The sequence below is a fragment of the Hibiscus syriacus genome, unplaced genomic scaffold (genome assembly GCF_006381635.1).
Source record: "Hibiscus syriacus cultivar Baekdansim isolate YM2019G1 unplaced genomic scaffold, ASM638163v2 tig00111338_pilon, whole genome shotgun sequence".
Classification (NCBI taxonomy): domain Eukaryota; kingdom Viridiplantae; phylum Streptophyta; class Magnoliopsida; order Malvales; family Malvaceae; genus Hibiscus; species Hibiscus syriacus.
This window is the reverse complement of record NW_024063064.1, coordinates 4319886-4464064: the sequence shown is the minus strand read 5'-3', so window position 1 is coordinate 4464064 and position 144179 is coordinate 4319886. Positions and strand designations below refer to the sequence as shown.

At 35.1% G+C, this 144179-nt stretch overlaps 1 protein-coding gene and 3 pseudogenes across 2 annotated transcripts; 3 read left to right on the top strand and 1 right to left on the bottom strand.

Moving 5' to 3' along the window:
* The first annotated feature begins 46975 nt into the window (after positions 1–46975).
* On the top strand, positions 46976–85744 carry LOC120159018 (annotated as a pseudogene).
* Positions 85745–86495: 751 nt separating this feature from the next.
* LOC120159017 lies at positions 86496–89733 on the top strand (annotated as a pseudogene).
* Positions 89734–95227: 5494 nt separating this feature from the next.
* LOC120159016 lies at positions 95228–102768 on the bottom strand (annotated as a pseudogene).
* A 667-nt stretch (positions 102769–103435) lies between these two features.
* Positions 103436–104853, top strand: LOC120158965. 2 transcript variants are annotated; one of them, XM_039169679.1, is made up of 5 exons: positions 103437–103572; positions 103673–103894; positions 104004–104035; positions 104159–104344; positions 104778–104853. In XM_039169679.1, exons 2-4 carry the CDS (start codon positions 103713–103715, stop codon positions 104335–104337), a joined length of 393 nt encoding a protein of 130 aa, XP_039025610.1. In that variant the 5' UTR covers positions 103437–103572; positions 103673–103712; the 3' UTR covers positions 104338–104344; positions 104778–104853. The 2 variants fall into 2 exon arrangements, with proteins under 2 accessions (XP_039025611.1, XP_039025610.1); XM_039169680.1 differs by lacking the exon at positions 104778–104853 and having other exon boundaries at positions 103436–103572; positions 104159–104687.
* The last annotated feature ends 39326 nt before the right edge of the window (positions 104854–144179 follow it).

Genomic DNA, 144179 nt, shown 5'->3' with positions numbered 1-144179 from the left:
CAATCCACTCCCCAGATTATACGAACACCAACACAACCAAACATGTATAGGGAAATATAATGAAATGGATAGCAATTCCAATGTTTCGCAAAAACACAGCACCACATGTAAACATCAGTTCAGCAAACAAAAACCATAATCATCGAACTTAAACAATCTCAACACAGTGGTAAAAACGAAGACCAGCAGTAGCATTTCGCACCCAACCTGGAAACAGCACGACTGCAACACTGCACAGCACCCTTAAATTCCTATCTTCACGAATAAGCCTCAGTAGAGAAAAAGCAGATGACAAAGAAAGCAAGACCCTTTTCGAAAGGTATACAACAGACCTCAACCATAAACAAGTACCTTGCAATTATAAAGGATCTAAAAACATGGAAATAAAGCTAGAACTACATTCTGCCTTAGTTACGATTCAAAGATGACCTGAATAATGCACGCAACCCATCTAGATTGATAAAACATGAATTTACTCACACCCCACGGCAAGAATGATGGACTGAGGGCTACGCAGAAAATCTTGGACTATCGGAATCAACGTTTGCCACAAGGTGTTCGCCCAAACCCCAATCTGAGTTAAACCTATATTAAAAATTTGATCAACAGAAAAAGCAATACCCTTAAACCTAACTTTGTTTCTGCACAACCAAATATTCCAGATCAGGCCAAAAAAACCAAATCCCATAACCCGAACTTTCCGTCTGATTTTCTGTTGGGTCCAAACCTCAAGCAACCCTTTTACCTTCATGGGGAAAACTAATTGAACTTTCCATAAACTACACCAGCGTTGCCAGACTTTCCACACCACATCGCAATGACACAAAACGTGATCAACTGTTTCCTGCTCATGATTGCAAAAAGCACAAAGAGATTGAGCATTGCAATGAATTCCTCTCTTTTCCAGCTCTATGAGTACAGACAGTCTTTGTTGAACCGCTCTCCAAACAAACGCTAAAATTTTTGGAGGAGCGAATTTGTTCCACACAAAATTCCAAATGGGGTCTTCCACCTTGCCTACACAAGCTAACTTATTGCAAAAGGATTTAGCATTATAAGAGCCATCAACAGAGCCTATCCATTTTATTTTATCATCACCAGGAGCTAAACTGACAGCTCTGTTTAAAACTTGCAGGAATCCACTCCACAAGACCCTTTCCCACTCAAAGAGATGTCTTCTTAATTCTATCTCCCATTCCCACACTCCATTAACCCAGTGGCCAAACTCACAAATCTTTCTAGCTTTCTTTATCGCAATCCGGAATAGTCTAGGAAAAGACGCTTTTAAAGAAACCATTTATGTCCAATGATCTGACAATAATTCAATTTTAGAACCATTTCCCATTACACATCTTAATTCAAACAACAAAGCAGTCCCACAAGACTCTGCAGGATTTATAATATTATGCCAAACCCATGAAGTTTTCCTAACGTTAACAACTTTTGGAATAATAGAATCCTGATCATAATTATATTTTGCTGCCACTATTTTTTTCCATAAAATATCCCCTTCCTCACTAACGCGCCAAATCCATTTGTTTAGCAATGCACGATTACTCAAATTAACGTCAAATAAACCTAGACCGTTATGGGATTTAGGGCACACATATTTTCCCATTTAATCCAGTGTATTTCTCTCTCATTTTTACCATTCCACACAAAATTCGCAATACATTTGTTAATCCTAGCAGCTATAAGCTTAGGAATAGGGAATAAAGACATGAAGTACACAGGAAGATTAACTAGCACTGATTAACCAAAGTTAGCCTACCCCCAAAAGAGAGAAGCTTACCTTTCTAGCTATCCAATCGAGCACTAACTTTATCCAGAATCGGCTACCACAAAGACTTAGAATTTTTTTATGCCCAAGTGGGAGACCGAGGTAAGAAGTAGGAAGGACCATTGTACCGCATGAAATCAAATCTGCTCATCTTTTCACTCTTTTTTAGTCACGTTAATACCAAATAAATTTGTCTTTTTTAAGTTTAATTTCAGACCTGCAGCTACCTCAAATATTTTTAGAACCCGCTTGACATTCTTAATCATTATGCCATTTGCTTCGGAAAATATTAGAAGATCGTCTGCAAATTGAATATGTGACAAAACAGCTCATCCATCCCCTATGCTAATTCCACCACAAAGACCGAAATCAACTGCTCTCTTTAGTAACCCACTCAGAGCTTCTCCCACAACATTAAAAAGAAAAGGCGACAATGGACATCCCTGTCTTAAACCCCTTTTAATTGAAAATAAGGAGAAGGACAACCATTAACTAACACAACGATCAAAGGGGTCGAAATGCACAGATTAATCCATTTCCTCCATCTCTTGTCGAATACCATCTTCTTGAGAATAAAATTCAAAAACTTCCAATCAACAGTATCGTACGCTTTGCTAAAATCAGCCTTGAATAACACTGCTTCTTTCTTGGTTTTGACCAAATCGTCAATAACTTCATTCGCAATTAGCGTGCAATCTGAAATCTGCTTACCCGCCATAAATGCAAACTGATTTTCAACGATTACTTCATTAATGCAATTTTCCATCCTCTTCGCCAACACACGAGCCACTATCTTGTACATACAACCCACCAATGAAACAGGTCGGAAATCCTCCGGGATAGAAGCTTTGACTTTTTTCAGAATGAGAGCTATGAATGAGTTGTTGAATGAAAAGTCTACAATTTTGCCCCCGTAGAAATCAGCCATGAAATTCATAACATTAGTTTTAATAAACTTCCAGAACTTCTTTAAAAAATCCAGATTGAAACCGTCCGGCCCTGGAGCTCTTCATCCATCTGACGATTTAATAATAGACCAAACCTCCTCTTCCGAAAAAAGATTTTCAATGCTCCTTCTAGTCACTACGCTTAGCCTCTTTAAAGGTATATCAAATCTCTTCACTGGCACTATCTTGACATCATTGAAACCCGCACGGAAGTAATTGACAAATGCTTGTTGAATACCTTTCTGATGCTTGATAACCGACTCTTGTACCTTTAATTTTACTATCTGATTTGATCTGCCACTTGCTGCAGCTGTAAGTTGAAAAAAATTTGTGTTCTTATCTCCTTCTTTAAACCACTTCAATCTTGATTTTTGAAGCAATTCTCGTTCTTGCTTTCAAAATTCTGCCCATAGCCTTGCCTTCAACGACACCAACTCTGTATGAGCTACACAATTACTAGGATTAGTTAAGCACATGTTCTCAAGGCTATCAATCTTTCGACTCATCTCTTCAACACAATCTGTATTAGTTTATCTGACTGCCGACACCCATGCCTTCGTTTCTTCTTTCGACTTCCTCAAAATTTCTTGCAAACCTTTACCTTTATTCTCCTCACACACACCCTTAATTTTTTGAAAGAAAGTTGGATCATCCGCCCAATGATTAAACCACTTAAATGGTCGAGCAAACTTTTTAAAGCTTCTTTCTTTAAGAAAAACTGGTTTATGATCTGATAGACTAGTAGAAAGAGTAATTTGCAATAGCCGTGGAAACGCACACGCTATTTCCGTTGAGACCAAAAACCTATCAAGCCTGCTCGCTGACACATTCACTCCTCCCCTATACCAAGTAAACAAGCTTCCCAAGACTGGAACATCGACCAGATTCCAAAAAGAGATGAATTCATCAAAGTTTCTCATAGCTGCCGAAAACTCTTGAACCCATTTTCTTTCTGAAGCCACCCTAACTGTGTTGAAATCACCCCCCACAATAACAGGAGCGCCCAAATTTGCTATAACTTTGCTAAGCAATTCAAAAAATTCAATTCTTTCTCCTTGAGCGTTCGGACCATAAACGTTAATAATGTCAATCTCTAGATCATTCAACAATAGTTTACCCTTTAAAGCAATAATTCTCTGTGAACAATTTTCATACTCACATTAAACACTTTAGGATCCCATAAAGAGATTAACCCTCCTGAAGCACCCTCTGAAGCAAATACCAACTCCCTTCCTTGCGGACCTTTTAACCTCCTACCTACCGAAACAGAAATTTCGGACAATTTTGACTCCTGACAATAAAGCCTCAATTTTAGGACTAGTTTTATTAAGTCCTTTAAAATCCATAATTTGACATTTTAGTTAGTTGAAGTCATAATTAACCCATTAGCAAAATTAGGTTTAAAATTGAATGTTTTATTGCATATTTCGTTTTCAAAAAAATAAAGACAATGCTCATTTATTATGGTTTTAATAGTGTATCATCCGCTTGTGCTCGGAGGTGATCATTATTATCTATCAGAATAACTCGACATCATTCTCAAATTCTTACATCATGATTTCAAAATTAAGGAAATGTTTATGTAATGGGACTAATGGTAAACCTTCACTCGTGCCCGGATAATCATTATTAATTCCTAATTACATAAATACCCTTTTAGATCAGCATACATAACGGGTCAAAAATTAAATAAGATATCGAACTCGTAATTTTTAATTTTAGAACCACATGTAATCAACTAGATATCAATTTTGTGGGTTGTGGGTGTGTTAGTCATTCCCCACACGAAATTGGCTACCGAATCTATTTTCTGATTTTACAGACAAAAACTTGATATTTTTTATTAAAATATAATATTTTATTTAAATTGTCTGATTTTATGTGGCTCAATCCCACTTTAAAAATGATCGGTGGCGACTCATGTTTTTTAAAAACTTTTTGATAATTTTTTTTGTTTAATTTCTTTTGTGTAAACTGACTTAAACCATTTTCAAACTATAATTCTCGCGTGCCTCGTTTTCTTTACGATCCTTGTCTCGGTTGGAAACCACCCTTCTCGGGTCGCCCTTAGATACTATTGTACCAACATTCCTGACCGTGCACCTATTTGTTGCCTTAATCACCACTGGTGCGTTTCGCTAAGTGACAGAGCACTTGAATCATGTTTATAATAATGGGCACGTTTTGTATTTGTTTTATTTTATATTAAATGATGGTAACGAGGATACTGTAATTCATACAATCTAGATATTATTTCACTATTGATTTTAGTTGGATAAATTCATTCCTGATATATATTCATGAGCCCAAATTTTAAGATTTCAGTAAAGCATATTTGCTTTCTTGTCAAACTAGTATTGTATGTAAGGTCATCCAATGAACCGTTTTTATATTACATACCTTGATATGAATCGGTCGAATCAATTGAGTAGAATCAGGTGAGTTGATCGCTTGAATCGACTGAGATGAATCAGATGAATTGATCGAATCTAAATAAGATTAAGCTAAGTCATTGACCTTTAACTCAACTTGACATGCTGACTGTTAATTATTATTGATTGTTGATGTTATTTAGACTTTGATCATTTGACTATGTTGGAAAAATAGACCGCTGCAGAACGTGGCGTTAGTACTGACTGAAAAATATTATATAAAATATTTTAAATAAAGAACCAATTAATCGTGTCATGATATTAACCGCTGCCTCCCCCCAATATGTGTAACACTAAAATGGACAAATGACGCCCCGAGGTTAGCACGACTCTCCAAATTTCGTACATCCAAAAGATGGAGTGGACTTGGTGGTATTGCTCTTCTCACAACTCAAACAACAATTAAAAGAGAAGATCATGTCAAACCAAACAATTGCTTAGGGATATATCAAAACATTAAAATTGCCCACTGTTTATAAGCTAAATAGTGAGGGCAAAAACATTGTTTCAAACACAAAATTTAATTCTATTAAAAATAGAATTAAATACCATTCTGAAATGGTTACATTTTGAGCATTAACCAACAATCCCCCACTAATGATAAATAATTCTTTAGTAAAAATGACAACATTGAAGTTAAAACACGAGAAGAGCAATAGCGAGATTAATATCTTAAGGGCTACTGAACGTATCTTGAACTAGTACATAGTGATGATGAGTAATTCTTCTATTAGATAAATGAAGAAATCTTGAACTTTCTAAGATTATGGTGAACTCATAACACACAACAAACCCCTTCACACATCGAGGTCCTCGATGTGTCTACAAAGAGTATATACAAGAGTGTATATATGTTTATCCCTTTTTCCTCAAGATTCTAATAAGTGTACTAGAAAAATGGACCAACGTTTTTCATAGAAAGTGGCTAATTCTTCTCACTTACGTAGGTTATTTCATCAAGTTTATCTCAGCATAAACCACCCAAACTGGGCTATGAAATAATTAGGAGCTTTTTCAATAGCTCATCCTCACAATATGTGTGGTGAATGTCTTCAAGTTCATTTTTAAATGAACCACCCAAACTATGGGATAAAAAATCATTAAGAATAAATATTCAACCTCATTAGTCGGTGAATTCAATATGTCATTCTCTATAGGAACTCCTAAACTTTTGGGTTTGAATTAATTAAGAGTGTTAAGAAACTCATCCTCTCTAGTGGCAAGTTCACTTAATCATTCTCTATTATGACTACCCACTCAACATTGTGTTACGAACTTATTAAGAATATATATTCAACCAAAAAATTGGTAAATTTATCAACTCTTTCTCACTAATACCACCCAAAGTCTAGGCCATGAATTTATTAAGAACATTTAAGCTCATCATGTGCATGTACATTATTCGTCATAGGGATAGGTTGTAGAAATGTACACTATGAGTCTTTCCACAGCTTCGTTTGACCACATTGAACTCAGATAACTAAGTTGTGTATTTTCCCTGAATTCCTCAACCAATGGGCCTTACACCCACCCCTTGATGAATTAAGAACTAGTTTCTGACTTTATCTTTTAATAAAAGGATCAACTAGGTTCGTCTCTAATTTTAATCATCATTTTAAGACACCACCACATTTCTAACATTTTAAGATAGAAATATACCCATAAGTGTCTTGGATAAAGTGTAAACAAATTCTCTTACACATTTACTCATTCATACTTGAGTAAAATTTGTTATTAGTTTTAACCATAAAATTATATTTTAACAAAATCAAATATTATTTACAGATGATTATATTCTCAAAATTTTTGAGAAGTTAGTAATCATTAAGATTAGTATTCATAATCTCAAACAAGTATGAAATTTCTTATATCTTATTTTAGTCCTCCATGACTTTGCTCATTCGAAACGAATTTCAATTTTTCCTAGTTCTTCGTAAGAAGTGTTTAGGAAGTTATGAATATTATGAGGAGTTTTCAACTTTCCCTAACAACAAAAAAAATTATCTCAAGTTTACTATGAGATTTAACAACTCCTTAGGATAGACAACTTTTATTTTTTATATTTAAGAGTATACTGAATTGCTAAAAATCATCATTTTGGTAGCACTAATGTCTTTCTTAACACGTCATAGTGTTCTATAAATTGAAATAGTAAGCATAGTAATGAACAATGCACAAGGTAGGTTTTTATTAAAGAGAGATGGTGCAATAGGCACACTTAAGTACCAGGTCTTCATAGAACCAATCCTAGACAAGCACCTTTATACTTATCACACTACTTTCCAATAAATCATTTATATATTTTCTCTTTCTTAAGGCTTCTTAAAGAATTATGTTTCCTCTTAGTCACAGTAGTATCTTATTAAGCATATATATTTTGGGCTCATTGTTACCTTAACCTTAGTAGTTTTTCACTTCCTTAGTCTTAACTAGTGGTTTACATTTCCACTAAGTTGTAAAGACTAACATAAAAGCTCATACAATCTAATTCATGTATCAATAAAGCATGAATTAACAAGCAACCAATCTAATAGTCTGACCTCGTAGGTAGAATCTTAATTCTTATATAGACTTGCTCATTCTCACCATGCATGTAACTTCGACCTTTCCATCTATTGAACCAAAATGACCCCAAAATCTATCATGACAATCACTTCATCTGAACCATCTCTTTCAATTCTACTAAAGTCAAATAAATATTATACATGGTTAGTCACAAAATTAATTTACTATCAAAAATTTAAATAATATATTGATAGTGATAGAATCCTTATCTTTAGGATTTTGGTTCCTTATCTTCAGAAGATTGTGAAAATCAAACCCAAATTTAATAGTTATTCGGTTTGAAGAATCTTCTTGTTCAACATCATCATCTTCATGATTCTACAAAATTGCAACTGTCCTGTTGTATTTATAAATTTCTCAACAACAAAAAATATTAGTATGATAAAAGAATTGATATTTATTTTCTACTTATTATTAAGGAAACTGAATAGTCTTACCCCACAAGAAAATAAATAATTACTCATCTCCACATATTATGTAACACCTCGAATTCCAGGTTAGTAGTTCGGGTTAACCCGATACCCAAAGTTTGAGCCCAAAAGACCTTATATAATTGTTGGACCAAGTTTAATGTTAGTTGACTTGGGTTGGGCCTAATAGTTTTAATGTTTGGTAATGAGAAATTTATGAAATATAAAGTGAAGGGACTAAAAGTGTAGTTTACCCATAGTTAAAATAGAAAGCTGAAAACCCCTTCATTTTATATGATTTACGTGAACCACCTTCCTCATTTTCTCACCAAACACTCATCCTCTTCTTCTTCATCATTTCTCTTTTCTTCTTCCTCTCATAAAAGAAATTTTAAGGATTCAAGCTAGTTTACTTTAAGCCAAGGTAAGAATATTTCTCCCCAATCCTTCAAGCTTCAAATAAAGCTCCACATTGCAAGTTTTATAATTAGTTTTTAAAAATCAATATTGAGAAGTTTATGAGAATCTATAGTTTTTAGCTCATTTTTTGTTGATTTGAGTTTTGGGGAGTTTATTTAGATTGTATCCAACTCCTAAATGGTCCCTTTGGTCTCTTTTGTTTGGATGAGTTGGGAGAGTTTTGGCCATCTAAGAAGCAAGGTAACACACATTTACAACTCCCTCATACCATTTGTGGGTCACTAGAAAATGCATTTGTGAGTTGAGATTGAAGCATGTATGATTATCCATGGTAGATTCTAACTTATGGTGTTATTTAACTTGTTTAAAGCCCCTTTATGATTTATTTTTATCATGCATAAACTTATGTTGGTCAATTGGAAATGTTGGAATGGTTTTGTGAATGTTTGGAAGTGTTTTGAAAACCCCCTATGGGGATGATTTCAAAACCTTTTGTCCAAAATGTAATTTCAAGCAACGGTTTCAAAACCTCTATATTAGGTTTGAAAAACCTTGCCCAGACCCCTACAGTAGGTTTCAAAACCTCTGCCTATTTTGGCCAAATAAGGCTAGAAAGGTACAGAGATGGCTGTGGACATATAGTAAGCTTTTAATTGGCATAATTTATAATAAAATGATAAATGAGAATGAAATAATGCTAATTAAAAATACACACGAGATAAATTAGGGCGACATAAAACTAGTCTTGATTGATGCTCGGGAAACGATTCGGGCACTCGAGTTCCTTTAGAAAAGCTAGCGAAGTCAAAACTATAGATTCAGTCTGAATATCCTTAGAGAGTATGAAATCACTTTAAGATGACTAACTAAGGTCAAGGCTTGACACTTGCAAGGGGTGGGTTAGTCAAGGGTGTGGTGTCCGATATAGAGATTTTGTTTGCCCTATCCTTGAGAGACTAGAGTGTTGTGTGAGCCCTGAGATGTAGAACCCTCAACTGCACCATGATGTCTACCATATAATAGACAATGAGTATACAAGTATACTTACTAAAGAAAAATAGTAAATTTGATAGTTTGAGCCTTTCCATGATATACAATTAGTATGAGTTAGTTGTTAGTGTGGAATTGAGCTAGTTAGCTCAGCGTTTGGAATCTTTTTCTTACGTAGATTAGGTGGAGCATTCAAGGAGCATTCTTAGAGTGACTGAGGTCTAGAACAGAGCAAATCAAAGTATGTCTCAGTGTTTTAAAGGGCTATATATTTATAAACCTTCATCTAAAGTTGAGTTATAGATTCAATGAAGAGTTGGTCCGTAATTATATTTGTATGTAAATATTTTATTTTATTTTCGATCTTGATAACTCTATAAAAGACTGTGTTATGGGTCTTTTTACATAGGTTATTATTTTCCTAAAATCCATTTGTCATAGCATTTTAATTGCATATAGTTGCATGTAGTATACATTTGCATGTGGTGGTTAAGTTTTGCCGAGGCAAACTTTATTTGGTTCAACTGATGCTACTTTAGAGGAAGGTTGTTAGCCGGTTGTATTGATGTAAGGAATGACGAATGAGGAATTTATTTGCCAAGACGTAGCAATTCTTCAGGACCAGAGGAACACAAGAAGGTGACAGTGAGGAACAAATTTTCTTGCCAATTCAAGATTTATCTTGTAAGTATGACGTGGCTTGATAAAACTACTAACATCACGTGCCTAGCTTCATCCGCACGTGTAATCATGCCCTTATAAAGGATATTGACACTATCAGTTGCTATCTCATTTATAAATTGGTATGTTAATGAGGGTATTTAGGGAATTTCTGAGGGCACTAAACCCTAGAAATATCTATTATAAAAACCCCATCATAACTTTTTGAAAGATGGAGAAATCAAGGAGAAAATATACCCTAGGCTTGGAGTATGCAGTTGCAGCACCCTACTTTCCACTATTCCCACTCGACCATCCTTGGTGCCCTCTATAGTCAGGCTTCATCGGAGCAGCGGCCAGGCCTCGAGAGAGGCTGGCCATTAGAACAAGCATGGTAGTGGTCAGAATTTCATGGCAAAACTCTTATTTTGGGAGTGTTTCTTCTTCTTTTTTTCTTTATCTTCATATCCTGTTAAGGGTTGTAATTAAAAGAATTATTTATGGTTGATATTCACCGCACCATGAACTATTTTCCTTGGTGTTGGTTATTGTTTTGTTGAACGTTATTTACTTGTTAATGATGAATCAGTTTTTTTTATAATAAGTGTTCTTTTTTCTATTTAAATATTTTTTCTTGATAATGTAAGAGCTTTTGAGAGATTATCTGGTGCCTTCTCAAAATATTCCTAGACTTTGTAAGAACTTTCGAGAGATTGTCATTTTTCTAGGAATAAATTCCTAATATCGAGAGAGTTAGGGTAGATCTACGTGAACAACAAAACTAATCCGGGATGGTGAGATTCTAATATGCCTTAGAGATAAGGAAAGGGTTCCATTCGACTAAAAAGGGTAAATACTTGAGAAATATAGGTAAAGATTACAATTTACGCTGAGGGGTATTGTTGATAACTCCGTAAAAAGACTTAAATTATAGTCTTTTCACTTAAGTTATTGCTCGTCTAAACAAAGTATGCACTGCATTTTTAGTTGCATTTAGTTACATATAGGTTGTGGTGGATAACTTTTGCCTAGGCAAGATTTATTTGGCTTAATTGATGCTACTGAGGAGAAGGGGTTGTTTGAGTTGTGTTTGTGCAGGAATTCTAGAGAGAAAGAACATTTCAGTCGTGACAATGAAACATTGCAAAGGCCAATGGAGCAGATGAGAACGTGAGGAGCAGATTTATCGCACTGAGGCAAGATTTATCTGAAGAAGTCTGAAGCAAATGTGGCGAAACCGCCTATGTCATATGCCAGCTGGATGACCTGTTTCACGTGCAAGCAAGCCTTGAATATCCTGACAACCGCCAACCGCTTTTCCTTTTTAAGTTTGGGAAATTAATAATGGACAATTAAGAAAACTCCAAAAAGCATGCAAAGCCCTAGGAGATTCTTCTTATAATTACCAGCCGTAACCGCAAAAAGAAAAGGGAAAGGAAGAAGAAATAAGAGCTTTACCTTAGGCGTGAGCAAGCAACTGCAGTGCTTTCCCTCCGTCTACCCCCAGCCTTCCTTGGTGCCCTCCAAAGCCAGACGATAACAGAGCGGGGATCAGGCCTCAAGAGAGGGTGATTACCAAGAAAGGTATGGTGCTGATTTGGATTGTCGCGACAGAGCCTCCGGTTTTGGGAGTCATTCTTCCTTTGTTCTTAAACTCTTATTTTATTTGGGGTTGTATTAAACGGTTTAATCTTGGATGATCTTTGATAACACCATGAATGCTTTACTTGGTGTTAAAGTTTGTTTTGTCTGAACAATATTTTATGTTTGTGAATGATGAATTATGTTTGCTTATGACTGTTTTGCTCATAGTTTAAATATTTTGCCTTAACACTGTAAGAGCATCGAGAGATTGCCTGGGGTTTTGGTAAAACATGTTTGGGCATTGTAAGAGCATCGAGAGATAACCTTTTGTCTAGAAAGTGATTCTTGAATTCGAGAGAATTAAGAGAGATCAACGTGAGCAAAGGAATGAATCTGGGATGGTGAAGTTCTAACTTGTCTACCTTAGAGATAAGGAGGAGTTTCAAACGACTAAAAGGGATAAAGGCTAGAGTAGGTTAAGACAACGTCTATAGTTAACGCTGAGAGGTATTTCCATAGCAACCATCTAAGAATACCTAGTAATCCTATCGGGCAGTTTAGTGAGTCATAATAATTCATTTTGGGCTTAAAATAATTGTTGACGAGACAATGGTTTAGCATCAGTGCTCTGTGACACGTCTGAATATGTGAGGTTGTTTGCATTATATTTAATCCAATACTTGTTTTGTTTTATATGTCAGCATATTTTCTTTGTCTCGACCACACTTGTCTGAAATTATTGAATCATTATTCTTAGCTCCTTAATATTAGTTCTTAGCTTTAATACTTAGTAGGATTAATTTGTGGCATTAGTTCTAGTTGTGGTGAAAAGATATTTTTAATTCAATCCCCGTGGAGACGATACTCACTCACTACTATATTACTTGCATCAATTGTGTAACTTGCACAGATTAGCTTGCCTTAGCATATACATTCATAAGCGATCAAGTTTTTGGCGCCATTGTCGGGGATTGGCAACTGACGAAATTTCCAGCCATAACAAGTTCTTTGTGTCACTTTATAATTATTTAGTCTAACATAGTTTATTATTTTCTTTTATAGGTTTTTATTATTGCATGACCTTGAGATCTTCTGGTAAGCCTTTGGAACCATTCGACCTCGAAGTTGAGCAATCGTTCAAAAAAATGTTGCGTGCCCAAAGAACCAGAGAACAATTGAATCAAATGCAAAATGATATGGGAGATTTAGGAGATCAAGTTGCAAGACCAAGAGCGATACGAGATCATTTGAACCCAATTCTCGATGACCTCAATTCTGGCATAGTGGCACCAGAGATACAAGCCACTAATTTTGAACTCAAACCGATGATGTTTAATATGCTAAACTCTATCAGCCAATTTGGTGGTACACCCAATGAAAATGCTAGACAATATGTGTATGCTTTCCTTGAAGTATGCGATTCATTTAGACAACAAGGAGTACATGAATATGTGCTCAAACGGAAGCTTTTTCCTTACTCCTTACGTGATAGAGTAAGAGCTTAGCTCAGCGGAGTTCCTTCCAGATCAATGGAGTCATGGGCAGATTTATACAAGAGTTTCCTACTACGATATAATCCGCCCAATATGAATACACAGCTTCGGAATAACATTACGAGTTTTTTCCAAGGCGATGATGAATCAATGTACGAATGTTGGGATAGGTATAAAAGTTTACTTCGCAAATGTGTTAATCATGGATTTCATGATTGGAAGTACGTGGTGATGTTTTACAAGGGAGTCAACGCACCAACTCGAATGATGTTAGATGCCTCAGCAAATGGTACCCTACTAGACAAATCACCATAGGAAGCTTTTGACATCCTCACAGGTAGCAAATAACGACTATCAATTTCCAAGTGCTAGATTGGGAACCGGCAGAAAACCTCTGGAGCATATGAATTAGAAAGCAAAGATTCGGTAGCATCCCAACTTTCTACCATAACCAATATGTTGAAAAATTTGCAACGTCCTAATGAGGTAAGAGAAGTCAAGGCGACCAATAATGTGTGCCTATTCTGTCAAGGAAGCCATCATGAGAGTGAATGTCTTGAAAACCATGAGTCAATTAATTTTGTGGGCAACTACAATCGGAACAACAATAATCCATATTCGAACACATACAACCCTGGTTAGAGATAACACCCAAATTTTTCGTGGAATAATCAAGGGAACAACAATAATCAAGCCACAAATTACAAGCCACAGCAAAATAATTCTGACCATCAGCATATTCAAAATCAGCATCAGCAGCCCTGGCATAACAACAAAGGTATAGCTTCTTCCTCTAACACTCATTCCAATACTAACTCCTTGGAATTATCCTTGCAGGAATTCATGGCCTCGACAAAAGATTTCATGCGTCTACAAAAACCTTGATGCATGAACATTCTGTAACAATAAAAAATCAAGGTAATTTGTTACAAAGCTAGGCAACACTTTTGCAAAGCCATAGTTCATCTCTCAGAGCATTGGAGAATCAAGTGGGACAGATTGCCACGGCATTACATTCTCACCCACATGAAAATCTCCCTAGTGATATTGAAGTCACTAAGCATCATGGGAAGGAGCAATGCAATGTACTTACACTAAGGAGTGGAAAACAAGTTGATCAAGATGACAAGTTTGGGGGAGAACAATTGAACAATTCTCTCCAAGGCGTAACACAACCAGATGAGGAATCAGAGAATGCTGAACAAAGAAAGCGCATGAAGAGAAGAAAAGAAGTGAAGGCTCAGAAAAGCATCAACTGGATAATAAGAAATTCATGGTCAAGGCCAGCGATTTCCCTGCACCATCAGTAGTCGATGTGAGACCTCCACCATAGTTCCCTCAACGGTTGAAGAAACATGATGATGACATCCAGTTCAAAAATTCGTTGATGTTATGGACTAGTTGTGTATCAATGTTCCCCTACTAGAAGCCATAGAGCAAATGCCTTCCTATGCCAAGTATCTGAAGGAAATTGTTACAAAGAAAATGAAGGACCCTGGCAGTGAGCAAACTCGACAGTGAGCAAACTCCCACTAAAGCAAAAGGACCCTGGCAGTTTTGTAATACCGAGTTCCATTGGTAATGATTTCATCGGAAGAGCTCTCATTGACTTGGGATCAAGTGTAAACTTGATACCAAAATTGATATTCATGAAACTAGATGGGTATCACGCCCATCCCACCTCGGTCATTCTATAGTTGGCTGATCGGACTTATGTGCGACCCAGGGGAAGAATTGAAGACATCATAGTAAAGGTAGATAAATTCATATTTCTAGTGGATTTTCTCATTCTAGATTACGAAGCTGATGAAAACGCACCAATCATTCTGGGACGCCCATTCTTAGCCACAGGAAGAATCCTAATAGACTGTAAAAAGGGAGAATTCACTAAGAGAGTTGACAAGCAAAGTGTCATGATCAATGTATTCAACTCTATGAAATATGCAGACGATCCAGATGAATGCCAATGCATTAATAAGATTGAAGAGAAGGCAATCCTAGGACGAGGTGAATCCCTAAGGCTCGATGAGTAAAACAATTTGTACCATGAACCTACAACCGAAATACATGAAGCAGAAAACTTTGGCCCTGAAAAATATTTTCAGAAGACGGTTCTAAAAATCATGGCCACGACAACGAAAATCTGCACACTGAACACCCTGAAAGCGATACCAAGGCAAGATACGAAGGAAAGACAAATGACAATTGATATTTCTTAATAGGTCAGGTATGAAATTCGAACCTTTGATTATGATGAAGTTATATCTCAAGAGTCATCTTCACAACATGCATCGAAATTGGAGCTTAAGACTTTACCATCACATTTGAAATATGTTTATCTAGCAGTTGATGAAACTTTACCAGTGATAATCTCTACCAACCTAACCTCCGAACAGGAGAAGAGTTTGTTAAATATTTTATCACAGCACAGAAAAGCTATAGGATAAATGATGGCATACTTGAAAAGAATCAGTCCAACCATATACATGCACAAAATCAATCTTGAAGATAGCCACAACACCTCGGTAGAACCCCAAAGATGGCTCAACCCGATCATGAAGAAGATAGTCATGAAGGAAATAATAAAATGGCTGGATGTGGGAGTGATTTATCCTATATCCGATAGTTCATGGGTTAGCCCAGTTCAATGCATGCCAAAGAAAGGTGGTGTAACCGTGGTTAAAAGCGACCATGATGAGTTACTTACCACGAGAACAGTCACGGGCTAGCGCATATACATAGATTATAGGAAGCTCAACAAAGCCACAAAGAAGGATCATTTTCCCTTCCTTTCATCGATCAAATGTTGGATAGATTAGCGGGAAAGGCATTTTATTGCTTCCTTAATGGATACTCGGGGTATAACCAAATTGCCATAGCACCCGAAGACCAAGAGAAAACAACGTTCACATGCCCGTATGGTACCTATGCATTTAGGCGAATGCCGTTTGGACTGTGTAACACTCCAGCTACATTCCAACGATGCATGATGGCAATCTTTTCAGATATGGTAGAAGAGTGCATGGAAATATTTATGGACGACTTCTCTCTTTTGGGTGATGACTTTGACCGATGCCTCGGTAATTTATCCAAGGTGTTGAAATGTTGTGAAGAAGCCAACCTAGTACTAAATTGGGAAAAATGCCATTTTATGGTAACTGAAGGAATAGTGTTAGGACACAAAATTTCATGCCATGGCATCGAAGTCAACAAATCCAAGGTGGATGCAATTGCAAATCTTCCCCCACCTACTAATGTGCGAGGTGTACGCAGTTTCCTTGGACATACTGGATTCTATAGGCGGTTCATAAAAGACTTTTCTCAAATCTCTAAACCCTTATGTCTTTTTTTTCAACAAAATCATCCATTTGAGTTTACTAATGATTGTTTGAATGCCTTCACAGATTTGAAGAAAAAGCTTTCAGCAGCGCCAATAGTTATCCCACCAGACTGGAACGAACACTTAATGATGCTCAAGTGAACTATACCACCACTGAAAAGGAACTCTTAGCAGTAGTATTTGCATTTGATAAGTTTAGGCCATATCTAATAGGCACTAAGGTAATTATGCACACAGATCCCTCAGCTATTAAATATATGATTAATAAAAATGATGCAAAACCTAGTCTAATTCGGTGGATATTTATTACTGTAAGAATTTGATTTAGAGATCAAGGATAGAAAAGGTATAGAAAATCAAGTGGCAGACCATTTGTCTAGGATAGATAACAAACCTGATTGTCCTGACATCATAGATATTAAAGAGGATTTCCCTGATGAGAAAATATTATTTGTCACGGCTGCACCGTGGTATGCTGACATCGTTAATTTTCTTGTTAGTCGTATTGTCCTCTTGATTTATCTAGCTAGGGCAAACGAAAATTTTGACATGATGTGCGACATTACTACTGGGACAAACCATTTCTATTCAAGCAGTGCGGAGACCAAATAATCCGAAGGTGCATTCAAGAAGAAGAGCAACAAGATATCTTACTCCAATGCCACTCGTCACCATATGGAGGGCATTTTGGTAGGATGAGAACAACAGCAAAAGTGCTTCAGTCGGGATTTATTGGCCTACCCTGTTCAAAGACGCGCATGAATTCTACAAGTCATGTGATAGATGTCAACGTACAGGAAACATCTCGAAACAACATGATGCCATGGAAAAACATTCTGGAGATCGAACTTTTCGATGTATGGGGTATAGATTTCATGGGACCTTTTCCAACATCATTCGGAGATATGTACATTCTCTTGGCAGTGGATTACGTATCAAAATGGGTTGAAGCCATTGCAACACCTAAGAATGATTCCAAGACAGTGTTGAAGTTTTTGTACAAAAATATATTCACCCACTTTGGAACACCATGAGCTCTCATTAGCGATGAAGGGACACATTTTGATAATAAATTGATTGTCAAGGCACTGAAAAGATATGGAGTGCGACATAGAATTACTATGGCGTATCACCCTCAGTCGAATGTACAAGCCTAAGTATTTAACCAAGAAATCAAGAAGATCCTTGAAAAAGTGGTCAACCCAAGTCAAAAGATTGGTCGCCGAAGCTAGATGAAGCAATATGGGCTTACCGCACAGCATTCAAGACACCGCTGGGAATGTCCCCGTTCAAGCTAGTCTATAGAAAGGAATGTCATCTACCGATTGAACTCGAACACAAAGCTTATTGGGCCATCAAAAAGATAAACATGGATGCTCAGCATGCTGGAGAAAGAAGACTATTGGAACTGAACGAGATGGATGAATTTAGAGCACATGCATTAGAAAATTCCCTTCCTTTACAAGGAGAAAACAGAATGATGACATGACAGAAAAATATTTCCGAGGCAATTTTATTCTGGACAATAAGTACTTCTCTACAATTCATGCCTTAAGTTATTCCCAGGCAAACTAAAATCATGATGGTCAGGACCATTCATCGTACACCAAGTCCATGACAATGGAGCAATAGAAATTCAGAACCAAAATGATGGTTCCATATTCAAAGTGAAGGGGCAGAGACTCAAGGAGTATAAAGGAGCCCCAGTCATGCGAAAAAATGACATCGTTGGCATATGATTCCCAAGAGTTTTCTTTTCTTAATTGAGCAAATATTAGTTGCCTAGGCAACGAAAATCTGAATTCTGTACATAAATAAGTTCGTTATTTTATGCTTTAATCCATTTTATTTTATTATTTTCTTCTTTTATATTGTAGACGAGCAAGGAACACGTGGCAGTATGGGGAGTTGAAGCATGTATGAAGAAAAAAAAGAAGCCCTAGGGTACGTGATTTGGCGATAGAATAAAGAGGGAAATAAATCCTTTATTCCCCTTTATGTCTTATCAAATATTTCTCATTTAATGAGAAATCTTTTCCCCACCGTGTAAAGACCAAAATGCCTCGAAACCACCCATCACTTTCCAAGAAAAACTATTCACTCTTCTTCTTCTTTATCGTTTTTCCTTCTTTCTTTACAAACTAGAAAATTTCTTTTCTTTCTCTCAAAATACCTCCCCATCGCCACCACTAAAATCAGCCAATAAAAATGGTGAGATTGAGACCGACCCTAGCCCCCAGATAGAGTTTTGAATGTTTCTAAACAGTCAAAGCAGAGGCATGCTTCAAAACCATTAAACAACGCCAAGTCTATTTGGAAGATTGATTCGTTTTTCCACCCGAGAGAGAAGAGTAGTTTGGCCCTATGGTGATGGATGTCATAAAGAAGCATAACTGGGAGAAGTTTACTCGTAATCCTAACACCGTAGCACCAGCAATAGTGAGGGAGTTCTATACCCACCTCGCGGACAGCTCCAACCACATGATATATGCTCGATGAAAACTCATTTGCTTTTCCCCTTCTACACTTAACAAATACTTTAAGTTGGAGAAAGTGGATGACCAGCACAAGAGATTTGTGGCTGAGGCAGATAAAGAAACGTACAGTGGAGTTCTACATGATTTATGTTTTGGGTGGGCCAAGTTCGAAGGGAATGCCCCCACAAGAAAGCGAGTAGATCACCGAGCCCTCAAACCACACGTGAAACTATGGAACCATTTCCTTAAAGGTAAGTTGATGCCAACGTCCCACAACACCACTATCCTCGTCAACCGGCTGATGCTGTTACACTCGATATACGGTAGGATGATCGATGTAGGTGAAATCATCTTTGAGCAGATCCATGATAGTGCCAAGAAGAACCGTGGTAACCTACTATTCCCAAACCTTATAACCGCGTTGTGCAGAATAAAAAGGTTCCTGAGGAACCATTCGAAGACTTCATCAAACCCAAAGAGGGTATTACAAAGAAAAAGGTCCCTGAGTTGATGAGTTTTAATGATGACGACCCAAAATAGGGTTTGGAACGAGGAGCAAAATCGGTTGCAACGGCTAGAATGGTCGTTGTGGTCACGTACACGCGTGAGACGCGTGAAAAGATCGGGCGCCTGGAGGACCACATGAAAATTTACTTTGAATATGCCAAGGCAAGGGACATGCAATTTAACGCCTTCATCAAGGAGTTGCTCCCAACCACACTGATCAGACTGCCAACCTTCCCCAGTGTCATCCTCAACTACAATGCGGGCGGCAGTACATTCCATGCCTCGACATCTTATGTCCCTCCAGACGTTCCACCAGAGGTGCCCACCGATGTGCCACCATTGGCAACCCATGTCCCACCCGTACTAGAAGAAAGCCACGATGACACCGAGGAGTTCCTCAGTTCCTCATTCTTCTCCATTACCGAAAGTAGCAGTGATACTCCACCCCACTTCTTCACTGATGAATATTTCATGCCAGCACCGAAGCAGCCTGAGCAGGATCATATTCCATCCCCATTTCGATCAACACCAACAGCCCCAACAGAAGCTCCTAGTCCACTACCAGTTCCAGCACAACTGTCTCCCGTGACCGAACAGTCCACTCCATCCCGAGCTTCGACTAGTAAGAAGCGATACAAGAGAACGGCAGGGCGTATACTTCAACCGTCTCCTTCTCAGCCAGAAGCTATAGACTCAGGATCCGAGAGCCCTTCCCCTCCCAAACGACCCCGCACGAGGGCATCCAATCAAGCCACACCACCACAGTAAGTTTTTGTAGTTTTCATTTTTTTTCACATTTGCATATAACAACATTTAGCGTAGTTTTCACGCATTGAGGATAATGTATCCCTAAAGTTTGGGGGAGGTGTTGTCCATTTTTTCATATTTGTTAAATAGTAATTGATGTTAATTGGTTGAAAATTTTGGTTGTCAAGATATAAGCAGGTTAGGATTATTGTTAGGAATGAATAAGGGATGCCCAATGATGAATGCAAAATTTTATTGCTTAGGCCAGAATTATTGTAAAGACTGTCTGAAGAAGAGAACCAACCCTAGGCTTGATCCTTTGAAACTTATAAACACGATTGTAGGCTATCTTTGCTCTAGGTAATCTTTAAATTTTTTAGGAAAGAACTTTCTAATTGTCGAGACTTCAAAAATATTCTAAGGGTAAGGTAAAAACTCTCTAGTGTTTAAAAACTTGAAAACTCAAAAACTACAAAGGGACACTCCTCTGTGCAAAGGCATGAATAATAAAAACTCCAAAAGAAATTAAGAGTAGCCAAGGCATATGAGTGAATAAAAGTAGTCACAGTATGACTCTGCCCGACTAGCTTGGGATGGAAGGTATGCTCCCTTTCACCTAGAGTGTGGAACGGTAGTTGTGATGAGCTGACTCCCCTATATATAAAAAAAGTGTGAATAAAGAGAATAAAAGTTGATAAATAACTAGGAGTATAAACCAAGCCTGATGAATAATTTGTTGCCTTGACAACCTAGAAGTGCTTACTTTAAGTTTTCTAATTACCTCTACGCATAGACTGGTTACAATCATGCACACACAATAGCAAAGGATCCTGACTAGGGAAGGGACTTGACTAATATGACTGTCGAACATGTTGAGGCCACATATTCTTGTTGAGGGCTGAAATCTCAAACCTGCTGATGTTCTTGATATTGCTTTGCCATGATAATTTTGATTTTCTTCTAGCTATTATTTATTGCTTGAGGATAAGCAATAGCTTAAGTTTGGGGTTGTGATAACTCCGTAAAAAGACTTAAATTCTAGTCTTTTCACTTAAGTTATTGCTCGTCTAAACAAAGTATGCACTGTATTTTTAGTTGCATTTAGTTACATATAGATTGTGGTGGATAAGTTCTGCCTAGGCAAGATTTATTTGGCTTAACTGATGCTGCTGAGGAGAAGGGGATGTTTGAGTTATGTTTGTGTAGGAATTCTAGAGAGGAAGAACATTTCAGTCGTCACAATGAAAAGTTGTAAAGGCCAATGGAGCAGATGAGAACGTGAGGAGCAGATTTATCTCACCGAGGAAAGATTTATCTGAAGAAGTCTGAAGCAAATGTGGCGAAACCGCCTATGTCATATGCCAGCTGGATGACCTGTTTCACGTGCAAGCAAGCCTTGAATATCCTGAAAACCACCAACCGCTTTTCCTTTTTAAGTTTGGGAAATTAATAATGGACAATTAAGGAAACTCCAAAAAGCATGCAAAGCCCTAGGAGATTCTTCTTATAATTACCAGCTGTAACCACAAAAAGAAAAGGGAAATGAAGAAGAAATAAGAGCTTTACCTTAGGCGTGAGCAAGCAACTGCAGTGCTTTCCCTCCGTCTACCCCCAACCTTCCTTGGTGTCCTCCAAAGCCAGACGATAACAGAGCGGGGATCAGGCCTCAAGAGAGTGTGATTACCAAGACAGCGTGGTGCTGATCAGGATTGTCGCGACAGAGCCTCCGGTTTTGGGAGTCGTTCTTCCTTTGTTTTAAACTCTTATTTTATTTGGGGTTGTATTAAACGGTTTAATCTTGGATGATCTTTGATAACACCATGAATGCTTTACTTGGTGTTAAACTTTGTTTTGTCTGAATAATATTTTATGTTTATGAATGATGAATTATGTTTGCTTATGATTGGTTTGCTCATAGTTTAAATATTTTGCTTTAACACTATAAGAACATCAAGAGATCGCCTGGGGTTTTGGTAAAACATGTATGGGCATTGTAAGAACATCGAGAGATAGTATTTTTTCTAGAAAGTGATTCTTGAATTCAAGAGAATTAAGAGGGATCAACGTGAGCAAAGGAATGAATCCGGGATGGTGAAGTTCTAACTTGGCTACCTTAGAGATAAGGAGTGAGTTTCAAACAACTAAAAGGGATAAAGGCTAGAGTAGGTTAAGACAACGTCTATAGTTAACGTCGAGAGGTATTGCCATACCAACCGTCTAAGAATACCTAGTAATCCTGTCGGGCAATTTAGTGAGTCATAATAATTCATTCTGGGCTTAAAATAATTGTTGCTGAGACAATGGTTTAACATCAGTGCTCTGTGATACGTCTGAATATGTGAGGTTGTTTGCATTATATTTAATCCAATACTTGTTTTGTTTTGTTTTATCTGTCTGCATATTTTCTTTGTCTCGACCACACTTGTCTGAAATCATTGAATCATTATTCTTAGCTCTATAATATTAGTTCTTAGCTTTAATACTTAGTAGGATTAATTTGTGGCATTAGTTCTTGTTGTGGTGAAAAGATATTTCTAATCTAATCCCTGTGGAGACGATACTCACTTACTACTATATTACTTGCATCGATTGTGTATACTTGCACATATTAGCTTGCCTTAGCATATACATTCACAAGTGATCAATTGTCATAACAACAGTTTGAGAAACCAAGGGTTGTAGCTCACACATAATAGTATTGCCATATCAACCGTCCTAGCAAACTATAGTAATCATGTCCGGCAGCCTAAACATAGCGCACTAAATCATTCTTAGCGTGAAATAACTTTTTACCATAGTAAAACCAACCTATGTGCTCTGTAAGAAGTCTGATTGTGTGAGATTTTTCTGAATATATTGATCTCAACATTTTCATTTGCTTTGAAAACTTTTATTTGTTTACTTTTGCATAATTTTCTTGTCTCGAGCAAACTTTTCTTCCCACCATACTTTACAATATTTATTGCCTCAACAATACTTTTCCATCTGTTTATACCATTTTTTCCCGTTTTCTTTTCTCTTTGAAAAGAACTGTAGGACTACGTTTGGACACCTAGTTTTAGCTATAGAAAAATATCAAAAATTCCACCAATCCATGTGGAGACGATACCCAACTTACTACTCTATTACTTGCATTGAATGTGTACACTTGCACATATTTTCTTGCCTTATCATATACATTTACAAGTGATCAAAGCTCCCTAGTGTAATGTTTTAAAACATATTTTAGTGATGTGTTTATGAAGAAAATGGCCGTTTCAAGATAAGAAAAAGAATAAATAAGTTGGTCAGCCACTCTGATGGTTCCGTGTAACATCCTAATCGGTCGACTGTGTGTCGTACTAGTTTAGGGTGTTAGATTTAGTTGGTCAACCATGAATGCTCCATAACTTAACTTTAGGCTATAATGCATCTCTAATGACTCACAAGAGATATGAAGAAGTTCTAAATGTATTACTTGGATTCTTGGTTGCTAAAAATGCCCTCAAATCACTAAAGAGGTAACTTTCTCTTTTTTTCCTTAGTCTTGACCTTTCTCACACTTCTTGCACTAATCAAATGTAAGAAAGGTGTTACTGACTCAACTAAGTGGTTGGATTAATTCTAAAAACATTTTCTTATAACTTAAATTCACTAGAAGAAGCCAAAACCATTTATTCTTTTGAACTTCTCACAAACCCATTTTTGGAAACTAACTGAAAACTTAAGAAATGGCATTGAATTAAAGCTTGAAGAGTGGATATTAATAATCTTACCTTGGTTAACCAAACTTACACTTGAACCTCCTTAAATCTCAACTTTTGCAAGGAATAAGAAGATAGAAAATAAGTAATAAGAAGAGTGTTTAGTGAAGGATGAGGAGAGTGGTTCATGTAAAATGATAAAATAGAGGAGAGGTTTTCAATTTCAATTGAAACTATGGGAAATTCACACTTTTAGTCCTTCTGCTATTAATTCCAACTTAAATCACCACTAGACCTTGGCTAAACTCAAGCCATTAACCTTAAACTTATTTATACTAATAATATTAGGTCGTTTGGCTCCAATTATAGGTCTCGGGTTTACCCAAACTACTGACCCGAGATTTGGGTCGTTACAACTCTCCTACTCAAAAGGGTTATCTTTTGTTCAATTTAACCAGAAAATTCCTTTTTGTTAATAGGAATGTTAAATTTCATGAGTTCATATTTCCTTTTAATTATTATGTTTCTTATTCTTCAAAAATTTCCCCTCCTTAGTTGATTATTCTAGATTCATATTTTTTACTTTTAAATTCTGCTTCTCATACTATGGTAGATTTACTTTCTTTTTCTATGTATAGTCCAGATTTGTCTATTTCAACATAAACCCCTATTTCCTCTTAGGTTATTCCATATAATGTTATTCAGCCAAAAGAGTGTCTTAGAAAATCTTCTCAGGTTCATAAGTTTCCTACTTGGTTGCATGATTTTGTTTGTTCTTGCCAATATACCTTTTCAAATCATTATCTTATTTCCTCATTTATTTCTTATTCGCATTTACCTAACAATACTTAGGCCTTTATTTATAATACCTCTCACTTTATTAAACTTTTTACTTTTATGCCATTCAAAATTTGTTATTGTCCTTTTGCCTTCAAGAAATTCACCCATTGGTTGGAAACTGGTTAATAAAATAAAGTACAAGGAATCTGGTGATGTTGAGCATTTTAAGGCTAGATTGGTTGCTAAAGGCTACATTCAAGGAGAATGAGTGGATTTTGTTGATACTTTTTCTCCGGTCACCAAGCTTATCACAATATGTATTGTTATTTCTATTGTTTCTATGAAGGATTGACCTCTTTATCAAATGGATGTTTATAATTTCATTCTTCAAGTTGATTTGTATTAAGATGTTTATATGACTCTACTCGAGGGTTTTTACAGCCAAATCCATAAATGGCTTAAAAAAAACTTCTATGCTATGGAATATGAAGCTGGAAAGGGCTTCGATATATATAGGTTATATTCAACTTAGATATGACTATTCTTTGTTTACAAAGAAGTAGAGAAAAAATCATGGTCATGCTTATCTATGTGGATGATTTGTTAATGAAAGAGAATAATTTTCCATGATTAAGGAGTTGTAAAGCATATTAAATAATAAATTAAGAATCAAGGATCTAAGGGAATTGAAGTTTTTTTTCTTCTTGGATTTGAGGTTATAAGATATTTTATAATATTATAACGATTATTGGAAAAAAATTAAATATGATAAAAAACTAAGAACTCCAAGATTTATGTGGAAACCCCAAAAGGAAAAAACCATGAAAAAGGAGAAGAATTTCACTAATAAGAAGGAAGGAAAAAATAAAAGAGGATTTTGGAGAAAGAGAAATTTGATATCTAACCCTTTACCCTTAGTATTTATTTATAATGATAGATACTTAATTACAAAAGAAAACTAAATGAAGTAGAAATCTACTTTAATAAACTTCTCTAATTTTAATCAAACTAGGATTCTTACTTTCCTAAATTTAAATATTAATTAATTAGTGTCACTTTTAATATGAGTCAAACTCTAACAAATCTCCAACTTGACACAAATTCTGAAAGTACGAAGATTTTGAGACAAAACACCCAAATCGACGAGGCATCCAGACTCAACAAAAAATAGTTCTCCACTTCAACGAACAAGTTCTCCACCTCTTCCAAAACACCCCTCGAAGAGGTAATTTATTGAATGTTAACTGAGTCCAAGCTTTTTCTAAGCTTGGGCTTTGTCTTCACATCGACAGGGTTATCATAAGTGCCAACTTTGCTCAAATGTATCACCACAAGCAATATCATACACAACATGATCATGATCATCAATGATAAATCTATCTTTAAATTTGTTATGCCATGAAATTGAACTCTTTTCTGCTTCACATAATCATTTTGCCCACAATTATAATACCCTAAATTTCGGCTACCAATTTTAGGTTTACCTGAGAGGTAAATAGAACTCATGAAATTTATAAGCAGATCTGTTGGGCATAATTGGCTTTGAACTTGGGCCCAACTATCCATAAAAGAGAATTTTTGAATAGTGGAAAGATAGGAGGGAACAAAACACGTAATTTTCCTATTTATAAAGATATGGGTTTTATATCTCATTTCTATTTTTTTTCTCTTCATTTCTTCTTCTTCTTTCTCCATCAATTCTTCTCCATTATTCCTTCTAAGCACCATAGCTCAAAGGTAAGTTTTTGGGCATGTTTCCTACTTCAATTTATTTCCTAATCGATCTAGTAACATCATTTTTTATGATGCAAAGCTTTGGATTCTTTGGTTGATAGAAACATAGGGGTTTTATCATACAAGGCTAGAGGGAAGTGTTTGGTGTTTAAATGAGCTTTATTTCAGGATTACAACATCAAGTTAGTGTATTTATAATCTTTTGGAGTATTAGACTTTCATAAATTTACAAGAAATTGCTAAGATTTTTATAGTTTAGCAATTTAGGGTTTTATATTTAATTCATGTCATAAATCACTAATTTATTGTAAAGTATATGTTTTATGACATCTTTAGACCCTAAATAACTACCCACAACATTAGTAAATGATTTAGAATCAAACCATGGCCTTTAGGATGAGTTTTGAGTGTTTTATAAGCCTAAAATAACCGATTAAGGATAAAAGTATCGATACTAGGATAAATCATATTGATATTGGATGAATTAGGGTAAAGATTAGGGAATTAGGCTAGGAGTATCGATAATACCATGGATATTATCGATATTGGCCCTACAGTATCGATACTCTTGGTGAAAGTATCGATACTAAGCCCCATTTCAGTAATAAAATGCATTTTTGGTACCGATACTCATAGGAGTATGGATACTTGACCTTAGGGTATCGACACTACATACTTGGGGTTGTTAGATTTGACCCATTTAAGGTCAGTAAGGGTTAAGAATGATATGTAATAGTAAGAAATAGTCTGTGAGTGATGTCAATGGCTAAAGGGGCCGAACGATTCTTATAGAAGTGTGTTATATTCAGAGTAATCGTAGCTGACGTAATGCGTCCAAGTATCTTTAGTTGAGCTCGTAACTGGTATCTACGGATGAAAGACTATCACGTAGGGTGTACCGCTAAGCAGTATAACCAAACAAACATATTATGAATCAATAGAGTCACTTATCGTAAGAATAACTAAGAGTGTTGGACATTCAATTATCCTTTTAATTCTGGAGTTAATTGAGGAAAAGTGTGGTAATACCAAATAAAGTATCGTTACTCAATAATGAACCCGAGTGAGATATCAGGATAGCCAATATCACATTCAGTAAACATCAAACCTAGAAATCATCAGCGAATCACAAAACACATAGAGATCACTCTTGAGTCAAAGTGACAAAAACGTCATTCCGTAACGAACGACCATAAAAGGTACCTTAATAAATAATAGTAGTAATATATTAATAAGTCTTTACATAACATTCTAGATGAGAGAACGAGCGAGGTAACAAGAGGATGCCAAGTTACCTTAGTTGCCCTAATGGGCCATTGTCAGTACGTGAGGCATTTAAGGAGCTAACTAGGGCACGAGGCCTGAACACTCACAAGGAGTGGGGTAGTGATGTTAGTGTTGTATGGCCTTGGGCCTTAAACATGTATGTATAGTTGCGTTATTCTGATATGTCGCATATGGTAAAGCTTTACCTGAAGGCTATGTGAGATCGATCTAATACTTCAGTAGAGCGACAATGTACCGATGTTATGTGACACCAGGTTCCTCCTCCATGATCTACCTGATGGCTCTGTGAGGACCATGAGATCATTTTGTATGTTTGTGGAAATTTCATCGATACTATATGACACCAGGTTCCCTCAGTTAACTAGTTTAATGGCTATGTACCAAATACTAGTTAGGGTATATTCAAATAATGCACATTATGGTCAGGTTGGCCTTTAGATAATGAATAAGAGTATTAGTGTTGCATTTAGATAATGTATAACAGTTACAATTATTAGGGTTAAAGTGGTGTAGTCATGGCGAGGCCATTAATAAAGGATTAAGGAAAGTGTGAGACCGTACTTTAGTGATATAACAGTAAAAGCCTTAAGTATGTAGCCCTCGATCTAGATCATACATGCAACAACTTCTTAGTACCATGTCTTTAACATGCTTGTGTTTATGAAATTCTTATGCTGCTCTAGACAAGATACTATTGGGTTTTGTAAGCTCAGCATTTAGATGTTTTCCATTAGCAGGTCAATAGCTTGGGCAGTTCGTGGATCACGTCACAACATGACTTCCAACACCTCTGATAGAGTATGTATTGTAGTTATAGTGGGCATATGTATTCATAGGACATTACCCATGTATTATGTTTATTAAACTTAGAGTATGTATTATTTTGGTTTTAAATTATGTGTCATATAGTTTTGGTTTGTAAAATGTTTTATATTAGCTATTCATGTTTTATTTATGATACCATTTAGTGTATTTTAAAGGAAAATGACCAGGTTTTGAAAATCAGGGGTTGCCTTGGTGACCGAGTGTGGAACTTTAGGCCCAATCGGGTTTATGGTGTTACAACTATAATGTTGTTCAACAGAAAATATTATTTTTCTTAATTTAGTCAAGATGTTCTTACCAATAACAACATTATTTGACACGAGGAGGAAACATCATCTACATCATCTAAAAATGTTAAATATTGTAAAACATGAAACTTAATACTCTTTCTTTACACTTAATTCACAATAAGAGAGCCCTTAAAAATTTTCATTACTCCACATTCACTGAAGAATTTGTACCCTTCTGAATCTAGGGTCCCTAAATAAATTAGATTTCAACTCAAACCTAGAACATGTCTTACATTACAAAGTGTTCGAACAGTCACATCGAATATCTTAATCTTGATTGTGCTAATATATGCGACTTTACAAGGGACATTATTTCCCCAAAATATATCACATATTGATATAACTTTATACGTCACAAACAAGTCATGATTAAGACTTATATGTAAATTGCTACCAAATTCAAATATATACTCGTTATTTGTTATAGTGTTGTCATCAGTCATAACTAGGAGTTCTCCATCATTGCGCTCCTCTACTATCTGACTCACTAGATTTTTTAGAGTCATGCTCTTCAGCTACTCTTTTGATTTTATTATGTAACTTTTGATACTCTGATTTAACATGACCTTTCCTTTTATAAAAGAGACGTGTATTACCTCGATTGGATGTTTTTGATATGCTAATTCCTTTACTACTAAAAGAACGTTTGTCTTTTATTTCATGGTTTGAGCAAGTCGATCCATGCAACAATAGACCCTCTACCTATGGCTTGAAAGTAGATACAAGGTTCTTCAACTTATCGAAGGAGGGCAAACATTGTACACTTCTTCAAGAGTGAGTGTTTCACAAATGTCAAGATTGTGTCTCTAAAAGATGAGTAGAAAGAAGGCAACGAACATAGAAAGATCAAATTTTAAATCTACTTGGTCATACTTAACTTCTAAAGTCTCTGGATCAGAGATAGTTTCCTTGAATGTGGTCAGGTTCTCCTCAAGAGGCGTATCTTCCGCTCACTTAAGCGAATAAAGACTTGTTTTACGTGCAACTTGCTTGTAAACAATTTTTGCATACACAATTGCTCTAATTTCACACACAAAGAAGCAATTGTTTTTTTCTTTCAACATATCCTTCAAAATTTGATTTGATAAGTGTAAATGAATATGAGAAATGGCTTTACAATCTTACCTTATTAATCCATTGTGTTACAGGCTTCTCATTAAATCCTTCTATTTCATCATCTAGATATAAATGTGCAAGAATATCTTGAACCTTTATCATCCACAGAAAGAACCTAGTCTTTCGATCCAATTGTAAAATATCATACTTCATTGTTTCCATAACCTTAAACTCAAAGCTCTTAAACCAATTTGTTATAATATCGAAATTATTATCAGTAAAAAACAAAATATGATAAAAAAACAAATAACATGAAGATTTACGTAGAAAACCCATGTAACACCCTAAATTCTAAGGTATTAGTTTTGGGTTTACCCCATAAATATTTGAACCTTGTGGAGTTCGTAATTAAAGTTATTGGGCCAAGTCTAGGTTTAATTGGATTGGAATTTAGCCAAATTTGTTTAAAAAAATGTATTTTTGGTTCAGAATAAAAGCATGAGGGCCTAAAAGTGTAATAGTGTCGTTAAAGAAAAACAAGGTTGATTTTAGGGATTCTCTTATGTTTTGGGGTGGGGGTTTTATGGCGAAAAATATTCATTATTTTTCTTCTTCATTTCACTTATTCTTTCATTTCTTAAGCCTCTGGTAAGAGCATCTCTTCATACTCTATTTGGCTTTAATTTATCTCAAACACTTCTTGCAATCTTTTTTATATGTTAAGAGATCCTTGAATCTTCTTTGGCTAGAGAAATAAAATGGAGAAACAACCAAGTCTTAGACAAGTGTAGTAGCTAGTTAAATGAGCTTCATTTTAGGATCTTAATATGAAGGTAGTGTTTTTGTAATCCTTTGTGGTGTTATGACTTTCATAAGCATAATGATTTCTTAAGATTTGAGTATTTGAGCATTTTACGGTTTATGCTTAATTTCATTATTAAATAAAGTTTTTAGTGTAAAACATATGTTTTATGCTAATTTACGACCCCAAGTAACTTTCTAAAGCTTTAACACATGATTGGGAACCAAAATAACACATTTACAGTGATTTTTGATTGTTTCCCTAGCTTAAATAAGATATTTCTAGGTTTTATTATCGTTACTCGATGAACAGTAACGATACTTGATGAAATGGGATGAATTGTGGGCAAATTTAGCTAGGACTATCGATACTGCTATGGAGAGTATCAATAATACCCCTATAATATCTATATTGGTATTGATACTGGGTCAATTTTTAGCAAAAAAAAAGCCATTTTTAGTATCAATACTCATGGGGTATAAATAATTGACATTAGGGTATCGATAAGGAAAGTAAAGTATCGATACTACCCACTTTGGATGGTTAGATTTGAGCTTGTTAAGCCTGAAAGAGTTAAGGATTATCCATAATGGTGGAACTTATTTCGTAAAAACATAATTGACCAAGGCAACCTAAAAGCACTCAGAAGAGTGGGTTACAAATGAAGTAACCATACTAAGCATAATACAACAAAATATCATCATTAGAGCACATATCAATTCATTAAGAACAAGGATCATTCCAGAGAATATACTGGCAAATTTATGATAAGTTAGTCAAATTACGTAATAGAGAAATCGTGTACTTCAAGAATGTCATTAAACTATAAGTCACCCTCCTATTCAAATATTGTTTTAAAGAGAAGAACGATTAAAGCAGCTAGAGTATCGATACTCAGTAATGAATCTAAGGTAGGCATTGGGCTAGCTAGTATTACAACCAGTAAAAAATAAACATAATAATCGTCGTAAAATCATAAAACACATAGAGGCCTATTTAAAGAATGAAATGACTAAAATACCCTTTAGTAGTTAATGACCATGATAGAGTAGCTTAATAAATATTTAGAAATAATAGATCAATAAACTTTCGCATAATGTTCGAGATAAGATAACGAGCGAGATAATAGCTAGTGAATGGTTGACCTCACTTTAGTAAGTCTAGATACACTAGTGTGTAGTTAGGCTACATCAGTTGTCCCAATGGGGTGTTGTCGGTGTTGAGTAGCCTTCGCACCCTCAGATATACATGACTAGTTGCATCAATCCAGTACATCAGATATCCTTTAAGTTTGGATTGATGGCTTTGTGAGACTAAGCTAACGCTTCCATTGAGGAGGAATTATACCAATGCTATGTGACACCAAGTTCCCTTTCCATGATCTACCTGATGGCTATTTGATACATGGAGATCATTTACATATTAGTATGAATTTTACCGATGTTATGTGATACCATGTTCCCTCAATTAAGTAGAGCATGATGGCTATATGAGACCAGATATTAGCAATGTTCCATTCTGATAATGCACAATAGAGTTAGTGTTGCATTTACATAATGCATAACAGAGTCAGTGTTGTATTCAGATAATGTATTGCAGAGTCAGTGTTGCATTCAGATAATGCAGAACAGTGTTAGTATTGCATTTAAATAATGTAAAACATTTACAGTTAGTGTGGGTAGAGACGAAAAGGAGGTGTACTCATTACGAGGCCCTTTGCAGAGAATTAAGGGAAGAATGAGACTCTTACTTCAGTAATATATAATAGTAAAACCTTAAGTATGTAGCACTTTGTTAAGATGATGCATGTACCAACTGCTTAGTGCCATGTCTTTAACATGTTTATGTTTATGGGACTCATAATGCTGATGTAGATTATTGATTCTACTGCAAGGCTTTGTAAGCTCTGCGTTAAGATATTTTTTGTTTGTAGGTTATTAGCATGAATAGCTTCAGTAGCATCGTCGTAGTATGACTTCTAACATCTTCCTTAGAGAACTATATTGTTTCTTTAGTGGGTATATGTATTCATATAACCTTACTAATGTATTTAATTTATCGAATTCTAAGTTTGATTATTCTTTACTTTAAACAATGTCATAGAGCTCTGGTTTATAAAATCTTTTTATAATTGTCATGTAAGTTTATTTTGATACCATGTAGTATGTTTTGAAATGAAAATAAACTTTTTTGAAATCAAGGATTGTCTTGGTAGCCCATTGTGGCACTTTAGGCCCAATATGATTTATGGTATTATATTTAAGTTGTATTAGAGTGTCAGGTTGAGTCGATTCTAGGACCCAGTGATCGATTATACTAAGGCGTCAATGAATATGTGCCCCTAGGTTCTGAAAGTACTTTTATAAATCTGGAATCATGATGAGTCCCCCTTTCTTAACTTATGTTTTATATTTTTGTGATGATCGATAGTTTCGAGTGTAGCCTTGAATTTATGATAGAGAGTCACGCCTCTTATCGCGATATGTTAGCGGTGAGTTCCTGACTATGGTAGAGGATCTTGGGGTCCCGTTAGGCGTGGGAGTCACAGAGGTGACCTTCTTCAGATATTTTACTTCCACTTTCAGGGAAATAGTGGATGTTATTCCTAGAACACAAATTGTTTAGCCAGCTGCTTAGAGTTCTTTAAAGTCAATAGAGTTCCTTATAGGGAGATTGAGGGTATTATAAGAAAATCGACTTCTTCTATTCAATTGATGATGATCTGATTTTGGTATATCACTGGTTGAAATAGATCATGAGGACTTTGAGACAACTTCACCTTACCCTAGAGGGTAAGTTGAAGTACGTCACTGTTTTTCTCAACGATAATGTTATCGAATGGTGGGAGATTCTAGGGATGGCTATACAACTAGATGTTCCTACGTGGGATTAGTTCCTGAATGGATTTAATTGTAATTATATCAGTGAGGCATATAAGGATGGAATGAGAATGAAGTTCTCTAAGTTAGCTTAGGGAGATCGCTCAGTGCACAAGTACATGAGATATTTTCTTCGGTTGAGTCATTAAGCTCTAGAATTAGTTGTGACTGAGTCATTGAGGTGTAAGAGGTTCCTTGAAAGACTTCATATTGATATCCATGTGCAGTTGGTGGTAGGCCTGCCTAAGGTATTTTCAGAGTTGTTATGGAAGACTAAGGCCGGAGAGGGGGTGCAAAGTATGAGGAAGAGTTTGGTGGGTAAGTTAGGTACCCCAAGTATGAGGACTTATATACCAATAGATCGATCACATTTGATGATAGAGAGGGTTAGGGGGCCGTGGGAGTAGAGGAAAGTGATGCTAGCTTTGTCATTCCAGTCGGAAAAGAGGTCAAATACAAGGTCTCAAAGTAGACCGTCAGCTGCACCACATGTGGCAAGCTCTTGAGGATTTGATAGAGTATTGAGGCATCAAGAGTATGATTATTGTTACCAAAATCACTGAGGGAAGTGCTTTAAACTCTCTAGAAAGTGCTATAAATGTTTCAGCTCGATCTAATAGGTAATCCTAGTATCTCAACATGGCGTGGAGTCTACCTATAGAAGTGTTAGTTTCAGGATCGAGAAAAAGAGTAGAAGAGTGGATCGACATGTTCTTGATTCGACTGTGCATGATCTCATTTGTTAGATCACATTGAGGATGTAGATGAGATGTCAGGTATGTTTTCAGCTATCTCAGATTTTCATGTTGCTCTAGTAGGCATAAGTTAATGCATTCTTTATTAGAGTCAAGTGAACTAGGTAAAAAATATTTGTGTAGAGGATCCAGGAATGAGTCTCCAAGTGCCTAGTTGGTGGGTCTTAGTGGAATAGACAAGGTCACCTTAGACATTCTTTGAGGGCTTGGGTCAAACTCGGTAGTTAACCTAAGGGAAGTTGTTAGCATAAGGGATGATTTGACCTCAGGATTGTGGGTTCGTATATATGAGAATAAGAGTGTAACGACCCAAATCCTTAAGAGCTCAGGCTAACCCGAGAGTGCCTTAGATAAACCCTAGGGATTATAGGTAGCCTTAACATAAGTTTGAGTGGAATTAGGATTAGATTAAGCCCAATTTTTTATAAAAATGGTAATTCTTAGAGTTAACCAAAACTGGAAGAATCAATGAAGTAATTTACACATTGTTTGTAACAGAAGATGAATTCTTTTAATTGTGCTTATGTCACCCGTTGAAACCTCTTTTCCCCATCTTTTGTTATTTTCTTCACCCAAAGACTCCATATTTTCTTTTTATTGTCTTCCTCAAGCAAAAAATATAATATGTGGAAACTTTAGACTCTTCTAGGTGCAACAAAGGAATATTAAGGTATGAATCACATAACCCTCATTCCAAGCTTCCACTCAAACTCACTTTTGCAAGTTCTGGCCATAGTGGCCGTGTACAAGAGTTTAGTGGTGCTTTTAGAAACCCATAGCAAACCATCTCATTTATGAAAGATATACTCCTTAAGAAATATCTAAACTTTTTCTTAAGCTTCACAACAACGTTAGTAATTTGCATGCTTGATTTTTGTCTAGTGAGAGAAGTTGAAGAAAGCTCCAAGACAAAGGGAAAGGAGAAGCTAAAACTTGGTTGAGTATTTGAGAGTTCTCATTAGCTTAGCACTCTAGGTAACACACTTATAACTCAAATCTACCACATGTAGATTACTAGATGAGTTTTGGTAGGTTGCATAATTTGTGAAGCATGTCCATGGTAAATTGCATCTTTTGATTTTGTTAACATGATAATTGACCTATTATGACCCCTTTTAATATTCATAAGACTTTAGTAAATTTTGGGAACCTTAGTAGGACATTTGGGTGAGTTAGGATACCATTTTTATGCCCAAATAGGGCATTTATGGGCACGATTATCAGTATTAGAAGAACAATATTAATACTATTCATTAGATGGTTCAAAATAAAAGGAGTTTAAGAAAGAAGTATTGATACTGTGATTTGGGTATCGATACTCTCAGTAGGAGAATTTATATCAAGTATACTTAGCAAATTTCAGTAGCCAATTTTGGTATTGGTACTCATGGGAGTATCGATACTGAGGATAGAGTATTTATACTCTCAGAAGGGGTATCGATACTGAGGCATTTTTTAAAACATCAAAGTAGATTTTGGTTCTGATACTAAAGATAATATCGATACTCAATTCAAGAGTATCAATTCTACCCTCTCTCATCAGTTTGTAGCAGGGGTTAGTACCGGCATTGAAGGGTTGAGTATCAGTACCAACGAATTTGGGATAAATGATCCAAAGGTTAAGGGTTAGACATAAGGGGCCCAACAACTCTATAATACCACGTAATAAAACTTCAAGTGAGAACAGTAATAAATATAGTACAATTAGAAACAATAGTAGCTAGGATGACATAAAGAAAGTCTTGTTTAATACATAACAACCAAGGCACCTGAGTTTTTTTAACAATATATGAACATTTCAATTGTATATGGAAGTTAGTATGAAGGCTCTTTAGTTGTCGACTATGCACAAATGCCCCAAGACTTGATGAAGTAATTTGGACGAGTGTACATTTCTAATGTAGTTTTGAATCTCATCCCAAATACTCGATAGTATTTTTAGGAAGGATAGAGGGGTATATGCTCTGAGATACAGAACCCTCAACCACACCATGATGCCTACTTCAACAATTCATGACATTATTTGCTCATGTTTTCATACATATGCCATTAGCATGCTCATTTAGTGAGTACATATAGTACAACACAATTACTAATATGGCACTGAGCTCGTAAGTTTAGCATTCAGAATGTGTTTTCGTGCATATGTTCATAGGAGATGAGTCGAGGAGCATTATTGTTGCAGTAGTTCCATATCATTCTAAGCAATTGTGTACATCTTAAGTTATTCTTAGAGGGCACACACTATATATAGACCTTTTTGTATTAAGTTGTAACTCTATTTTGTTAAACTCACTGTTTTTGTTATTTTGGATATTTTGGGACCGTATTTATAGACTTGATTATTATATTTTTTTATTTGTATCTTTATGGATGGTTTTAAAATGATACTCTATTGTTGTTTAAAGAGAAATTTTTTGGGTTAGCAATTCCGGTGGTCCTATATGATGCTTTAATCCATCCATATTTGGCTCGAACTGGATTAGGAAGTTACATTTAAAGGTATCATAGCGTCAAGTTTAGATATTCCTAGGACCCACAAGTTAGATTTAGTTAGCGTCTATGTATGTACATGCCTCTAGAGAGTCTAGAGTACATTAATGATTAGAATAGTGATAATAACCTTTGTTTCTTTCTCAATTTCAAAAACAAAACTCATTATAGACGACCTATCATATAGTCAGGACGGTAGAGATGAGAGTCATGCCTCACTAGTGATGAGTTTGTGTAAGATGTGGGTCATCACGAGATACATATTGGTGCTGGGGTTGAGGAGGTGACCTTCTTTAGGGACTTAACCATAGCACTTAGACATATTGTCAAGGCCATACCCAATACCCCAGTTGTACCACCTACCCTACCTCCTCAGCTGGTCGTAGTAGTTTAGTAGTCCCCAATAGAGAGGCTGCATAGATAAAAGACCACCAACATCTATAGATTAGGGGATGATAATCCTATCGCAGCAGACACTTGGATTTGAGAGACTCTTCGAACACTCTGATAGCTATCCCTTGCCCTGATGGTAAACTCGACTGTGTCACCGTCTAATCAAGGGTGATGCCATAGATTACTAAGAGACTATTAGAGTTCTGATATAAATACATTGTAGAGGCCTACTCGAACGATTTGAGAGTTCTCAGGATAAGTAGGTATGCTTCAAAGCTGGTATATACTTAGGACCATGCTTTCAAGATTCAAAGAGGGCTTAAACCTCAATATTCTATCACATATCGTAGCTAACCCTCATAGGGTCTTTGTCAAATTGTCTTACTAGGAAAAGACGGTTAAGAGAATCTTCAATCGAAGGGCTATCCAAACCAGTGAGATCGTGGGGTAGTTAGGAGAGCCAATGAGCCAATGAGATTCACTCAAACTTTATTGAAGAGAGCTAGGAATAATTAGGGTTGGTGGAGACCTCAACGGTGCAATCAAGGTGATATAGTCATAGTTTGGATATTGGAGGTAGGTTTAAGTATCATAGAAGACTCCTAATATTAGCCTATGGGGAAAGTGTTAACCATTCAGCCAAAGACTTCATTTACCCAGTCTGTACTCAGTGTGAGAGTAAGCACCCATGGTCGCCCCAGTAGGGATCGAGGGTAAATCATTAGATTACTTCATCAGAGACTACCGAGGGACTCAGGGGTACAGCTCCAACATCGACTCATAGGTTGAAACTATCTGTGTGGAGAGGTCAGAGACCTGTGAGATGATACATTGTTGCCTTTGGGTAGTATAGTAGGGGACAACCAGATCAGTGACTGATGCATAGCCGAGGGTAGCCTCTAGACAGTATTAGTGAGAGTTCGAGAGGTGTACGACGCAGTCGATATAATATCAGTTATCTTCATAGTATTTTCCATTCCAATTACTGCATTTATAGATCCCAGTTCCACCATTTCCTACATATTCTCTGACATATCTCAAGAAATAAAAATCTCAATAGAATATTTAGAGATTGGTGTTTGAGGCCTTGATGTCCTAGTGGACAAGATCCACCAATAATGCTCAATAGAAATCTAAGAGCATATATTCCTAGCAGATTTAATGGAGTCCCCCTTATGAGAGTTTGATTTAATCTTAGGTATGGATTTGTTATCCAAGCACAAAGTTATCTTGATATGAAAATCCATATAACTTAAACTCAGGGTGGACGATAATACCAAACTAGTGATGACTAGTGAGAAGTCAGGCCAATCAAAGATCCTTTCAACTATAAAAGGCCAGTGTATAATCGACCAGGGATATGAGATTTTTTACACTCAGTGATGGCTAGTGAGAAGTCTACCTACTTGGCTCATATGGTCAATACCCAAATCTCATTTTCGATATTCGTAAACATTTGGACGGTATGAGATTTCCTTGATGTGTTTCCAGATCGAGAGTTGGAGTTCGACATTGAGGTAATGTTTGGTTCAGCCCAACTTTCCATTGCTCCTTATCGCATGGTACCAAAAGAATTAAAGGATTTAAAAGCTCAGATTGAGGAGTTTCTAAAGAATGGGTTCATTCGACCTAGCATATCTACATGGGGAGCGCTGGCCTTGTTTGTTAAGAAGAATGATATGTCGAGGAGGATGTGAATTGATTATATGCAATTGAACAAGCCAACCATCAAGAACAATTATCCCCTCCTCAGGATCGATGATCTCTTTGACCAGTTAAGGGGAATATGTGTGATCCCTAAAATCAACTTACGATTATGATACTATTAGTTGAAGGAAAAGGAAGTTGATATAGCAAAGGCAATTTTTTGGACAAGATATTGTTATTAGAGTTCTTAATAATGTTATTTGGACTTATTAACGCCCCAATGCAGTTCATAGACTTGATGAACTAAGTCTTACACCTATACATAGACCAGTTTATGGTGTTGTTCATGGACGATTTGGATAATTCTACAATAGAATTATATTTTAAATCCTTTTCACTTAGGTTAAGTTTGCACTATATCATTTTTAGGATCATATTTAGGTTTATTTTAGCATATTTTTCATCATTTGCATATAGAAAGTGAATTATTGGTACTTGGGGCTAATTTTGATGTTTTTGTTGCAAATTGATATATTGATGTTGTGGCATTGTTAATTTGTAGCCGTTGTTGTATGCTGATGATGGATTGGATTGCGGTGATTCTATTGCATTGTTTGATTCGCAAGGTAGTTAGAGAAATATCAGGAAATGATAAAGTTGCAGGATCTAAGGTTGGAGTTTGAATATAAAAAGGAATTAGCATTAAAATAATGAATTTTTTATTGGTTGATGGTTTGATTTTGATTGGGTATAAATACAATATATTTTACACACTTTTCCCAATCTTGCAAAAACCCTACCCGCCTCATATTTTCTCTCCTACCATGGTCACCTAAACAAATCATCGGTAAATGCAACAGCAGCCGAGGAGCACTACCGTGTAGCAGAAGCGATCAAGTGAAGTTATACTTTATTTTCTTTAATGAGATAAGGAAGTGAGGATTATTTAGTTGAATAGTTTTGTTATTTTGGATGTATTTGGTTTTTTAACATAAGGAGTTTAATTAAATGTCTCTTTTTATGTTTAAACTTTGTTATTATCTGTAAACGTGCTTATAGGGAGATTTTAGAAATTAACTTATCTATGTGTATGTGATTTCTATAGTTTTTAAAAATAAAAGTTATGGATTTTTTCATACTACCATTCTGCAACGTTGGTGTTTGTGAAAAGCAAAGTTATTATATAGAAATATATGATGCCAACTATCCAACTTTGTTAACTATTTGATTAAATTGAATTAATAAAGGTTGATTCTTGTTAATTGAATGGTGTTAATCATTGTTAGAAACATGAATCCACTGTTTTAAGCATATCCATAGTAGGAACGATCAAATAACACCCGCATCCATTTAATATTTGATTTGTTGCTCACTCAAATGTTATAGCAATGTCCGACATTTACCATCCTAATTTCTATAATTTGATGTTTATTTCTTATTCCATCATTCTACCATACATCCCTTAAAATCTTTTTCACAACTTTATTATAATATGTTTTGCTCTATGTGGGTTCGACATCCGATGCTTTTAGGTGGAAGCTTTATTGTTATACAAAGCTAGTCTGGATTTGTGAAGGTACAAAATTAATCTCCTCCCTTAGAGATTCAATTATAGCCTAAAATCTTGAAGTTTGGTCATAGTGACTAAAATGGGGGTTTTAGAGAGGTTTTGTTTTTAGGATATAGAATTGTCTCTAAGTTGTTTATAAGTGTGTAGAAACATGTTTCTACTCATCTAGAGTTTTAAAATGAGATTATGACTACCTTGTTTGCATATGGTGAGCGAAAAGAGTTGGGACAGAGCTCAAAGACAAAAACAAAAGTTGGTTCTTGGGTGATCTTTAGAGCCTTTTTCGTCAGTTGGTGTTAAGGTAACTCATAACTAACTCCCCTCTTTCACATGTAGGTCATTGAATTATGTTTGCTTACTTGTTTGTTCATGGGTGCAAAATGGTTATTTGTGGGTTTTGTTGAAAACATGTATTTTGATGTTTTTATTGTGTTAATATGACCATAATGATGCTAATACCTCCCATAAAACTTAACAAATATTTGGTAGCCTTAGAGAGGCTTCTGAGTGGTTTTTTGAAAATCACTTTTGTGCCTAAACTGGGCAATTCGTAGCAAATGAATGTATGTAGTATAGTGGAGTCATTTATATGACACTGAGCTTGTAGCTCAGCGTTCAAATTTTTTCATTCATAGATTAGTAAGTACCGGATTCGGGAGCTTATCGTCAAACAGTTAAAGTCTAGATATCAGTAGTTGTAGAGTATGTCTTGATTTTTCTTAGTGGGCATGTACCTTATAGACACTTGTGTAATTGAATCATAACTCCTGATGTTTTAATTGTATTAGTATATTATTTTGGGAGCACCCTGGTTTTGTAAACTTAACTACCTTTATTTTTTTTATCTTATGGGATGATTTATATTATGGAAAATGATATGTTTTAAAGAAACTTTTTGGGTTAGCCACTCGGTGGTCCCATCTAATATCCAAACCCATTGGGCTTCAGTCTGATCGGATTTAGGTGTTACAATAAGGCTACAAACTAATTCAACAATTAAATCCCTTAAAAACAAGCTAGGATTCTATAGTTTCCTAAACCCCAATAAAAACCCCCACTTATGGCTTCCACAACCAAACTTTATTATTTTAGGCTTGGATGAAAGCTAATGGTAAAGAGTAGAGATAGCAATGGATCTTGGATCCGACCTGAATTCGTATATCCAGATCCGTTTTATGGAGCCTGGATCCCGACGAATCCGGAGTAGATTTAGATCATCTTATTAAAGTACGGATCTAGATATGGATCTGACACTAAAATATCTAGTCTGAACCCGTTACCCGTTTATAGAAAAGTCCACCTTTTATTTTAAAATATATAAATTACATAATAGATTTTAAAATATATATATATAAATAAATATTTTATAGAATTAGATGCCCGAGTTCTTATAAGGTTAATTTTTATACCCACATTCTTTCTGAACTACAATTACTTTGAGAGATTGTTATATACCCATCCAATAGTCGTAATTGTGTAATTGCGTTATAGTTTTTTTAGACCTTAGTTTATCATTTTTTATACTATTACTAGTTTTATTGAAATTAATCTTTCCTCCATTGAAGATTGAATGTGAAATTAGTCAATGACAATTTGATTACGTTAAAAAATAGGTTGAATGGTTTTATTTTAACAAACCCATTTTGGTCCCAGATCTATGAGATTCGTTAGATCTGGATCTAGGTCCCAATTTTCTAGACTAGCGAATTCGGGTTGGGTCTGGGTCTAGGATGTCAAAATTGGTATGTTTATGGGTCTAGTGAGGAGATTGTTACCCTTACCTTGGGAAATTCAGAGGATGCTTGCAAGTCTCAAAGTTTCAACCTTTGCAAGGTTCTTGTGGGAATGAAGAATATGAAGGTGGGAGTGAAAGAGACAAATTGTTGGACAAAAAAAAGGTGTTTTCAGACATGATATCATCCCAATTAATGGGATTTCAGTCTTTCAAAATAAAATTGGTATAATTTTTCCCTTGGCCACTCAAATTTCAAGCTCAAACTAAAGTCACCCCTTCCTAGATCCATATGGGCACTAACCAAGCCCAAATCCATCCAAACTTGGACTAAGGCTTCTTACGGGCTAATTAATTTCACCAAGGTCCTCTAGGGTTATTTCGAAACTCCTAACCCAATAATTGAAATGTTACAATAATGGTGTTGCTTCATGAATAATATCATGTTGTGCACAATGGTTTATCATATTCACCACCACTATCACTTATTACCATCTTAATCTATTTAATAAGTTGGTTTTGAACTTCATGTTTATAGAAAATAAATTTCTCTATAACTTCGTTTTTTCTCTTTTAGCAAATACACATAGCAATACTTTTTCTATCATCAATAAAGGTAAGAAAATATTTATTCTCATTCTTCTATGTTCTTATTACAAATTTTAAGAACTTGACCACTTAAATTTTCTTAGTGTTAGCATAATTCTTTTATTCATCTTATGGACACTATACACTTTATATTGTGTATCTGACAATCCATTTAGAATGTAGTTCCAACATAGGAAGTCAGAACGTTCCCAAACTTTAACAATAGTAAATGCGGTAATAATGTTTACCTCATCCTCTTTAATAATAGGAGGATCATCTGATATTTGATCAAATTCAACATGATCAAATAAAATATCTTACGTTGTCACATCTTTAAATTCTATCCACAAAATTTCTCAAGTTTATTGTTGTGTCTCATGGCCATTAACACCGTTTAATTTAATTCAAAGCATTAGTAGAACTAATACTCCACGTTGTGAGTTTGGTGAACTGATGGGATAACCCATTTTCATTTAGAATTAACAATAATTCCAAAAAAACCTAGAAATAAATTTCGGTTTACTCTACCAACAAAATTTAGTTAGAAACTAAAATTTTGAAACAAATCAGTAACATAATTGTTACTTTCAAACTATTTTTTATTATAGATAGTAAATGGCTGTCCCTTTTTTCCCATATGTATGGGGTAAGGGGGAGGTAAGATAGTAGGCTGCCCCCAACACCAGGTTGAGAGCAGCTTCCGTAGGAGACCTCCAAAACACCAGGTTGAGAGCAGCTTCCGTAGGAGACCTCCAAATTATGAAATGCCCTCCGTGGGACTTGATCCCACGACCTCAAGGTTTAGAACCTTGTGCTCTACCAACTGAGCTGGATGGTCATTTCATTTTTATTATAGATAGTAATTGAATAAATTCAATGAAAACCCCGATTAATTTTAAACATATAACTAGAAATTTCACAAAACAGAAAAATTAATTTTCATTTATTTTTTATTTTGTTATAGGACAAAATCAAAATTATGAAATAAAATCAGTAATCAATGGTACTTTTATGACATTTTCTATTAAACATATTTGTCCACTTTGAGATTTGAGAATACTCATTAAAACAGTAAGATAAATCCCAAAACAAATTTACTCGGTATCTCATTTTTACTAAAATATCTAAACCATTTCAGATTAAAGAAGAGTGGAAGACAGAGTTTCAAATCATATTGGATTAAAGAGAAATATTAAAATTTCACCCACCTGATTGTCCTCATCGTTAACCAAAACTTAAACCATCAAAATTCAATGTGTACTATCGACTTTGATCTACCAGTTTTTGGAACACACAAAAAGTTCCTCATAAACTTGCAAAAGATTTTGAAATCCAATTATTTGAATTCTTGCAAATAAATTAGTTGAGCCATGTCCCACATTAAAAATAAATTTCAAAATCATTTCATAAAGAATTTTGGAATTCAAAATCCAGAATTGATAAGAAACTTATCATTGGCTTTCCTCCTTATTATCACCGAGGATTTGTCTGTTGAATTTTTGGTGCTTCACTTGTACACAACAAAGATTAAATTCAAAAGAATCCATATCATCTAATAAAATAAGAATAAATTAGTCTTAAAGTTATTAGACAAAGGTCAGGTAAGTACTCTTTAATTCAGATTAGATCCGTACACTTTGTTCTATGTTTGATAGACAAAGGTGACAAGTGACGACGAAGTTGAAAAGCAAGAAGTCTGACTGTGCGGTGCAAGTGGGGAATAACATATTAAAAATGAGTAAATGAAAAATTTGTCCCTAAAATATTTTGAATTTACTAAAATAAAATTATAATTAATATTTTATCTAAAGTTAAAGAGTTAAATTAAAAATTAAACCCTTTTATTAACTGACATGTCATCAAACAAACAACATTCAACATTCACCGAACGATAACGTAAATATTTAAATATTGATGAGTAAATGCGTACAAAAGTGAAAGGCAAGTGATCATTCTTTTAAATATACCTTTAGGGGGTGTTTGGTTCAAGGATTGTGGGATTCCCATGGGATGGGAATCCAACATTCCCATGTTTGGTTGGACGGGAATCTCATTCCCGGTAATGTTTTATTACCAATAGTAGATTTTTTGGGATATATTACCGGGAATGTCATTACCTCCCTTCCCTTATGTATTGTAACATTACCGGCGTTTTGGATTAAAATGGTTTTAAATTTTTATTTTTTTTCAAAAATATTCTTCTTCTGTCATTGAATAATAAAAATTCTACGAAGGTTAAATTACAAATTTATCCTTAAATTATTTTAGATTTACAAAAAAAAATATAATTAAATTTTATATGAAGTTCAGTAGTTAAAAAAAATTACCCTTTCATTAAACCTTTTTTATATTTTTTATTTTGTAAAACAAATTATATAAATATTATGAATTTAATTTTTTAAAGAAAATATATAAATATTTTACAATTTGTATTATTATACAAATATATATAAGGATAATTTGGTCAAATATACATTCCAATAATTTTTAATTTCTTTAACCAAACACGGTAATCTTACATTCCTGCTAAACCAACCAAACACAAAATACAATATCCAGTAATCATATTCCCTGTTAATCTTTTATTCCCACTGATAATCTTACATTCCGTAAACCAAACGCACTCTTAAGACATAGTTGTGCACTAAAAAACCCGCTTTTAGATACTCAAACGATGTCGGTGAGGAAGGATATAAGGGCTCTGCTAAAATGAACAGATGCAATATCCATACCGTGTGTTAATATTCTTCGGGGGGAAAATATATAAAAAAATAAAGAAGAATTTTATTCACACACTCTCTAAATTTCCAGATTCCAGTCAAATAAAAAGTCAGGTCTATCTTTTATTTTTGGATAAACGATTTAAATTACCACTTAATTATAAAATTAATATTGATATAATTAGTTATATATTTAATTTTGATAATATAATCATATAATTATTTAAATGATTTTAATGTAACTAATTTTTTCCCAATGAAAGGTATGATTTCATTAACAAGGAAACTATACAAGAAAAAATATTAACACATGCCTCATTAAAAGTTTTCCTAACCTATATGGAATAAAATAGTACGTGTTAATCTACAAACGTCAACTGAGAACCAATCTACAAGAATAAACCGATAACCAGAAATTGACCAATAACAGAATTAGTTACCATCATATCTTCTTACAAGAGTCTAGCGATCGAGGTCAACGGGGGAGCAATAAAAATAGGATCCAAGTTATCGAACGAAACACTTTTTGCCAAGGCATCAACAACTTTGTTACCGTTACAAAGAGCATGTTGAATTTGAACGCATCAATTACGTTCCACAACTCATTAAGATGCCATCGCAACGAGTGTGCTCCATTGTAATCCGATTTAAGAATGTTTAAAGCTTTCATACTATCAAACTCAAGAATAATATGACGAAATCCCGTATCCAAGCAAAATTAAGCCCAATATAGGCACCCACAACTGGGCATCAATCATCGAGAAAGCTCCAATAAACTTGGAAAACCTGAATAACCAAGTGCAAAAATTATCTCTAGCAATTCCGCCACACCGAGCCAACTTCTCTCTAAGTAGCATCAGTATTGAGTTTAATCCACTGATTCAGAGGCAATATTCAGGTAGAGAGACAACGGTGAATAACAACCGGTTTAGTCAATGTAACCATTTATTGTTAAAAACAAGCAATGTGATTGATGTAGTTATTATTAATTAACGTCGAAGCAAATGTTTATGTAAAATACACTGTTTATTTTAATGATATATGGTTATAATAAACTCATCTAGTGTTTGAATATGGGTCTCAAATAATGATAATTGTTCTTTTATCATCGAGGTCAATTTAATTCATAAAAACAATTCAAATATCGGTAAAAATTAGAAGTATGACTTTGTGTAACATTTAATTAGCCTTCATCCAGCTGTTGCTTTTGTCCGTCTGTTGATACTCAAATAAAACAAATCGGCATTGACTCCTTGTCTTTCCCAATAAATTAATAAAAAAACTAGGGTTTCAGCTACTGCAATTCGTTATTTCTTTTTCTGGGTGATCTACTTCTCTTTCGTTGCATGCTTTTGTTTTTGCGGCCTTCTAACCGACTAACTCATCACAATGGCCGCCACTTCCCACCCTGGACCCCTTCAGGTGATTTTTCTTTTTCATCTTTTTGTTTTTCTATGTATGTTTTTTTTTATTAATCAGAGTTTATGTTGTTTTATAATTTCAGGTTGGTTCATACTTCGTTGGACAGTACTATCAGTTAATTCAACAGCAACCTGATCTAGTTCACCAGTTTTAATCAAATGAGAGCACCGTCGTTCGGGTTGATGGAGATTCCGACGAATCTGCTTCTTCCATGCTGGTAACTTTTGTTTTCTTCTTAATTTACTGTCTAGTAAATTTGCCTTAGCATCACCATTATGGTCTTGTTCTTAATTATATCCATTTTATTTCAAATGTTTTTATTTGTATGCGTTTTCAAGGAAATGTCCTTGTAACTGTTACAACATATTTTTAGCCCATATCTTTTAAAGAACACAGATATATTTGATTTGGCCTAACATGAGCCAAGTTTGGGAGAGATGGATTGAAATTTTGTTCCTTTGATTCTTGCATACTCTTTTTTATTTGCCACTTCTATTTGTAAGAAAAATTGATTCTCTCGACCATTTGGATGTTACAGTCCAAACTTTATTGTTAATTGGTTGTTGCAAATTTCTTTTGGCAATTTGAGTTTATGAATATTGGTCTCTACAATAATTGTCAAAGATTTCTCAACCTTACTTTATCAGGAATAAACTTCCTTATATAATACATCATAATGGGTTATTTTGTAATTTTCTTTTCTCTTTCATTTTTCTACGCAGGAAATTCACTCCTTGGTCATATCACTAACTTTTACTGCAATCAAGATCAAGACAATTAATTCTCTTGATTCTTGGAATGGAGGTGTTCTAGTGATGGTTTCCGGTTCTGTTAAAATCAATGATTTTAGTGGTAGAAGGAAATTTGTGCAAACTTTCTTCCTCGCCCCGCAAGAGAAGGGTTACTTTGTTCTCAATGATATCTTACAGTTTATTGATGATGAAATGACTTCACAACTTCCAGCTTCCACATTATAACAAAACAAACTAGATGCTCAACTAAATCTGTCAAGCACTGTTGCAGAGCCACCATGTACTGTGTGCAAGCTTTTCTCTCATTTTAATCCAAAATTATATTTCTAGCTATAGTATGTTTTGGACTTGATATCTACATGCAAAACTGTGGATGAATGTGTTCTAACTAGCTTGATATTTCTAATATTGATGGTAGAATCAATTAAATATCTTTGTATTAAATGACAATATCTGTATCTTTTATGAAGATTGAAGGGTGACTAGATCTTCGTTTCTTCTTATGACCTTAAAGTTAAGTTGCCAGCTTATAGTCTTACTACCTGAGGCATTGAAGCCAAAACCTTATTGTAGGTTCTCTTTTCTGGTTAGTAAATTTCCACATTTAAGTCTGTACTTAAAAATAACAAGTTAATCTTTGCTAAATAATTCTTCTTTCCGCGTGTCCTTGTTATGTACTATTCTGATGGTAGAATTTTTTTTTTTTTTATTTGGCCTAACATGTTGGATTCAACAGTTTCTGACTACGATTTGGAGGAAGAGGCTAGGGAGTATGTCAACTCTGTTCATATGGATGTGCCGATACTTGTTTTCTCCCGGAAATCTTATTATTATTATTATTATTATTTTATTTACATGCCAGAATACAACCCAATTGGGCTCAGAATTACACCCGAAGCCCAACAACAAATCAGGTCCAAATTACAAATCAACAAGCCCAACCCAATGGTCCAATTGCAACAAACCCTAGCCCCGCCATAGTAGTAGCCTTGCTGCACCAGTCCCCTGCCACCACCATTTCCACCAACCACAGTAGCCCTGCCGCACCAGTTCCTTGCCACGGTCATCTCCACCATCATCAACTCTCTGCCAAACTTCTCCAAAGATGCAAAGATGAAGGATTTAATGTGCAAAAGATCTAAGGAAAAAAGGAGAGACCGATTAGATGAAAAAAAACCATATCTGAAGAAGGGAGGCTTCGGGTTTTCGACAAAATAGAGAAAAAGAAAAAAAAAAGAGGGGAGACCAGAAACAATTGTAACAAGGAGGGGGAGAACAAATCGAAAAAAGTTTGTAAAGGTCTCTCGACCACCATTTTCGAAGCAATAAAAGAAATCTCTTTTTAGATCCACTCTTCCATTCAAAATAAAATACCAATCATTCACAAAGGAAAGCATTCAAAAAGAGAAACAAGGAAAGAAAGTAAAAGATACATATGGTTTTACCTTAGTTGGTTGGGTTTTTGTCGTCGTAGTCGAACAGTGAGGGTTTATCGGGCGTTTAGAGGGTTGTGGCTTTTGGGTCTTCTTTTCTAGGGGTTTAAGTAAAAAAGGTGTCAGCTTTAGGGATTCTTACCTTATTTGGTGATTGAAAAAGGGGAGCTGGTGCGGTATACGACGGTTTTAGAGCGATGTCTGGCATGCATGTGGGTTTTAAGGCTTGTAGAGGCATCGCTCTAAAGTTGATTTAGGGTAGAGGAGGAACCGAGTAGCTTCAGTTCGCTCAGGGTAAGCCTAGGCTTCTCTCGTTCGTCGAGAGTAGGAAGGTCGAAGCTTTAGAGTTTAGGGGTCGTTTGGCCTTCTTAATCTAGTTTAGGGTTAATCGGAGTAAAAAAGAGGTTGATTTACATACATAGGCGGCGACGGCCATGGGGCCCTTTGGGGCTCTCGGCCGTGAGAAAAGGACAAGAGAGAGTTGAGAGAACTCTCTCATTCTCGGTAGCCATTTTTGCTAAAAGTGATTAGGCTTAGTTTAGGGTTTTTTATTAGGCTTTTATATAAATCATTTTGGGTTAATTACTTTTAAAGTCATCTGGGCTTAAGGTAGAATCACGCTCCAATCCTTCCATTTTAAGCGTGTTTTTACAAAGTGGTCATTTGTAGGGATCGTTTTTTAATTTAGCATTTTTTATTTGTCACATTATTATTATTTTCTAACTTTGTACCTCAGTTATATGTTTGGGTTATTCATGTTTAAGTCCCTTATATTTGCACGCGTTTTTTCATTTTAATCCCTGCCTTAATTCTTGATGCGCATGTCTAATTTTTGCTTTGTTTTAATTTAGTCCTTTTATTATTATTTTATTTATTTTTAATTATTTATTACCTTTATGTTTTTATGCATTTTGGTTTTTTATTTGAGGTTTCAATTTTAGATTCCTTTTAATTTCATTTTAGAGCCATTAGTATAAATTGAACTATTAGGTTTAGATTACTTTTGACTTAGTATTGATTTAGTGTTTTACCCTTTTTTTTTATGCATGCTACATTTTTTTGGATATTTGTTGCTTATTCCCCCTTATTTAGGCGTGCTTTTACATTTTGGTCATGTGTAGTGATGATTTAATTTTATTTTAAATATTTCTGGATTGATTTAGTAATTTACAAATTTTTCTTTAAAAGCATGTTTTAGGCTTGTAAAAAAGGTATAATTATGAAACAATCCTTGTAGTTTCAACATGTTTGTTTTTTGGTTTTCAATCTATTTTTTATTATTTAATTTAACCATGCAATTTTATTTTATTTTAATTTGGTCCCCATGTCTTATATATTTTTATTCATTACAATTTTAGCACTTAATATTAAAAATGTTCATTTTAGTCACTTTTGCACTTTATTTTATTTTAATTTTTGACATGATGATTTATTCGTTTACATTTTAGCCCTATTTACATTTTGTTTTATTTTAATTTTTGCATGTTGCTTTTATTTTTATTTTAGACATTATTTAGTTTCGTTCTCTATTAATTTGCATGATAACCTCATAAGCATTTCTTGACTCTAATCAAAATAATTTGACTAAGGGTAATATTCGTTCATTTTAAGATCGTCATAAAGTGACTGTCTTAACGTATAAGAAAGTTATTTTCGATTTTTTTTTAAATGAAAGTCTATCTCATTAAGTGACATGAATTAAATTGAATTCATTTTAAAATTTGGGGATTGAGAAAAGATCATGTTATTCTAATTAAGTTCACCGAGGAAAGACTGTTAGATCGAATCTAAGGTCTTGTATCGGTGTATTTAAATAATTTAACATCCTTATTCTCATTGAATGTTGGTAAAATAAATAATTAATGGTCTTGCTTGATGTATGCTTTTAATTTGTTTTATGTTTGCATGTATTGTTCAATGGGATTTCAAAATAGTAACACTCGAATTTATGTTGAATTCTAGGATGAGATTATAATATATTTTCATTCTAGTTGGAGTAATAAATGACTGCTTTAAGGCATGAAATGTCATTTATTCTCGATTGGAAATAATTAGATATTATCGTTTTCTCTCGAATCAATATTGATTTTTAAGAAGAAATAGTGATATCTCTTCATTTCAATTGGAGTAATAAATGATTGCTTTAAGGCATAAGAGGTCGTTTATTCTCGATTGGAAATAATCAGATAATATCGTTTTCTCTCGAATCAATATTGAATTTTAAGACGAAATAGTGATATCTCTTCATTTCGAATGAAGTAATAAATGAATGTTTTAAGGTATGAGAGGTCATTTATTTTCGATTGAAAATAATTACATATTATCGTTTTCTCTCTTAAGATCCAAAGAATATATTTTTTAAAACAAAGAGAATGTCTTGGAGCTATTTTGTTTTTATTGTGTTGAATTAATAATGAACTTTAGGATGTAATTATAAAATTTTCTTTTTTCGATTGGAGTAAGAATCGAGTGTTTTAAGGTATGAGAGGTTGATTCTTCTTGATAGTAAATAATTAAATTTTATTGTGTTTCATCTTAAAATTTAATGAATATTATTTGTATGAGATCTTAAATTAAATTAAACTAGAATTCATAAATTTCAATGCAAAGACAACTAATTAATCTACTAGGTACCGATCTAGGGCGTTGTGGGGGTGTTAATCCTTCTCCACGCGTAACTGACTCCCGAACTCAACTTTTTAGTAACACATACCACAAATATGTTGTTTAATAAAATTAATATTTTTATGAAAATGACAAATACTTTACGGGTGCCCAATCACACCCTAATCTAAGGTTGGTGACAACTCCTCGAATCATGTTTTATTATTAATTGGTCATTAAATTATTCGAGACGAGATCTTTTAAAAAACCAGATTTTAAAAATCAAATTTGTTATTTTTTTAGAGGAAAAAATTGTTTCGATAGCTTGGTGACTCCGTTGGGGACTTATTTCAGAGAGTCATGCCATTAGTCGATTAATTAATTGTCTTTGCAATGAGATTTCTGAATTTGTTTTAATTCAACTTTTGATCCCTTGTTCGGTTTAAATAAAATTTATGTTTATAATTTGAGCAACTACTAAATAGTTATACTGATTTGTTTGTTGGTGTTTTCAGAGTAAATACATGTTCAATATATTGAGACTTCTATTTTGTGTTGTTTGTTTTATTTTCGTATTTCCTCACACACTGCATAGTTGTATTTGTATAACATGAGCTTAAACCCCGCTCCATCCTATTTTAGTAGGAGTGAGAAACTACTCCCTCGTGTGGTTTTCACCTCTGTACGAGATAGTGAACCGTTCTTGGGGCTCACACCTTATGGTCTTCGTGTAGGTTTTCACCTCCATATGGACATAATAAGGTGTGTCCCCTCGAGTTGAACTCAGTCTGAAAGCATGTGATGGGCTAGGATTAAGGGTCTAAAAGCCCGAGGGGGCATCGACAAGGGAAATTCAAATACCTCTTACCCTAGATACAAACTCGACATATAATGAGCCTAGGACTATAGAGCTTGACCTACCCAAACTTTAAGAATCTCGAGAGAAGAGTACACAAGGAAAAACTCTTTCGAGTCTTTTAATTTTTATAGTTTAATTTTGTTTTTTTGGGTAAATGTATGAGAACTAGAGATCATGAGGTTAGGTTTATTTTTTTTCAAACAAGCATGTGAACTAGATAGCATGAGGTTAGGGTTTATATGTTGAACAAAACATAGGGGTAGAAAACATGTCTGGGTAGAACTGTTATAAAAGCATGTCAGGGTAGATACCATGTTTGGTAGGATCTTTTCTTTACATAAATATTTTTATGTTTTTTATTAAGTGGTACTAACAATTTCTTTTGTTTTATCTTATTTTTATCTGTCTTTTGTTTGCATTTTCATTTTCACATCATAACCAAACAAGGTGTTAATTCGTAAGTGATTGACTAAATTAGAAGGTTTTCATATCGACATAAGAGTTCCATAACTCGATAGTCAAATCAAAAGGGCGACAAATTAGAAACAACGTTGATCGACGAGAGAAGAGATCAAAGTTGATCGAAGATTCCTATTAAACTATATAAAATCGAGATGGTACTAAATAGTCAGAAGCTAGTTGAGTCAAGAGTGAGAAGATCCTTCACGAGATATCAAGGTCATTTTCCTCTTGGAGAATCTCACGGAAATGGAGGTCTAGAGATCCAACAATCACAATAGGTGAATTAAAATGAAGAAAGGTGGATCAACACTTTGAGAAGTCCAATAATGACTATAAAAACAACATAAAATCATGAGAAATTCAAAGATCAAGTAAATGAAGAAAATAAAGCTCGTCCGTCTAGTGTAAAGAGGATTTATGGTCTGATGAAGGTTGTTCTATGGTGGTCGCTTTTGGAATTAACACCTTGTGCATTTGTATTTGCATTCTTGTTTTGCATTACCTTATTAATTTATTTACTATGCTAATATTATAATAATTCTTGTCATTTTGTTATCTTATTTGTACTAACTTATGTTTATGTTGCTTTTCTTTTTGCTTGCGTATCATGATCATGACATAATCAAAAGGTGTTGATTTGTGAGTGGTCATCAGAGTAAAAGGTTTTTTATGATGGACGATGGATTTCTTGATCAAGTAGACTATAACACAGTTAGGGAGTGGCATCTTGAGGAAGCTCCGAGAATAGTATAGGACCATGCACTCAAAGATCGTATGTTCGATGAAGAGCAAAATAAGATAGGAGATATGAGAGAGCAAATGTCCAAGATAATGGATATAATAGTTGCTTAGGCCAAAGAAAAAGAGAATTCTACAAAAGAAATGAAAGAACTTGATGAAAACAATCCTGCGATGTCAAATACACAAGGGACTACTTTAGAACAAGCTGATCCTAGCCAGTCTGAGAAACCACGCACAATGACCATTCGTATCAACAAGTTGTCTGGAGACCTCATGGAAATTGTGACAATTGTAGAAATTCATAATGATGGAAAAAATCCATGCAATCAGAACTCGTGGGTATTTGAGAGTATACTCCAAACATTAGGGGAAATAAACCTTAAGACTCCAGCTCAATCCAAGCCAAGAGGTGGCTCTCATTTTGATTCTATCTCTATATCATATAAAGAGTCATATGATAAGCTTCTAGAAGCCCGAGAGATGGTCCCGAATTATGTGAAACCTTGGCATGGTATGAAGTCAATGTTCATTTTAAATATCATATCGAAGCTCAAGGGCATTCCATTGAGAATTATACCGCTTTCAAGCATTGAGTCCAACATCTTTTGGATCATGGAGTATCGGAGTTTGAGATAAAAGGTCGACCTAGTTTGGTAACTGATTGTCCTGTTAGGATTGAGCTAAAAGTGTTCAAAGGTAAGGGTATTAGTAGGGACATCCAGGAGGAAGAATATTTGCTAAAGTACGAAGCTCAAGTGTGCCATTTGAGGATTGAAAATGACAAACTGAATAGAGAGATAAAAGTCATGTGTGATGGTTTTAAAAGGATCGGTCAAGCCTCTAAAAATGTTGTATAGGAAGTACCCCAGAGGAGTGGGAAAATAGGTCACTAAACTAAAAAATGATGTTGAAAATGGAGAAATAATTGTATGGTATATGAAGGTCGAGCCAAGAAGTTCTCTTATGATTTACGGATTGTAGAAAAAAGTGCAGTATAGATGTTAATGATTTGGGAATATGTCAAGCCAAAAATCAGATGTTGAATATGTCAATAGACAATATGTAAGCTTTATATCAGCGCCACAAGTGTGAGAATGTTGTTGAGCTAGAAGCCACTAGAGCCAAGAACATAACATTGATGAAGACTGTAGATGATTATGAAGATCTTGCACGAGAACTTCATAACCACAAAGACTTTCTTACAAGGAAAAATGAACAACATTGTCTATAACTACGAGAATTGACACATATGATGGAGGAAAAAGATAATTGCATGAAAGAAGTTATGATCAAGCAAGCGATGTGGCTCACAAATTGGTTGATTTAGCTGACTTTGCAAGAGAATTGAAGCAGATTGACAACTTAACAACCGAGCATGAATGGAAATTAACTTGGCTTTTGAGAGAAATAAAAAAAGTTAGGAGTTGAAGTTGTCCCTTATATGTAAAGTTTGTTTGATGTACCGAAACCTTTGTGTTCAATGAAAGTTGTTTTAAGATGGTCACTCTGGAATGACAGCTTTTGCATACATGCATTTGCATCGCAAATTTTACATTTCCATTTATGTATTTTTGCATCCGTATGTGCAGTTTTGCATATTTATATTCACATCTATACGTCATACATTGCATAATATACATTTCATCTTAATGTGCATTAATAACAGATCCTGGTAGTAACTCATAGAGAATCTTGTGACAGAAATATTGAAGGTAAATTGAAGCCACCCCACCATTCGTACGTAGAGAAGATTTGTGAACTATAGATATGAAGTTTGGGGCATGCCACTTAGAATTATATGGAATCGAAGAGCAAGCTACATAATATGATTATTTAGGGACATGGTCTTTTAATGAGCAAGTGGGGCATTAGATTGTAACAACCCTAAAAATCCAGTCTAGCACCCACATATCTGATGAGTAATGGGGCATCCTAATTAGGAAGAGAATATTTCATCCATCATGAAGCTCTATTTCACTTGTATTGTCTTTTTGTTCTTTCTTTCTTTATCTACCTAAATATTTTGTAAAAATGTTTGGTAATTGAACTTATGCTACTTTTTAAGGTTATAAGAAAGGAATCAAATTTTTAATCTGTTAGTTTTTTTAGTATCAAATGAATTAAATATTCTTTTAATTTTTCAAGAATTATAGATCTTTGGGAAGTGGTCAAATTAGACCCTTCATACCCCATCCAAAGCCAAAAGCACAATTACTTGATTTTTTTTTCACCTTAAATAATTCATATCTCTACCAAAACCAAATTTTGACACTATATTTATCTGAGACTCCAAAGTCATACATTTAGCTTTTTTGAGGCACCAAATTCATACTTTTACCTTCTCGGGTAGAGTCGATCTTTTTATAACACTACCTCTCTCTATATACACGACTTCGAAGTCATACCTTTGTCTTTTTAGACACAAAACCATCATTTTTTTTGTATACACCAATAAAACCTGAAGGCCTTAAGTGCAAAACTTTCATTTGTTCGTGAATCTTCCTGCAATAAGAGCCAGGATGGGGCATCATAGATCAACATTATGAAGAAAAGCTCGAATAATTGGGGCATGTTCGAAGTAAGAAGAAGAAGAAATAAAGGGAATGATTTAAATAATTCTATCATGTGTTAATTATATTGTTTCCATGTGACTAAAAGTTAATCCTAAATATTCATCCCCCTATGGATACCTCTTATTACAAGGACTTCTGTGTATGAAACGATAAACATTCTTCTTTCATTTATCCCTCCACAAAAAGAGAAAATATATCCCTTTTTGTCCCCCATTAGAGCCTAAATTATTTTTCTTTTGATTCAATCCTAATTAAGAATCACCCTCTACATTGGGGAGTAAGGTGAAGGAAATTTGCTCGTAGGAGTGAAGACCATCAATTCATGTCGTTACGATATAAAGTTTGAAATAACAATATAACTCGAGGTGGATCAAATACAATGCGTTCGAAGAAAAAATTAAATCAAGAACAACAAAAGGAGCTCTAAACACAAGGAATAAAGAGGGAAAGAAGGTGCTCCAAGACCAAGTTAAGTCGACAACAAATAAATAAAAATAAAATGAAAAGAGAGAAAAAAAATTAAAAAAAATAATAGAAAAATATAAGAAAAAAGGAAAAAAGAGATGAAAATTATGGGGAAAAAAATAGATCAAGTGTTTCAAGATGAGTGACTCATTGAGCCTCAAGCCACAAGGTTTATCAAGTACAAATGGTTCAAAGATCCAGATTCAACAAGAAGAGCGAGAAATGTCGAAGATATAACAAAATGGAGAGAGATCCAGAAAAAGCAAATGAAAATAAAATACAAGTAGCAAGCAGATCCAAGTCAAACAAGTCAAGATCGAAGGCATAAGAGTTAATTGATCATTGGTTTAATTACCCTTAAACACTTCTGTGGGCCTATTTATCCTTTTCTTTCATAACTGTGAGCTCTGGCCTATGTTACTTACATGAAAAGTCTATTTTAATCATACATGGATTTCTATGTGAAAGAGTCTATCTTCAGATTTCATTATGTTTCTGAGGATTAATTTTTTTATTTGCAAAAATTGGTTTTCTAAAATCTTTAATGCATGATAGGAAAAATAATAAAGGATGGTTCAAGACGTAAAATTTTGAATAACGTCTTGAAACCAAAGGAGGATTTGAGTTGAAAACCTGAAAGGGCGGCTCGAATATTAAATTGTGTAACTACGTTATAAGAGACGGTCATATGAATCTCTTGATGAAGCATCGTACACCTCAAATGTGATCCTGAGAGTGGAACCAATGAGTGTCTCTAGAAAATGAACATAACAATCACTTCCTCCTAGATATGCTATAATCAAAATGCCAACCTGAGAGACCTTACCTTTCCATAACCAACCTATACCTCAAATTTGTCATTAATATTGACACTTCTCAAAGGTTATAATTCTTATAGAATTAAAAGACTAGCTGATTTGTTTGATGCCCACTAAACTCTTGTTTTATAGATTGGTTCAATTGAGAGCCCATTACATGGGGCACCATTTTTCAAAAAAATCTTCATCAAACGTTTTCACATTTTGAAAAATTGAAAGAGAAGAAAAACTTTTTCAAACAAGACAATCTCTCTAGAGTAGATCTTAGTAGTTAGCACGTGTCTCTCAGACACAGAGCTGAGTGTTGGAGCAAGAAATAATAAATGTTGGGGCATTTTTTAAGGCCCATATCATCGAAAAATGATAAATGTTGGGGCATTTTTTAAGGCCCATATCATACATGAATACAAGATCATTGAATTGAGCAACCATTCATTTTTAATAATACAAAAAGGTGTAAAGAATAAAAAAGGTGAAGCAGTGATAGTGGAACTTACTATATGATTGTTTTGTCCATTCTCACAACATACAATTGCAATATTCGGGTGATTTCCAATTCATTAATGTTGGCAAGCCAAAGCAGCCCACTTATATTCCCACTGAGCTTTATTCTTTGGTGTCCATTGCAATGCTATACAAAAGCTCTGAACACCATGCAAAGAGCTTCACTGATTGAAAAATCTAGGCAAAAGCCACAGGAAATGATGAATAAGTTATCAAACGTTATACGAACCAGTAACTATGTCACTAAACCAATGTTGTGATCATGTAGTGTTTCCATAAATTCTAATTTTACCCAATAAGAAGGTTTTCTTCTACAACCCCAAGGTTAAAAGTGAGGAATGGTGAAGATTTTTTCCACAGAATGGGTGATGGAATTTTAACAATAAGAAACTAGTGGAGTCAACTAATATTAAACGATAGGTTGTTGTTAAACTTCTCATCACGATGTGATACAAATATCCTTGTTTGAGATCTGATTAGATGTGGAGACATGAAAAGAATTAGGATAAACCCTCCATTTGATGTGTTTCAATAGTCAAATTAGAACAGACGTTGCTCTCTTGAACTGAATTCGATGTTAGTAATTGAGCAAACACCTTCAATTCAATAGTTTCTAAGGTTCTAACCATCATCCTTTCCATGGATATGTCACATGGCTCTCTTGGATAGTCTAATATTCCATCAATTGTTGTGGTGGTCAGCTCCAGGCAGTGGACTTTGATTTTGCACTACGGGGCAATAGCACATACACAGTCTCCAAAGCTTGAATTAGTGGATATTCTTTTCAAAGATATGAGCTATATTGGATTTCTACATAAGTTCAAGCGGAGAAAGCCAATCTTATTAGGGGGGAAATTTTGCTGGGGTAAGAAGAAATTAGCACAAGTCAAGAATTGCAATAATGCACGCTGGTGCAAATAAAAAGTGAAGACAATTTAATTAGTAAAAGAATGAAGATCACTCTTGCAGCCATTCCAACCAAAAATGAAGAAAACATCCATTTATACATGATACATGAATTTGCATCATTTCATCATACATCATTTCATATATACATACATAATTCTTACATATTTTTTTAAGAAATGAAAATTCATGTTTCAAGCCTCGAATGCAGGTAATTACATTCATAATGGAAGAACCTCAAGAATTGAGGAACCTAATCCATATAACAATCATTTTGAAGTGGGGCATGTTACCTAGCTAACGTGTTTTTTGTTAAAAACCAAGTCTGATATTCAGAGGTTTCTTGACAAGATTTTTTTTAATGAGTTTTCAAAGAAACTAAGTCTGATTTTCAAAAGTTTCTTGATAATTTCAAGTGAGATTTCAAAGAAACTAAGCCTTTTTTCAAAGGTTTATGGACATGATTTCCAAGAGTTTCTTGATAGTAAGTCCTTCGGGCCATCAGTAAGTCTTTCGAGCATGATGCTTAAATCCTTCAGGTCATATATAAGTCTTTTGAGCAAGATGATAAGTCCTTTGGGTCATCCATAAGACTTTTGGGCAGGATGTTTTCACATGATTTTCGAAAAACGAGAAAACAATTTCCAAAGATTCTCATTTAAATATTTTCTAAAGTAAGAAAACAATTTTCAAAGTTTTTTACTTAGTAAGTCATTCGGGCCATCAGTAAGTCTTTCAAGCATGATAATTAAATCCTTTGGGTCATCTATAAGTCCTTCAGGTAGGATGTTTTCACATGATTTTCCAAAAAATGAGAAAACGATTTCTAAAGTTTTCATTTAAATCATTTCTGAAAAATGAAATTTTTGATAAGTAACCAATTCAAAGTCCCAAAAAAGGAGAGGTTCAACTGACACTCAAGTTGAGGCAGATTCCCATATTTGGTGGCTACGAGACAATTCTCTACAAGAAAAATTGATTTTCAAAGATTATCTTGAAATACAAACCTTCAAGTATGATGTTTTCAAAATTTCAAACATATACTAACAGGTGGTAATGTTTAATTTTCAGATTTGATATTCTCGAAGATAAGAGAAGTGAATCGAACTCGATTCAATCTTCCCTAAAGAATAGTGGAATGAACAATATTTCTAGATTTGATTTTCCCTAAAGAAGTAGCGGAACATATCCCTCTTTTTTCAGATTTGATCTTTCCCGAAGAACAGTGGAACAAGTCTACCTTGATTCTATCTTCCCTGAAGAACAGTGGAATGAATCAACGTTTCCATATCTGATTTTCCCTGAAGAAGCAGTGGAACAGATCCCCTTTTTTAGATTTAATCTTCCCTGAGAAACAGTGGAATAAGTCTGTCTCAATTCAATATTCCCTGAAGAACATTGGAATGAATCAAAATTTCTAGATCTGATTTACCCTAAAGAAGCAGTGGAGCATATCCCTTTTCAAAATGATCTTCAAGAATCTCTCTTAAGATGTTGTTTATTTCCAGTCTCACTTTAGACAATATCAGATTTTCAAGCATAGATTTGACCAGATGAAAACTCGTTGCCTCTTCGTTTTTATCCTATTCTTGTTAACACAATGATGGACAAAGATAGGTAGCTGTCGACACCCGTTTTCGCCCAGAAATATTATTAATACTATTATTATGATTATTATTTTTAATTTTTAATTTTATTTTATTTACAGGCTAGAATTACAACCCAACCGGGCCCAAAATTACACCCGAAACCAAATAACAAATAAGGCCAAATTAAAAATCAACGAGCCCTACCCAATGACCCAATTTCAACAAACCTTAGCACTGCCACAATAGCCCTGCTACACCAGTCCCCTACCACTGCCATTTCAACCAACCATAGTAGCCCTGTCGCACCAGTTCTTTACCACCGTCATCTCCACCATCAACACCTCTTTTCCAAGCTTCTCCAAACACGTAAAGATGAAGGATATAACGTGCAACAGATCTAAGGAAAAAAATGACATACCGGTTAGAGGAAAAAAATCAGATCTAAAGAATGGAGCCTTAGGGTTTTTGAAAAAAGTAGAGAAAAAGAAAAATAAATAAGGAGACCAAAAACAATTGTAACGGGGAGAGGGAAGAACAAATCAAAAAAAGTTTGTAAAGGTCTATCGACCATCATATTTTAAGAAATAAAAGAAAGTTTTTCTATATCCACTCTTCCATTCGAAAAAAATACCAATCATTTAAAAAGGCAAGCATTCGAAAAGAGAAATAAAAGAAGAAAGTAAAAAGGGAGATAGGGTTTTACCTTAGTCGGTTGGGTTTTTGTCGCCATAGTCGAACAGTCAGGGTTTTTCGGGTGTTTAGAGGGTTGTGGCTTTTTGAGTCTTTTTTAAAGGGTTTAGGTAAAAAATGTGTTAGCTTTGGGGATTCTTGCCTCGTTTGGTAATCGAACAATGGGAGATGGTACCAGTATACAACAGATTTAGAGCGGTGGTTGGAGTGCATACAAGTGTTGGAGCTTGTAGAGGCCTTGGTCTAAAGTTGATTTAGAGTAGATGAGGAACTGAGTACCATCAGTTCGCTCAAGGCAGGCCTAGGCTTCCCTCGTTCGCCAGGAGTACAAAGGTCGAAGCTTTAGAGTTTAGGGGTCATTAGGCCTTCTCAGTTTGGTTTAGGATCAATTAGAGTAAAACAATGAGGTTGATTTATGGCCATCGACGGCGGTGGCCATGAGGCCCTTGGGGGCTATCATCCATGAGAAAAGGACAAGAGAGAGTTGAGAGAATTCTCTCATTCTCGACAACAGTTTTTTGCTAAAAAAAATGATTTGGCTTAGTTTAGGGTTTTTTATTAGGTTTTTGTATAAATTGTTTCGGGTTAATTACTTTTCAGATCACCTGGGATTAATGTAAAATCGCACTCCAGTCCTTCCGATTTAAGCGTACTTTTACAAAGTGGTCACCTGTAGGGATCTTTTTTATTTTAACCTTTTTTTATTTGTCACATTATTGTTATTTTCTGACTTTGTACCTCAGATATGATTTTTGGGTTATTCATGTTTAAGTCTCTTATATTTATGCATGTTTTTTCATTTTAATCCATGCCTTAATTCTTGATGTGCATGTCTAATTTTTTTCTTTATTTTAATTTATTCCTTTATTATTATTTTATTTATTTTGAATTATTTATTACCTTTCTGTTTTTATGCATTTTGGTTCTTTATTTGAGGTTTTAATTTTAGATTCCTTTTAATTTCATTTTAGAGCTGTCGTAACCGGTTTTCGTCCGGACACGAAATATTTATTTGGCGGGAAAATTGATATGAATAAATGGTTTTGAAAATAATTTGGAAGTCGCCATCGGCCTTTTGGGTCAGATAGGTCGAATACCTAAAAAAATTATCTTTTAAAAGAGTTTTTAAGAAAACATCAGTTAAAAGATAAACTGATCTGCGTTTTAACCAAAAATTCGTTCTTTTTAATAATAAAAAGGGATTCCTGGTCGATTACGTTTAGGGAAGGATTAGCACCCCTACAACGCCCAAAATTGGTACTTTTTAATTATAAATTGTCTCTATTATTAGAAATTTAAAAATTCAAAATATATTTAATTTATAATCCTATTATTTCAAAATTATAATTATATAAAAAAATATTTATTTATTTAAAAATATCAGAAAAGGACTTCTAGGTACCTTAAAATAGCTCTTTTCTTCGATATATATTATAATAATTAAAATTTTTTATAATATTTAATTTTAAAATACCAGAATAGGACATCCAGTTGTACTAAGACTGCCCTTTTCTTTGATATTGAAAAATAAATAAATAAATATTTTAATAATTTATATATAAAAACATATAAAATATTATTTATTATATATATATTTATATGACTATATAATAATAAAAAATATTTAAATATATTAACAAATAAAATTAAAACAATAAAAAATACAATTATATATTTAAAAGCAGTAAAATAAATGAAAATATTTAAAATTAGTGACTAAATTATAATAAAATTAAAATTAAATACTTAATCCTAATTAATTATTTAAAATTATAGGGATTAATCATGTTATTTTCCTTATTTATTAATTTAGTGACTAAAATAAAATTATATAAAAATTGAATATCAGATTAAAATAAATTAAAAATATATACTCTGGATTAAAATATTATTTATTAAAATTAAGGGACTAAATATGTTATTTATCCTAAATATTTATAAATACGGTTAAGGGCTAAAATAAATAAAATTAAAATTAAAGAACCGAATTAAAAGGATTATAAATTGATTTAGCGACTAAAATGTAAGAATTACAAATTAGGATGGCTACGGAAAGGGTTTAACCTTTAGTTAATTACAGACAGATCCCTCCCCAAAACAGCGTCGTTTGGGGAGGGCTATTTAAGCCCCTTCATAGCTGGCCCGAAGGGCCAGCAAACTCATTCTTCTCTTCTTCTTCTTCTCTCAAAAACGAGAGACGAAGAAGCTCTCTCAGTTCTCTCTAGCTTCCCTCATCGGAGGGAAGCAGGTTACCGGGCGGCAGCCGTCTGCCGCCGTAATCCCTGCCGCCGGCCATCGCCTACGGTGGCCGGAAATTTCCAACTTTTCCTAAAATATAGATCTAAACGCCCTAAGACCGAATCTGGTCTTTGTTTTCCCTAAAAACCCTTAGGTTCCTGTAGATCTATTTTTTTTTACCTTCGGTTTTTGGCTTTTCGATGACGCGAGGAGTCTCAGATGACTATGGTTTCCTCGGTAAGTTTCTCTATTCTCTCTTCTTTTAATTTATGTGGTCTACCGGTTGTTGTGGTTGTTCTCTGTATCTCTCTGGCCGTTGTTCTTCCTCTCTTCTCCTTTTTTTTCTATTTTTGCTGGTTGTTGTGTTCTTTTCTTTGCAGGTTGGTGATGGCTTTATAGCCATCACCAGCGCTTGTCTCGGACCGATCCTAAGGGTGGAGTTCGGTGAGTCACCGAGCTATGTGGTGACTCACCCCATAGCCGCGACGTGTGGGGGGCAGCTGGATCTTCTGGAGACTTCGGCGATGGTGGTGTCATGGCAGCAAGGCGTCATCGGCTGCTGGTTGGGTCACCTGGCATTGAAGGTGTCGGTTGGCTGATAAACGATGGCCATGTGGCCCTAGGTTCTTGTAATCGGGCCTTTAAATTGGGCTCCGGGATTAATAATTGGGCCTGTAATAATAAATAAAATTATTTATTATTTAATAATAACATATCATAATAATAATAATAATAATAATCAAATGAATCAAATGAAAAAACTAGTGTCTTCAGCTGCCCCTCTTTGCTCATTCTTGTGTTAACGAGAATAGAGCAAAGACGAAAAGACAATAAGTTTTTTTTTTCATTTAATCTTCACTTAGAAATGTTGAACAAGTTCTTCTTTGGGATTGGTTCTTCTTATTATGAACTTTTCCACTGGGGATGACAATTTATCCTCTTCTATGATGTAATCTAAAATGTTGAACAAATTCTTCTTATTATGAACTTCTTCTTTTTCAGATGAGTTCTTCTCATTATGAACATTTCTGGAAATGTTGATGTTGATCTATCTAATTCTGTGATAGAGTTGAACAAAAGGTTAAACAAGTTCTTCTCATTATGAACTTCTTCTTCTTATTCAGATAAGTTCTTCTCATTATGAACTTTCTCTGGAAAAGTTGATGTTGATCTATCTACTTCTGTGATAGAGTCATGCAAAAGGTTGAACAAGCTCTTCTCATTATGAACTTCTTCTTCCTTCTTCAGATAAGTTCTTCTCATTATGAACTTTCTGGAAATGTTGAACAAATTCTTCTCATTATGAACTTCTTCTTCCTTCTTCTGATGAGTTCTTCTCATTATGAACTCGAACTGGAAAAGCTGATCCATCAAGTGATGGATTTGAGCAAAAGGTTGAACAAATTCTTCTCATTATGAACTTCTTCTTCCTTCTTCAGATGACGAGTTCTTCTCATTATGAACTCTACCTGGCAATGTTAATCCATCAAATAATGAATTTAAACAAAAGGTTGAACAAATTCTTCTCATTATGAACTTCTTCTTCCTTCTTCAGATGACGAGTTCTTCTCATTATGAACTCTACCTGGCAATGTTAATCCATCAAATAATGAATTTAAACAAAAGGTTGAACAAATTCTTCTCATTATGAACTTCTTCTTCCTTCTTCAGATGGCGAGTTCTTCTCATTATGAACTCTACCTAGCAATGTTAATCCATCAAATAATGAATTTAAACAAAAGGTTGAACAAATTATTCTCATTATGAACTTCTTCTTCCTTCTTCAGATGAGTTCTTCTCATTATGAACTTTATCTGGAAAAGATGATCCATCAAATGATGGATTTGAATCTTTGCTAAAATCTTTGAAATTCCTGTCAAAATTCAACATGGATGAGAATGAATGAAAATGCACCTATTTTTGCAAATGCCTAAATATGATGCATGATTGTTAAGTTATTTGATTTCAGATTGGTGAACTGAGTATTTCTTCAGTTGTAGAAACCCAATAAATCTTTCTTCTTCAAATCAGAGAATCTATCATCTTTGACAAATGTAGATGTAGATATAATGTCACAAAATCTCTTGAGAATAAAACTCAATAGTATAGGCTCTTGAAAAGCTTGCATTCATGCAACATGTTGATTCTGATAACAACTCATCTGATTATGAAGTGATCTTTCAAGATGATTTCGCAGATATCGATAGTTCTTTTAATACCGAGAAAATCTTGAATTCTGATTCTGATGAGGAGAGTAAACTGTTATGCTTGAAAAGAAATGGGATCCTTAGAGGTTGAGGCTTCAATAGCCATGAAGAGATGTGGTTCAGATTTATCAATTACAAAATTGACAGATTTTATATGTGCTGCTCAAATGGCTAAGGCTGCTGATGCACTTCTTCCGGTAAAAGATAGGAAGCCATTATGCAATGATCCCAATTACAAGAAAAGGCGAAACTTGGGCTATGATTTTTGGGAAAGAAATAAGCAGAAGAAACTTGAAAAGAAGCTTCTTAATGAAGATGATCATGCAGTTCATCTTTTAATTCCAATGATTGGTTATGTGGTTCCTACCGAACCAGATCAGATAACTCAAAAAACACTTCCAGAAGATGCTATTGGGTCTCTTTATTTCTACTATGATCACATTCATCTTTCAAATTCAATGATTGGTTCTGTGGTTTCATACCAAACCAGATCAGATAACTCAAAGAACACTTCCAAAAGATGCTATTGAGTTTCTTTATTTCAAATCCAATGATTGGTTTTCGGGGTTCATATCAAACCAGATCAGATAACTCAAAGAACACTTCCAGAAGATGCTATGAGCACATTCATCTTTCAAATTCAATGATTGGTTTTTCGGGGTTCATACCAAACCAGATCAGATAACTCAAAGAATACTTCCAAAAGATGCTATTGGGTCTTCTTATTTCTACTATGAACACATGGTACTTGCTCCAATTAATGTTTGGACTGGAATATCATAGTACTTATTCAATGTAGAGCCAGAATTTGTAGATTCGAAGCATTTTCATGCTACTACACTGAAAAGGGCTATATTCATAATTCTGCCAATTGAGATTAGATTTTCTCTTATTTTGCTTCCTCCATGTGCTGATGTTTTTCCATTGACAAAGAAATGATGGCCTTCCTTCGAGTGTCCAAAAGTATGTTCTTGATGAGTGCTGAAAAGAATAAAATTGTTCCACTTGAATCTGATGAGGTGGAAATGCTTCTAGGTTTCCCTAAAAAACCATATACAAGGATCTGTATAGAGACATGTTCCATGGTGGTATCAAAGTCCTGTCTCTTTTCTCTGGGATCAATGATGCAGAGGTTGCCTTTTACTGTCTTGGCATACTTTTAAAAACAGATGTGCAAGAACTGAATGATGATCGGTTGGAGCAATTGATGAGTAGATTTGTCGAATTCGACCTTGTTGTCGGTGGCATCCAGCGTAACAACCTTACTGGAAGAAATAAACATCATTGTGATGGGCTTGAAAATTTTTGTTAGTGCCTTTGCTTGTAATGATTGCTACAACAAACTGTCTCTTCTGCTGCTCCAATATATCCCACTCTTTTCAAATCATGGAACGGTTTAGTTGACAGTAAAACTTGTCATTTTCAACTTTTGGAATACTGTAACCAATGTTACCCTATATAACCAGAGTGCAGATAATGACTTGTTCATGGCTTTATGATGATGATAATTTGCTTACTTTGTATTCCATGCCTTTAAAAGTATTAACATAAAGTGATATTCAGAAATCTTTAACTTATTTCAAAATTATGTTAATCCATTTACAAAATAAAAAGAATAAATTGAATTTTCGAAAATAAATTGAATCTCAAATAGATTGTATTCAAAATTATGGCAAGCATAAGAATGATAAAAATTCAAATGACTCAACAAATTATTAGCATAAGTATTTCTAAATTAATCAAATTGACACAATTTAGAGTAGTGATGTAAGATTTTGTCTGGAAGATCTCAAACGTTGTCAAAATGCTTGTAGATGTGAAGTTTCTCCCAAACTGTCAAAATCTTAAGAGGGGTTCAATTGACAGATGCCTAATATCAATATGTATTTGAGCCGCCCATTCAGGTTTTCAACTCAAATCCTTCCTTTGGTTACAAGATGCCCTTTACGGGTTTTCATCTTGACACCCTTTTTTCTTTTTTCTTTTTTCTTTTTCTTCAAGCATAATATTTCTTGACAGAATCCGAGTTTATTGGATTTCTCAGAATTTTTCCAACCATTTCTGCCAAGATCAATGCTCCTCCGGAAAAGGCCTTTTTCACAACGTATGGCCCTTCCCAATTAGGCATCCATTTCCCACGGAAATCTTTATTTATAGGTAAGATCTTTTTTAGTACTAGATCACCCTCTTGGAATTCTCTTGGATGTACTTTCTTGTCATGAGACTTCATCATCCGTTTCTAATACATCTGTCCATGGCAAATAGCTTTCAATCTTTTCTCCTCAATAAGGTTCAATTGATCAAATCTAGCTTGGATCCATTCGGATTCATCGAATTTTGTTTCTCTCAACATTCGAAGCGATGGAATCTCAACTTCAATTGGTAAGACTGCTTCCATCCCGTAGACTAAAGAAAAAGGTGTTGCCCCAGTAGATGTTCGAACAGTAGTTCGGTATGCATATAAAGCAAAAGGTAACTTCTCGTGTCAATCTTTGTAAGTTTCAGTGATCTTTGTAATGATTCTCTTGATGTTCTTATTTGCTGCTTCAACTGCCCCATTCATCTTTGGACAATATGCCACTGAGTTTGCATGTTTGATCTTAAACTGTGCACAAAGTTCGGTCATCATTTTGTTGTTCAGGTTTAGAGCATTATCTGTAATGATCCTTTCTGGTAGGCCATACCGACAAACTATCTCTTTCTTTATGAATTTGCAGACTGTGGACCTTTTAATATTGGCATATGAAGCAGCTTCAACCCATTTGGTAAAATAATCAATTGCCACAAGGATGAAACAATGTCCATTCGATGCTTTTGGTGTGATTGCACCAATGACATCTATTCCCCACATAGAAAATGGCCAGGGTGCTGTCATTACATGTAAAGGAGATGGGGGTACATGAACCTTGTCTACATATATCTGGCATTTATGACATTTCCTTGCATAATCAATGCAATCTGTGTGCATGGTAGCCCAATAGTATCCATATCTCATTATTTTTCTGGCCATGGAAAGACCATTTGCATGCGTTCCACATATTCCACTGTGTACTTCTTCAATGATGCTTCTGGCTTCGCTGGTATTTAAACATCTCAATAGCATTTGATCATTGCTTCTTCTATACATGATCTCTCCATCAAGAAAATATCCAGCAGCCATTCTTCTCAAGGTTCTTTTATCAATTTCAGATGCATTTTGTGGATAACTTTGATTTTTGATATATTACAGGATATCATGATACCATGGTTTACCATCTACCTCTTCTTCCACACTATAACAATGTGTAGGAATTTCATATACTTGCATTTTGATTGGCATCATATCAACTTTCTTAGTTGCCTGAAACATAGCAGCTAATGTAGCCAAAGCATCTGCCATTTGATTTTCTTCTCGAGGGAGATAATTGAAGGTGACTTTCTCAAATTCTTTCACTAATTTGAGGGTAATATTTCGGTATTCCAACAATTTGGGATCTTTTGTTTCCCATTCTCCTCGCAATTGATACACCACTAACGATGAATCTCCATATATCTTGAGACATTTGATTTTTCTTTCTATAGCTTCTTTCAATCCCAAGACACAAGCTTCGTATTCCGCCATGTTATTGGTGCAAAAGAACTCCAGTCTACTTGTAAAGGGATAATAAATATTTTCTGGAGAAATTAACACTGCCCCGATTCCTCGTCCCATGGCGTTGGATGCTCCGTCAAAGTAAAGCTTCCAAGATGCAGATGCATCATTTGTTCTGACTTCTTCATTCATGGATATACACAATAAATCTTCATCGGGAAAATTGAAACTCAAAGGCTGATAATCATTTGATACACGACTGGCCAGAAAATCAGCTATGACACTTCCTTTTATCGCTTTTTGGTTGACATATACAATATCAAACTCAGATAATAACATTTGCCATCTAGCCATTCTGCCTGTCAAAGCTGGTGATTTCATTAAGAATTTCAAAGGATCAAGTTTGGATATCAACCAAGTAGTATGATATAACATATATTGTCTGAGTCTTCGAGTAGCCCACACCAAAGCACAACATAATTTTTGTATTGGTGGATATCGAATTTCACAATCAGTAAATTTCTTGCTCAGATAATAAATAGCTTTTTCTTTTCTTCCAGATTCATCATGCTGTCCTAGTACACATCCCATCGAATTTTCAAAGACCGTCAAATAGAGAATTAACGGTCTATCAGGCATTGGTGATACTAAAATGGGGGCATTGGATAAATATTTCTTAATAATATCCAAAGTTTCTTGACATTCATCATTCCAGACTTCAGGATTGTTCTTTCGAAGTAATTTGAATACTGGATCACATTTGTCAGTTAATTGAGAAATGAACCGAGATATATAATTTAATCTTCCCAAAAAGCCTCGAACTTCTTTTTTTGTATTAGGTGGTGGAAGATCTTGAATTGCTTTTACTTTACCTGGATCAATCTCGATTCCTTTTTTGCTGCCACAAATCCCAAAAGTTTCCCGGAAGTTACCCCAAAAGTGCATTTAGCGGGGTTGAGCTTTAATTGATACTTCCTCAATCTCTGGAAAAGCTTTCTCAGATTTTGAATATGTTCTTCTTCAGTTCGGGATGTAGCAATCATGTCATCTACATATACTTCAATCTCTTTGTGCATCATGTCATGAAACAAAGTTACCATGGCTCTTTGATACGTTGCCCCTGCATTTTTCAATCCAAATGGCATTACTTTATAGCAGAATGTGCCCCACATGGTTACAAATGTTGTTTTTTCCATGTCTTCAGGATTCATTTTTATCTGATTATATCCTGAAAAGCCATCCATGAATGAAAACCATGCGTGTCCTGCAGTATTGTCCATCAAGGTGTCTATGTGGGGTAATGAAAAGCTATCTTTCGGACTAGCTTTGTTGAGATCTCTGTAATCCACACACATTCGAACTTTCCCATTTTTCTTCGGTACGGGAACAATGTTGGCTACCCATTCTGGGTATTTGGCTGACTGTAGGAAACCTGCATTAATCTGTTTCATTACTTCCTCTTTGACCTGTAACAACATTTCTGGCCTCATTCGCCTGAGCTTTTGTTGGACCGGTTTATATTCTGGATTGATTGGAAGCTTGTGCATCACTTGTACTCAAACCAGGCATATCTTGATAAGACCAGGCGAAGATATCCTTGAACTCTTAAAGAAGATTTATCAATTCTTGTTTTATATGGATTGTCAGAGTAGTGCCAATTTTCACCTCTTTCATTTCTTCATCTGTTCCCAGATTCACAGTCTCAATCTCTTCTTTGTGAGGTAGAATTTGTTTATCTTCTTTTTCTACCAGTCTTAATAATTCAGTAGGAACATCACATTCCAGTTCATCCTCACAACCCATTGATTTCTTCCAGACATATGGGTTGCTCTAAATTTATCTCTTGATTAAATTTAGGAATAAACATGCTATTAACGTTGTGACACCTGCAAATTTAAGTCGGACATATTTCCGAAAGAATATAGTAAATTTATGAAATAAATAAATGTAAAAATGTAAGAAAATGTAAAGAATGATTGCCATCTAAAAATTTTAAAGAAAATTTCTTATATTTAACCTAATTTCCTTTATAAGATAACAAAAAGTTTTCATACTTTTGAGCTAAACATAAAGATTAGTTCTGAATATTACTCTGTGTTAATATTAAAAACTATAGGAAGGTCTTCAGTGGTCCAATTGTTGAGTGTTTCTCCAGGAAAACATGGGCGAATCCTATCCAAGTATTTGCCAGTCTTGTTGTCATTCCTGATCATGTTGATAAATAATCCATTCATAGCTTCTTCAATTATGCTTTGATCTTTCGTCAACTTTTCTTCTTTAAAGGCCTCAACAAGCTGTTGTTCTACATTAATTGTTCCCCCGGATCTGAATGTGGTCTTCAACTGTGGGAAAAACATGTGTTCCCAAAGGATTTCTTTTCCTTTCAACCTTGCCTTTCTGTCTTCACACCTTCTTTTCATCTCTTTGTTCTTTTGCTGAAAGTTGGGCTTAAATCCAAGCCCAAAACGATCTTTCTTCATCTTTATACTTACAGGAACTGAAATCCCTTGAAGATTCTTTCCTAAACCTTTCCCAGCTTTAGCTCCGATGCCTAAAGTTTGTCGTACCGTCATCTTGGTGCAATCAGATAATCTGGGATATGGAATTTTGCTTCCTTCTGCAATAAAGGTTGCATTGACAAATTCAAGAGCTTAGAAAGAACATTCAAGAGCATCATCATTGGTTTCAATATATGGAACATCACTTGTTACAGACGCAATGATTTCTTCTTCAGCTCCGACGCATATTAGTTGTCCATCAACAACAAATTTCAATTTCTGATGTAATGAAGAAGGAACAGCTCCTGCTAAATGAATCCATGGCCTCCCTAATAAACAATTATATGTAGGGTGGATGTCCATCACCACAAAGTCAATATTGTACACGATTGGTCCGATTAACAACGGTATTTCCATTTTCCCAAGCACCTCTTTTTGAGTACCATCAAAGGCTCGTACTACATTCTGATAACTCTTCATGTGTGATTTATCCACAGGCATTCTTTGAAGTGTGACTAGAGGCATCAAGTTGAGAGCAGATCCATTGTCAATCAATACTCCTGGCAAAACATGACTATGACAATGTGTCGTGATATTCAAAGATTTTACTGACCCCATTCCGCCTTTGGGTATTTCATCATCCATGAACGTTATGTAATTGTCAGCGGCTATATGTCCCACAATTCTGTCAAGTTTATTGAGGGATATATCTTCAGGGATAAATGTTTGATTAAGCATTCTCATCAAAGCATTTCTATGTGCTTCTGAATTCATCAATAGATCAAGAATAGAAATTCTCGCTTGTTGTTTGTGTAGTTGTTCAACCACACTATACTCACTATGTTTCAGGAATTTCAAAAATTCTTGCGCTTGTTTTTCTGTTACAGGCTCATTGAATGCTGGAGGGGATTCATCATCAAATACCTTTTGGGGTATTACCATGGCTTTTCCTTTTGCTTTCACTTGTTCTGAAGCATTGGATGTTTCGGGAGAATAACATCTCCCACTTCTTGTAAAGAATCCGACTTCACTCACTGCTTCAGACGTCAAACCCAAACTCTATCTTTTCTCTTCCATTTTTTCTAGAGAAACAGATCCTCCTACCATTGAAATATTGGTAGTATAATTCCAAGGTACCCTGCGGGTATCCTTGTATGGAAATGGTAGAGGAGTGGTGATAACTACTTTCGGCTTTATTGGTGCAGGAATCACCGTAGATGATTTCACATTAATGATCACAGGATCACTTGTTCTCTGACTAGGTTTAGAATCCTCTGATGAGCAAACATCATCTTCTTTTTTCCCTGGTTCTTTTTCAAAGAATTCTATCTCTCTGCTATTCATCAATTTTTGCACCAAATCCCTAAACTCAGGACAAAGTTGAATTTCATGCCCCTTCTCTTGATGATATTCACAATAATTCTTGCCTTCATTATGCTTAGGCCTGAATTGTTGTGGAATTATATCGGCTAAAGAGAGTTGTTGAAATACCCAAACAAAAGGAGATTTAATTTCAGAAATGTCAGTTTTTGCTTTCTTTATGTTCTCTTCCTAAATTGCATTCACGTTTTTATCTCCATGATTTGGCAATGGATGATTTGATGTAGATGGTGAATTGAATTCCAACTTTCCAGTGTTGATCAAATTTTGAACCACCCTTTTGAATGCCAAACAGTTTTCAATAGAATGACCCGTAATTCCTTCATGGTAAATACAGTGTGCCTTTACATCATACCATGGAGGGAATGGTGGTTGCATGGGAACCAAAGGATAGGGTCGTATGACATCTGCTTTTATCAGCGAATCATAGATCTCTGCATAGGGTACTGGTAAAGGTGTAAAAGACAACCTTTCATTTTCCTTTCGAGATCCTCTGGACTCTGCTCGATTAGTGTTTGTTTCCTCTTTCTTAACCCTTGGCTGGGTTATTGTAACACTTTTTGATGAATCCTTGTTGTAAGAGTTTGCATTGTTGATTTCATTCTCTTTTTTCCGGTACATAGGTCTTTTGGAACTAGACCCTTCATTTGATTCAATTTTGCCACTTTTCAAGACATTTTCAATGAGTTCTCCAGAAATGACCAAATCTGTAAAATTTCTGGTAGCATTCCCCATTAGATGATTTAAATAAGGAGCTTTCAATGTATGGACAAATATTACTGTGGCCTCTTTTTCTGACAAAGGTGGTTGAACTTGGGCTGCTGTGTCACGCCATCTCTAAGCATATTGTCTGAACATTTCGCTATTCTTTTTCTCCAAATTTTGGAGAGTCCATCTATCAGGGACCATGTCTGTTACGTGGCGGTACTGCTCTAGGAATGCTTTAGCCAGATCTTTCCAAGATCTTTCCAAGATCTAATGTTGGCTTTGGTCAATTGAGTATACCATTTTAAGGCTGGTCCTGTCAAACTATCTTGAAAGCAGTGAATTAACAATTTCTCGTCTTTCACATATCCTGCCATTCTGCGACAAAACATAGTAATGTGGGATGAAGGGCATGTGGTACCATCATATCTATCAAATTCGGGAGCTTTGAACTTGATGGGGAGGATTAGGTCTGGAACCAAACTCAACTCACTAGCGTCAAACCCATAGAATGATTCAGTTATTTCCACGGATTTCATTCGTTCTTCTAAGCTCTTGATCTGTCTAGTCAATTCTTCATTTACTTTTCTTTCTCATTCAGCTCATTCAAATCTGGGATTAAATGTTCAGCATTAAAATCCCCTATTTTCACATCTGATATAAGTGGATTTTTGCTTGAAGATGCAGGATCCACTTGTCGATTTTCATGTGGTTTGGCTTCTTGAAATGCTGATGTGCGGGCATTGATTTGTATAGGTGTAGTACCAGAATGATAAATTGGTTCTGGTGGAAAACCTAAAGGATACATAGGTTCTTGGTTGAAAGATACAGGATTTTCATGCATTTTTCCAATGATAGCTTGCCTTTTAAACATGTCTTTTATTTTCTGCATCATGCTATCTTGTGAATTTGCAATACTGGCTTCAATTTTCTCCAGCTTCATTCTCATTTCTTCTTGTTCTTTATTATGTTATTCCTCAATACGTTGTATTTTATCCTCCATAATTCTCTTAGTAGCTTGTCTAGTACCGTAGTGATGTTGTATTTCTCTTTTGGCCAGAATAACTGCGATTGAAAAATCTTTTGATATTATTTTTTCCAAATTTTAATTAATGAATTTTATCTTAATAATAAAAGTTATACATAAAGAAAATCATGAAATGAATAATGAATGTATGCAAAAATGTATGTATGCAAAAAGGTATTGATCCCAAAAAGTTAACTGTCATAGAACAACTTTTATCGGCATACAAAAGTTTCTTTATAATAGTTCATAACTACAGATAAGGCGTAGCTTTCCTATTAAGCTCTATAATTTCTTTCATTAACCATGACACCTTCTTTCCAAACTTAGAAACTGGATCAACATGATGCTCAATTATTTTAGCTTCAACAGCTAGTTCCCCAACATATCTAGCAACTTCGCTCATTTTACCATGGCCTTGAATACCATATTACTTCTTTCTTCACTTCTTTCTACATAGAAATCAGTTGACTTTTGCCATTGTTCATTAGTTCCTTCAAGAGTTTGCTCTAACTCAGTGATTCTGACTTGACAATTGTGCAGAATTTTTTCAAGATCTCTAATGCGTCTTCATAGTGAAGCACTTTCCTCATTACTTTCTTTGAGATCATTAGGTCCTAGACGAACCTTTTCTTGAAATAATGACTCTTCAAGTTGCAAAATATAAGCGTTAAACTCTGAGTTTTTGTTTCTAGACTGATCCAGATCTTCTTCCAGTTTTGTTCGTGCTTCTTGCGTTCTTTGATTAAGTTTCTGGATTTGAACATTCTTGTTTCTGCATCTTTGTATCCAATTTCTAGCCATTTCTTGCTCTACCTCAAGTTTGGTGTTGAAATTCTTTCTTTCCAGCTCCCATTTTCCTTTTTCAACATTGAACTCTTCAATCCTTTGGCCTCTGACTTCAAGTTCGGCAATCAACTGGTTCATTTCAGATTCAAAACCCTTGAACATGATATTTTTCTCACCTTCAAATTTATCAAAGATGTCATTCTTCATCTCTTCTAAATCTTTGGCTCGATCCCTTTCTCTTTGCATTTCATTCATGATCTCGCGGTGTTCAGCTTTGTGTTTTATAATTCGCTCTCTTCTGTCAACCTCAAAATTTTCCATTTTTTGCTTTCCTTTCTCAAGGCTTTTGAGTAGACGGCTATTCTTTCCTTTCAGATCTTCAACTCAACTTTTTTCGATATTCAATTCTCTGGTCATTTGTACTGTTGATTGGCTTGGTCCTGATGTTTTCCGGGATTTATATAACTCCTGGTAATTTTTCTTTAATTCTCTAAATTCACCATCAACTTTTTCTTTGTTTTCTCTCAACATTGCACATTGTGATGAATGAAAGTCAATGTCAACACCCAACATAGCTTTATCTCGTCTCATTTGCTCTAATTCTTTCGACCAGCCTTCTCTTTCTGCTTCAAACTCAGCTCTTAGGATTTCAATCTCTGATGGAACCACCTTAATACGATCTTCCATAGAGATATCCTCATTTTGATCTGGTAGAGGAATATTTTCATTTTTCCTGACAGATCTCCATTCCTCATAATCAGGAGTTAGCATTTCTTTTGCTGCTTTAGCTCGGATACAAAAAGTTGTTTTCCAAGATGTAACGGCTTTCATGATATTTCTTTTATAATTTTTACTGTGGAATGCGAACTCAGATGAATGTAATCCAGCGGTGACAGGTACAAATTGACGACCTTCATATTGTCTTATAACCAGAAGTGGTGCATATCCAATTCCTCCCCACAATCCGAGCAGCGTTATCCAATTGTAATCACCACATTTGTAAAAAAAATCTCTTTGGATTTGCCACGGGGCTCGCCAAACAATGTCATTGCTTTGCAGATTTCGAAAGGCACTAATCCACATATCTTTCTTAATTTCTTTCGGCCATTCTTGCTCCAGAAATTCTTTTAATGGTGAGTAATCCGTATTAAAGCGCCGGTATGAAACCTTTTCTGTCCTCCAGAAATGGCTACGGATCCAAACATATAACAACTGGGTACACCCTGAGAATCGTCCACCTCCTAGCTTTCTACAAGCATTTAACGATCTGAAAGTCTCTGCTAGAATTGCAGAAGCAGGATTAATCTTTTTTGGTAGCTGCTCAAACAAATCTACTACTACAGCTTCAATATATCCCAATACTTTTGGGAAGATGACCATACCATACATACCCAGAGCAAATAGATCTAATCGTACTTTAGTGTCTGGATGACTCTGAATAAGTTCTTTAATGTTGGTCCAAGCAATGCCTTCGCTTTCTCCCTTTTGTTTTGTACGGGATGCCACCCATTCTTCTCGTACTCCGGTAATCTTTGCTAATTTAACTCGAAAGGGTTGAGTTTTAATTGACTTTGAATAAATTCGATTCTCCAAAGCCCCTTCTATATGTAGCAAAGTTGTGTACTCTTCAATAGTAGGGACCAAGTCCTCCTTATTGAGAGTGAAGCAATTGTACCCTGGATTCCAGAATTGAATTAGGGCTCGAAGTAAGTCATCATCAACTTCGACATAGAGCAAATATGGGATGTCTCCATAAGTCTGATAAAACTGCAACTTTTTGTTTGAGTCCCAACTTTCCCAAATACTTCGCAAATCTTGCATATCATTTCATTTTAGCGAACTGGAGCATAACTGGCCAAGTCCGATACATAATCATCTTGCAGACTGTCTCCTCCTTGTCTTTGTAAGTCCTCAGCCCACTGTCTTACTTCTGAGTTTAGAATTATTTGATTTGAACACTTTTTATCCATGGATGAAGGCTTTCCAATGAGACAATTAACACGAGGATCAATGCCTTTTATCCTGTATGATACTATGCAAACAAAAGAAATAAAGAACACATAAAAAGAAATGAATTAGTTTACATAATAAAGAAATTTAATAATAATATCTACCTAAATATCTTTATTTAAACATGCTTTTTCATAATAATTTAAATTTACATGTAATTTAATCAATAAGAAAATAAATAAATAAATAAATTAAAAGGAAAGTTAGAATTCATTTCTCCTGTGTGTACACCTATTTTGGCATGGCTTCAGATCAGAAGAGTTTCTAGGGTTTATTATATGCAAGGTTTCAGATCTAAGAATAAAGGTACTCGAATTGTCCTTGTTAGTGCCCCCTTGGGTTGCTAACCCTCAATCCTAGTCCATCACAGACTAAAATGGATCGAGTTCAATTCGAGGGGATACATTTCTCTATGCCTAACACGAAGAATAAATTCTCACGAAGACATAGAGCATATGAACCTCGAAAGTTACTTGCTAGGTCTGACACGGAGAATAAATTCTCACGAAGACGTCGCTTTCACTCCCACTTAAAAGGGACAAACTCAATTATAGAGCTTTATGTTATGCAATGCAAGTGTTGTGTGTGAGGAGAAATGTTCAAACCTTTGACAGAAAAAATAAATAATGAAATAAAATACTTGCAAATAAAATGAAATATTAATAAGAAAATATATAAATACTATGAAAATAATAAATATATAAAAAATTTGAAAAGAAAGAATTATAAATAAAATATATGAATTTTTAATTTAAAATTAATAGAGACAATTTATAATTGATTTTAAAAGTTTGACCAGGTCCCCAGCGGAGTCGCCAAGCTGTCGTAACTGGTTTTCGTCCGGACACGAAATATTTATTTGGCGGGAAAATTGATATGAATAAATGGTTTTGAAAATAATTTGGGAGTCGCCATCGGCCTTTTGGGTCAGGTAGGTCGAATACCTAAAAAATTATCTTTTAAAAGAGTTTTTACGAAAACATCAGTTAAAAGATAAACTGATCTGCGTTTTAACCAAAAATTCGTTCTTTTTAATAATAAAAAGGGATTCGTGGTCGGTTACGTTTAGGGAATGATTAGCACCCCTACAACGCCCAAAATTGGTACTTTTTAATTATAAATTGTCTCTATTATTAGAAATTTAAAAATTCAAAATATATTTAATTTATAATCCTATTATTTCAAAATTATAATTATATAAAAAAATATTTATTTATTTAAAAATATCAGAAAAGGACTTCTAGGTACCTTAAGACAGCTCTTTTCTTCGATATATATTATAATAATTAAAAATTTTATAATATTTAATTTTAAAATACCAGAATAGGACATCCAGTTGTACTAAGACTGCCCTTTTCTTTGATATTGAAAAATAAATAAATAAATATTTTAATAATTTATATATAAAAAAATATAAAATATTATTTATTATATATATATTTATATGACTATAATAATAAAAAATATTTAAATATATTAACAAATAAAATTAAAACAATAAAAAATACAATTATATATTTAAAAGTAGTAAAATAAATGAAAATATTTAAAATTAGTGACTAAATTATAATAAAATTAAAATTAAATACTTAATCCTAATTAATTATTTAAAATTATAGGGATTAATCATGTTATTTTCCTTATTTATTAATTTAGTGACTAAAATAAAATTATATAAAAATCGAATATCAGATTAAAATAAATTAAAAATATATACTCTGGATTAAAATATTATTTATTAAAGTTAAGGGACTAAATATGTTATTTATCCTAAATATTTATAAATACGGTTAAGGGCTAAAATAAATAAAATTAAAATTAAAGAACCGAATTAAAAGGATTATAAATTGATTTAGTGACTAAAATGTAAGAATTACAAATTAGGATGGCTACGGAAAGGGTTTAACCTTTAGTTAATTATAGACAGATCCCTCCCCAAAACGGCGTTGTTTGGGGAGGGCTATTTAAGCCCCTTCATAGCTGGCCCGAAGGGCCAGCAAACTCATTCTTCTCTTCTTCTTCTTCTCTAAAAAACGAAAGAATAAGAAGCTCTCTCGGTTCTCTCTAGCTTCCCTCATCGGAGGGAAGCAGGTTACCGGGCGGCAGCCATCTGCCGCCGTAATCCCTGCCGCCGGCCACCGCCTCCGGTGGCCGAAAATTTCCAACTTTTCCTAAAATATATATCTAATCGCCCTAAGACCGAATCCGGTCTTTGTTTTCCCTAAAAACCCTTAGGTTCCTGTAGATCTAATTTTTTTTACCTTCGGTTTTTGGCTTTCCGATGACGCAAGGAGTCTCCGATGACTATGGTTCCCTAAAATATAGATCTACTTTTGTTTTTTTTGTTTTTGCTGGTTGTTGTGTTCTTTTCTTTGTAGGTTGGGTGATGGCTTTATAGCCATCACCGGCGCTTGTCTCGGACCGGTCCTAAGGGTGGAGTTCGGTGAGTCACCGAGCTATATGGTGACTCACCCCATAGCCGCGACGTGTGGGGGGTAGCGGGATCTTCTGGAGACTTCGGCGATGGTGGTGTCGTGGCAGCAAGGCGTCATCGGCTGCTGGTTGGGTCACCTGGCATTGAAGGTGTCGGTTGGCTGATAAACGGCGGCCATGTGGCCCTAGGGTATCATAACCCTAGGGTTTCTGCTGGGACCATATGAACCGTTGGATCTATGCTAGATCCAACGGTGGAGAAGCAAAGCGGCGGCAGCACTAGGATAGAAAACCCTAATTGGGTTTTAGGGTTTCTGATTTGGGCCTGGGTTCTTGTAATCGGGCCTTTAAATTGGGCTCCGGGATTAATAATTGGGCCTGTAATAATAAATAAAATTATTTATTATTTAATAATAACATATCATAATAATAATAATAATAATAATCAAATGAATCAAATGAAAAAACTAGTGTCTTCAAGAGCCATTAGTATAAATTGAACTATTAGGTTTAGATTACTTTTGACTTAGTTCTTATTTAGTATTTTACCCTTTTTATGCATGCTACATATTTTTTTTTGGATATTTGATGTTTAGTCCCCCTTATTTAGGCGTGCTTTTAAATTTTGGTCAAGTGTAGTGATGATTTAATTTTATTTTAATATTTCTGTACTGATTTAGTAATTTACACATTATTCTTTAAAGCATGTTTTAGGTTTGTAAAAAAGTATAATTATGATATAGTCCCTGTAGTTTCAACATGTTTGTATTTTGGTTTTCGACCTATTTTTTATTATTTAATTTAACCATGCAATTTAATTTTAATTTGGTCCCCATGTCTTATTTACTTTTATTCATTACAATTTTAGCACTTAATATTAAAAATGTTCATTTTAGTCACTTTTTGCACTTTATTTTATTTTAATTTTTGACATGATGATTTTATCCGTTTACATTCTAGTCCTATTTGCATTTTGTTTTATTTTAATTTTTGCATGTTGCTTTTATTTTATTGTTTTGCATATTGCTTTTATTTTATTTTATTTTAGTCACTAATTAGTTTTGTTCTCTATTAATTTGCATGATAAATTCATAAGCATTTCTTGACTCGAATCAAAATAATTTTACTAAGGGTAATATTCGTTCATTTTAAGATTGACATAAAGTGATTGTCTTAATGTATAAGAAAGCTACTTTCGATAATTTTAAAATGAAAGTCTATCACATTAAGTGACAGGAATTAAGTTGAATCCATTTTAAAATTTGGGGAAGGAGAAAAAGATCATGTTCTTCTAATTAAGTTCACCGATAAAAGACTATCATATCAAAATATAAGGTATTGTCTCGATGTATTTAAATAATTGAACATCCTTACTCTCATTAAATGTTGGTAAAATAAATAATTAATGGTACTTGCTTGATGTATGCTTTTAATTTGTTTTATTTTTGCATGTACAGTTCAATGGGATTACAAAATAGTAACACTCGAATTAATATTGAATTTTAGGATGAGATAATAATATATTTTCATTCCGGTTGGATTAATAAATGACTACTTTAAAGCATGAGAGATCATTTATTCTCGATTGGATATAATTATATATTATCGTTTTCTCTCGAATCAATATTGATTTTTAAGATGAAATAGTGATATCTCTTCATTTCGATTGGAGTAAAAAATGATTGTTTTATAAGGCATAAGAGGTTGTTTATTCTGGATTGGAAATAATCAGATGTTATCATTTTCTCTCGAATCAATATTGAATTTTAAGACGAAATAGTGATATCTCTTCATTTTAATTGGAGTAATAAATGATTGCTTTAAGGCATGAGATGTCATTTATTCTCGATTGGAAATAATAAGATATTATTGTTTTCTCTCTTAAGATCCAAAGAATATGTTTTTTAAAATAAAGACAGAAGGTCGTGGTGCTATTTTTTTATTGTGTTGGATTAATAATGAACTTTAGGATGTAATTATAATATTTTTTTTATTGGAGTAAGAATCGACTGCTTTAAGGTATGAGAGGTGGATTATTTTCGATAGGAAATAATTAAATATTATTGTGTTTCGTTCCAAAATTCAAAGAATATTATTTGTATGAGATCTTAAATTAAATTAAATTCGAATTATTTGCAAATTTCATTGAAAATACAACTAATTAATCGACTAGGTACCAATTTAGGGCGTTGTGGGGTGCTAATCCTTCCTCACTTATAACTGACTCTTGAACTCAACTTTTTGGTAACACACCGCAAATTTGTTGTTTTAATTAAAATTAATATTTTAAATGACAAATAGTTTTTGGGTCCCTAATCACATCCTAAACAAAAGTTGGTGAAGACTCATCGAATCACGTTTCATTATTAACCGGTTATTAAATTATTCGAGACAATATCTTTTTAAAAAAACCAGATTTTAAAAATCAAATTTTTTGTTTTTTAAGAGGAAAAAATCGTTTCAACAAGATGATGATCTAGTTGTAAAATATAGTCCCCTTGAGCAACCGGGTGAAGTAGACTTTGAAGCTGAAGTCGTGGTGGAGGAAGCTCCTGCAGAGGAAACTCCCGCTGCCCATCGTAGTGCGGTGATCACTGTGCAAGAGACCGCAGTTATGCATTCGGAGGAACCTGTTGGAGAGGCTCCAAGAAGAACATATGCCTCTGTTGTAAGTACTCCCCTGTTGCTCATTATGCAAACACTACATTTTTATTTGAGCCTATATGTTTATGACTTGCTTATTGAGGGTGTCTCACTCATTACCTATTCTTAACATGTTGAAATAGCTAGCATTTTACCTATACAAGTTTGTACTTTCTTTATCCATAATGTAACCAAAATATCCTTTGAATTCTACTAAATTGTGTGGCATACAACATCGATCTTACATTACCACCACATGTCCTTGCATGTAAATAGTAAACATGCAATGAATTACCAAATGAGAGTCGAGAATGATCCGGCCTTTCCTTTGAACTAACTTTTTTTCTATTTAGCATTCGGACCGCAGATCAATGGTGTTTAATTTTTTAGAAATTCAAGTATTTATAATTCGTTAATTAACCTTATTTGGTGTTAAAATGGTCTAGTTGGGTGTTCCTAAGGAGCAGTCGGTTTCATCTGTTCGACCTCGACCATGTGTAATAAGATTCCCCAGACTACTTCAGATTGGGATCACATTCCAGAGTCTGCTAGTCAACAATCACATCTTGCTTATTCAGATGTGCCTGAATCTACAGCAAAGAAAGCAGTGGAGGAAGGTTTGATCTCTGAAGAAGGTTAGTCTAGCTCTATTAACTTTGGTCTGTTTTGTTTATATTAGCACTTACAGTGATATAGTTTCCATTTGATAGTTTGCTTTGCATTTTTATCAATTTCCCTTATTTTGCCTCTGCATTGGTTACTGGGAAAGAAAAAAAATTAAATGGACATATGAGCATTTAATCTGACCCTCTGAGCATTAGGATTTTGTTTCAACAGTTGAGAAATTAATGGTTTAGAGGCTGGATATTTTATCATTCCATTTCTGAATTACCTTCCATGCTTAGAGTTGAAACAATATTAACTGGTCGAAATATTTATAGTTCTTGGATCAGGCGTTGCAATGTGATTATTGATCTTCATCCTTTCAGATGAATATATTGGTGAATGCAGATCTGTCTATGTGAGAAACTTGTCCTCTACTGTTACTGCTACTGGAATTGAGTAAGAGTTCAAAAATTTCGGCAGAATCAAGCCTGATGGTGTGTTTATCCGGAACCGCAAGGTGATTTCTTTTTCTTCTCTTCTCAATATCTTTTGTATATATCTTCGAACAAACTAAATTTGTGTCAGATGTATGCAGGATGTTGTTGGTGTTTGCTATGCTTTTGTTGAGTTTGAAGACATTTCTGTTGTTCCAAATGCAATCAAGGTATGAATTTTCGTTGTTGTTTGGGCCTTCTCCCCAAGCGAATATGTTGAATTGCAGCTAGTAGCTTGGTTCCTTTCTGTATTTCTTTTAGAATTTCATAAGCTGAATAGTTTCTTACTTTCCTTGCTAATCTCCTCTTTGAATTATTCATTGTATGTTTGTAACTACTTTGGCTTGTTTTCGTCTATAAGATTGAGTTCACCGTAAAAGGAGCTTTGAACACTCTTTTAACATTGTTCCATTGTAATTACATTTTAGTTTTAATTTTTATGGTGGTTCATATTGTTGGATCAAATTTAAGCTGCATCCATGTTCCTTTGTGATGCTTTTATTCTGTTGCTTATGACGGATAAGATGGAGATGGCTAGCACAGCCATGAAAGAGCTTCTTGAATAAATACAAGAAAAAGTGGATTTTGAGACAGGAGGGTGAAGGAAATAAACCTCTATTTTTCTTTTAAACCAAAACTTACTTATAATACCCGCAAGTGTCAAAGTCTTCTAGTTTCTTATTATATGAAGGACTGTAGATATACATGGATATACTAGAATAGCTGCTCCAGGTGGTACCATGAAATAGCATAATCTACTTTTGTAGCTAATTTGTATATTCGTAGTCGTCGCCTCGTTGCCATCCTGAAGCTATGGTTTTACTTTTGACTTCTGTACTTGATATTTCATATTAATACTGACCAAGTTTTGTTTCTTCTATAGGCATCTCCTATAAAATTGGGGGGAAGGTAAGTTTACATTGAGGGGCACATACCAATTAGCAGCATTACACGTGGAGGAAGTTCCCTAATACACACTCCTCTTTTATGCACTCTAAAATTTTCTTGTAGTTGTATATTTTCAGTAAAATGCTTTTTCATGTTGTTGCTTTTGAGTATCTTCCTAACATCCACAAAAGCATTCTTCCTACTTATCCACAAAAGTCACTCTTTCAGTCACTAAATTCTTTTGCCCACATTTACAGGCTGCTTCACTAAAGTTTTACAATTATATGATAATCCTCTAGGTCGATTGTTAGCTGGTAAACAAACTTCCAATATAAACTCTCTGATTTTGGCAACTTAATTATAAAAAAAAATGACAATCTTGATGAACATTAAGCATATGATTTCTTAAACATGTATATGTGGGTTACAAATTGTAGTCTAGTTTCTCATTATCGAAGTGCAATTGATTTGTTAACATGAGTCTACCATTCAAAATGATCAGGAAGGGGAAGAGGCAGGGGCAGTTATGCACCAAAGGCCTTGAGAGGTCGATTTAGCTCTCGTAGTTTGTGTAGGGGAAATGACCAAGAATTCGGTGACTACAGATCAAGAGGTAATGGTTACAGTCAACTTGGGGGAATTGAATATATATATGAAGTTTTCAACTTGTTGCATGAATATCGAATTGAACATTTCCCATCAATATTCTGCTTTGTAATTTTTGTTATTTCTCATAAAAGAAGTGTTGGGGCGTATATAAACCTTCTATGGGGTGTGCGTTTTTCTCCTCTTGAGTGCTTTTTATCATGCAGTTCAAGTGGAACATCATTTTTATGTTTTATGTTGTTCTATGAACAACTAGATTTGGTACACCAATACTATTACAATCAATTTAAAGTAGTTTATTGCATTATATATTTTTTATTTATGAAAAAAAAACTAGTATTGTTTAATATTATAAATATTCATATTCGTGATATAAAAAAATTGTAGTCATAAATATATATATTATAATACTTATTTTATTAATAAAAATCAAGTATGTTAAAAATTGGTTAAAGCACACAAATGGTCCCTTGACTATAGGATGTTGTTTTGTCGGGTTCCTTGACTAAGAAAAATTAAAAAATAATCCTTTGACTAGAGTTGTTTTGTTAAGCCCTCTACTATTAAAAGTTATAAAATAATTATTTAACTATCCATATGATTTAAATTTATTTTTTCGTTAAAAATTTTGATGGTTGTTAACAGTTTGAGATAAATAAGGTAACAATATAAACTTTAGGGGTAAAATATCTCGAAAAATATTTACGGGACATCTTAGTAAAAAGTGTATAATTCAGGGGGTAATGGTGTATTTAAACCTTTCCTAATATGGAGTAAGTTTTTTTTTTAAATGTAGAAGGGTGTCGTAAAATGATACCATTTCAATACCCCAGCTTCAGTTTGCACCAAAGTCAAAACTCGTCTAAGAAAGTCTACAATGTGTAGAAGGGTGTAGTAAAAATTTTAGTATAAAGTTTCGCCATGTTATTGGTAACCATATTTCCTTCCTGAGCCGCGTGCATAAATTTTAACCGTCAATCTCGTCGAAGAAAGTCTACAATGTGTGGAACTAAAGGGGAATTCAAATCCATGTTTATTCCTTGCTTAAGAAATCTCCCTGCATCCTTACTGTCCCTTTTGAGAATGACTGATCTTATACTCAAGTCCAAGCCAAAGAGAAGGCCTCCAACACATCCCAAAGCTCTGCATCAAGTACCGAGCTCACTCCTATGGCTTTCGTTAATTCACCAATCCACATGCCCGTCGCATCACAAATAACCCCACCACAGATTGTAAGGCATGAAGAAGTTTTATGAGCACCATCTCGATGACGGAGACTCCCAAAGGATCTCACAACATATTCTTTCACGTCCATTATTTGTTGATAAGACTAATTTTCGAGCTTCTTCAACCTCTCTTAATAAACAGTGACTATGTTGAACTGTGCTTTATGTCGCCAAAGTTTCAGGTGCAAAAATTCTCTGGTTTCTTCTCATCCAAATGCTCTATAAAATAGACCCAAACAGCAAGTCTCATTCATCAGAAACGATGGGGGAAAATCTGGCCGTTGAAGATTTACCCGTGCCCAATCGATAATATTCATTCCCAAAAGAACCCCAAGCAGTCTTGGTTTACTAAGTTCATTCTAGGTAGTCCGAGTCTCTATACATTCTCGAAAAACACGAAATAATGATTCATTGAAAGTGCCACAACAGGAACAATTGGTTTCATCTGTCATATGTCGTCTCATCCGCTCTTCATGGTCATAAGACGACCCTTACAAATTAACAAAAAGAGAAGACACACTCTCGGAAGCCCCATTTGTTCTTTGCACATGATAACCGTATTTCCAGGAGGCGGTAGTTAGAGGAGCTAGGAATCTAAAGGAAATTCTTGGTAAATGTGCGACATGTTTAGGCCAAGTGATGAACTTTGAAATATATGAAGTTTTATTTAGTTCGAATGTGATTAAAGGAAACATAAGTAGCTTCAGGATTTTAGGTAAGCATTAGAGAACACAATGACCAGTTTTGGGCGAAGGACCCGCCATTGGAGGCATTCAATTTGGCGGAAGTTGAACAAAGAACGTTTGAACCACCAAAATTTAAAAGTTAATGAATTTTTTGTGTACCTATCGACTCGAAATAAATTTTACACCAATCAACTCGTTAATATCTCGAGTCTGAATATTAACTGAGTCAAATTCAAACAGCTCATGAACTACTCTCATCAAGCATAGCCCAACTCCAACTTCTTGTTCTTTTCTTAATGCCTCTTCATTTTTCTACTGTTGGAAACTTGAATGGTGTTGTAAACATATGAAAAAGTAAATCCCGATTGGGCCTCAAGAACTTCATAAGCCCATCGATCAAAGCAAATATTTACTTTGGGTTCTCATAGAATCAATCACGCGAAAAGAGAGAAAAAAGGAAATCTTTCAACTAGGAAGAAGGGTTTGCCAACAGCCCTATAACAGAGAGGGATATGTTGGCGAAAAGGTTGGTTTCTTTCTTCAGGAATTCTCCAACTTCGAAGCTTTCCAGGTACAACTTTTCATCTCATTTTTCTTCCATTTTTTTTCCAGTTTCGGGATTTTAGCATTTTGTTTTCTGGGATTGAATCAGCCATTTATGTCAAGAACCCATCGAAGTTCTTTACGTACTGAAGCTGGGTTGATACCCAAAACAAGAAAAATCAAGGGACCTAAAGTTTATTTATACTTTGGATTTGTTCATAAAGTCCTACCCAAGTTGCCTTTTTGGCTTTGTGTCAAATCCCAGACAGAAGATTAGAAATTCAATGTTCAGTTTGTTTAACATACAAGTAGAAGTTTTTGTTCATGTAGGTGTAATTGTTGCTGTGTCGTGTTTTTAGGCTTCTCCAAGAGATAGGCCAAGCTTCACCATATTTGTACTTATTTGATTGAATTATGCTGCAATGAAACTCTGTGAATGATGAAAAGAACAAGTTGATTGCTCGAAAAGCAGTTTCCTTTGTCTTGATTACTGTAGCAGGCGGTGTCACCTTGAGTGCTCTTGATGACCTTGCCATTTACCATGGCTGTAGCAGGTATTATCCGTGCATTCTGTTCTGCTGTTGAAAGTTCTAATTTTCAAATCCGATCCATGCTTGAATGTTTCATCTGTCTTGAACTGAGGTGTTAATCTATATGCCTTAGATAGAGATACCTTCATATAATTATATTACTTTGTTTTGCAGAACCCAGGAAATATTATAATTTTTTTAGCTTTGTTACTTCTATTGTTGTTGTACAATCTCCTTGTGCACAATGGACATAAAAATATTGTTTGAAGGAAATCAAGCTAATGGACGGAATTTATCATCTTATAATTTTTGGTTTCCAATGGAAATAGCTACTTTCTTCTTTTTTTTTCTCCTTTTTATTGTAGTAATAGACAGTCGTATTCCCAAGTATGGTACCTTTTTGTCATTCTTAGCATCCTCCGAGCTTTCGGTCTTGTTATTGTTGTTTCCGTATATTGATGTCTAATGTTGGGTTTTCATCCCATTCTGCGTTCTCCATTTGCGATGATAATCAACTTATTCTTATAATAGACCCAACATTTTTTAGGAAGGCAATGGAGATAGCCAGTAAGAATCAAGCAATCATAAATGCTATCGGAGAACCAATTAAGAAGGGACCATGGTATAATGCTTCACTTGCTGTAGCTCACAAGAGGCAGTCTGCATCTTGCACATTCCCCGTATCCGGACCACAAGGAAATGGAGTATTGCAATTGAAGGCAGTTCTTAATAAAGGTTAATTTCATCCGCTTCGTGTTCTTGTTTAGATCTTCTGTTTTTTTCCTTCTATTCTCTATCTAAAATTAAATAGATTCCCATACAAACACCCGGGGCCGAGATCACTCACTCAATTTTGATGCATCATTATCTAGTCTTGCAAGTCTACTGTAATTTCCACTACATTGCTAGAGTTAAGCCGTTTTTCTTATATCATCAATTTGAAAATGTTGCATTAGCATTTTTCTGGGGTTTTATGAACCGATTTCAGTGTAAAACTGGCTTATTCCAAACAATTCATTAGTTTCAACCTTTTATGATTTTGAAATGGGATTTTTCTACAGATAATGATTGGTATTCCTATTTCCTACCTCAAGACTGGGAGATCCAAATCATGGAAGCCCTGCTATATGTTCCTGGGAATGAAGAGAAGTGACAAACATTAAGAATTAGTCTCCTTGAAAACGCCCCTCTGGCTTGCATTGCATGCACTGAATGCAAGCCTCGACAATATGAGAATGAGGAGAAGAAATGAGAATCCACACTTAAGGAGGTGATATGTCTTATCTTTCCCTTGGAATTTCAACCCTTATCCTGTTAGTAGTGGTGAGATGAAATCTTATGTGTCCCTAAGAAGAATAAAGTTTGAGAAAAACATTGCAATCATTTGTAGCATAAAAATATAGTATAGATCAATTAATTTTTCCATTTTGAGCAGCTAGAAATGAAATAACATTCGTTAAGAGATGATTATTTGTTTGATGATGTTGCAATTCCAAGTTAATACGTCCAATATCCATTCCTAAAGGGTTACTAATTCCTATCACCTTATTCATCTAATTGTAGATGATGCAAGCTCATTTTCACTCTTAATGTCCATCATTTCCTTAATATTCGAGGGAGTTCTCTTAAACTTCATATTTCTTTATTTTCTTTATAATTTACTTATCACTGATTCCCTCTCCCTTCTCTCTAGGCTGGGAGTTTCGGTAGCCGCACCACCGTCATCAGACGAGCGTCGACCGCCACCTCCGGTGACCGTTGACCAAACAAAACTTCAAGGTCTGCTCTCATCAACGCTAGCAACAAGGATCTAGGCTTCGTTTCATGAGGGAGAGCCTACAATACAATGGATCTACGTTGAGGCCCTTCGACTTTCAGCTTTTATGCGACGCTTTTTCTTCTCCGACGACGACGCGAAGAACCTCATCTGTAAAGGCATAGTCTATACTCTCTCCCTCTCCATGCGGTTGCCGTCTTTTTCCAAAAAAAACTAATTTACTCCATAACCACCACTAGAAGCAGTCGAAGAGACCCAAACAAACCCCAAAATGTTAATAACTCCCTTTTTCATTTTTTATTCTTTTTTTTTTTATCTAAACCCTGACTCTTTTTTCTGTCTAAACCCCAAGAAAACGAGCCCCCAAACCCGACGTAAGCCATTGCTGACGACTACGAAGACTTGGCTCCTCAACTTCTTCAACCTACATTTTGACTCCGACAATGACAACTAAGAAAGAGATAAAACCTTAAAGTTTCAAGGTTGATCTCTTCATTCCTCTCTTTAACGTGTTCTCTGTTATTATGGTGTCAATTGTTCGTCCCCCCCTTCGGCGCTCCTCAACGTATTTCGTCGTTCGTTGTGGTTTTATCTAACGTGGGTGTCTCAATGGAGGCTGGGTGTTACAGTGACAAATCTTGTGTAGTAGCAAAAAGTAGGAGAATCGGTTTTAATAATTGGTGGAATTAAGGCCTCCCAAAAATCAGTAATGGGTTCAGAATTGGATGCTATACGTTATCCATTGAAAACTTACCAGAGAATATCCATTGGAAGAGGTTTGACCCACAGTCAGGTCATTGATGCCTTCATTCTAACAAAAAGAAATATAAATGGGGTTCGTTTCGGGTTCATTCGCTTTGTAACAATTGAAGAAGCAAGGAAAGCGATCTCAAAGATGAATGGTTCTCACATTGATGACTGCAAAATCGGTGTCTATTTGGCTAAATACAACCCTCGACGGTCTTATTGGAGAAAGTCATCGCCTTTTGTCCACCGTAAGTCTGAGCATGAAGTTGTTACGAGGAATAATCTCTAGACAGTAGAAGGTGTTGTTGATGAAGATAAACTTAAAGTGTTGGGAAACTGTTTATTGGGGTGGTGCAAGAATTTTATCAAAATCAGTAATCTTGCTAGCTAAATGCATGACAAAGGCCTCGCTGGTTTCTCGTTAATGATAGTTGTTGGGAATATAGTTATAATGATATTTGAAGACTCTGTTACGTTGAGAAATGTGAATAATGAAAAATCAGACTCTTGTAGAGTGGTTTTCCAAAGTTGCTGCTTGGTCAGGGAGTCTAGTGGTGGAGTGTCGTCGAGTGTGGTTAGTTTACGAAGGGATTCCTTTTTACGCTTAGAATTGTGGTACTTTCAATAACATTGCAGCTAGGTGGGGAAATTTTTAGCAATCGACGAAAACTCTCAATTTCCTTCGTCTTTTGATGGGGCAAAAATTCAAATCCTCACATAGGCTCAAGTGAAAATTGATGAGTCGTTGGATTTGAAGATCGGTACTAATTTCTTTAAAATCCTGGTGTATGAAATTGAGCCTTCCTTCAAATCAAGGTCTTGGGTTCCTAAGGAAGGCGATGATTCATTAGATCTTGTTTGTTCTCTTGGAGCTTCACTGGACAATTCTCAGTAAGGGACGTCGGTGTTCTCCTCAGGTTTAAAATGCTCCGACGAAGATGTTGCAATTGAAGCTGTCAGCTTAGAAAAGGTTTCACTCCGGAAGAGTGCAAAATGTGTTGAGAATTCGAGTAACAAAATTGGTGAAAATGATTGAATTAAAAGCGGGTCTGTCGGTGTTGGGTTTGGATTGTCTCTATCTCTTTGTTCAGATTTAGGGCTTCATTTAACGGAGGCTTTGGATCATTCGAACCTAAATATCGTGGAGCATCTTTTTGATAAATCAGTTGACCCTTCTTATGGAGTCAGCCCCCGAGCCTCAGAAGACGTTCTTATGATGGGTCTCTTTTCTTATAATGGTCTATCCGGTGACATAATACAATTACAGAAAGTTTCCTCATCAGTGCCCCCTTTCCCTGGGAAATTAAGAAGAAATCGTGTGGTGAAGAAATGCAAGCAAAAGAAAGGAGTTTTGAATTAAGTTGCAATGACAGATTGATTGATGGGAAGGTATTGTGGTTTTGTTCCATTGATGATTTTTTTAGGAGCTGAATTTTTTTGGTGGCTTTGGTTCGTGATGGTGCTTTCAGTGGAGTTCTTTTCAGACGTGGTTGATTTCGTTTTTATGGTTGCAGGTGTTATTTTTTTTTGTTCTATTATGTCCTTAGGTGCTAGGTTGTTTTTTCTTTTGTTTGAGGTGTAACTTAAGAATAGGGTGATTACTTCTGGGGCTTTGTGGTTGAGGAGGTGAGAGTTTTAGATGATTCTGGTTTTTTTGTAATGGTGTCTATTCCCATATAAGGGTATTTCATGTTTTCATATGTACTGGGTATTTTATTTAATGAAATTGAGGTACTATTTTCTTCATTCCAATGTTCGTTAACATACTTGTTAGTATGTGGACGAATACGAAAGGAGCTTTTAATGAGACCTCCAACTTTTATCAAAAAATTTTTTTATCACTACTCTACTTGTCTATGAACTCATATTTTATCATTATCATTTTCTAAGTACTCTGTTTAGACTATTGATTATAAATGTTCACTTTATCATATTTATCTTTAAATGACTTACAATCGCTCACATCTTTATATTACATACTTTACTTAGTTTGTCATTGATTTGCATTAGTTTTGCATTCATTTAAATTGATTTCAATTCATTTATATTATGGCATCGTACTATTATTAATTTCTTTAGCTCATCACATATAATTTCAGCTCATAAGACTTATATATTAGCTCATTAATATCACGCCATCTTATACTTAGCTCATGATATTATTTTCTAGCCCATAAGCATTCATTCACACATGGCAGCATGTAAATCCTTCATTTCCTAGCTCATTACATGTTTATTTGGATCATTGTGCATTCCAACTAGCTCATCGCATTGCATCTATATTCACTCAGCTCACATTATTTAATTAGTTCATAAGTATGTATACATGCACGACAACCCCTAATTTCATTCATTACAGCCCATTCCATGCATTTTACCTTAGTTTATTCATTGTGTAGGTACATCAATGGACAACACACATAATGGCAGCTTGGTGGAGCATTCGGCATTCATTGGCAGCTCACAATCAGTTTAAAGGGATTCAAGCAGTTCATGGAGTCTTATAGAGAGATGAACCTAGCTGGAGGATATAACATGTAGCTGAACTTAGCTGGAGGAGTTATTTGAACCTAAGTTGCTAAAAGTGACAACAAGAGTAGCTGAGAGTAGCTGAAGGTGATACTAAGAAGCTTGGGAAGTCACGGCTGGAAAGTTTGATTACAACCAACCTTACTTGCTTAGCTAGCTAGCATCACTCACCTAAGCTTGGATAAAGACCATGTCACTCATAAGGTTGCTGCACATTCCATATTTCATCACATGTCCAAGGCTGCACCAAAAGCATCGTATAGCACCATGTGTAAGTCATGACCAGCAACAATGTGTCATGCGTGTGGACTCTCTTTATGCGCGCCAAACATCAAGAGATCTCACCATTCGACCAAGACACATGTTTCTTCCTTAGGCACCAATTTGAAGGGGTTCAAGCATTATTCGTCCAATGTTCATGTCTCTACCTTTTGTCTGAAACATCACCTATGCATTCACATTTATTTAATTCAATAATTATGTATTTTTTTAAGGACACAAGGGTTGGCCGAATCACTATGTATTCATTCGACCACACCCCTACATTTCTTATAAATAGGGTAGTCCATTTTTTGTAAACAACAACTTTTGATTATTAATTCAAGTGAAATTATTCTCCTTTCTCAAGTCCTTGTGACTTTTATCGACTTATCAAGTATCTTATACTTGTGGCGTCAACCTTTTCTTCTATTTGATACTTGTGGTTTTTAGATTTCTATTAGTGTCCAAGTCCTTGCTACTATCCCTTATAACAACTTATAAGAATCGAGTCTTTTCTCATCTATAACATTGGTTCATTCTTAGTCTTATAAGATACTATCACCTTAACCCATTTCTTTCATAAACCATCACCTTCCCATCACTTATCAACTTCCATTTCCATTCAAACAAAACAACTTACCCTTCTTCACCTACATCAACTACCAAACCATTCTTTGAAGTCATTCACTTGCATTTTCAGGTTGTTTGTTTCTTTCCTAGATCCACAATCAAAAGGGTAAACACCCTTACATTAGTAAAAGGTTTCATGCTGCTTTTAAATGTTAATATTGTGTATGAAAAATCAAACCTTATGCTTTTGATCATCTATCCTGATGCTCACATTGAGTTTTGTTTTACACATTTTAACAATTAACTATATCTTAGTTGAACCCATGAATTTCAAAACTCAGTTTTACCTTTCTAAATTTAAGACTTTGTTCGATAAAAAGAATTAAATAAACAAGGATGAAAAAATAACTGAATTATGTGAAAATTTAAAATTTTCAAGGGACTATCACCCCAACCCCTTCGATCCATCCATGGTGATAGGGTATATTATGTTGGAACGGTACTTTTGGGGCAGTATTACCGAAATCTTGTTAATGGTGTTATAACAAGCTTCTTTCTCATCTTCTTCATCTTATAGAGCTAATGTCACAGTTGAGACCAAGAGGACTTCTGGTTCTGTAGCTGCTCTTAAATATCATAGCCATTTTACTGTAATTTTTTCCTTTCAAGTTACTGGAAGAATTCACTACTTGTGAATAATTTCTAGTTGCAAGAGTTTCCAAGTATTGATGTATTGGATTAACCATTACAAATACATTTGAAACACTTATAATCAACAATTTTAGGTGCAATGATTTCAACATGAACCGGTAACTACAAGCATCAACAAAAATACAATGCTATACATACAAAAGAAAATATTTTAGTGAGGGCTGGCCCTAAACATGGCCATTACAGGTGATGTGTTAAAAACAGTTTCTCATTGCTAGATCTGTTTCCTCATTATTGTTGTTGCTTTTCCTTCTGGGTTTTGCCTCACCAAGTATTGTAATCACATCCCTCATCGATGGTCTGTCTTTGGGGTGCTTGGAAGTGCAAAGTTGTGTCATTCTAACAACTAAGACTATCTCTTATTGAATATGCTTACAGTTCCCTAAATTGGGATCTAATGCCCCATATAAGCATCTGTTGTCTCTAACTTTCCTCTGAATCCATTCGACTATGTCTATAGAGTCTCCAAACTCCGAATCTAATGGTTGTTTTCCAGTTAGAAGTTCGAGTAAAACCACCTTGAAGCTATAAATGTTGATCTTCTCATTGACTTTCAAGGTGTAACTGTACTCTGTAACAACCATTAAGAGAATTAAAGTCAACCAAAATATATGAAATCGCTAGGGTGTATATAAACAAAAAATGAAATTCATTTTAGTTAGTGAACCACCAGGAGCTATGTAACCATAAGACCCTACTACCAGTGAGATTGTTTCATTCTTTCTCACCATCATCTTTGCCAATCCGAAATCTGCAATCTTGCCTTGAGGTTTGCATCGAGCAATATGTTGTTTGACTTGATGTCGATGTATAACCGGTGGATGACAATTATGGTGGAGGTAAGCAAGCCTTGTGCAACTCCGAGGGCTATTTTACCATGAACCCAATCTACCAGCAACCTATCCACTTGCTTGTTGTGCAAGGCTTCCCTTAAGCTACCATTTTGCATGAACTCGTATACTATCATTATGCTAGTGTCATTGTGAAGAAATCCTAATTACCGATCTATTTCGATGCCTTAGCTTCCCCAAGACATTAACTTCTCCGATGAAATCCCTGTTTGTTGACGAAAACGGGTAAAGAAAACGAAAGAACACGAGAATTTTACGAGGTTCGGCAATGTGTTTACGTCCTCGGTGCCTAGGCGGCGCTAGAAGTTTTATTCAATGATCTTTTTAGGTCTAGGTTACATCTCTATTTATAATAGAAAACCCTGGTACATAATTACAAAATCAACCCGTACCGTACCGCGGGGGCATCGCCCCCACACCCCAAACCCACATAATTCGTACCCCACAACGAGACTTTTTATGAGCCATACATAACAAATCCCACCTTGGCGAATATCCTGCCCCTTGGAAACTTCAATGTGGGGGTTACCTTACTTCTTTAACAACTCGAAACATTCAACAAGTCCAAGCAATGCTTGAACTTGTCTGTCGTAACTGGAATAGCACTTTGATTATCACAAAGCAACTGAACTCCACCTTGTTGAACACCCAACTCCTTCACTAAACCAGTAAGCCATAAAGCTTCTTTTGCAGCTTCAGCCGCTGCCATGTATTCAGCTTCAGTTGTAGATAGTGCCACGACAGATTGAACAGTAGACTTCCAGCAAATAGGCCTCCACCAAGAGTAAACACATACCCTGTCGTAGATCTTCTATTATCCAATCACCTGCAAATCTGAATCCACATATCCTACAACCAAAGGGTTATCCCGCTGACTCCCAAAAACAATTCCATGTCCCACAGTACCCTTTAAGTACCGAAAGATCCACTTGACTGCTTCCCAATGTTGCTTACAGGTTTAGACATGTACTTACAAACTTGACTAACAACATGAGCTAAATCAGGACGAGTACATACCATCGCATACATCAAGCAGCCAACAGCATTAGAATACGGAACCTTTGCCATATCTTCAGCTTCCTTATCTGTCTTGGGGCACTGTTCTGATGAGAGCTTAAAGTGATTCGCCAATGGAGTGCTAACTGGTTTTGCGCTGCTCATCGCAAACCTTTCTAGCATTTCTCAACATAACCCCGTTGAGATAGCCGCATTTCCTTGAGTCTCTGTCCCTGCAAATTTCCATTCCAAGAATTTTCTTTGCAGCACCTAAATCTTTCATATCAAATTCCTGACTCAATAAGTTTTCAAACCGATAACATCATCCATGTTCTTCGCAGCAATCAACATATCATCAACATACAGTAATAGAAAAATAAAAGAACCATCATCAAGGCTCTTAACATAGACACAACAATCATACTCACATCGGTGTAGCCATGATCATATAGGAGTCAAACCGTTTATACCACTGTCTCGGAGACTGTTTTAACCCGTACAAAGATTCTTCAATCTGCAAACTAAATGTTCGTTTCCAGGTTGAGTGAAACCTTCAGGTTGCCGCATATAGATCTGCTCCTCTAAATCACCATGCAAAAAAGCAGTTTTAACATCCATTTGCTCTAAATCAAATCCCAACTAGCCACCAATGCAAGTACTGCTCGGATTGAAGTGTGCCGACACAGGAGAAAAGATTTCATCATAATCAACTCCTTTCTGTGAAAAACCCTTCGCTACCAAACGAGCCTTGAACTTCTCCCCCTCTTTTTCTGTTACTGCTGGTTTCTTCTATACACCCATTTGCAACCAATCGGCTTCTTACCCTCAGGAAGGGGAACTAACTCCCATGTGCGATTGTGATTCAAAGACTCCATCTCCTCAACCATGGCTGCCATCCACTTGTCGTTTTTCCTGACTAGTAACGGCATCATGAAAAGTAACTGGATCATCACTGCTAACAGTAAGTGCAAAAGAAAAGTAACTGGATCATCACTGCTAACAGTAAGTGCAAAAGATACCAAGTCTTCAAAACCCAATCTGTTCGGAAGGCTTTATATTCGTCCGTCACCCTGTCTCTGGCGAGACTATAATCCTGCAAATCATCCGTATGGAACCACCAGAAGTCGGTTGAGAAGTTTCTGGTTTTCTCAACTGGAAACTGCTCGAATCTACACTGTCGTGTCTTGCTTCTGCTGCAACATAGACTGTTGATCAAAAACGACATCTCTACTAATCACAACTTTCTTCGCAACTGGATCCCAGAACTTGAATTCCTTTGACACCTTTCTTGTAACCCAGAAAAATACACTCATTCGATTTTGCATCAAGTTTGGATCTCTCATCAGCAGGTACATGCACATAAGCAGGACAACCAAAAATCCGTAAGTTATCAAAACTAACATCATGACCAGTCCATACCTCTTCTGCAACTTTCCCAGCCAGCGATGCCCTTGGCGATCTGTTGATAAGGTCACGCCATGTTAACAGCCTCAGCCCAGAAGTTTTGGGAATCCCCGCATTCAACCGCAAACATCTGGCTCTTTCATTCAACGACCTGTTCGTCGTTCCGCAACACCATTCTGTTGTGGTGTCTTGCGCACTGTAAAATGCCTCTGAATCCCATGCTCCTTACAGAATTGTAGGAACTGTGAATCTGTGTACTCCGTACCATTGTCAGACCGCAAACACTTGATTTTTCGTCCTGTTTGGTTTCTACCTCAGCTTTCCACAGCTTGAACTTCTCAAAACTTCAGATTTCTGTTTCAAAAAATACACCCAAACTTTCCGTGAAAAATCATCAATAAAAGTAACATAGTACCTAGATCCACCCAAAGACGATGTCGTGGAAGGCCCCCATACATCAGAATGCACATAATCAAGAATCCCTTGAGTTGTGTGCTTCGCAGTCTTGAAACAGACTTTAGTCTGTTTACCAAGAACACAATACTTGCAAAAGTCGAGCTTACAGCTTTTGACACCATGCAACAAGTTTCTCTTGTGTAATTCTGCCATACCACGTTCACTAAGATGAGCAAGGCGCATATGCCACAATTTTGTCGTATCATCACAGGACTCAACAGAGTGAACTCCACCTGCAACGGTACTCCCTAACAATCTGTAGATATTCCCTGCAGTCACTTGCCTTTTCACAGTCAATGCTCCTTTAACAATCCGAATGTTTCCCTATCCTCGTCAGCCTTAGGGATAAAACCATTCTTGTGCAAAGTGCCCAAGGAAATCAAATTCTTCTTCAGTCTGGGATATGTCGAACACCACTCAACGTCCGAACGGAGCCATCGTGCATCTTAATTCTGACATCACCAATACCAACAATATTGCAACATCGATCATCACCCAAATAAACCGAACCAGAATTAACCGGCCTGTATGTCGAAAACCATTCCCTATTTGGCGTGATGTGATAAGAACATCCAGAATCAAGAATCCAAGCATCCGTCAATTGTGTCGTTGAAATAGAAAGCATATCACCCTCACTGCAATCAGAAGTATCATCCTCGACCACGTTCACAGACTTGGATGAGCCATCACGCTTCTCATCGGTCTGCTTTTTCAACTTCGGACAGTCTCGCTTCATATGTCCCGCCTCCTTGCACTTGTAACAGTGAATCGTCTTCTTATCCCTGGATTGGATCTGGAATTCCGCTTCCCGGACCCTGCCTTCTCTGGCTTCCGTCCACGATCTCGATTACCCTTGACATATAAGCTATCGGCTTGAGAGCTTTCCCCTGCATTCTGCTTCCGCTGGTTTGTGAGCCAACAAGGCTGCAGTAATCTCCTCAACATGATAGTCTCTTTCCCATATGTAAGAGTAGTCACCATGTGTTCGTAAGAGGAAGGCAACGAACACAACAGAATCATCGCTCTGTCTTCATCCTCAATTTTCACATCAAGCCGAGCCAGATCAGAAACGATTTGATTGAAGACATTCACGTGTTGCGCCAAATCGTGATCGTCCTGCATCTTCAGCCCATACAAACCGCTGCTTCAGATACATTTTGTCGTTAAGGATTTGGACATAAACTGACTTTCCAACTTCCTCCAAATTTCGTCTGGAGACGATAGATGCATGACGTGATACATGACCTCGTCCGCCAAGCATAATCGTATGGTTCCTGCCGCTCGCTGCTGCAATTCTTCCCAATCTTCCTCATCCATCGACGCCGGCTTTGTAGATCGCAAAGCCTTCAAGATCCCTTGCTGCGCCAATAGATCCTTCACCCTCGTTTGCCATAATCCGAAGTTACCCTGACCATCGAATTTCGCGACTTCGAATTTTGCTCCTGAGCTCTGATACCAATTGTTGACGAAAACGGGTAAAGAAAACGAAAGAACACGAGAATTTTACGAGGTTCGGCAATGTGCTTATGTCCTCGGTGCCTAGGCGGCGCTAGAAGTTTTATTCAATGATCTTTTTAGGTGTAGGTTACATCTCTATTTATAATAGAAAACCCTGGTACATAATTACAAAATCAACCCTGTACCGTACCGCGGGGGGCTGCGCCCCCACACCCCCAACCCACATAATTCGTAACCCCACAACGAGACTTTTTATGAGCCATACATAACACTGTTGTTTTCTGCTTCAAGATCGGTTCCCGATCTCCATAACTTTTTTACTGCCATTACTGTATTCGACTCTGGCATCTAAGCTTTGTATACAACACCAGTGGCTCCCATTCCCACCACATTTGATTCTTTAATACAGGCTAGGATGTCTGCAGTTGTGAAACCAAGTCTTTGAAATGCCATTAATCGCCATGTCCATTCTCCATTGTCTTCTTTAAACCTTCGTTTGAAGTAGTTGCCGCTAGAATAAAACTTTCTATATAGCAATTGCCCACCGATAAGTAAGATTTCGGCCGCTAAAACTGATGAGATCCCAATCAACCACCCTGTAACTATATGTTTTGCTTGCAAGCGTCTCTGCCTTGATGAAGTCGGTGAATGTCAGTTACATGGAGGGAGAACACCACCACAGAGGCCAGGATTATCGATGAGATCATCGGGATTGATTGTTCTTAACACTCTATTTGTAGGAACCGGACCTTCTAGTTTGTTATATGAAACATTGTGCAATTCTAGAGATGGAGAAATCCCAAAATCATCAGCAATCACACCTCTGAGAGAGTTGTTAGATAAATAAAGAACAACCAATGTTGGCATTATATCAATTGATTTCGGAATTTCTCCAGCCAATTGGTTATTCCTCATATTCAAAGTAACTAATTTCTCACATGAAGCAATACTAACCGGGATACTTCCTGTAAAATGATTTGATGAGAGATCAAGCATAGCAATTGAAGGGCAATCCTTAAACTGATCTGGGATTTCACCAACCAGGTTATTGTTCGAGGCAATAAACGATTGCAGACTAGGGATCAAAAAAATGGTCAAAGGGAGAGAAGATCGAAGGCGATTACTCGAAACATCAATAAAAGAAAGTGATTTAGAAGAAGTAATATCATCAGGTATTTCACCAGTGAGACTGTTATTTGCCCATTCTAACATCTGAAGGATCCCAAGTTTGCCAAATCCAACAGGAATCGCCCTGGATAGAAGATTGTTCTGCATTCAAACTTGAACAAGTAATGGACAATTTGATATGTTGACTGGCACTGGACCTGAAAAAGAATTGTTGAACACAATGAGCTTGGTGAGATTCCCTCCTGAGAAAGAATTGTTGTCAATGAGCTGAGAATTGAATTCGAGAACGATTCGAATATATTTCCATCCACTGCAACGGTGAATTCTTGCCGAGATCAACCAACAACGGTCTTGAAAATGAATTGTTCCACAACTCAAGCACCTGTAATTTCGTCAACGCTCCAAGTCCAACAGGAACATGGCCTGATAACCGATTGCACATCAAGTTCAAGAGTTACAAGTTCTTAAGTTCAGCAATCTCAGCAGGAATTTCACCTGATAAACTATTATCAGACAAATCCAGCAGCTGCAACAAACTGATTTCGCCGATCGACAATGGAATACTACCTTCCAAATTGTTCTTATACAAGAAAATCGTCTCTAATACTTTGAGCCTCCCTAGTTCAGTAGGAATCTCACCACTAAGATTGCCAACTGACAAATCAAGGTACTTAAGATTGGCGAGGTTACCAAACTCAATTGTTATTCCACCTTCGAATTCATTGTATCCCAGAATAAAGTTTCCACCAATGAAAGCTCCCCGAGATCTCTCGGTATCCGGCCGATGAGACTATTTTCGGGAAAGACCAAGGAATTTCAGCTTCTGCAAGTTCTTGAAAGACTTGGGAATTGAACCCTGGAAGAAGCTCCCTCTCAGGTCAAGAATCTCCAATGAAGTTGCATTGCCAAGATCCTCAAGGAGAATTCCAGAAAAATTGTTGCTTGAAGCATTCAACAAAGTCAGTCCCGAAGCTCTTTCGAATCCCAGTGGAAAGCCGCCAGTGAATAGATTTTTGCTCACATCAATGTTGTTGAGTGATTTGAGATTGGATATGGATTTCGGTAGATGAGAAGATAGTTCATTGCAGCACAATTCAAGAGATCTTAGGCTTTTCAGGTTTCCGATATCATCCAAAAACAGGCCACTGAGATTCATACGTGAAAGATGAAGCCTTTCAACTGACCCATCAGAGTTGCACCATACACCAGTCCAGTTGCATTGAGTTGAACTCTTTAGACCCTCATTTTCAGGCAATCTCCAATCGTCATGTCTATTCAAAAGATCAATGAAACCAACTTTGATCAACATCAATGCCAATGTTTCCTCATTGAAGTTGGTATTTTCAGCCTCAATGTCATGGCAAAAGAACAAGAAGAAGAACTGGATTCTGAAGTGCATAGTGTTCTTAACTGCTGATCATTAATCTCTCAGAACACCTTTGTCATAAGCTGAACAAACTTGGTTGGTTTCAAATGGAACAAGTTGATCATTTGTTTTGATGAAGAAAGTGAAAGGAACACTACAACAACTTTAGCATCTAGCGGCGTTTACTATGCAAACGTCGTTTACTATGCAAACGTCGTTTACTATGCAAACGTCGATAACATTTTGCATTTAGCGGCGTTTTTTTAAAAACGCCAGTAACTGTAAATATTAACGGCGTTTTTTCCACAAATGCCGCTATAGAACGACAAAAGGTGGCGTTTTTCCAATAAACGCCGCTAAAGACTCGTACTTTAGTGGATTTTTTATACAAACGCCGCTATAGACTTGTACTTTAATGGCTTTTTATACAAACGCCGCTATAGACTCGTACTTTAGTGGCATTTCTATACAAACATCGCTATAGACTCGTACTTTAGTGGCGTTTCTATACAAACGCTGCAATTTTAAAGTTTCAGAGTACCGGCATAGGGCTTAGGGCTCTCATTCTCTTCCCCGATTTACCGGTCCTCTCATGGCTCCAACTCTTCTTCTCGCTTCTCAGTCTCCGATTTCATCTCTAGAAATGAGGCGGCGGTTGCAGCTCACGCTAACGCTAACCCTTTGATTTTTAAGGTTTAAATCTCAAATTGATGTTGTACGTTGCCTTTTTGAGTTACAATTGGTTTTGTTTTCGGGTGAAAACAACAAATTCAAAGAAGTATTGCGTCCTTCCCAAAGCAGGGGTCGTCTTGCCTCGACCCACATGTGAAGTTATGGGTATTCTAAATTAATTGTATTTACTTTATATTTTACTGGTTCTATCTCTACTCATTATTGGATTCAGAAAATTCTAGTACAATGGTTGATTTTGATTTAGCTACAATGCAAGCGCAAAAGGAAGCTCCACCTGATATGCAATGCAGGGACAAATTCTTCCTTCAGATGTCGCAATCGCGAATCAATCTCCGGAATCTGCAATCCGCCATCCTTACGCGGCGGTGCAAAGGAAAAGAGAGGAGAGGAGTATGTTGGAAGACCCTACATCCACCGCACCCGATGCCGCCCCCATTATCAAACGCTACACTCCTCCTAATCAACGGTAACTTCTTAACCATAAATTTTCCACCTTTTCCTTTTTCTTTCATGTATACCTCTTCCGTTTCTATCTCTCTACTTTTCTTTAAAAAATTATGCCTCCCGAATTGCAGAAACCGTTCTCTCGGTCGCCGTAAGTCTGGAGGTCAGCTTCTTCATCAATTATTGATCATTAATTTTTCGGTGATTTATATATACATATTTGAAAAAAGAAAGAAAGAATTATTTTAATTGATTTGATAGACTGAGTTATAATTACATTTTGCAGATTGGTTTCATTGGACTAATAATGTATATGGGAATGATTCAGAGAAGAACCTAGGTGTCGCATCGAGAAACAATCTGGTCGGAGATGCTGGGAGCAGCGGTATCCTGAATGAAGACCACCATCGTCCTACTTTAATACCTTTAGAAGGTTGTTCTAGAAGTGACGCTTCTCGGCTTTAAAGCAATCGTACGATGTCTCTACACACTTTGAATGATTTGTGTGTACTTTTATTAAGAAAACTGCCCTTGTTTCTGAATTCCACCAACATTGGTTATCCCATTAGTCTGTGAAGTTAGAGTTATTGATTTTTTTATCTTTACATTTAGGTGAATTATTCAACTTATGGTTGGAAAGGGTTTCTTTTTCTTTGGTTCCTGGTTAGGGTTGTGGCTTTATTATCAGTTCAGGTACTGGAGTAATTTGCTGAAGCCTAATTAGTTTCGTGGACGACTTTTCCTGGTTGGTTAAGTGGTGAAGTTTCAAGGGTAGTTGGGGTGGTTCTTAGGTTCAAGTCCATTTTCCTCTCTTTTATTGTTTTTGACAACTGTTAGCTTTTTTAGAATCCATTTATACAATCATGTGACTGATATACATTCATTGTTTATCTCTACAAATGAAGGTTGGGCAGCTGCCTTACATTGCTACCATGATACTTCTATTGATTTGTCTGGTGAGTGGAAGAATAGAAAACTTATAAAATTTTCCATTTTACGGTTTTGATTTGATTGGCTTTGTGATATTTTATATGGAGCAAATATTGTAGCGGTACATTATCTACACGATAAGATTGTTATATGAGGTTCGCAAGCCAATTTGAGATATACTTTTCTGAACTCTCAATGTCAATCACATACTTTAAAACCACAAACAACACGAGTTGCCTTACTAAAGTTGGATTGTGTTTAACCCCTGCAAATCACTCTTCCTTATGTCACCTTTGTTGGTTTCTATTGCACTTCCCCAAAGAACTTGAAGTAATTTCTTTACCACTGTAAGTGTCTTGTGAATGACATATTGCCTACTAGATAAAGGTCTTGTACCATAATGCAAAATCCTATTCTCAGCTTGTAAGGCATATTGTCGAGCATCTTCTAAATTATAGACACAAACTGCCCCTAGCTTCTCTCTAGTACTTTAATCCAAACCTGCAAGATAGCGAGATAGCTGTTCATTAGTCTCATTCAAACCAACTCTAATGGACAGATTATTAAATTCAGTAGTTTAGTCAGATTTTGGAATATCCATTCGGGTTTCCACATGTTCCTGTCGCTTCAAACCTTGTTCAACCTGAAACAGTTCTTCAATCATGTGCCTCATCTCGATTCTCAAACAACTCTTTTTTGCTGGCGTTGATTTCTTCTTCCACAACTTCTAGCGTGTCCTTCCATGGCTTAAAAAGGGTTTCTAATATTTCCTGGGATCTAATTAAGCTATGATTATTTGGAGGAGGACCGCTAGTTGGTTCTTACCATATGGTAAAGGATCTCTAAGAGGGAGGTTTTTAATGAGGCCATCTATTCCTATCAAAAAAAAAATTATTTGGAGGAGGAAATCTGAACAGCTAAGAAAATTGAAATAAGATGGCAGAAGAAATTGAACAGGGATAAAAGAAGGTCCTGGGATTTTCCAGCAACCTACTTTATTAAAGCTCTCTTAATGATACTCAACAAAAACTGATCCCAATAAAGCCTCGTGTAGAGTATTTTCATAATAGAACTCTTGATAGCAATTCTCTGCTAATAACTTAACACATCAAATAATAATTATAACAATAATAACAGACTTAAACAAAGCTAACATAAAAAAAAACTTGAAGCATCAAGAAGGTTGTCAGCTTTTCAACATTATCATTCGAGATGTCGGCACAAACCAGTGATAATTGAGCTATGCTAGTGGATAATTCATCCTTTTTTATATAAACTCTGTTGTTAAAACATATGTAAGGGTTCCTCATCCCAGGCATGGGTTATGGATCTTAAAATAATTTCCACTAGCTCCTATCCCATTCTATTTCACTGATAGGAAGATGTTAAAGAAGACTACCAATGAGTTGAAAGGTGCTCTTTCTCTTAGATTTTATGGTCGCAAGCAGTTCTATGTATGTCTGCTTGTTGTGTATGGGATTTTGAGAGTGTTATATTTGTCAATATTAGCATTCTTTCATGTTTTTTATATTTATTTATTTATTATTTATTTGCTATTGTGGTTCTCCTTGTTTCAGAAAGACCAGTTCTGTACTCTGGAAGTAGTGATTTAGCCTGGACAATTTCTTGTAGATTTTTATCGAAAAATGTAATTCTTTGGGTCGAAAGACTTCCTTTTAAGTAAGCAAAATGTGTCTTCAGATGTCGAATACGATCCACTGAGGTTTTTGCTACTACATTCGGTCTTGGTTCTATCACAATGGGGGCAAGTTGCCTGTGTAATTTGTTAGTACATAAACAAGATTTTGGATTATTAGTGAATTTATGTATACACGTGTATACCATTTTGTTGTCTTTTAGCACGAGAGCGTGTTCAGATTGAACTCCAGTATTTGCATGAGTATGTTGGGATAAGCTCAAGCATTGGATTAACTACTTTGTATTAATTATTGTTTGAATTTTATTTATTTATCTATGGATATTTTAGGTTGTCTAAGGGATAATTAGTGAGCTAGAAGCACAAGGAGCTCTACCTAGGAGTAATTCGGGGGTTTCTTCACTTGCTACTTACTGTGGAAAGAGGTTAGTTTCAGTTTTTGTTTAGCTGTCAAAATTCAATCTTGCTGCTGTTGTTAAAACTGGATTAGGGTTCTGATTTGAAATTCAATCTTGATGCTGTTGTTGTTTACTACTATTTATTTTCTTGTTGTTTGCTGGATTAAGATTCTAATATGAACTTGACTCACTTGTAACCATTACAAGTTATCTATGCTATTATTTGGTTTTAATAAGATATCAAATGAGTTTGTAAAATAATGATGAACCAATACTTAGGAATTATCTATGAAGAGGCACATTACTTTTAGAGGGTAAAGTGACATTCATTCACTATAGCAAGTTTAGTATTTAGCTTCGGTTATTGCATGTTTGTTTTTGGTTTGTGTTCACTAATGTTGAAACATCAAAAGACATGCAGTAATTAACTCGATCACCCATATGTATGGACTGAAGCGCGCAAGGAGTCTTCTTGGTGAACCGGACCTAGGGGATTTATTTGGTAAAATAAATAAAAAGTTTCTCCATATACAATTTACACGGAGGAAACACTTAACAATCCTTCATCAAACAAGGAAAATTGGTTTTTTACTTCCTTTCCCCACGAAGGAGAGATGAAGATTAAATTCTAGTGAACAATATTTTTTTAATTAAAAGTGAAAGAACCTAGACTAAATTCTAGAGAACAATGTTAAACTACATTACTTTTAATTGTAATGTTTATAAATTTTAATTTATTTTGATGTTAAATATTTTTTTGCATTATTTGTGTCTTAATTAAAATTTATAATGGTTGCTAATTACATAAAGTTACATGATATTAAATTTAGGTGATGTAGAGCATAAATGAAATATGCAAAATCAATTAATCTAAGCTAAAGAAAGGTAATTAGTGGCGTTTGTATTCAAAAACGCCGCTATAGATCTCGACATTTCGCGGCATTTGTTCCAAAAAATGCCGTTATAGATTTCAATCTTGTGGCTTTTTTTCAAAAACGTTGCTATAGATATGACCTTTTGCGGCATTTGTTCTAAAAACGCCGTTGTAGATCTCGACCTTTTGTGGTGTTTGTTTCAAAAACGCCGTTATAGATCTTTACCTATTGCGGCGTTTTTTATTCTCAAACGCCACTAACTTTAGCGGTGTTGGTATGGCCGCGTTTCTTGCGGCATTTTTTCTATCGCCGGTGCTTAAAAACGCTACTATAAGACTAAAAAATGCTGCTAAAATAAAAAGGGAAAATGGGGGATTAATTAATTAAGAAGTCGTGAGATCTTGGGTTCTGAAACAGCAAGTACTGACAGAGGAAGGAACCTTTCCATGTTATGGTTATATAGAATACAGATCATACCCTCATCTTGCCCTAATAAATTAAACACTGTTAGTTGAGTGGGTTTGTTATTAGTTATGATTGAGTCCATGGGATCTTTCCATGTTATGTGTTGACGAAAACGGGTAAAGAAAACAAAAGAACACGAGAATTTTACGAGGTTCGGCAATGTGCTTACGTCCTCGGTGCCTAGGCGGCGCTAGAAGTTTTTATTCAATGATATTTTAGGTCTAGGTTACATCTCTATTTATAATAGAAAACCCTGGTACATAATTACAAAATCAACCCTGTACCGTACCGCGGGGGCTGCGCCCCCACACCCCCAACCACATAATTCGTAACCCACAACGAGACTTTTTATGAGCCATACATAACAAATCTCCACCTTGGCGAATATCCTGCCCCTTGGAAACTTCAATGTGGGTTGGGTTACCTTGCTTCTTTAACAACTCGAAACATTCAACAAGTCCAAGCAATGCTTGAACTTGTCTGTCGTAACTGGCTTGGTGAACATATCAGCGGCATTCTCATCAGTATGTACCTTCTGAAACAAAATCTCTCCAGATGCAACCAACTCTCTGATCTTGTGGAACCTTACATCAATATGTTTAGTTCTAGCACGATACACCTGATTCTTAGCCAAGTGAATAGCACTTTGATTATCACAAAGCAACTGAACTCCACCTTGTTGAACACCCAACTCCTTCACTAAACCAGTAAGCCATAAAGCTTCTTTTGCAGCTTCAGCCGCTGCCATGTATTCAGCTTCAGTTGTAGATAGTGCCACGACAGATTGAACAGTAGACTTCCAGCAAATAGGCCCTCCACCAAGAGTAAACACATACCCTGTCGTAGATCTTCTATTATCCAAGTCACCTGCATAATCTGAATCCACATATCCTACAACCAAAGGATTATCCCGCTGACTCCCAAAAACAATTCCATGTCCCACAGTACCCTTTAAGTACCGAAAGATCCACTTGACTGCATCCCAATGTTGCTTACCAGGTTTAGACATGTACTTACAAACTTGACTAACAGCATGAGCTAAATCAGGACGAGTACATACCATCGCATACATCAAGCAGCCAACAGCATTAGAATACGGAACCTTTGCCATATTTTCAGCTTCCTTATCTGTCTTAGGGCACTGTTCTGATGAGAGCTTAAAGTGATTCGCCAATGGAGTGCTAACTGGTTTCGCGCTGCTCATCGCAAACCTTTCTAGCATTTTCTCAACATAACCCCGTTGAGATAGCCGCAGTTTCCTTGAGTCTCTGTCCCTGCAAATTTCCATTCCAAGAATTTTCTTTGCAGCACCTAAATCTTTCATATCAAATTCCTGACTCAATAAAGTTTTCAAACCGATAACATCATCCATGTTCTTCGCAGCAATCAACATATCATCAACATACAATAATAGAAAAATAAAAGAACCATCATCAAGGCTCTTAACATAGACACAACAATCATACTCACATCGGTTGTAGCTAATCTTGATCATATAGGAGTCAAACCGTTTATACCACTGTCTCGGAGACTGTTTTAACCCGTACAAAGATTTCTTCAATCTGCAAACTAAATGCTCGTTTCCAGGTTGAGTGAAACCTTCAGGTTGCCGCATGTAGATCTGCTCCTCTAAATCACCATGCAAAAAAGCAGTTTTAACATCCATCTGCTCTAATGCAAATCCCAACTAGCCACCAATGCAAGTACTGCTCGGATTGAAGTGTGCCTGACCACAGGAGAAAAGATTTCATCATAATCAACTCCTTTCTGCTGTGAAAAACCCTTCGCTACCAAACGAGCCTTGAACTTCTCCCCTCTTTTTCTGTTACTGCTGGTTTCTTCTTATACACCCATTTGCAACCAATCGGCTTCTTACCCTCAGGAAGGGGAACTAACTCCCATGTGTGATTGTGATTCAAAGACTCCATCTCCTCAACCATGGCTGCCATCCACTTGTCGTTTTCCTGACTAGTAACGGCATCATGAAAAGTAACTGGATCATCACTGCTAACAGTAAGTGCAAAAGATAACAAGTCTTCAAAACCCAATCTGTTCGGAGGCTTTATATTCGTCCGTCTCACCCTGTCTCTGGCGAGACTATAATCCTGCAAATCATCCGTAGTGGAACCACCAGAAGTTGGTTGAGAAGTTTCTGGTTTCTCAACTGGAAACTGCTCGAAATCTACCACTGTCGTGTCTTGCTTCTGCTGCAACATAGACTGTTCATCAAAACGACATCTCTACTAATCACAACTTTCTTCGCAACTGGATCCCAGAACTTGAATCCTTTGACACCTTTCTTGTAACCCAGAAAAATGCACTCCTTCGATTTTGCATCAAGTTTGGATCTCTCATCAGCAGGTACATGCACATAAGCAGGACAACCAAAAATCCGTAAGTTATCAAAACTAACATCATGACCAGTCCATACCTCTTCTGCAACTTTCCCAGCCAGCGATGCCCTTGGCGATCTGTTGATAAGGTAACACGCCATGTTAACAGCCTCAGCCCAGAAGTGTTTGGGAAGCCCCGCATTCAACCGCAAACATCTGGCTCTTTCATTCAACGACCTGTTCATTCGTTCCGCAACACCATTCTGTTGTGGTGTCTTGCGCACTGTAAAATGCCTCTGAATCCCATGCTCCTTAAAGAATTGTAGGAACTGTGAATCTGTGTACTCCGTACCATTATCAGACCGCAAACACTTGATTTTTCGTCCTGTTTGGTTTTCTACCTCAGCTTTCCACAGCTTGAACTTCTCAAAAACTTTAGATTTCTGTTTCAAAAAATACACCCAAACTTTCCGTGAAAAATCATCAATAAAAGTAACATAGTACCTAGATCCACCCAAAGACGATGTCGTGGAAGGCCCCATACATCAGAATGCACATAATCAAGAATCCCTTGAGTTGTGTGCTTCGCAGTCTTGAAACGGACTTTAGTCTGTTTACCAAGAACACAATACTTGCAAAAATCGAGCTTACAGCTTTTGACACCATGAAACAAGTTTCTCTTGTGTAATTCTGCCATACCACGTTCACTAAGATGAGCAAGGCGCATATGCCACAATTTTGTCGTATCATCACAGGACTCAACAGAGTGAACTCCACCTGCAACGGTACTCCCTAACAATCTGTAGATATTCCCTGCAGTCATCTTGCCTTTCATCACAGTCAATGCTCCTTTAACAATCCGAATGGTTTCCCTATCCTCGTCAGCCTTAGGGATAAAACCATTCTTGTGCAAAGTGCCCAAGGAAATCAAATTCTTCTTCAAGTCTGGGATATGTCGAACACCACTCAACGTCCGAACGGAGCCATCGTGCATCTTAATTCTGACATCACCAATACCAACAATATTGCAGCATCGATCATCACCCAAATAAACCGAACCAGAATTAACCGGCCTGTATGTCGAAAACCATTCCCTATTTGGCGTGATGTGATAAGAACATCCAGAATCAAGAATCCAAGCATCCGTCAATTGTGTCGTTGAAATAGAAAGCATATCACCCTCACTGCAATCAGAAGTATCATCCTCGACCACGTTCACAGACTTGGATGAGCCATCACGCTTCTCATCGGTCTGCTTTTCAACTTCGGACAGTCTCGCTTCATATGTCCCGCCTCCTTGCACTTGTAACAGTGAATCGTCTTCTTATCCCTGGATTTGGATCTGGAATTCCGCTTCCTGGACCCTGCCTTCTCTGGCTTCCGTCCACGATCTCGATTACCCTTGACATATAAGCTATCGGCTTGAGAGCTTTCCCCTGCATTCTGCTTCCGCTGGTTGTGAGCCAACAAGGCTGCAGTAATCTCCTCAACATTGATAGTCTCTTTCCCATATGTAAGAGTAGTCACCATGTGTTCGTAAGAGGGAGGCAACGAACACAACAGTATCATCGCTCTGTCTTCATCCTCAATTTTCACATCAAGCCGAGCCAGATCAGAAACGATTTGATTGAAGACATTCACGTGTTGCGCCAAATCGTGATCGTCCTGCATCTTCAGCCCATACAGTCGCTGCTTCAGATACAGTTTTGTCGTTAAGGATTTGGACATAAACTGACTTTCCAACTTCCTCCAAATTTCGTCTGGAGACGATAGATGCATGACGTGATACATGACCTCGTCCGCCAAGCATAATCGTATGGTTCCTGCCGCTCGCTGCTGCAATTCTTCCCAATCTTCCTCATCCATCGACTCCGGCTTTGTAGATCGCAAAGCCTTCAAGATCCCTTGCTGCGCCAATAGATCCTTCACCCTCGTTTGCCATAATCCGAAGTTACCCTGACTATCGAATTTCGCGACTTCGAATTTTGCTCCTGATCTCTGATACCAATTGTTGATGAAAACGGGTAAAGAAAACAAAAGAACACGAGAATTTTACGAGGTTCGGCAATGTGCTTACGTCCTCGGTGCCTAGGCGGCGCTAGAAGTTTTTATTCAATGATATTTTAGGTCTAGGTTACATCTCTATTTATAATAGAAAACCCTGGTACATAATTACAAAATCAACCCTGTACCGTACCGCGGGGGCTGCGCCCCCACACCCCCAACCCACATAATTCGTAACCCCACAACGAGACTTTTTATGAGCCATACATAACATTATGCCCTAACATTTCACTCGAACTAACACAGACAAAATAAATATTTTCCACATCTTGCATTTATTTTCGATATTGCTGCAAGTTATCTGGATTAGAAATTCAATGTTAATGTCATGTGCCTATACATTGGATATGGATTACCATACATGAATTTTAAATCAATAAGCATTTGAATTTCATATTTTCTATATTTGAAGTTTTATTTTGTTATACCTCCTCCGAATCTCCTATGTAAACTTTATATGTGCAGGTAATTCTTCACCTATCGAAACCTTTGAAGTTTTATGGGAGCTTATGGAGTTCATATCTTCGAAACCGCTGTAGTCTCTTGACATGAATAAATTATTAGATGAATTCGTTCACAAATGGTTCCAATTAATAAGATCCATTAATCTTAAAATAAGTACCAAATAAGGCTTAATATAAAAATAAATGACTAAATTATACAAAAAATTGACTTTTGGTGCCTAAATAACTTTTCGTTAAAAATAAATGTCTAATGTTTTCTCCGTTATACTTTAGATGTTTACTATTAAAAAACCGTTAAATGACATGTGTCATGTTTATATTTTGGCTTAAATATAAAATAAGTGTCTAAACTATAACGCTTTTCACGAATAGCCATCTAAACTATTTTTGAAAGATCCTGGTGCCTAATGTTACAAAAATTACAACTTTAAGGTGTCGAATTGTAATAGCTGTTAAAAATTTTCTTTAATAGACACGTGTCACGCTCTTTTAATTTTAATTTTTTTTATTTTTTTAAAAATTATTATATTTATAGAAAACCTTATTTTTTAAAAATTACAAAAAGGTCCAAAAATCTCCAAAAATCTCAAATCTCTAACCCTAACCCTATTTTCATTTCCAGTCACGACCACTATTGCCAACACTTTCCTGGCTATCTCCGTAGTAAGACGGCATTGTCCTTGTTGTGGATTTGTGATGGTCGTCGCCATGGTCGTCGTTTCATTGTATTTAAATATCGACGTCAGGTAGATTTTGTCACAATTTTAGGGGTCTTCTTTTACTGTTATGGTGGTTGTTCATCGGGTAACTAATCTTTGGTGGATGCACGACAAAGTGGAAGGTCGATCGATGACAACGATGGCGGCGAGCATGAGTATGAGGACTAGATTTAGGGTTTTGAAAGTTCGTGGAGGTTTTTAAGATTTTTGAAAATTTTGTTCTTTTTTTAAAAATATATTATTAACTTCTTTTAAAAAAATTCAAAATTACATGAGGGTAAGACGTGTCACTTAATGGTTGAGTTTAATGGCTGTTATGATCTGGACACCTAAAATAGTAACGTTTGTAACATTAGGCACCGGGATCATTAAAAATAGTTTCGTCACATATTCGTGAAAAGCACTATAGTTTGGTTACTTATTTTATATTTAAGCCTTACATTTATTTATTTATTTAAAATAAAATATTTATTTAAAAATAGATTTAAAAAAAATATATGAACATGACACATGTCATTTAATAATTTTTTAACTATAATCACCTAAAAGTGTAATGGAGAAAATGTTAGGTATATATTTTTCTCTAAAAAATCTTTAGACACAAAAAATTAATTTTAGGTATAGTTTGGATACTTTTTTTTATATCAAGCCTTCAAATAATTACCAACTTCCTATTTACATGTAGGAAAAATATAAAGATTCATCATGAAAAAAGTGACATAGATGGATCTTATTGATTGAGACAACAGATGACGTGGGGAACCAGGTCGATCTAATAATTTTTTCTTGACATGATTGTTTTAAGTCCTATCATTAATAAAATCTTCTATATAATAATCAAATTTATTCACTTTGTCAACCTATAAATAACAATCATTATTTTAGATCAACACGGGCACTAAAAACTCATATAAATTGACATGCAAAGCTAAGGAAGAATCTCTCTCTCTTACTTCATCATTTTTCATCATCTTTGTTCAACCTGTCAGCCTCTTTTTTTCTTTGCATAATCATCAATTGCGTTCTTGATCAAAATCAAAGGAGAAAAACTGTTCGATGAAGAATTTTGATTTAATTTAAAATAATAGATTAGACACATATTCATTAAAAGCGTTAAAGTTTAGGTACTTATTTTATATTTAAGCCTTACATTTATTTATTTATTTTAAAAATAAAATATATTTTAAAATAGATTTTTTTAAAAAAATCTGAACATGACACTTGACATTTAACGTGTTTTTAACGGTAAACACCTAACAGTACAATGAAGAAAATGTTAGGTACCTATTTTTAACGAAAAATTCTTTAAACACCAAAAATCAATTTTGCGTATAGTTTGGATACTTTTTTATATCAAGCCTTCAAATAATTATCAACTCCCTATTTATATGTAAGAAAAAGATGAAGATTCACCATGAAAAAGTGACAGATGTAAAGATTCACCATGACGAATGACGTGATGAACCAGGTCGATCTAATAATTTTTTTCTTGACATGACTTTTCAATCCCTTCATTGATAAATTCTTCTATATAATAATCAAATTTATTCACTTTGTCAACTTATGAATAGCAATAATTATTTTAAGTCTGACATGGTCACTAAAAACTCGTATATAAACTAACATGCAAAGCTAAGGGAGAATCTCTCTCTCTTAGTTCATCATTGTTCATCATGTTTGTTCCACCAGCGGTTCTCTTTTTTCTTTGCATAATCATCAGTTGTGTTATTAATCCAAATCAAAAGAGATAAATTGTTCACAAATGTCACAACCTAATTTTCGATGAAGAATTTTGATTTAATTAAAAAAATAGTTTAGAAACATATTCGTGAAAAACGCTATAGTTTAGACACTTATTTTATATTTAAGCCTTACATTTGTTTATTTATTTTAAAAATAAAGTATTTATTTAAAAATAAATTTGTTAAAAAATCTAAACATGACACGTGTCATTTAACGGTTTTAACGGTAAATACCTAAAAGTGTAATAGACAAAATGTTAGGTATCTATTTTTATCGAAAAATTATTTAGACACCAAAATTAATTTTGCATATAGTTTTGACACTTTTTTTTTATATCAAGCCTTCAAATAATTATCAACTCCTTATTTACATGTAGGAAAAAGATGAAGATTCACAATAAAAAAAGTGACATACTTGGATCTTATTGGTTTAGAGAACGAATGACGTGATGAACCAGGTCGATCTAATAATTTTTTCTTGACATGATTGTTTTCAGTCCCATCATTGATAAAGTATGCTTTTTAATAATCAAGTTTATTCATTTTGTCAACCTACAAATAACAATCATTGTTTTAAGTCTGACACGAACATAAAAACTCTTATATAAACTGACTTAAGGAATAATCTCTCTTAGTTCATCATGGTTCATCATCTTTGTTCAACCTGCCATCCTCTTTTTTTCTTTGCATAATTATCAATTGCTATCTTGGTTACTCTTTAGACGTAGAGAAGTGATGCTTCAAATTGCATATTTTTTAGGGTTAACTACATAATTGATCACTTATGTTTTTGGCTTATCCATTTTTCCTCACTGATTTCAAAAAATATATTATGTAGTCACTTTCGTTTTTATTTAATTAAGATGTGGTTATCACGGGTTAACTGCCGTTAAATATTTTGGCATATTCATACATTTGGTCTGTTTTATTTACATATTCTCTCAATTTAGTACAATTTTAATAAATTTAATCCTCCAATTGAATGATGTCACATGTCACTGGTACCACGTGTCACTATTCGATTGGAGGACTAACTTTATTTAAATTTATTTTGATTTAATATATTTTATGTTTATTTTAACTTCAAAATATTTTAATATAAATATATTAAAAGTATGACTAAATTAAAATAAAGCTAGTCCTCCAATTGAATGGTGACACATGAAACGACAAGTGCATTAGTGACACGTGGCATTATTTGATTGAAAGAATAAATTTATTTTAATTTAGAATTAAATTGAGAAAATTGTAAATAATATTGACCAAATGTGTGATTATATTAAAATATCACATCACCTAATGTGTTAATTGTTAACGACAGTTAACCCGTGGTGATCACATCTTAGTTAAATAAAACGAACGTGATCATATATTATGTTTTATGAAATCAGTAAAGAGAAGTGTACAAAGCACAAACATATAATATTGTTAAATATTTCATAATTATTGATAACACATCTCTTATAAACACAACTATTTAAATTCAAAACATTAAAAAAAATCGCGCAAAAGAAAATTGGAACGAGTGATTCTGCACTCTCGCTTCATCTTCACCAACTCACTCCATTCTTCATCTTTGGATAAGTAGTTATATAATAAAACCAGCAATCGCACATTCCAACATGTGGGCCGATTCATCACTGTTTTTCTTTTCTTAACAGATGCATTTCTTATAATTACCTATTTGCTTAAATTGAATTGTGGACGCCATATGAACTGCCAATTCCTCCATGTAACTATTATCACTTCACTTCTTTCCTATTATCAGATACATAGTTTTGACTATATATACGCATGTATCGTATTTATATAAATATAAGCAATTTTTAATAAATAAAATAATTATAAATTAATATCTATTTAAATTTTTTCTTGATTATTCACAACACATCTCTCATATAAAATAATTATTTGAATTTAAGTCATTTTAAAAAAAATAATACTTATTTTTAGTACTGAGATTATATAATAAATTGATACCTTAATAATATAATTGATGAATAAAGATGTTATTGTATAGATTGAAAAGGGTGTTTGGTAATTTATGAGGAAATGAAAGCTGACATGCTATGTGTTGAGTCAATCGAATGGATGAAATAGCCAAGAGGGGGTGAACTGACAATTAAAAATTTTGGTGGAAGCTTGAGAGAAAAATATAAACAAATGAACACACGAATTTATAGTGGTTCGACTTTATCAACCAAAGTTTACATCAACTACCTTAGTTATCCACACTAAAGATTTCCACAAATTCACTAATTTGTATCTACCTTTGAGGAAAAGGTGTAACCTTACAACTCCCTCAAGAATTATACCCCAAATTCTTGAGACACTCACTCAAAGAGAAAATTACAAATTGCAAACTTATAAAATCCTCACTAGGAATGTGTTTGCAAAATTCAAGAACAAATAAGAACACTTGAGAAATTAATACAAATGAGTACAAGAAGTGTTCTTTGAAAGCAAAAGGAATATTGAAAAAATGTTGACTTGATTTGGCTCAAATTTGTTTTTGGATTTCTCTTTTGTCTCTTGTCTTCACAAATGATTTGGGATCTTGTTTTTATATTCCCTCAATCAATTCCAACCGTTTGAGTTGTTGTGGGAGTGAATAGAGCCGTTGGGAGGTAGTTTCCCGCTTTAAATGTTGTCCAGAAGCTTGTAGTATCGATACTCGGTCTCTCAGAATCGATACTCTTGCATTAAATACAAAAAATTGACCGTTGGGAAACTCTAGGATTGATATTGTCACAAGGGTATCGGTACTACTATATTCAGTAGTATCGATACTGTACATAGTATCGATACCATTTTAGTATACTAGAATATTGACGGGTTCAAAACCAAAAGGTAGTATCGGTACCACCATTGGGAGTATCGGTACTACTATACTAAGTAGTATTGATACTGTATATAATATCAGTATCATTTTAGTATTATGTTTTGACACAGTTGTATACAGTATCAGTACTACCCTAGCAGTATCGATACTACTTCATCATTTTGAGCTTAAGCATCGATATATGTATCGATACTTCTTGAACAGTATCAGTACTATTCTATTAGTATCGGTACTACTATGCTTAAAATTTATTTTTAACTTGATTGAAGTTCAAAACCCTTAGTAAAATTATTTCAAAACTATTTCCAGTATATGACTCAAATTTTTAGTAGAGTAAAATTAACCTTTTAACTTTACAGAGTAATTTATATATTCCAATGACAGAATCGAATATAATCTTAAAACTTGTAAAAACTATTTAACAATTTTTTTGGTATATCAAAATGTTTTAAGCAATCTCCCCCTTTTTAATATATTAAAACATTTTAGAATTTTAAGATCTTCTTGAAAAAAAAATGCCCCCTTACTCTAACATTTCTCCCCGTTTTTGTTAAATAAAAAAGACAAGTTTCAGAAAAAAAAACAAGATAAATAATAAAGTTGTGAAGATCAAAAGGGTCAAATAAGTTAGTCAACATAATTAATATCCATATGCAGTGGGCATGGTCACAGTAAAAGGAAACATGGCTGAAAAACATGCGAAATATTATAAAGATAAACATATAACAGACCATCCAAAACATAAAAGAAAGACCAAATCCAAAATATCAAAGTGTAAGAAATTCAAACAAAAATGTAAGTTCAAAGTATGACATGCAACACCATCGAAAAAGTAACTAGCAAAGAAAAATCATCAAGCAACCGACGGAGGATCAAGATCCGAAGGAGGTGCGTAGAAAGAAGCAAAGTCTCGAGAGAGAGAGAGTCGAGCCTATCTGTCACCACGTCGAATTGAGCGAGGATTTCGCGTCGAGAATCCACATGCATTGCTTGTAGTGCTAACTACTGAGAGGCAATCTCGGATACCTGAGTCCCCAAGGCAGTAAAGTGGGACTCTATAGAAGCAAACCTCAAATCCAATATCCCCATCATGGACTGAAAGTAAGGAGGCATCTCACCACCAATTCTAGGAGGCTCGACAGGAATGCGATTCACGGGATCAACAACGTCATGTAGAACATCTTCGTCTTGAGGTAGAGCTGGAGCCGGAGCCGCTCGAGATGAACTTGCATCAGCTACCTCTTTTGCTTTCCTTTCCTAATTGTCTCCAACTTTAATCCATCCTGACTTGCGAAGAGAGGAGAAATCAATATGAGTACCCAAGGGGATGAAAGCATCAATATCCACTATAAGATCGGCTTTTATAAAGAAATTACTAAGAAGATAATCATAAACCAGAGATTCGACCCTCTTAGAAGGAATATGGTTAACGATGTCTACTAGTTCACCGAAGATGATTTGAGTGAGGTTGATTCTTTTATTTTCTTGAAAATAGTGAATCCACCAAATATCAATGCTACAGAGACAGGAATATTTACCTCTGGATGGTCGAAACTACCAAGAGATGATCAAGTGAAAAAACCTCTCATGAAAGTCAAGGACACTAGCGCTCTTCCCTACTTCTAAGGTGGAAGGGATGGTATCTCGCTCGTTATCAATTATGGTGTTTTCAAGGACAAAATCACGAGCAATGGAGTCAGAATCAAGAGTAATGTATTCGTCAAAGAGATAGGAGTGAATACTTTCTGTGTGAGTACGAGCTTCGTTTTGAATACAAACCGCATTGGAATAGAAAATATGGATGAGTTGTTGATAAACAACTGGTTTGAATTTGAATGTGTTATCAAATTTCCAAGCGTTGAAAAGAGGTAGGTATTTAAAATTAATGGCGTTCATTGCCAAAATTGAAGGGAGACGCTCACCCCTAAGAGCATAAGATTCGAAATGATTGAGATATCGTGAATAGAGGTTATGACGATTTGGTTCATTAAAACACGAATTCACGATGGTCATTTCATTTTGATTGGGATTAGGATTTGGCGGAGGGTTATGAGGTGGATTAGCACAAGGGAAGATGATCAAGGTCATTTATGAGACATGGTAAGTGGCGGGATAAAGGAAAACCTTCAAAGAAAAACAATATATGTATGCAACCAATCAATCCCAAAACACAATATGAGTCCACAATTCAAGGCATTATATAACGAAACAAATTTTAAAAAATAATAATGGGCCAAAAGGAAAATAGTGTTAAGAAAAATAAAAGTATATATATAAAACAAACATATTATATAAATGTATGTAAGTATGAAGATAATTTTTTTTAAATTCGAATTTAAATGAATATTGTTAAAAATAATGTAGATTCTAGTGTAAATACAAAATAAGTAAAACACATTCAGTAATTTAAGAAAAAGCTAACTGAAACTGAGTCTAAATTCGAAATGAAAAAAGTTAGAGTTTAAAAAAATTACCTTGAAAAGTAGGATTGAGATGGAATTTGAAGATGAATACACGATTTTGATGAAGCTAGCATACTGGAATGATGAAAATCAACACAAAAACGACTCCAAAACGAAGGAATGAAGTAATTTTTTGAGAGGGGGTTTGGGAGTTTTTCAGTTGTATGTGAAGGAGTAAAGGAAAAAATGATTTTTATGGCATTATAAGCTAAACCCAACCAGGAGTATCGGTACTCCAGTGAGAGTATCGATACTACAAAGCAAAAAACTAATGGTATCGATACCCTATCGAGGCTGCATGAATAGTATCGATACTTGAAGAACAATATCGATACTGACAAAGAACAATACCGTCACTGAAAGCACATAATGGTCATAAAATGTAGCAAAAACAAATAGAAAAGAAATTGAATGCATATTTTAAAGCATAAATAGTGGTGTAGGCAACTCTAATTAGGCAAAGCAAATATGTTTAAGCAAACAAATATACATTTAAACATAATGTGAACATATTGACAATTTTCACGAAAATCATAAACATCCCCTAACTAGTAGCATTGAAGGCATTAAAGAAGTCATTTTGCATGCATTTTTCATAAAATCATAAAAGTGCATAAATTATTTAAACACAAAGTCAAGGTAGGTTGGTTAGACCTAATTCTCTTCTAAGTGCCCAAAATATTTGTCTAATGGTTTTATAAAAATATCAACTACTTGATGAAAAGTATCTACATACTCTAGAACTATATCTTCTTTTGAGACATGATCTCTAATGAAATAATGTCTAATTTATATGTGCTTAGTTCTAGAATGTTGGATAGGATTTTTAGTGAGGCAAATTATACTAGTATTATCACACTTGATAAGAATGGTATCCACATCAATTCCCTAGTCTAAAAGTTGTTGTTTCATCTATAAAACTTGTGCACAACAACTACTAGCTAAAATATATTCCGCTTCGGTGGTAGATAGTGCGACACTATTTTGTTTCTTTGAAAACCAAGAAATTAACATATTTCCTAGGAATTGACATGTACCGGATTGAATTCCTGAGCTAGAGTCTCTAGGATACCAAAGTCCTATGCTAAGAGTATCCTTAAGGTATCTAAAGATTCTCTTAATGGCTTGTAAGTGAGACTCCTTAGGCCATGATTGAAATCTAGCACATAAGCAAACACTAAACATAATGTTCGTCTACTTGCGACAAGATAAAGCAATGATCCAATCATGAACCCATAAAGTTTAACATCTACACACTTACCTTCTTCATCTTTGTCAAGATTTGTAGATGAGCTCAAAGGAGTGGCTTGGGTTTCAAGTTTTCCAAACCAAACTTCTTGAGCTTATCTTTGATTTATTTTTCTTGATTGATGAATATGCCATATTTCTTTGCTTGATTTTGAGCCCCAAGAAAAATGAAAGCTCCCCCACTATGCTCATATCAAATTCACCTTGCATTAGCTTAGCAAATTCTTAGCAAAGAACGTCATTAGTAGAACCAAAAATTATGTCATTAACATAAATTTGAACTACTAATAAATCTTTTCCATTACATTTTATAAATAAGGTAGTGTCAACCTTATCTTTTGAAAAACCTTTTTCAATAAGAAAATTTGACAATCTTTCATACCAAGCTCTAGGAGCTTGTTTTAAACCATACAAAGCTTTTGTCAATTTGAAAGTATGATTTGGAAATTTTAAATCCTCAAAACAGGGAGGTTGTTCCACATACACTTATTCTTTTATAAAACCATTTAAAATGCACTTTTAACATCAATTTAAAATAAAGTAAATCCATGATAACATGCAAATGTAATAACATTCTAATAGCCTATATCCTAGCTACGGGAGTATAAGTTTCATCAAAATCTATTACCTCTTCTTGAGTGTACCCTTGAGCAACAAGTCTAGCCTTGTTTCTCATTATATTACCACTTTCATCCAATTTATTCCTAAATATCCTTTTAGTACCTATAATAGACTTATTACTAGGTCTTTCAACTAATGTCCACACTTGACTTCTCTCAAATTGATTTAACTCATCTTGCATAGCCATAATCCAATGTTCATCATTTAATGCTTCTTTAATATTCTTAGGCTCTATGCATGAGATAAATGCAACATTATTACAAATATTTTTTAAGAGAAGAACTAGTGGTTACCCCTTTGGTTGGATCACCCAAAATTTCTCCATCCTTGACATAGTTGTACTCCCTTGGGTATGTGACTTCCGTTTCCTCTAGAGTTAAATTCTTGAAGACATCTTGATTTTCCTCATTCTTCACTTCCTTCGATGATGATTCACAAACTTCATTTGGATTTAAGATACCTACATCATTATCAATACAATAATCTTTCTTTGGAAGGGGATTATCATAGAAAACAACATGTATTGATTCTTCTACCACTAGAGTTATTTTATTAAAGACTCGATAAGCTTTAGAATTTAAAGAGTAACCCATAAAAATTCATTCATCACTTTTTGCATCAAATTTTCCAAGATTGTCTTTTCCATTATTTAAAACAAAACACTTGCATTCAGAAGGATAAAAATAACTAATGGTAGGCTTTTTATTTTTGAAAAGTTCATATGGAGTTTTCTTTAACATATGCATAGTCATTACTCTATTAATCACATAACAAGCAGTATTTGTGGCTTTCGCCCAAAAATATTTTGGCAAATTGTTTTCACAAAGCATGGTCCTAGCCATTTCTTCTAAAGTTCTATTTTTCTCTCAACAACTCATTTTGTTGAGGGTTCTAGGGGCTGAAAAATTATGGCTAATTCCATTTGAATTAAAAAAATACCAAACCCAAGATTTTCAAATTTGGTTCCATGGTCACTCCTAACACTTGAAATAGAGTAACCCTTTTCATTTTGGATTATTTTAGAGAAAGTGATGAAATTTTTTAAAGCTTCATATTTTGTACTTAAGAAAAGAACCCAAGTAAACCTAGAGTAATCTTCAACCAATACAAATGCATATTGTTTTCCACTCAAGCTAGTAGTTCTAATAGGCCCAAAAAGATCTATATGGATCAATTTTAATACTATACTAGATGATACATCATTAATATGTTTAAAGGAAGTTCTTTTGTGTTTTCCTTTAGCATATACATCACAAATTTTATCTAAGGCAAGCCTCTTACAAGATTGCTTTCAACAAGTTTTTGTAAAACACTCATGCTAACATGTCCAAGTTTCCTATGCCACAACCAACAATCATGCTCATCTTTAGCAACGAAACATACATTAGACATGTTAATATTATCTAGATGCACCATGTAAATATTTCATATTCTATGACCAATATGCATAATCATATTAGATGTAATGTCAACAATTTTGCAACCATTTTACTCAAATAAGACATTGTATCCCTTATCACATAATTGACTAATACTAAGAAGTTATACTTTAATCCATTTACATATAAAACATTTTCAATAAGAATGGAAGAGTTATTACCAATAGAACCAATTCCTTCAATGTGACCTTTTGAGTTGTCACCAAAGGTAACTACTCCTCCACTTTTAGCATTAAGCTTCAAGAACCGACTCTTATCACCGGTCATGTGTCTTGGGCATCCACTATCAAGGTACCGTGAGTTTGAACTTTCGTTTTGTGCCTTGTAGCAATTCTCCTCCATCTAAACATAGATCAAGTTTTTATTTTTGGTACCTAAATTCTTTTTCGTCCATAAACATTAGTTTCTAATAATCTAGCCCCCTTAAGTATCCATTTTTCTAGGATATCCTTGTCTTTAGTAGTAATGAGTCTTTTTGGGACCCATATACTTCTAACAACTTTCCCATTTATGGTTCTTTGGGGACCTCTATGATTGTATGGTATAAATATATTTGTAACATAATTGGATTTAGAATTTTGTCATTTTTCAAAATGATTTATTCCAACTTTGTTAAAAGAAGCTTTAAGATCATCAAGTTTATTTTGATGATCATCATGAACCTTTGAAAGTAGGTTGTGCAAGTCATGATTTTTTTTTCAAACTCCTCTAGTTTGACTTGCATATCTTTGACCTTACTTTCAAGTTCATTGTTAGTATTGGATAAGAAATCATTTTCATTTTTCAATTTTGAAAAGTCATTCTTATGTTTGAAAGCAAGATCTCAAATTCCGAGGCCAACTCATCATAAGCCTCTTGCAACTTATCAAAAGAATATTCATTTAATGTAGATGAGTTAGAGGTTACCTTAGATTCTCCCTCAATGGCCATGAGACACAAGTTGGATACCTCGTCCTCCTCTTCATTGGATGACTCATCATAACTCCATGTAGCTACATGTGCCTTGTGTTTCTTCTTGGAGGATCCATTCTTCTTTAATTGTGGGCATTCAAATTTAACATGCCCTGACTTTTTGCACTCATAGCAAATTATAGGGTCCTTCTCCTTGGATTCATTCTTGAAGCATTCTTTTCTTTGGAATCTTTTTCCTTTGTTGTACTTCATGAATCTCTTGAATCTTTTGGCAAACATTGCCATTTCTTCATACTCATCTTCATCATTTGAGTCACTCTCTTCTTTGGTGGATTTGAGAGCAACACCAATCATTTTATTCTTTTCCATTTCCTTTTTTTCTTTATCTTTCATTTCTTGATCTTCTTCTTCCTTCACCATCATTTCATGAGTAAGCAAGGATCCAATCAGCTCGTCTAAGGAGAATGTATTTAGGTTCTTTTCTTCAACTATGGAGGTCTTCTTGGATTGCCATGACTTGGGAAAACTATATATCATGTTTCTAATGTGCTTCTCATTAGGAATATCTTCTCCAAAGTGTTTGAGACTATTGATAATAACCAAAAATCGATCGATCATGGATTTAATGTCTTCATCCAGTATAATCTTGAAGTTTTCGCATTTATGATTGAGAAGACTAATTTTAGTTTATCTTACCTCATTTGTTCATTCATGAGTAACTTCAAGTTTATCCCATATCTCCTTGGCACTGGAATAAGATGATATTCTCCCATATTCATTAGGGCCAAGTGCACAAAATAGAATGTGTATTGTCTGCGTTGAGTTGGAACAATTTTTTTCTTCTTCACTCCACATCTCTATTTCTCTAGTTGGAGTAGAGTGACCTTTGATCATGATGATACTTGCTCCTAAATCACTTGCTTGAATAAATAGTTTCATCTTATTCTTCCAATAGGCATAGTTGGCTCCATTGAAGTATGAAGGCTTGTTGATGGGTTGAGAGTCACTAACAATTTCCAAATTTGATGTAGACACCATGGATGACTTGGATGTGGATTGAACTCCTTTAGGATCTTCTCAAGAGGTGGTTAAACTTTCCAATAAGTCTATCTTTGATACCAATTTTTGGGTTAATATAATGGATGAAATAACCAAGAGGGGGTGAATTTACAATTAAAACTTTTGGTGGAAGCTTGAAAGAAAAATATAAACAAATGAACACAAGAATTTAGAGTGGTTCAACTTTATCAACCAAAGTCTACATCCACTACCTTAGCTATCCACACTAAGGATTTCCACAAATTCACTAATTTTTATCTACCTTTGAGGATAAGGTGTCACCTTAAAACACCCTCAAGAATTATACCTCAAATTCTTGAGACACTCTTTCAAAAAGAAAATTACAAATTGCAAACTTATAAAATCCTCACTAGGAATGTGTTTGCAAAATTCAAGAACAAATAAGAACACTTGAGAAATTAATACAAATGAGTACAAGAAGTGTTCTTTGAAAGCAAAAGGAATATTGAAAAAATGTTGACTTGATTTGGCTCAAATTAGTTTTTGGCTTTCTCTTTTGTCTCTTGTCTTCACAAATGACTTGGGATCTTGTTTTTATACTCATATATCAATTCCAATCGTTTGAGTTGTTGTGGAAGTGAATAGAGCCGTTGGGAGGTAGTTTCGCGCATTAAATGTTGTCCAGAAGCTTGTAGTATCAGTACTCGATCTCTCAGTATCGATACTCCCTGCATTAAATACAAAAATTTGACTGTTGGGAAACTCTAGTATCGATACAATCACAAGGGTATCGGTACTACTATATTATGTAGTATCAATATTGTACATAGTATCGGTACCATTTTAGTATATTGAAATTTTGACAGGTTCAAAACCAAAAGGTAGTATCGGTACCACCATTGGGATTATCGGTACTACTATACTAAGTAGTATCGATATTGTATATAGTATCAGTACCATTTTAATATTCTATTTTGACACAATTGTATACTGTATCGGTACTGCCTTAGCAGTATCAGTACTACTTCAACATTTTGGGCTTCAGCATCGATATATGTATCGATACTTCTTGAACATTATCGGTACTGTTATAGTAGTATCGGTACTACTATGTTTTAAATTCATTTTTGACTCGATTGAAGTTTAAAACCCTTAGTAAAAATTATTTCAAAAATTTATATAGTATAAGACTCAATTTTTCAGTAGAGTGAGGAGTAAAATTTACATTTTAGCTTTAAAAAGTAATTTATATATTCGAATGATTGAATCAAATATAATCTTAAAATTTGTAAAAACTATTTAACAATTTTTTGGTATATCAAAATATCAAAGTGTTTAATAATATAATTGATGAATAAAGATGTTATTGTATATATTGAAAAGGGCATTTGGTAATTTATGAGGAAATAAAAGTTGTCATGCTATGCTACCCACATGAAAACTATACCTAAACAAGCCTTTCACAGATCCAACTTAGGTCCAAAAAAAAAAAAAGGTAAGAGTATTTGTAATATGTGATTACACGTGTGGCACATGGTTTCACTTGGTAGTATCTGACCTCAAATTAATAACATCTTATTGTTCATTTTAATCTAAACATCTACTTCTATAGATACATTTGTGATACAACTACGTATGCAGTTTCTATACTAATCATTTTCAATATTCATGATAAATCAAATAAGTTATTAGATGCTGCACGATCCTAGATACAAAACTTTGGAGTGTGTTTGAAGGGTTAAGTATTGCATGGGGAATGACTATGAGAATTTGTCGTAAAAACCGATAGTAAGAAAGCTTGGTTTTACATAAGCAAGGTGAGACAATGGAGTCCATCCCTTTTATAATTCCACATATTGTTGATTTATTAAAACAGGAAGGCATAATACGAAATTTGACCCCTAAAATTTATCAAAATGGTTATTTTGGTCATTATTCTTTTTTTGGAGCATTTTGGCTCTCAATATTTTATTTTGGGACAAAAAACCTCCTTTATATATGAAAATCATTAGTTAACACACAATCAACACTCCAAAATAGGGTTTTTTAACCTAAAATAAAAAACTGAAGGTCAAAATACCAAAAAAAACAAGGGTCAAAGTACTATTCTGTCAAATGTTAGGGACTTTTTTTCCCTAAAAGAAAATGTTGGGGCGACAATGCTTTAAAAAGAAAGAATATGAGCCAAAATGAACATTTTAATAAACGTTGGATACCAATTTTGATATTATGCCGAATAGGAATAGAGTTAACGTTCAGATGAGTGTTTTGACAAAGAAATGTTAATTACATATGACTTGACAAAACTAAAATGGAATCTTTCGTTTGGATCTCAGTAGTGGCAGATCTAGGAATATTATTTAAGGTGGGCACGTATGTATTAGTAACACAAAATTTTCGAATGAGGTGGTCATAAATAAAAATTCAAGGTGGGCTATAACACCCTAATTCGATCCGACCCGAAGATCGAAGGACTAGAGCATTACAAGGGACCACCGAAGTGGCTAACCCAAAATTTTCTTTTTTTAAAAACGAGATCGAAATTATCATTAAAAATACTTTAATTTAAAAGAAATGTGAAACTAAGTGTATAATAAGTTTTACAGAAGAGGAAGCTCCCAAATACATCTCAAATGTATTAAATAAGTATTTCAAAATATAGAGTTACAACTTGAATAAACAATGTTTGTAAATAGTAAATGCCCTAAAAAATAAACTCATGACCTACTCTATGCCTCAAATAGTCTGGAATGCAAGATGTTCAATAAACTCGTCAACAATCCACCCAAGAACCTATGCACATAAACAAATTCCAAATGCTAATCTCAGAAGCTTAGTGCTACTACTATACTACACGTGTTCATCATATGAGCATGCTAACAGGTATAGTCATAAGCATACAAGAACATTAAACAAGCATGCTGAGGTAGGCATCATGGTGTGGTCGGAGGGTTTACTACATCTCAGGACTAAACCCATCTATCCTACCTATAATACCCTTAGGTACCTGTTGTAACCAATTTTTAGACCATACTTTGATGTTCCTCATGCAAGCACCATGCCCCAAGTGGAGTTGCCTCCCACTATCATCCTCCACCAAACTCACCCATACCCCACGTGTTATTCCCTATGGCAACTCCTTACTAAAAAATAGCTCCCATAACTTGTGGTTCCCCACGCAAGCACCCATGCTCCCATGTTCCAATACCCATGTCGTGTAGCTCCCCATACTGCTCCACCATAGTTTGTTTATTTTTCTTTGTAATGGGTATTTAACACTTAGAAAAACAATGTAAAAGGGGGGAAGATTTTAACAAAGAAAAGGGAGGAGAGAGCAGAAGAAAAAGAGATTTGGAGGGGCGATTCATAAGTGAAAAAAAACAGAAAAAATAGATAGGAGAAGAGAGGAGATTGGGAGAATGGGTTTTAAAAAATTTAAAAGTGGTATATAACCACTCAAAGAAACGGCGACATTTGTCAAGGGAAATGGGTTGCGTTTTGATAAAATGGGTAAAATTATTTTAAGTCCCTTTAAAGTTGTAAGGTTTCGTTTTAACTATTAATGGATTCTCATTTCCTTTTGATTTGGACTTCATGTTTGTTCCTTGTTGCATTTTCGTCCTGATCTGCATGTTGATGTTTATTATAATATTCCATTGTGATCTCCTTATTTGATTCATGTATCTTTTTGTCCCTTATATTTGTTGCTATATTTATTAAATATTTAGAATTTGTATTGTTAATTTTGGGCAGTATTCGATTTGGTCACTTGGCTATTATTATATGTATACTTTGTAAATGTTAGACTTTGTTCTCATTGTTTACCGAAATTCAATTTTGGTCATTGTTTAGTATCCTGGGTTAAATCCTTAGTTATACATGTGTGTTTTATTTTCATTATATTTTAGTCCTTATTTTTAGTTATAGGTTTATTTCATTTCCAGTGCTTGTATTGTTTAACATTTGTGATCCGGGTTCTGTTTATTTGTAATTGTTATTTTAGTACTTCAGGTTTTCGTTTTTCTGTTTAGTCCCTCAAGTGTCCGATAATACCAGTTTGGTCCATTAAATACTTATTTTTGGTGATTTCATTTTGGTGTGTAATGTTTACTTATTTTTATTTTAGTCATTTATGTATGAATGTATTTTACATATTATATGGATATTTGTATTTTGTAAATAATGTGTTTAGTTCCATTTAATGTAAATATTTGTATTTTCAATTACATTTATTTCCATTATATTTTTATGGATGAAGTATTCAACTTTATTTTCAAGACACGCATGCATAGAATGAGCGTGGAAAGTATCACTTGAATGAAGTGGTCCGATCCGATACGGCATTTTAATGACATGAGAACTTGAAATAAAATCGAGTTGATTTTACTACTTAAGGCAATTTTCAAATTATGCAAAGTACGTTTCCAAACATTAATTTGTTTATTTTATGCGAAGATCGATTTTCATTTTATATTCGATTCACGTTTTTTTTAAATATTAATGAGGAGAGAATATTCTTTAACTGATAAGAAATATTCGAGTTAGCTTTCCCGACGGAGGATTGCTAATTTTGAGATTTCTTTTCGAGTTAAAGAATTTTCTCTAATTATTTAATTCGAAGCAAATTAATCAATGTTCGATAAATAGATCATATTTTAACTTTATATTCGATTTGTAATTTCCACCATTTACGACGATGTGTAAGCGACACAGTACCTATTTTGGGCATTGTGGGGGTGTTTACCCTTCCCCACACGTAACTGACTCCCGAATCCATTTAAATGAATCTTTGGTAACGGAGACCAAATTTTGTCTTAAAAAATGATTTTTCTTAAAATTGTTTTAAAAGATGTTTTTAGGTATTCGACCTACCTAACCCAAAGGTCGATGGCGACTCCCTTTTCCATTTTATTTCAATCAATTCAAAATCATCAAATTTTCAAATTAAAGTCGTAATCGTTTTTTAAAACCATAAATAATGGTTCCACCTAAAAATGGTTATGACAGCTTGGCGACTCCGCTGGGGACATCTTTTAGAGAGTCAGGCTGTAAATCGCTTACACATTGTCGTTGTGGTGGAAATTATGAGTTCAAGTCTTTAGCTAACTTATGATATTTTTATTGATGTTTTTAAATTGCTTCATTTTTATTTGTTATACTAACATTTGAATTTTGGTCTTCAGATCTTTCCAAGTTTTTGTCGAATGTTTTATTTTCAGTCTTTTGAGTCGAAGGTAAGTACGATCCTCCTCACACACATTACGTTCATTTGCATGGCATAAGCTCTAGACACGAGCTTCGATCCAAATTAGTCGGGGTGATTGCTTTACTCTCATAAGAATTTATTCTTCGTATGAGTTTTAGCAAATAACCCATGGGATACATACCTTATACCTTCGTAGGGATTTATTCCTCGTATGGGTATAAGGCAGTGAATCCCCTCGAATTGAACTCGTTCCGCTCGAAACCTGTAATGGGTGAGGATCGAGGGTCTGGCAGCCCAAAGGGGCACCGACATCAAGGACAATTCGAGTACCCTTTTCCCGTTAGAGCCGAAACCAAGCATATAGTGAACAGTCGAACGATCACCCTAGGTACAGTCATACTGAACCTTTGTCTGTCAGTAGGTACCCAAAATAGGTGTACACGAAGGAGGAACGACTCTAAACCTTTACCTTTTAAATTTGTAGAATATATTTTTTCGAATAAAAGCATGCGAACTAGATACCATGCGGTTAGAACCAATTTCTTGAAAATAGATCATTGTGGGTAGAAAGCATGTTCGGGTAGGATTGCTATCTATTGAAAGCATGCCCGGGTAGATATCATGACGGGGTAGGTGTTATATTCATCTTTAAATAACATTTATATATATATATCGATTGTCTTACCTGTACTAACTAATTTCTTTTTTTTTCTTTGTGTGCACTAACTTATTTATTTTCTTTTGTTTGTGTATTTTTTTCATTCTTCTTTACATTGCATCATCATAACATAATGCGAAAATGTTGATCAGCAAGGGGATATTCGAGAGAAAATTTTCACAAGAAGAAATGAAAGTTTTCAATCAAGTAGTCGCATATACAGACATGCATTGAGGGCTAAAAGAAGTCCAGAATACAAGAATGAGACTCGCTCGAAGATAGTGCAGCATCCGAGACTGAAATGATGATCTATTGAGCCAAGGAGTAATCCAACAGTAGATTCTTATCTACGAACATTCCATCACTAACCATCAGGGAGTGGCGCATGACTTCACCACCGTCGGGGCAGTAACGGAGTTGTATTACAGAATGCTTAAGGGGCATCATTTTTAGGACGAAGATCCGAGACGAAGAAACGACCCATTTCAGATTCAACATCTAAGAGAAGTCAAGTCTGTAAAGTGGACTGTCTTGTAATGTGAAAACTTTTATCTCTGGTGAAAGTGTTCTAAAATATTCATCGTTGGGATCAATATTTCTACATTTGCATTTACATCGTTGCATTTTATACAACATTCATTTAATCATGTTTACATGCATTAATCATACCTTGCGGGAAACTTTGAGGAAGCACTTCTAAATGTGCAACTGCATTCACACAGTACTGAGAATGGATGCAAAATTTGAGGAATTGAAGAAAGAGCTGAACGAGAGTTTGCAAAAGATGCAAGCTGAGTGGGAGGTTAAAATAGAGCAGATGCAAAAGGCCACTATGGATCGTATCTTGCAAAACCAAAAAGACCTAGTTGGCCAAATGGTAACAAAAATGGCTGAGCTCAACCAAGAAAGAAGCAAAGAGAAGATTTCCTCGACCAGAGGAACCTCCGAATGTGTGGTAGCCCACGCTAGTCCCCAAATAATTATTTCACCCCACAAGCTTCCAAGTCGCCAAATGAAAAGAGTCAATAATGAGATCCCGGAGAATCTGAAACAGTGGTGTAGAAAGACATTCCAGGGAATGAGAGGACGGAGCTCTCACTACGGAATGAATGCAACAGAATTAGTACTAGTTCCTAACTTGGTGCTTCCGCCCAAATTCAAGATGCCCGATTTTGAAAAATACAGTGGATCAGTTGCCCTAATGCCCATCTCACGATGTTTATTCGAAGAATGATTGGGTACACAAACAATGATAAGATGTTGATTCACTGCTTCCAAGCCAGTTTAATTGGACCCGCTTCAAGGTGGTACAATCAACTGAGTCGTACTCAAATCCTCTTTTGGAAGGATTTGGCTAGTACCTTTCTGAGTCAATACAAGCACATGATCGATATGGCCCCTGATCGAACAACGCTACAGAATATAGAGATGAAGAATGGTGAAAACTTCCGACAATATGCTCAACGATGGAGAGATGTCGCATCTCAGGTACATCCACCAATGACTGAAAGAGAGTTCATCACTCTATTCATTGATACGTTGAAGTCTCCATATATCGAGTACATGTTAGGAGATGCCACCAAGAGTTTCTCTAACATCGTCATGTGTGGAGAAATGATCGAAAGAGCAATAAAAAATTGCCAGATAGGAGGCACTAGCCATACCGACAATGAGGAAAGAGCTGAGATTAACATAACAGGAACTTACCTAGCTAGTTTGGGGACCGTGTCTCATAATGTTTTTCGTAAAAAGACATGTATCAATCCGATTCCGATGACATATGAGGAATTGCTCCCAATACTAGTTGAGAGGAACCTTGTGACTCCAGTTCAATCTAAAGCAAGAGAGATCTCATATCCTGAAGGCCATGATATTAACGCCATATGCAGCTATCATGTTGGGAGCTCGGGGCATACCACTGAAAATTGTAGGACATTGAAGCACAAGGTCCAAGAACTGATCGATTCAGGGGCATTGACGTTCAATGTATGACGAGACATTCTGATCGGGAGTCGGCTGGGGCATCTATCAGGAGTTTTTGTTACATTCTCATGCATGTCATCTTGTTTGATCTTGTTTTTCTTTTTTTTATGTGTGAATGTTTGTAAGTCGCTTGACGTGTGAACATTTTCAATAAAATGCTTCATTCTTAGGAAATGAACAATGAGCAGATTTCAATTTTGAATTTTTTGAATATCATTTTAATTAAAAGTTTTTTAATAATTGAGGTTGTAAATCTTTGATAAATGACAAGATTGAACCCTGCAAAACAATGACCCCTTGATCATAATCCAGAGGTACACCAGAGTACATACCATTTTCTTGCAGGGACCGAGCTAGTTTTCTATTCACATAAAGAGTCAATCAAAGGGTTTGGCATTCAGGTATGTGTTAGGAGCAGATAAAATGGGGCAACTAGCACATGAGATTGCAAAACTAATTGGTTATTATTTCTGTTTATGACGTTCAATGATGATCATAATCTTCTCAGATGGAATGGTCACGTAGATAAATCCAGTTTAGGTCAGTTGCTTGGAAATTGAACTCTAACGATGAGATTTTCTGACCTTCAACAAACACCGGGACTATAACAGGTTTTCCTCAGCGAGCTTAAGAAATGGAATCCGTAAACAAACAAAAACATATATGTATACAATAAAGCTGAGCTATTCCGCTAAAGCAATTGGTAATAGAGGAAACTCGAAAGCCCTGGCTTTATGAATAGAGTACATTCAAACCATGACATTGATCGGGTATTTGGCAATCCGGTGTATGCTCTACTGTTGTTGTCAAGTCGAAGACTTTGTGACGACATGAATCCTTCAGCTAGCTTGATAAAGGCAATTATAAAATATATATACAATAAAGCTGAATTCATCTAGCCAAACAATGGTAAATTAAATCAAATTCACTAAAATAAGGAGTTTCGGTGAATATGGACTAAGGGAGTTGAGGAACACCTGTTATAGTCGAACTCACACGAACACTCAGAAATCTCATTTTTAGACCGATATTTTTGCACTACCTTGACTAGGTGAACCTACAAAGCCTGAACAAATGGAAGATTTCAGAGAACTGAAACAAAAGTGTTCTAAAGAGTTTAGCAAGTGACTATGCTAGTTGTGTCATTTTGTTCGCCTCTGATTAAAATGCCAAATCAAGAAAGAGGGGTGTGTTATTACCTTCACGAGGACCAATGGATGAAACACACCTTAGAATTTAGGTAGCCAACCTCTAAACCCACCTGTCGATCTTGATATTTGTCAAAGATTTGTAACTATCAATGATTAAAAGAGCATTTGATTCTTTTGATATCCAATGAATTCATGTTTTATGATTGGCTTCAATTGTGAAACTTAGAAGGAGGCAATATTTTTCAAAATTTTGAAAATTCAAGAAGAAGAAAAACATTTTCAAACAAGATAATCTCTCCGGAAATATCTTGGTATTCGACAAATATCTCTCCGAAGCTCAGAATCGAAGTTGGGCAAGAGAAGCTATTTTGGGGCAAAATTTGATAGGGCAAGGCAAACAAATGGTCTCAGGTCAAGGCTTGCAAGAGTACCCTAGTGGAAATACAGACAAATTGAATCAATGATAGAGTGAAGACTGCGCTCGCAATCATTCTCCTTTCAGCTCGAAAAAAAAAACATACATCAATACATACATACATACACATACATACATGATACATAAATTTTGCATTAAAAATTTATCATCATGTGTATTAAAGACATTTTTCTCCTCGCTTGAGGACAAATTCAATAAAAAATCAAATAAATTTCATCTTGACATCCATAATAAATCGAATATAGTCAGTCAAAAATGCATCATTTTGATCTCTCAGAAAATCAAAGTTCGGAAATAACCAGATGTCTTCAACATGAAAGAACAATGTCATATACATATTTGACTTTCTGAAGTCAACAATCGTCTCTTCTGAAGACATTTCCATCAGCAGGAACAAGCAGATTATCAGTATCCTTTGAGTTATTCTGGAAACAAATCTTTGTCTCTCTTGAGACAATTTCTTTAGAAAAAATATTTGAGTTTGTTTCCTTTGAAACAAAATTCTGTCATTTAAGACAGTTTCCTTCGAAAACAAATTTTGTCTCCCTTGAGACATTTTTCCTTTGAGATACAAATTTTGAATTTGCTTCACTTAAAACAAAATTAATCTCAATTGAGATTGTTGTTTCTTTCGAAACGAATTTCGTCTCACTTGAGACATTTTCCCTCAGAATACAAATTTCAAAGTTGATTTACTTGAAATAAAATTAATATCACTTGAGATTTTCAAAGCTGATTTGTCTCGCATGAGACAATTTCCCCTTTAAACAAATCCTGAAATTGTTTCATTTGAAATAAAATAAACACTTTTGAAAACACCTTTGAGATTATTTCCATATAAACAAAATCGACAATCTTTGAATCTTTTAAAACGATTTTTGTCTCTCTTGAAACAAATCTTTGAGTTTGTTCCTTTTGAATAAAAATCTTTGAGTCTATTTCTTTTAAAATAAAATTTTATCTCTTAAAGACAATTTCTTTTGAAAAATCTTTGAGTTTGTTTCTTTGTAAACAAAATTTACCATCTTTAAATCTGTTTCCCTTGAAACAAAACAAACATCTTTGAGATCGTTTCCCTTAAAATGAATTTTGTCTCATTTAAGACAGTTTCCCATGAAACACCGATCTTTGAGAACGTTTCCCTTAAAAACAAATTTTGTCTCGCTTGAGATAATTCCCTTTAAACGCCATCTTTGGGTTGTTTCCTTTGAAACGAATTTTGTCTCTTTTGAGATAGTTGCTTTTGAAACACATTATCTTTGAACTTGTTTTTCTTGAAACACATCTTTGAGTCTGTTTCTTTTGAAATAAATCTTTGAATCGGTTTCTCTTGAAACCATAATCCCTAAAGATGTCCAGCCATCCTCATCACGTAGGAACCGTGTCATCCCCTAACCAGACCTCCTCATTACATAGGAGCCGTGTCACCCTTAGATAACCAGCCGTCCTCATCACATAGGAACCGTGTTATCACCCTTAGATGGCCAAGAACTCTTCATCACGTATGAGCAGTGTCATCCCTCGACCAGACCTCCTCATCACGTAGGAGCCGTGTCATCCTTAGATAACCAGCCGTCCTCATCACGTAGGAACCGTGTTATCACCTTTAGATGACCAAGAACTCTTCATCACGTATGAGTAGTGTCATCCCCTGACTAGAACTCTTCATCGCGGATAAGCAGTGTCATCCCTCAACCAGATGTCCCCAGCAGAGTGGAACCGTGTTATCATTTTTCCTAAAGATGGCCAAGATTCTCTTCATCGTGGATGAGCAGTGTCGTCTTCAACATCAAACATACCAGATCTCCTCATCACGAAGGAGCAGTGTCACCCTCAGACAATCAGACTTCCTCATCACAAAGGAACCGTATTGTCCCCAAATTATCTCTTGATTGACCCGATTTCCTCATCACGAAGGAACAATGTCGTAATCGAAAACGACACGATCTCTTCATCGCGGATGAGCAGTGTTGTCTTCAGCAACAAATTACCTCCAAAAAGAATGTGCCATCAATAAACAACGATTAATCAAAGAAATGAGAGCTGATCAAAGAAGAGCTTGAGACTTGTTGACAGTCCAAAAATTGGTGTTTTATGTCTTTGCTCTATTCCTGTTTTCACAGCAATGAGCAAAGAGGGGCAGCTGTTGTAACCAATTTTTGGACCATACTTTGATGTTCCTCATGCAAGCACCATGCCCCACGTGGAGTTGCCTCCCACTATCATCCTCCACCAAACTCACCCATACCCCACGTGTTATTCCCTATGGCAACACCTTACTAAAAAATAGCTCCCATAACTTGTGGTTCCCCACGCAAGCACCCATGCTCCCATGTTCCAATACCCATGTCGTGTAGCTCCCCATACTGCTCCACCATAGTTTGTTTATTTTTCTTTGTAATGGGTATTTAACACCCAGAAAAACAATGTAAAAGGGGGGACGATTTTAACAAAGAAAAGGGAGGAGAGAGCAGAAGAAAAAGAGATTTGGAGGGGCGATTCAGAAGTGAAAAAAACAGAAAAAATAGATAGGAGAAGAGAGGAGATTGGGAGAATGGGTTTTAAAAACTTTAAAAGTGGTATATAACCACTCAAAGAAACAGCGACGTTTTGTCAAGGGAAATGGGCTGCGTTTTGATAAAAGGGGTAATATCATTTTAAGTCGCTTTAAAGTTGTAAGGTTTCGTTTTAACTATTAATGGATTCTCATTTCCTTTTGATTTGGACTTCATGTTTATTCCTTGTTGCATTTTCGTCCTGATCTGCATGTTGATGTTTATTATAATATTCCATTGTGATCTCCTTATTTGATTCATGTATCTTTTTGTCCCTTATATTTGTTGCTATATTTATTAAATATTTAGAATTTGTATTGTTAATTTTGGGCAGTATTCGATTTGGTCACTTGGCTATTATTATATGTATACTTTGTAAATGTTAGACTTTGTTCTCATTGTTTACCGAAATTCAATTTTGGTCATTGTTTAGTATCTTGGGTTAAATCCTTAGTTATACATGTGTGTTTTATTTTCATTATATTTTAGTCCTTATTTTTAGTTATAGGTTTATTTCATTTCCAGTGCTTGTATTGTTTAACATTTGTGATCCGGGTTCTGTTTATTTGTAATTGTTATTTTAGTACTTCATGTTTTCATTTTTTTGTTTAGTCCCTCCAGTGTCCGATAATACCAGTTTGGTCCATTAAATACTTATTTTTGGTGATTTCATTTTGGTGTGTAATGTTTACTTATTTTTATTTTAGTCATTTATGTATGAATGTATTTTACATATTATGTGGATATTTGTATTTTGTAAATAATGTGTTTAGTTCCATTTAATGTAAATATTTGTATTTTCAATTACATTTATTTCCATTATATTTTTATGGATGAAGTATTCAACTTTATTTTCAAGACACGTATGCATAGAATGAGCGTGGAAAGTATCACTTGAATGAAGTGGTCCGATCCGATACGGCATTTTAATGACATAAGAACTTGAAATGAAATCGAGTTGATTTTACTAGTTAAGTCAATTTTCAAATTATGCAAAGTACGTTTCCAAACATTAATTTGTTTATTTTATGCGAAGATCGATTTTCATTTTATATTCGATTCACGTTTTTTTTTAAATATTAATGAGGAGAGAATATTCTTTAACTGATAAGAAATATTCGAGTTAGCTTTCCCGACGGAGGATTGCTAATTTTGAGATTTCTTTTCGAGTTAAAGAACTTTCTCTAATTATTTAATTCGAAGCAAATTAATCAATGTTCGATAAATAGATCATATTTTAACTTTATATTTGATTTGTAATTTCCACCATTTACGACGATGTGTAAGCGACACAGTACCTATTTTGGGCATTGTGGGGGTGTTTACCCTTCCCCACACGTAACCGACTCCCGAATCTATTTAAATGAATCTTTGGTAACGCAGACCAAATTTTGTCTTAAAAAATGATTTTTCTTAAAATTGTTTTAAAAGACATTTTTAGGTATTCGACCTACCTAACCCAAAGGTCGATGGCGACTCCCTTTTCCATTTTATTTCAATCAATTCAAAATCATCAAAATTTTCAAATTAAAGTCGTAATCGTTTTTTAAAACCATAAATAATGGTTCCACCTAAAAATGGTTATGACAGTACCTATGGTGAGATCCAAAATTTCTACATTGGAAACATACACCCGATTAACTTACTCTTTATGAGTATTCAGGGCACCTACGCCTAGCTAGCATTCAAAGTGTTTTGGTATTAAGTGAGATATATTCGAATATTCTAATCAAACAAGACGATATTTGTACTAACTAAAGAAACTCATGTGTCCTAGCTACTTCCTGGGCATCACACAAAGGCATAAGTTTTATATCATCTTACTGCATAAGATTCTTAGCTTTTGTTGTATTTATTAGCTGATTCAACTTGTAAGTTTAATAGGGTGGTTTTAGTGGTCCTAGACCCCTTCCCAAACTCTTAAACCAAAATCAAATTTGTTACCTAATTCAATACAATGGTACTAATACTAAGCCTTTAGTATCGATAATAACCTTTCAGTATCGGGATCCACCATTGGTATCGATACCAACTTTATATCATGTGATTTGAAGTGACTTTATAGTTTCGATACCCCTATATGGAGTATTGATACTTCTCTATAGGATATCGATACCATTCTAGGTTAGAATCGATGCTTGAGAAAATAAATCAGTATCAATACCTTACTTATTCATACTTATGCTTTGTGTGGTACTGATACTCCCCGAGTAACAATATTAATTTTAACTGCTGGAATTGTAACTTAACGATGGTCCTGATATCCCACCCTTGGGTATCGATACCTGAGGAACAATAAAGATACTCTATGAATAGAGTATCGATACTACCTAGCCAAAAACTCCCTTGTTTTGCTATTTGAAGAATAGTATCGATATTGTTCATTCAATACTAATACACAAACCTATAAATACTTTGTTTTACATGAAAATGATAGCCCAACTTCACCCTTAAACCTCTCTACCCTTAAACGTTATTTAAAGTTTATGCAAGTTGAAAGGGGTCATAATAAGTAATTTCTTATGTTGTATAACATTATAAGTTGTAACCTACAATGAATGTACTTACATGCTCGATGATCTCATACTAGTTAACCAACACACATAATGACTTACTAGTGGTATATATGAGTTAGAAATGTGTTACTTTACTCCTAGATGCTGAGAAATAACTCCAAGCTCACCCAAGTAAAAGTATTTCCTTACCATTGTCTTTGGAGTTTTCTCCAACATCTTTCACTAATTAAAATATAAGAATATAGTTACCACCTCATCAAAATACTTGAAAGAGAGTTTAGGGAAGCTTCTTACAACTAAAATCTATTCAAAATTGGGTTGGATTAACTAGGATTTTTGAACCCCGCTTATGGTTATAATGGCCAAAACTTGATATTGTGGGCTTAAAAGGAAGCTCTAAGGAAGGTGATTGTGATTCTTATCTTAGCCAAATCGATCTAAGAAATGTAGAAAACCAATCTTTTTTCACCTTTATTCTAGCCACGAAGGAGAATAGAATAAATATTTTTGAATGGAGGAGAAGACAAGTTTGGGTGAAAAAAAGAGATAAAAAGGGCCAGCTTTTACCCCATCCTCTTGCCGATTACATCATCCAAATTAATGGGTTTTCAGCCTTTGAAATATAAAATAGGTAAACCACCTCATTGGTCCCTCTAACTTTGCCTTAAATTCAAAAATACAATTTGTTATCTTTATTTGAGCTCAACTAAAGCCTAAACCAACTCCATTTTGGATCTAGACTTCCTACATGGCTATTGGGTTGATCAAAAACCTTCTCTAGTCAGCCTGAAACTATTAACCTGGGATTCGGGGCATTACATGGAAACCATTGGTAAAAATAAATAACTCACTGAAAGCTTCAGATTTCAAGGTCAGGCAGTTATGAATCTACCACTGGATTTCAGACGCTTCATCACCCACATACTGATATCGAACATATGTTGCATATGAAGATACCCATAGTAATGGTTATAAACACTTAAGTTAGCTATTTTTTATTTATTAAAAAAACTAGATTGATGAAAATTTAGAGACTCAATTAAAATATTATTATAAACGAGTCAATTAAAAAATAATAAATTTAATCTGTAATTTTAAAATTCCATCAAATTTACAATACGATCCACCAACCGAATCCATCGAATCAAAATAACAGTTGAATAACTATATTCTAGCATAAGGAAACATTACATTACTGTTAAATTGAAATTATACTAGAAAAAAGATGTAGATTTGGACCTACCTAGGCCGTGGCCCACCGCATACCAAAAATATTACGTTTTCTGAACTTTGTGAAAAATAGAGTAAAACAATAAATAGTATACACATCAAAGGACTATGTATCCGGTTTGGTTTAATTTATGGACTATAATTTGAAGTTAAAAATAATAAGTAATAATTATAATTGTTATCAAACATACCAGTCTTATTTAAGTGTTTTTATGTAACTATTTTGTCAAACAGTCCTAATCAACAACTAAGGATGTTGTATTGTTTTGACACGTTTACACTTGTTTATTAGGCTAAAAATAGTGTTTGATATGTTAAAAAAACCAGCAACTATATATATGTTGCATTGTATCATATTCTACAATTCAATTAAAGTTCAAAATAGTGAGTAATTAAGACGAATGAAGTTGATTCTTATTACTCTGTGTTGGATATATTAATTGAAATATGTTTAAACAACGATAAAATGAATGGAAAAACAAGGGTTGTTCTTCTTGCTGTGTCTTGCACTTAAGACACTCGAGTATACTTTAAATTGTACTGAAACTAAGAGCTGGATATTCAGAATGTGATTATTTTTTAAGGAGTTTGCTAAATGCATTGTGAGTTTCCAGGGTTTGGTTGCATGGCGCATATTACATGGCACACAACAAAGTGGCCAACCAACCATCAACATGTAAAAAACCAAGCACCGACGCAAATTTACTATGGAACGAGCAATCTTTATATGTGGCTCTGTCGCTACTATCGCCGCCGGCATGAAACTCTGAGGAATACAGACAAATAGTAACGATGGTTAAACTAAAAGTTTAGTTCATTCAAGGAACTGATGAACAAACGATACCATATGTGAGGTTGACCAAGTCAAGAGATCAAATGGTATGGCTATATTCATATTCGATCAACTGTCGATATTTGAATCATCCGGTGAAGTCGGTGACATTACTGTGTTCTACATGATTGATGAGGAAAAGAAGTTCTTCAGTTGGTTGATGTGAATGCCAAATTTGTGAATGGTAAGCGTATAGGGATTGAAGCAAAGTACATAACGCGAACTCCCCTAGAGTGTGATAGGTTCCTGATATTTATGGAGCGGTAATCTAATGAAAACGACTTGTAGTTTATCCAAATTAAAAATGAGGCTATTATATTATTCTCTCCCATTTCTCCACTTTTCTTGAGTTGTAATCAGTTAGTCAGTTGCAAGTTGTTGTATACGGCTAGTTGATTAGTTAGCATAGTTGGTTAATTAGCTTAGCTGGTTGTACATGTATATATATTTCACTAATGTATTCTTGATAGATATAAGAAAAATGATGGAATTGTTCCAACTAGTTCTCTCTTTACGCACATTCAACATGGTATCCGAGTAGTTTTCCTGATCCATTTGTATTTTTTTTTCCTTGAGGTTTCTTATTTTTTAAGAGAAATTTTTGTTTTTGTTTTTGATTTGATTCTCAAGTCTCTTTCTTAGAAATATGATTTTCCCTCTCCTATTTGTTGTTCGGCTTTGGCCCGATTGTTGTTTTTTGTGGGCTTGTGTATAATTGGCCCATTCTTGTTTTATGGTTGCCAAACTAGGGTTCCATGTCGTAGTTATTTTTTGTTTTCGTCTTTCATCGCCCTTTTCTCCCTTTATAGTTATCTCCAAATCACGCCACAGTTGCCAGAAGGAAACGTGGTTGATTCCAACAGTCTCTTGTATACATACTTCAGATACACCAGGGTCGTTACTTGTCTCGCATTAATTAATCGTGACCAATAACTATAATGTATGGAATCATTCTATGCAAATCGTTCTCATAGCTAAGAACTAATCTGGATTTGTTGATGGATCTTGTAGACGAGAAGATCAAGAGATTCAATTACGAGGATAGTGGGACCGTTGCAATGCCATAATCTTGTCGTGGATACCCAATACAGTGAGTAAAGAATTATCGGACGACATTGTTTTCGTTTCAAGCGCTGCCTCAGTCTGGGAGAACCTGAAGGAATGATTCAATAAGGTAGATGAAGCAAAGATTTTATATATTCATCGTGAGATTACATTTTTTTCACAAGGTGATTCTTCAATTTCGATCTATTTCAATAGATTGAAACTGTTATGGGATAAACATGGAACCCTAGTTCCTTTCACCTCTTGCCAATGTGAAAAAGCTCAACAGAATGTGCAACATGTGTTGCAACATGGAAGCCAAATTCTTCTGATACAGCCTTTACCTACGACCAATCCGGCGTATTTGATGATCATCCTGGAAGAAACACATCGAGTGTATACAGGGGGCGTTAGTCTTGTGTCAGATTCATCAACTATTTTCTCTAATGCAATCTCGTGTCGACGGTTCAACGAAAATTGTGACCATTGTAGGGTCCGAGTCCAT

Excerpts from the sequence above, each read along its gene's own strand:
- LOC120158965 (XM_039169679.1), top strand. The coding sequence starts at position 103,713 with ATGCAGGGACAAATTCTTCCTTCAGATGTCGCAATCGCGAATCAATCT. Across the intron at positions 103,895-104,003 it reads TACACTCCTCCTAATCAACG|AAACCGTTCTCTCGGTCGCC; the intron begins GTAACTTCTTAA and ends CCCGAATTGCAG. Across the intron at positions 104,036-104,158 it reads CGGTCGCCGTAAGTCTGGAG|ATTGGTTTCATTGGACTAAT; the intron begins GTCAGCTTCTTC and ends TACATTTTGCAG.